The 116,185-nt window shown below is 39.1% G+C and overlaps 1 pseudogene; it reads left to right on the top strand.

Annotated features, from left to right (window-relative positions):
* Window positions 1-38,117: 38,117 nt before the first annotated feature.
* On the top strand, window positions 38,118-95,343 carry LOC117088304 (annotated as a pseudogene).
* Window positions 95,344-116,185: the final 20,842 nt, after the last annotated feature.

The raw sequence follows: 116,185 nt of genomic DNA, 5'->3' as shown, positions 1-116,185 counted from the left end.
TATATGTATGTATACATATATGTATATAACAATTTATTTTTAATTTAAATCAGAGAACAAATATAACTAATAGCATACTAAGTGAAAGGTGCATACAAGATAATTTCTGTGCTCAAATCCAAGTCTGGGTTAAAAAGACATAAAAACAGTCATGTGTCACTTAACGGAAGGGAATATGTTCTAAGAAATATGCCACTGGGCAATTCTGTCATTGTGCAAACATCATAGAGTGTACTTACATAAGTCTAGATGGTAGAGTCTACTACACACCTAGGCTAGATGGTACAGCTTATTTCTCCTGGGCTACAAAGATGTTGTACAATATGTTGCTATACTGAATAGGATAGGCAGTTGTAATCAGTGTTAAGTATGTGTGCATCAAAACATACTAAACATAGAAATAATGTGTTGTGTTACAACGTTATAACGGCTATGATGTCACTGGGTGATAGGAATTTCTTAGTTCCATTATAGTCTTATGAGACAATAGTCATATATGTGGTCCATCATTGATCAAAGCATTGTTATGCAGCACGTGAATGTACACGAAAAATGATTGCTAAATGCAAAGGGCAAGGGGTTCAGATTAGAGAGCTGGACCTAGATCACATCTGAATCGAAGCAGTGGAAGGCCAATACTAAGCTAGAAAAGTAGCATTGTAAACAACACAATTGGGTTGACAGGAACAGAGAACACGGATGTGAACTCTAAAGACGCAGCATCAAGTCACAAAATTTATCACCTCCTTTCTCATAGTGAATGACTTCCCTCACTGCACTCCACAGAGAGAATAGCTTTCACACAGGAGGTCCTGCAACTTCCCACCCATTCGAACCATTCTGAGTTCCAAATACAATGATTATAAGCAATCCATTCCTAGGTAATAGTACACATTTTTAAAATTTCACAGATAAAGAAAATAAATTCTATAAGCATGAAAGCAGAAGAAAAAACCTAGGTAATGGTAACATACTGTCTTTGGTTTCTCAATAGGATGTGTGTGTGTGCATGTGTGTGTGTGCGTGTGTATGTGTGTAAAGAGATTTATTATAAGAAATTGAGTCAGTGGACTGGAGAATCAGGAGAGCCAGTGGTTTAAGTTACAGTATGAACTGAAGACTGGCAGGTGTGAGTCCCAGGAAGAGATGTACTTTAGTTCAAGTACAAAGGCAGGAAAAAACCAATGTCTCAGTTTGGAGGCCACCACACAGGAGGAACTCTCTCCATTACTCAGGGAAATTTTGGGGGTTCCAATCAGGCCATCAAGTGATTGCATAAGGCTCACCCACAAAAGGAAGTGTAAATTTTGCAACAAGTCAGTTTAGTGATTTAAATGTTAATTACATCCAAAATCCCCCTCACAGAAACACCCAGAATAAGAGTTGACCAAATAAATGGGTACCCTGTGGCCCAGTCAAGTTGACACATAAAATTAACCATCACACATGCAAAGGCTAGCCTCAGACTTTGTCTCCACTATTCTGTATATCAAACAACAATAGTTACACATTTGTGAGGGAAAAGATGGCAGTCTAAGAATTTTGTATCTGCAAAGTGTTATTCACACATGATAGCAACAGAAGGGATATTGTATATATGTAAAGGCTCAGAAAGTACCCCTGAATGCTTCCTAAAAAATTTACTCAAAGATATATGATAACCAACTAAGACACATGTAAAATCCAATAACTCAGCAGTTTGAAATACAAGGTAAACAACACTGTGAATAACTATTACAGATAAGTGGTTAATAATCTTAGTGGTCTTCAGAAAGACTGAACAGCAAAAAAAAAAAAGGCACTAAATCCTCAAAATATGACCAAATAAACATTTCTCAGAAAGACCTAAAATGCTATTTAATATTATATATAATAAAATTAGAATTAAAACATTGTTACCTGTCAAATAGGAAAATCTAAAATATGAATAAGATCTGAATGTTGTGAAACAATACCTCTCATTCCACTCATGAGTATTTTTTTGAAAAGCCATTTGACAAAATGAATTAAAAGTCATAAAACATGTTCAAATCTTTTTACTCAACATTTCCATTTTAGGAATTTATCTCAAGGAATTAATGAGAAGTATGCACAAAGATGTTAATGTGAAGATGAAAAATCAGAACCAAACCAACTAGCCAATAATACGGGAATGGTTATTTAAAATGGCCCATTCATATAAGATGTTATGTAGCCCTTACAAGCCATATTTTGAAGACTAATTAATGATCTCATACAACACTTGCTCTACAGTATATGAAAAAGGCAAAATAAAGGTCTCAATTTTGTTACACGTATTTAATGAGAGACAGTTTAAAGACTGGAGGGCTAAATACCAGTATGTTGCCAGTCCTTAGATAAGGAAATATAATTAAAATTATTTAATTCTTCTTCCTTGCATTTGTATATATTCTTCAACATTTTTTCATTGGACTTTTATTTAAAAATACTTTTATTTAAAAATCAAATTTTATTTAACAAAGATTATTTCTTAGAATGTCCATTAAAAACTTACTTTATTAAAAACTCTAACAAGCTTTTTTAATAAAAGCAAATAATTTGTCTCACCAGTAAGCCTACAAAGAAATAGAATATTTACACTGCTACTGAGGCAAGAGAGAAAGGTGTAAATAAGCAAAATTTTTGTGGAATTAAATTTAGAAATTAGTAAAACATAGTTTTAAAAGAATTTACTCATTTTGACATAGCAATTCAATTCCTTCCTTCCTTCCTTCCTTCCTTCCTTCCTTCCTTCCTTCCTTCCTTCCTTCCTTTCCTTCTCTCTCTCTCTTTCTCTCTTTCTCTCTTTCTTTCTTTCTTTCTTGACAGGGGCCCACTCTGTCATTTAGGCTGGAGTGCAGTGGTGTGATCACCGCTCACTGTAGCCTCAAATTCCCCGGGCTCAGGTGATTCTCCCACCTCAGCCTCCTAAGTAGCTGGGACTACAGGTAAACTCCACCACATCTGGCTAATTTTGCCTTTTTTTTTTTTTTTTTGTGGAGATCGGGTTTGCCATGTTGCCCAAGCTGGTCTCAAACTTCTGGGCTCAAGTCAGCCTCCCAAAGTGCTAGGATTACAGACATGAGTCACTGCACGCAACCTGAACTCTATCTTAAAGGCATAAAAATCGACTTTTACTTAAAAAGATTTTTATACATGGATGCTTATGCAAAGCATTTGGAACAACCTAATTGTTAGCAGCAAAGGAAAGGTTAAACAAAATTAGTAGAGTCATTTGTTGTAATATTGGTCACTCATTAGAAATCATGTTGGCAAAAAGTATTCAATGATGCTGGAAGATACAGTAGAATAGTAAGTAAAAAATGTAGAATATGCAAATTGAAGTAGGATAAAAATGTATAAATATGTAAATAATGGAAGAAAATACTCCAGAATATATTTGGTGATTCTCTCTGGACAGTGACAATATAAAAGTTTTTAAAAAATATTATACTATTTTTAAAACATATATATATACACATAAAAGCAATAATCCTTTTATTTTACTCTCAATGGCTTAAAAGATTCTCCAGATTCCTTAACATGACACACAGGTCTATTTCCAATCTATGTTCTGAATACCTCCAGTCTCATTCCCCATCACCACTGAATATTACCCAGTACTCTTACCAAGCTGGTATATTTACAGCTCTCTGAGAAGTTGGGTTCTTCTGTTGCATGACTTTGGGCTAAATTGCTTTCCTTCCAAGAATAACCTTCACCCTTTTTCAACCCATTCTGGTTAATGGTTAAATAAAAACATCAAACATCAGATTAAGTTTCACCTTCTAGGGAGGCCTTCTGGATCTTTCCACAGAAGGGAGGTAAAGTAACCTTACTCTCTGATCTAATATTACCATTTACATTCCTTTTATAGCACTTGTCACACTGTCTTAAGATTAGTTATTTGTCTGCTTCTTTCTCTCATGTGTAAAAGCCTTGAAAAAGTAGCATAAAGATTTTTTGTAGGTACTGTGGATACTCAACTATAGGCACTCCATTAAATAGTTTTTAATTAATGGATATCTGATTACACACACTTTAAAGTCCTAAAAACATAATCACCCATCAAATCAATCACCAACGAAAATAATTCACAAGGATTCAATATTATATCAGAATTTTTATTTACAATGTAAATCATATTTACCAACCTATGACATATTTATTAGTGTCACAGAGATATTTACATGTATAGACTTACTGAATGAGATAGACTTTATAGAGTGCAAGGAAAAATAAACTTTTTTTTTTTTTCAATACTCCTTCTGCAAACCTTGCCATGTGGGTCCATGTCTTCCTGCACCTTGGTAAACTATCAGCATGCCCTAGAACCATTGGCTTCTCTCTCAAATAATGAGTCCTTTGTCTCTTTCAGATGGAAGAAAGTCCAGGACAATGTGATGTCAAAATGCCAAGCTTTCAAACAACTTGAAACTTTTCCTCCTTCCTTAGTTCATATCTGATTACTCAACCAATTTCTAATTTATCTTCTTTCCCCAGGTCAGGTCTAATTGACCAGATAGTTCATGAGCTTCCCCTACCTGTTAAAATTACCAATTTTTCCAATTACCTCTCTTGCAATTGGGTTGGGGCTATGTGACTAGTTCTGGCAAATGGGCTAGATGCAGTTAAGAGTGATGTGAGTTGCACATGCCCTTTCTTCCCCTCATGCAGCTCCATGTTGAGGTGGCAGCATCACAACATGGTGGAATACTCATTATCCTGGATCCACCTGAATCAATCAGTGGAACAGAGTTCCTGTCTAATAAGCACTGGATACCTAACATGAACACATACTAAATCTTGGTTGCGTTAAGCTATTGAAATATGGGTGTTTATTTGTAAACATGGATACCTTATTCTATCTTTTTTTCTTTCTTTCGAGACAGAGTTTTGCTCTTGTCTAGGCAGGAGTGCAGTGGCTCAATCTTAGCTCACTGCAAACTCCGCCTCCTGGGTTCAAGAGATTCTCCCTCCCCAGCCTCCCAAGTAGCTGAGATTATAAGCACCTGCCACCATGCTCAGCTAATTTTTGTATTTTTAGTAGAAACGGGGTTTCACCATGTTGGCCAGCCTGGTCTTGAACTCATGAGCTTAGGTGATCTGCCTGCTTCGGTCTCCCAAAGTGCTGGGATTTCAGGAGTGAGTCACCGCGCCCGGCCCCTTATTCTATCTTGATTAATTCAAATAGAATTGATGAATTAGCCTTCACTCTAATTGTAATTAGCTGGAATTTGACCTGTGATCCTTCCTTGTATTTATGTCTGCCTTCTTCCTCTTTTCCCTCACTCTTATTGCTACATTGGGTTATCTTTTTCTCCTTCATGATTTTCCCTGTCTCATAACTCCAGTCACCAAGATCATCAAACTTCTTTTGATCCAGTCCTACTCATTTAATGCTACCCCATCACTCTGCCATGTTGCTGAGCACCTCTTTTTGTAATGACTAGATTATTGTAATAAGACTTCATCAATCCATTGCCTCTTTTATCCTGTATACGGTGCCACACAGCTTTGATTATACAATTTGCTCAGAAACCTCTTGTTCACCTATGTAATGTCTGAACTCTTCTTAGGCTGACATTCAAGGTCTTTCATATCAGTTTCAATCACTCTGCAATAATAACTCCTGCTTTCTCCTACATGTTCCTGCTATCTCTGATCCTCCCCAGAAATATGTCATTTCCTGGCTTTGCTCACATCAGATGCTCTCTGGCTAGACTATCCAAATCCTGGCCACCTTCTGAGCACAGCTCAGGTGCCTCCTCCTCCAGGAAGGAGCCCTACTGGCCTGGTGCTCTCTCCTTCCTCTGAACTACTCATGTGTACTGTCTAAAGCACCTGTTTGGTTGCTCACCTGTGTGCTGCTTTTTCACATTTCGAGGTTCCAAAACCTGCCAAGGAAATCGTGGGGTTATTTTTTCAAAAAATTGTTATAGATGCCTGCATTCAGATTCTAAGAAATAATCATTTCATCTGTCCCATGCTTTAATAACAGTCTTAAGAAATAACTTAAAATATATAAATCAAATTTAATTTTCTCATCAAAAGCATCAGTCGACGATTTAGAAAAGGTAGAAACCCAAACAATAATACTGAATTGTAAATGTGCATTACCAAGTTCTATGTGTTATTTTATTTATGAACTCAGTTTTTCTTTTCACTGCTCTTAGATACCTGAACAATTCAATCTTATCATCAAGGTAATTGAATTGACCTCTCTGAACAAAGCCAAGGCCCATGAGCTTATTTAAAACTCACTTGCGGCCAGGCGCGGTGGCTCAAGCCTGTAATCCCAGCACTTTGGGAGGCCGAGACGGGTGGATCACGAGGTCAGGAGATCGAGACCATCCTGGCTAACACAGTGAAACCCCGTCTCTACTAAAAATACAAAAAAACTAGCCGGGCGAGGTGGCGGGCGCCTGTAGTCCCAGCTACTCGGGAGGCTGAGGCAGGAGAATGGCGTAAACCCGGGAGGCGGAGCTTGCAGTGAGCTGAGATCCGGCCACTGCACTCCAGTCCGGGCGACAGAGCGAGACTCCGCCTCAAAAAAAAAAAAAAAAAAAAAAAAAAAACAAAAAAAAAACTCACTTGCATAACAGAGGGGTCGAAAACCAAAAACCGTATGTTCTCACCTGTAAGCGGGAGCTTAGCTATGAGTACGCAAAGGCATAAAGAGTGATATCATGGACTTTAGGCATTCAGAAGGGGGAGACTGGAAGGGGGGCTAGGGACAAAAACTGCACATTAGATACAATGTATAATATTTGGGTGACTGGTGCATTAAAATCTCAGAATTCACCGCCATGTAATTCATCCATGTAACAAAAATCCCACATGTACCCCAAAAGCTATTGAAATAAAAAAAAAAACTCACTTGCATTGTTGTCAATTTACCAAATGAAATGCGCTTATGTTTTTTAACAAGCCAAGCATTATGAATTAAATTGTGTACCCCACAATGATCTGTTATTCAACAGATAGGAGTACCGGGGGTACTCCTAACCCACAGTATCTCAGAATATGACCTTATTTCAAAATAGGGTTGTTGCAGATATAATGAGTTAAGATGAAATCATCCTGGAGAAAAAGGTGGGCCCTTAATGCAACATGAGTGGTATCCTTGTAAAGAAGGGAGAGACACAGGGAGAAGGTGGCCATGGAAACACAAGGCAGAGATTGGGGTGATGCTGCCACAAGCCAAGGGTGACTGGCAACAATCAGAAGTGAGGCTGGCGGCATGGAACAGATGGCCTCCCTGAACTCCCAGAAGGAACCAACTCTGCCAACACCTTGATTTTGAACTTACAGCCTCTAGAAGTATGAGAAAAAGTAAATACATGTATTTATATATTATACATGTATATGTGTGTATTATATATCATACATTATTATATCAATTTGTTATATATTGATAATACAATATATTATGTTATATTGATAATATAATAATTTATTATATTTATTATATAATTATACATTTATTATATTTAATGAATACATTATAATTTATTATTATAATATATTAATAATATAATAAATATATATTATATATATATTTGTGGTTTTAAGCAATCCAATGGCATTTTGTTACAGCAGCCCTGGGAAACTAGAGCACCAAGTATTCAAGATTATTGCTTTTTTTTTTTTGAGACAGAGTTTCACTCTTGTTGGGCTGGAGTGCAGTGGCGCAATCTCGTCTCACTGCAACTTCCACCTCCCGGCTTCAAGCGATTCTCCTGCCTCAATCTCCCTAATAACTGGGATTACAGGTACCCGCCACCACACCTGGCTAATTTTTTGTATTTTTAATAGAGACAGGGTTTCACCATGTTTGCCATGCTGGTCTTGAACTCTTGGCCTCAATTTATTTGCGTGCCTCAGCCTCCCAAAGTGCTGGGATTACAAGCATGAGCCAACATGCCTGGCCAAGATGATTACATTTAACAGGGATGCTCTATCACAGGAGGAAGTGAGCTGTGGCCTGTGCATCAAATTCTGCTTGTTACCTGTTTTCATAAATACAAAATTATTGAAGCACACCCATGATCATTACTTTATGAATTATCATGGCTGCTTGCATGCTCTAATGGCAGAGTGGAGTGGTTATGAGAGGGATTATCTGGCCTACAAAACCTTAAAATATTGACTTTCTGGTCCTTTGTAGAAAAAGTCTGCCAATTCTTGATATATGCTACTAAGCCTTTAATTAAAAGGTTGAAATGTATAAGAGTCTAACTAGATTTTTGGTTAGCTCTCAAAACTGAAACTCATTCTTCTCTGTATTAGGACAGTCTACGCTTGCTACAGTAAATAACAGCTCCTAAATTTTAGGGTTTTTTTAAAATACAGTAAAAGCTTATCTCTCACTCAAGTAATGTCCACTATGGGCCTGGTAAACACTGCCCAATGCAGTGGTTTGCAATGGAGGTTGCTTCAATCTAAGTCTCTATTATCTCATACACTTCTGTCAACCTCGCAGATGTAAAGAACTAGAGAATTGCTCAAGGTTTTTCCATGCCTTGGCCTGGAAGTGACACATTTTATTTCCTTTCACATCCATTGGCCAGAAACAGTTATGTGACCCTGTCTAACTGCAAGGAGGCTGGAAGAAACAGAAGGACGAATAGAATATCCATGAGTACTGTTATCACTACCCTGCTAATACCTTGACTGAGTATTATTATTATAAAATTAGCACTTCAATGACTTCTGGAATTTAAAATAGTGACTATTGTTGTAATAGTGAATATTGTTGAAGAGTCACAGGTAAGCACTCTTATTATCAGGTAATGTCTTGGGAATCTCTATTAGCCATTTGTAAATATGTGATCTTTATAAATGCTGAGACTGAGATTTTGTGAAACATCATAAATGATATATATTTTTCCCTTTTGTTATTGTCAAAGAAATACCTCATGTGGCTTAAAAGGCATTACTCAAATTAAGAAATAAAAAAATGTGAATATGTACACCCTGGCACTAGGCTGCAAGCATGTTTAAGCACTACTACTAATCTCCACCCCTCTTCATACACGTGAAAGGAACTGGCTCCAGAAGTCACACACTTTATTTGTATATGCAGAAAGAGATATTCCGTATTTAGTTTAGATTTGTTTGTTTGTTTGTTTGTTTTTGAGACTGAGTTTCACTCTGTTGTCCAGGCTGGAGTGCAGTGGTGCAGTCTTGGTTCACTGCAACCTCCGCCTCCCGGGTTCAAGCAATTATCCTGCCTCAGCCTCCTGAGTAGCTGGGATTACAGGCGTGTGTCACCACACCCGGGTAACTTTTGTATTTTTAGTACAGAGGGGGTTTCACCATGATCCACCCGCCTTGGCCTCCCAAGGTGCTGGGATTACAGGGGTGAGCCACTGCTCCCAGCCATATTTAGGTTTTTTTTTTTTTCATGTAGAAGAGTAGGGTTTTTTTTTTCTTTTTGCTGGACACAAGCAATTAAATAAAATGAAATAAAAATAAATAAGCCTTTGCAATTCCAGCAGTTGCTCCTTAGCTGGAAGAGAATGAAGGAATGAGACAAGGACTCAAGAGAGTGTTGGGCCATCTACCCCCTGCTTTACAGAGGGAGTTGTCAAGAAAAGAGATCAGCAGGTGCTCTGGAGGGAAAGTGGCTTGGCCAAGGTTCATAGCCCGCGGTGTTCAGATACCATGACTGCTGGGCTTGCTCCCCCTACAGCGGTGGGGGCGGTTCAGATGTTGTCAGGATAAGGAAGTTCCTTATTTCCCTGTCTTCCGGCCACTGGACGCTCTCAAGCCCTTCATGCTCTGTCCCCGCTTGTTCCTCTGCTCCGTTGGCAACTGCTCCCTTTCCCTGTCTGTGTGCCAGCCTGGCAGACTGGAAGGCACAGTTTGGTTCCTTTTGTAGTATTTCTCCAGCTCTCACCAGCATCCATCCTTTCACTGTGTAGCCCCAGGGAATGGATCGGGGACTCTGTGGTCTTTGTCTTTGTTTAAAAAGTTTGTTTTTGTGTGTCCACTGGAGCCGATCATTTTCTCCTATTCGCCTTGGTGACATCTTAGCCTTGAGGTTTATCTGAAATGTGATTGTTGCTGATTGATGGCTTCTAAACATGCTGGTGCAGCCATTTGAAAAATTAGTAGAGTCAGGGTTTTTCTTTTGTTTTGTTTTGAGGACAGTCAAACCAGTTTGTGCAAAAGTATAATTATGTACTTCAATTTTCCTCATAAAAGCTCAAAAGCATGGTGTAATCACTTGCACCATTAAGCCATCTAAATGTGCTTATTCAGACCAAGTGTAAATAAAGCCAAGAAAAGAATATGCTGGAAAAAGAAGTAGAACTGCATCACACATAAGACTATCTATCCTGCATGATGATTGCACATAAATAGGTATTAAATCTATGGAGAGACACTGTGAATTCATGCTTCTTACAGAAGGCAAGCTTTTAAAATATAAAATCAAGTTGTGTAGTAAGTATTGCAATGCAGATTCATTTGAGCCACTGAACTCAATACATTTTTAAATTGTGTACATTTATGGAGCAAAAAAATTAAGTGGATCTCAGCAGCAGATGAAATTAGTTACACTTACATGAATTTGACTAATCATATATGCATGGTTGCAAAAAATCGACTACTTCCCAACTCAAATTTAACTGCTGTCAGTGCTAGAATCTATAGGACCAAAATTATGACTTTATAGTTTGTAAACTTTGTCCATGTACATAATCTCATTGATCTGCATTGATTTCTTACAAGGCAGGTATTATGATTCTCGTTCTGCAGGTTAAGAACCTGAGGCTTCACAGGGTTTGTGACCTCCTTAGGATCACCTGAACATTAAATGATCTTGGAGAAAAAAATCAAAAACCTCAGCTGGGCGCGGTGGCTCACGCCTATAATCCCAGCACTTTAGGAGGCCGAGGCGGGTGGATCACGAGGTCAGGAGATCAAGACCATCCTGGCTAACACGGTAAAACCCCGTCTCTACTAAAATACAAAAAAAATTAGCCGGGCGTGGTGGCGGGCGCTTGTAGTCCCAGCTACTTGGGAGGCTGAGGCAGGAGAATGGCGTGAACCCGGGAGGCAGAACTTGCAGTGAGCCGAGATTGCGCCACTGCACCCCAGCCTGGGGGACTGCGAGACTCCGTCTCAAAAAAAAAAAGAAAAAAGAAAAAAGAAAAATCAAAAGCCTCTACTGTCAGTTCTTAATTAGCAAACCAGAGCTCTTTGTTCATTGAAATGTTGAGATATTTCCTCATTTAAGCATTCATAAATGGTTCTATGTGTATTTTCTCAGGAGTTACTGTACATCAATTACTGTTGCAGGAAAATTTCTTATACATAATACCCACATCTACTCTAGGGGTCAGTCAACCATTCCAGGTATTTTGATCTTGTTCTTAGGTATTTTTCATTGGTAGGAGTTTGGGGTAGGCTTTTGGTTTGCTGTAGGCACAGTTTAAACGTACAGTTTATAATTTCAAGCAGGGAAGGAATTTAATCATTTCTAAATAAAAAAGGCTAAGGAGGTTTCACTTTCAGAAAGATGAACTTTTATTTTTTCATAAGATTATTCGATGCTTTCCTTTTTACTACAAGTACCCAGTGTATGTTAAAAAAAAAAAAAGTAGTATGTGGAATCAATATTTATTATCCTAAGAAAAATGTGTAATTATAAACGGAAAAGGCCTCTAATGTAGTAAAATAATAATAAAAATCTATTAACATAGGAGGCTGAAGCAGGCTGATCATGAGGTTAGGAGTTCGAGACCAGCCTGGCCAACATGGTGAACTCCTGTCTCTACTAAAAATACAAAAATTAGCCAGGCATGGTAGCGGGTGCCTGTAATCCCAGCTAATCGGGAGGCTGAGGCAGGAGAATCACTTGAACCCAGGAGGTGGAGGTTGCAGTGAGCCGAGACTGCACCATTGCACTGTAGCCTGAGTGACAGAGGGAGATTCTGTCTCAAAATAAAATAAAATAAAATGAAGCAAAATAAAATAAAATAAGAATATAGGACCTAATATCTCTAAGTTTACAATCGCTGTTTCCAGTGTACCTTGGCAAAATTTCCTTCTACCCTGGCCATCAGGAAGCTCAGAGTCTAATTTACAGGCTAAATTTGCACTAACTACATCTTAGTATCTTTCCCAATTTCTTCTGCAAGATTTTCCCTGATACTTTGAATTCGATACTGATGGGATATACATTTTCATTATAATTTGTGTCAATTGCATTAAGGAAGTTGGTGCAATTTGTTCAACATTATTTCAACATTTATTAATCACCTACTACCTACGCGATCTTAGGATACAGAGATAAGTAGAACAACAGCTTCTGCCCTCAAGGCAACTATGAATTCTCATATAGACAACTAAGCAACTAAATAAATATGCAAACAAATAGCTCATGCATAGATACAAACATGGGTCTAGACTACCACGTGAATCAAATATACCTTCAGTTGTTATGAACAGATCTTCCATCTCATAGCATAGTAGGTACATTATATATTTATCTGTTGAATAAATGAGTTCATTCATGCCTGAATGAAAAAAACTATAAAATATAAACATGAATACATAATAAAATAAATAAAATTTCAGAGAAAACAATGTTATATGTTAAAAATCTAGGAAAAAATAGAACTAATTCTAGAGTGATCTCGAGAGAGAAGAACATGGAAATTTTGTTTTTGTTTTTCTTTTGAGACAGAGTCTCACTCTGTCACTCAGGTTAGAGTACAGTGGTATGATCTTGGCTCACTGCAACGTTCACCTCCCAGGTTCAAGTCATTCTCATGCCTCAGTCTCCCGAGTAACTGGGATTACAGGCACCCACCACCACACCTAGCTAATTTTTGTATTTTTAGTACAGACGGAATTTCACCATGTTGTCCAGGCTTGTCTCGAACTCCTGACCTCAGATGATCTGCCCACCTCGGCCTCCCAAAGTGCTGGGATTACAGGTGTGAGCCACTGTGCCCAGCCAAGAACATGGAGTTTTTAGGTCCTCCCTGTCGCAGCATGTCAACAGGCAGCATAGTAGTCATGGTGTGCAGTCTACCTCTTGGTGCCTCAGGGTCCTATGTTACCCTTTCCATGGTCCCATGTTACAAATATTGGTCCATGGACCCATGTTACCCTCTCCACATTAGATGTAGGTTAGGATCTCCATTATACCAAGGACCTCACCTACCTTGAGCATGTCATCCAGAGAGAGCTCTCTGAATCATCTTAAATACTTCATTGACACGCCATGTTTAACTAGGCTACCATATAGAGCATTCCTTCATCTGCTGAGTACCTATCATGCAAAAGTTCCTTTGAGGTGGGGAATAAAAAGAATACAAAGGGACAAAAAATAATTCATCAAAAGTGAAGTACTGACGATGGTTCTAACCAGCTGGATCACTGATGTTTCATACTTTTATGAAACTGGTGATGTCTAACAGATACATAAAGTACTCTAAAAACTGATTTGGGGAGAAAAAATGCTTATCGAAGATGTCTCGTAATGCTTTAGGGGTATCTACTGCTGAAATCACTGAAAAGGTCATTTATTAAATAGATCTGATGTAGTCGAAAGCATCTCATATCTTCCAACAAAATGAACAATGGATCTTTCTTAGCAGCAAGCCAGTGAGAAAAGAATTGTGCTTCTCATCAGGCATTCTGTAATCTGCAGTCTATCTTCTGAAAGGCCTGTAGAAGGTACATATTTCTTTTTTTTTTTTTTTTTTTTTATTATACTTTAAGTTCTAGGGTACATGTGCATGACGTTTATATCATGTATAACTCCCCAATGCAATCCCTCCCTCCTCCCCCTCCCCATGATAGGCCCCAGTGTGTGATGTTCCCCTTCCCGAGTCCAAGTGGTCTCATTGTTCAGTTCCCACCTATGAGTGAGAACATGCGGTGTTTGGTTTTCTCTTCTTGTGATAGTTTGCTAAGAATGATGGTTTCCAGCAGCATCCATGTCCCTACAAAGGACGCAAACTCATCCTTTTTGATGGCTGCATAGTATTCCATGGTATATGTGCCACATTTTCTTAATCCAGTCTGTCACAGATGGACATTTGGGTTGATTCCAGGTCTTTGCTATTGTGAATAGTGCCGCAATAAACATACGTGTGCATGTATCTTTGTAGTAGAGTAATTTATAATCCTTTGGGTATATACCCAGTAGTGGGATGGCTGGGTCATATGGTACATCTAGTTCTAGATCCTTGAGGAATCGCCATACTGTTTTCCATAATGTTGAACTAGTTTACAATCCCACCAACAGTGTAAAAGTGTTCCTATTTCTCCACATCCTCTCCAACACCTGTTGTTTCCTGACTTCTTAATGATTGCCATTCTAACTGGTGTGAGATAGTATCTCATTGTGGTTTTGATTTGCATTTCTCTGATGGCCAGTGATGATGAGCATTTTTTCATGTGTCTGTTGGCTGTATGGATGTCTTCTTTTGAGAAATGTCTGTTCATATCCTTTCCCCACTTTTTGATGGGGTTGTTTACATATTTCTTTCTTTTCTTTTTCTATCTTATCTTGAACGTGGGGAAGGTTAAGGCAGAGAGCAAGAGCTTTGCGAAGGCACTACAGATTGGGCTAAATTGAGTTCCTCCTACCTCCGCTTGTTATCAAAACTGCCCAAAGTACAAAAAGTACTCTTTGCCACACAGATTTGTACTTGTAAATGTGTTGCAAAACCTGGGTAAGACTTGCTAGGCCAGCCCAATCTTGTTTGTGCAATAGCAATGATAAGTGAAGGTTGAAAAATACTTTGGCATCCAAAAATCATCCCAATAAACTGGATTCTACCTTGTTTACCATATTTCCCAAATTCACTAGGCCTTTCCTGAAAGACAATATTTTTAACTTAAAAATCATCAATATGGGAATAGCCTACATATTCACAGGATGCTCAGGAACAGAAGGAGCCAAGGAAAGAGTTACCAGGTTAAAGCCTTCTTTGAAAACAATTTGCAGTTGAAGGACAATTGAAAAGATTGGGAAACATTTACATATAGAACCTGGTTGCTTTAAACTATTTTGCATTAAAGTATCATTGACTAATCCATGGCACAACAGCGAAGAAAGTGAATAAAGCATATATACTCTTAGGCTATTTCTGGCTGAAATTTTTTGTTTGTTTGTTTTATAAGGTACCCCACCATAGGTAATGGCAGAATGGCCAGGCCTACAGCCTAGAATCTTCTCCCTCTGTCTACCTGCTTCCTGTACTATCTGGCCAGGAGAACATGCAGACACAGAATTTCTTCCTCCAAACATATTTTGTAAGTGAAAATGTGGTTGACTTTGGATCTTCTATCTGACTTTTTCCATGGCCACTTTCATTCTTATTTTTGTAATCATTCTAGATCATATTTATAGGATCACTCTTTTTGGTTTTAAAATTTTCTGTTGCGGGGAGGTAGGGATGGTTAATGGGTACATACAAAAAAAAAAAAAAAATCCAGAAAGAATAAGACGTACTATTTGATAGCACAATAGGATGACTAGAGTCCCTAATAACTTACTTGTTTATTTTAAAATAACTTAAAGAATGTAATTGTATGTGCTTATTTCATATTGCATGCCTACATCAAAACATCTCATAAATATATACCCCATAAATATATACACCTACTATGTACCCACAAAATTTTTAAAAAATTAAAAAATAATTTTTTTTTCTCTCCTTATGTTTCCTGGGAGTGCTCATCAGAGCTGGCCTTTTGGACTGAATTCAGAGTCTAAACTGAGTCTTCACTACATCAAGGCTTGGAGCTGGCTCTAAACAAAACTGGGGGTGTGGAATGTTCAAAGTTTAGCCCTCCTGGGCCCTTATGTCTGGAACCTTTCTCTTAATCGGGTATTTCTTCCATTTTGATCTCCCTTTTCTTCCTCTTACCTTCTATTAGTCACTATTCCTAATGAAAAGACTCTCCAAGGCCCTGGAGCACCTGGTCCACCTCTCCTTGCATGGGCTTCTGTATTCTCGGGCCCCCTCCAAGGCCTAACTTCACTGGTAGGTGCTGGGGGCTGCCCCAGTCTTGAGCTTCCTTTGATCTCCAGGCACAGAGTGTGCCTTCTGGGGACAATGTGCATCAGGAGTCATGGAGAGAGCTTGTCATAGAGAGCAGACAAGCTCCTTTCAACTCTATGCTATTGATTCTTTAGGTCTAGTATGGGACCTGGGAACCTTCATATTTGAAAAAAGGTCCCAGGTAATTCTGACACAATCAGAAGATACGTATTTTCAAATGCCCGCTTGTACTCCAAGAAAAGCTCAAATATGATAAATTTTAGATAGGCAGGTGGAGAAGGTGGGCCTCTTGGGAATCATTGGCTTAAACTGATTAAGCTTTGAGGAGGCCCAGGACCCAGGGCAAGTCTTTTCCAAGAACAATGTGCTGTTGGGTCTGAGCCCCCACCAAGTCCTTCTGCTTTGTTTGCCTGAAGGGAGCTATAGAGGATGTTAGAGATAAGGTTAGATGGAAACCAGCCCAGGTGCAGCCAACTGATAGCCAGGCAAAAGGCTTCTCTATGGAAAACTCCCCTCTGAGTCACAGAAAGCGTTTTTTTTTTGAAACATTATTTTTTAGGAGAGAATGCTTCCAAGTTGACAGTAAATGTACTCAGCCATTTGTAGAGTTCAGCCATCCTCAGACTTTCTGGTCTCAGGAAACCTATGTTCTTAAAAATAATTGATGACCCCAGAGAGCTGTGTTACATGAAGGCTGTTTCTATCAATATTTATTTATTAGAAGTTAAAACTGAGAATTATTTCCTTCCTTCCTTCCTTCCTTCTTCCTTCCTTCCTTCTTCCTTCTTTCCTTCTTTCCTTCCTCTCTCTCTCTTTCTTTTTCTTTCTCTTTCTCTCTCTCTTTTCCTCCCTCCCTCCCTTCCTTCCTTCCTTTCTTGCTTCCCTTTTTTTTTTTTTTGAGACAGAGTCTCACTCTGTCTCCCAGGCTAGAGTGTATGATCTCAACTCACTGCAACCTCTACCTCCTGGGTTCAAGAATTCTCCTGCCTCAGCCTCCCAAGTTGCTGGAATTACAGGCATGCACCACAATGCCCAGCTAATTTTTGTATTTTTAGCAGAGACAGGGTTTCACCATGTTGGCCAGGCTGGTCGGGAACTCCTGACCTCAGGTAATTCACCTGCCTCAGCCTCCCGAAGTGCTGGAATTATAGACATAGGCCACTGTGCCCAGCCTAAAACTGAGAAATATTTCAATCATTATTTAATTCATTTAAAATAATAATAATAAACCATTATTTTAATGTAGATAACATATTTTTATGCAAAATAATTTTATTTTCCCAAACAGCAATAATGAGGAAGAAGAATGGCATTGTTTTACATTTTTACCAATCTCTTTAATATCTGGCTTAAGAGAAGACAGCTTGATTCTCATATCTGTTTCTGTGTTCAGTCAGTTGAGCTGGCTGTGATGTCACAGTTCATGTTTACTAAACCCTACACACTCGTGGGATAATGATATTTACAATGCAGAGTAACGTGTTGACATTCTTATCAAAAGGTTTTCACCTTGAGGAGTTTCTGAGCAGGTCATGGGCATCTTGGCACCCCTAATTTGAGAACCACTGGATAGCTCATCCTCCCCTTCCTGTCTTGTTTTTTGCATCTCGTACAGACAGGACTTTAGGTGCAGCTATAGTGGAATATTTTCCTTTGTGAACACAGCTTACTAATAGTAGTTCTTAATACTACTTTTATGAATGTTCTAAAAGAAACATGTTCCAGCTGTGTGAAAATCATTTTCTTTTTTCTTTTTCTTTTACTTTTTTTTTTTTTTTGAGATGGAGTCTCTCTCTGTCACCCAGTCTGGAGTGCAGTGGCGTGATCCTGGCTCACTGCAACCTCTGACTCCAGGGTTTAAGCAATTCTCCTGCCTCAGCTCCCGAGTAGCTGGGATTACAGGCATGCGCCACCATGCCTGGCTAATTTTTGTATTCTTAGTAGAGATGGGGTTTCTCCATGTTGGCCAGGCTGGTCTGGAACTCCTGACCTTAAGTGATCCACTGCCCCAGCCTCCCAAAGTGCTGGGATTACAGGCATGAGCCACCACACCCGGCCATGTGAAAATCGTCTTCTTTTGCAAATATCTCTGTGTTGAACAATCTTCATGAGTTGAATTTAATCTCATGTTGATTCTTTCAAGGCAACATTCTATTTCAAAAAGCCTGGACTTTCTGGGAGTTAAATAAGGAATCTAGGATTTGATAATAAATGATGGAGGAAGGTGTGACTCACTCGACTCCCTGCGGGCATAATTCACTCTGGAGATGAGTTTTGACGAGTTGCTGGAATGGTGCGTCATGGAACAGCAGCTGGATTTTGCTTGCCAAATAAATGTCAGAAGTGGAGGCGTATCCCTTACCCAGTCCACTGAAGATTAAGAATAATGTGATCATGGAAGTCTATCTTTAACCTTGTGGCTAATATAACGACTATATGAGAACAGACTCATTCTCTCTCTCTCTCTCTCTCTCTCTCTCTCCCCCCGCCAAGTGTGTGTGTGTGTGTGTGTGTGTGTATGTGTCTGTGAGTGTGTTGGAGGGTGTGATGCAGTGGTTCACAGTATTGTGACACCTACATGTTTATAATACAAGTACAAAGGTTCTAGGGAAAATATAGCTTACTCTATTAAATAAAGTAATGTGTCTTAGAAACATGCCAATGGCAAGCCTATTTATTCTGCCTTTGTTGATGGATAACTTGCCTCTTCTCTATATACGCGTGTATATAGTTCTTTGTTGTATAATCATCTTTCCAATTTAAAAAAAAAAACCAACTGGGCGTGGTGGCTCACACCTGTAATCCAGCACTTTGCAAGCTAAGGTGAGAGGAAAACCCAGGAGTTCAAGACCAGCCCTGGCAAAATAGAGAGACCCCATTTTACAAAATAAAATAAATCAAAATTTGAAATTAGCCAGGCATGGTAGCAGGCGCCTGTACTCCCAGCTTCTTGAGACGCTGAGGCAGGAGGGTCGCTTGAGCCCAGGAGTTCAAGGCTGCAGTGAGCTATGATTGTACCAGTGCACTCCAAACTGGGTGGCAGAGTGAGGCTCTGTCTCAATAAAATAAAATAAAATAAAATAAAATAGTTACTCTGGGTCAGATTGTTTTATGTTCAGTGCGCTGGTTTAATGGAAATTGTGGTATGAAGTGCGTGTCAGAAGTGTGTCTTCTCTTGGGATGTCTACAGGGCCTGGGCCTCTGCTTTGCGCACAGCTGTCCCCCAATCAGGGCTGGCAGCAAACACATCTTGATTGTAAATGTGTATGTATACATATCCAGACATGCAGGTTCCATCAACCATTCTGCAGTTACAGAACTGTAATAAAAAGCTGACCTTTTTATTATACCTGTGTCAACATTTAAAAACTAATCCACTTTCTTGTAGACAGAAACTGATCAGAATGTGTGTATTCTAGAATATTAAGTGAAATTAAGGTTTTTTTTTTTAGATTTTGAAATTTTAGTCCTTCCTCATATCTTTGCAGTTAATGCCCATATTTCTCCATTTTTATTTTAAAGCCTAATTTGAAGAAAAGTCCTTTCATTAAAAAAAGTACATATAAAAACCTTTAAAAATATTATTATGCATAGACTTGATTATTATTTTAACAGAAGTACTAAATGTCACAACTATTATTTCTATAATAATATGGAATCTCAATAACCTCAATATATTCTTAAATAAGAATACTGACCTCCAAACTTCCCTTAGGGACAAAGAACTGCCCCAGTGAGGGAATTACTTCCCTATCCCAAAGAGCTACAGTACCACTCTGTCCCTCTCCATCAACAATGTTCCTGGCAGCTGTTGTTTTCTTTTGGCAATAATCGTGTCCTGGCCACAGAAACTCTGAGCATCTCCTTGCTACGGCTGTATTGGAACCCCTGTACACCATATGTGCCTCTACAATCCTAGTCTTCCTAGTGCTTCTGTCCACACACTCAACACATTTCTCCTCTGCCCTTCTTCTATTTCATCATTAGTCTCTGTTCATCTTTTTCATCCCTTATCAGTGCCTGATCCTAGTTTTTTATTCTCTTCTAAAACACCTCCTCCTGGCCTCATGGTGGGCTAGCTTTCAGGACCTGTGAACGAGCATGGGAGATGTGGCTAGAGGATTGGCATGCATCCTGTAGAAGCATGTGTGTGTGTGGTATGTGTGGCCTCAGGTTAGAGCGCATCATTTTGGTGGTGCCAATGCAATATTGCTTTCCTGTACCCTCCTCCATCCCTGACTTCCAAACAGTAGGTACACGAGTGGCCTTCTGCCACCTGACTTCCAGACATAACTTCCCATTTCCAAAGAGATTTCTTGGGAAAAGACCCAACAAGAAGATGGCGACCCAAATAAGCTCCAATGTGGGACATACAGGTTCCATCTATGTGTGATTTACTCTCTGCCTCATTGTACCCCTTGTAAATGTATAGAAAAGACTAAGCAACTACTATTCCAGATTTTTACACTGCAAGTTGGGGAGTGTATCTGGCGGTTGCCCTGAAGCAACAGAAAGGGAGTCAGTGATTTCTGTGAAGTGAGGGAGGTTATTTTTTCAATTCCAGCAAACATTTTTGCAGAGTAAACATTGTAGGCTAATGAACCTGCTTAAATTCCAGCATGTCATGGATTTGTATGGTTGCAAATTAGATTTAGCAGTATGTGGTGCTATAGAAAATCCAACAGAGTACTTAGAGTCTACTCTGTGAGTTAATTGCATGAAAAATCTCTGCAATTATTTTATCAGCCCTGATACATGGAAATGAGTATTTCAGTTCAAATGAATGTAGACCGTAGACGAGAGAGAGAGAAAAAAGAGGGAATTTCAGAAGATGATGGGGAGTCAAAATGACAACAGAAAATGAGGATGTAGTTAGAACCAGGATGTGCATCTTGATCACTTAAGGATTTTGCCAGTAGCACAACATTTTAAAACAATGTAACAGTTTGCACTGAGTCTGGATTATCAATAATTTCCCAGTTCAGTTTATTGAGCACCCACTATGCTTCTTTCTTTCTTTCTTTCTTTCTTTCTTTCTTTCTTTCTTTCCTTCCTTCCTTCCTTCTTCCTTCTTTCCTTCCTTTCTCCTTCCTTCTTTCTGTCCTTCCTTCCTTCCTTCCTTCCTTCCTTCTTCCTTCTTTCTTTCTTTCTTTCTTTCCTTCCTTCCTCCTTCCTTCCTTCCTTCCTTCTTTCTTTCTCTTCTTTCTTTCTTCCTTCCTTCCTTCTTCCTTCCTTCCTTCTTTCTTTCTCTTTCTTTCTTTCTTTCTTTCTTTCTTTCTTTCTTTCTTTCTTTCTTTCTTTCTTTCCTTCTTTTCTCTTTCTCTCTCTTTCTTCTTTCTCTCTTTCTTTCTTCTTTTTTTGACAGTCTCATTCTGTTGCCCAGGCTGGAGTGCAGTGGTACTATTTCGGCTCACTACAACCTCAGTCTCCCAAGTTTAAGCAATTCTGCCTCAGCCTCCCTCTCTCTCTTTCTCTCTTTCTTTCTCTTTCTTTCTTTCTTTCTTTCTTTCTTTTCTCTCTCTTTCTTTCTTTCTTTCTTTCTTTCTTTCTTTCTTTCTTTCCTTCCTTCCTTCCTTCCTTCCTTCCTTCTTTTTTTGACAGAGTCTCATTCTGTTGCCCAGGCTGAAGTACAGTAGCACTATCTCGGCTCACTGCAACCTCAGCCTCCTGCGTTCAAGCAATTCTCCTGCTTCAGCCTCCTGAGTAGCTGGGATTACAGGCATGCACCATCACACCTGGCTAAGTTTTGTATTTTTAGTAGAGATGGGGTTTCACCATGTTGGCCAGGCTGGTCTCAAACTCCTGACCTCAAGTGATCCACCCGCCTCAGCCTCCCAAAGTGCTGCAATGACAAGCGTGAGCCACAGCACCCAGTTGGATTTCATGCAATGCATTATCCATGAGACAAAGATGCCCTTGGATGTTGTTCCTGTCCTCAGGGAGTGCAGGTCCAGTAGAGAAGAGGGACAGAAGACACAGTACAGTGTGACAGAGCAAGAGGCACAAGATCAGAACATCTCATGAGCCACCTGTTCTGCTTGGCAGTGAAGGGCAGACCCATGCGGAGGAGCTGGGAGAAGCAGTGGGTGCAGCGTCATGGGATGACGGCTTAGTGGGCAGCCTAGTGGGACTTTTATTGCCAACAATTTGATGCCTCTGGCACCTGACGGAGGCAGCAGTGGAAGCAGTGGATGGTACAGGGGCAAAGTCAGCAGGAAGACGGTGGTTGGCAGCCCAGGGGCAGGTGAAGGGTGGGTAGGGCCCTGGCCTGGAGATTCTAGCTTGCATGCCTGGGTGAGCGCCTGCAGTGTGAGAGGACAAGGCAGGGAAAAAGGAGGAGAAATAGCACTGGGTGGGGGCGGGGGAAGGGAGTGTGATCATCACTTTGTTGTATTTATTAAGATGTGTGATAAAATAACTCTTGGGAGCTGACAGGTAGCATCTTCATGACATAAATGTTACCTGAAAACACGCCTGAAACACTTTTTAACACAATAAAGTCAAACCACAGGCTCCTACGTTAATAGTGAAGTATTACGCCAAAGAATTAAATTCTTAAAAAATCCTTAATAATATTACTTTCCTGTTAGATATAATGCTTGATGATATATTTCCAAGCCTGACATTCTTTTTTGTTGTCTCCTTCACAACTGAAAGCAGCCCATCAGGTTAAATCTAGTGAATAAAGAATCATCATTTTCAGCAAGGTTAGCAGTCTTCATCTTTATCTGTGTTGTATCAAGCATATGAAATGAAGTTACATGTCTCTTATCAATAGCATCTGCTTTCATCTGTATTTATTTTTTAATTTATTCATTATTCATACATTCTTTCATGGTAAGGAGAACATCTCAGATTTTTTTCCCTCTGACCACTTCCTTGCTCAGGTATTCTTTTATAAAAAAGAAATTATATATTACAGACACGGGCAACATACCCTATGTAGCTGATTCCATGTCTCCCCTTTCCTCCCCAGGAATAACCACCATTTTTTAATTTTACGTTTTTGTTTCCCTTGTACTTTTTTTTTTTTTTTTTTAGACAGAGTCTCCCTCTGTCACCAGACTGGAGTGCAGTGGCGCGATCTTGGCTTACTGCAACCTCCACCTCCTGGGTTCAAATGATTCTCCTGCCTCAGGCTCCTGGGTAGCTGGGACCACAGGCACCCACCACCACGCCCAGCTAATTTTTGTATTTTCGGTAGAGACGGGGTTTCACCATGTTGGCCAGGATGGTCTCAATCTCTTGACCTTGTGATCCACCCACCTTGGCCTCCCAAAGTGCTGGGATTACAGGTGTGAGCCACCGCACCCGGCCCCTTGTACATTTTTAACACTTTAACTGCAAGTCCTTGTGTGCCCCCTCAATATTGTTTTTGTTGCTTTAAATTTTATATAAATGCTCTCACTCTCAGCTGATCCTCTGTAACCTACTTTTCATCCTCGGTGTTAGATGTCTGATATTTCTCTACAGTAATCCATGTAGTTTATTCGTATTAACTGCTCTATAACATTCCATTATATGAATACACTAAATGTCTTCTATATCTAATTTCAGTATTCATTTTGCTTTTTACTATTTAAAAATGGCAAAAATGACTGTAATGAGTATTCTATCTCCTTGTGCATGTAGGCTAGAATTTCTCTAGGGCATATATTTAGGAATAAAATGGCTAGGCTCTAGGGCATGAGCATCTTCAAGTTGATTTGGTATTGTCAGATCATCCCTAAAGTAATTGTTCTAGTTGGACTCCCACCAGCAATGTAGGACAGTCCTTTTAAACTTGGAACGCCACTGTTAACATTTTACCAATCTGATGGCGGTGAAAACTGTCAGATTCTTCAACTACTCTTTCCTATGTCTTCAAGCAGCTTTTATCCATTCATAAACATTTTCTTCAATCTGAAAACTCCCACAACAAACAATAAAAGCCTTGCATGTTTTCAAGACGGATACATAGATTTCTCTTATTGCTAAATGTAATGTTCATGTTAGTGTTCAAATGCTGCATAATGCATTATCTTTGAGCTATTATTGAAATAACGTATCTTTGTGCATGCAAATAGTTACCTTCAAATTAGACTTTTGCATATTTCCAAAAGATGGAAAATGTATCCTGCAATTCTTGTCTTTAGTTATATATATATATATGTATAAGCCTTTCAGTGAAGCATCATTTACTGCAGCTAATTTATATTAGGATTTATTGTGCAAAGTTGGAGAACAGGATTTCCAGAAATCTGCTCTACGTAAAGTTGAATAACTGTAATTAAGAAGAATTTTGAAAATGCAATGACCTCATGCAATGACAAGCGGCTACTAAACAATAACCAAACTTGGGGCAGATACCCTCAGAGAAAGAACAAATATATTAGCAGCATAGGAAGTAAATAAATAATAGTCCTAAAAGAAGAGGTGGACATTTTCAGCAACTTTAAGCTGTAGAATATCTTTGGGTCAGACAGTAAGGAAGAGTACCTTTGGTGAGGCATTATTTGTTATTTACTTTCCCTAGCTAGATCTGTATACATGGATAAAACTTTCATCAGCAGGTTGTACATTCAGTTTAAAAACAAAAAATCACAGGTATTCCATATGCATGCATAAAAGATGCCCAAATAATTACCAGTATAAGAAATAAGCTAATTTAAAGCTAGAAGAAAAAGTGGGAACCTTCTGATAGTACAAGTATCTACTGGGCATTTAATTAATTGCCTTTTCAAAAAGAAAGGCAAATTTAAAGATTAAAGATGATGTAGTTCGACTCCTTGTTAAATATTTCAGAAAAAGAAAGCCTTAGTAATACTTAATTATAATTATTCATTTGTACAATAAAAAACAAGATGAATATCATGAAGCAATTACAGAAGTTATGTGGTATTCACCAGCCCTACCACAATTACCACACGCACACATATGTACACTCACACAAACACACACACCATCACTACCATCACAACGACTACATGCTTATACACAGCTGTACATTCCAGCACCATCACCACCGCCGTCATTACATGTGTATACACATACACCCCAGTGCAGTGCCTTCAATATTTTAGAGGGAAAAAGCAAGCAAATGACTGCACAAATTATGACATTAGTAAACTGGTACATCCAGAATAGCGAACTAGTTTATTCAGTTACCATTGCGAATCCATTAATACATTACACAACTTATTTCAAGCCATTTTTCAAAAATTGCAAAATAGATCTCATTTCTGGATATTTCATCTCTATTGCTTTCTGCTTATCTCGTTCTGCATTTTTCTTCCATCTTAAATTACTTTTATTTTCTTTTATGGTCACTTTAATTTTCTATCATATTACATTTTAAGCCAATTGCTAGCATCATTAGGAAGAGATTAAGAATTTTCAAGGCCAAAAACATTATCTGCTATAATAATGTGAAATCTGTGTAACAGTGCTCAAGAATATCTTCTTTCAATAAGAAAAAAATTGAACCTACTAGTTCAAATTTAAAATGAAAGATAATAAAATATCTTCCATGGACACTTCATTTATGATAATTAAAACATACGCACATTTTACTGATAAACATTTTAATATATGCTTAGGACAGAATAATTTTGTCTAATTTGACTGATTTCCTCCTGGCCAATCATTTGGAGGACTTAGTTAAGCTTTAAGATAATCCTGCATAGAATTCAGAAACATGTACATACGCATATGTGTTTATGTACACAAATATCTTGACATATTTGCCGGCTACAGTCAAAATTAAATGTTTCTCTAAAGCAGTTTCTAAGTGAAAGAAAAATTTATTATTTCTTGTTTCTCTTTTTAGACTTTATAAAATGTAGACAATAAAATTACTATTGCCCATATAACTAACATAATCTGATGTTTCTAAAATAGTCTAAACTGAAAGGCTTATACTATCTTATAAATATTATTTAAAATCTGTTTTTTCATGAAATTGAAAAGCTAAAAATCCAAACTCCCATAGAGAAACAAAAGACTAAAAAATAAGAGATGAAGAGATGGAGTTACAAAAATACCCAATTGTATAATTTGAGAGGCTGCCATGAGAACCAATGAAACTACGGTAATAAATAGAGAAGGCTTTAGAAAAGACGCCAACATCCCAGGAAATGTGAATTGGCTGTGATGCTTATAAACCTGAGGCTTGAGGCCTCTCACTTACTGGGGATCCCTGTGAGTTCCAGGAGTTGCAGAAGGTTCCAATTGCTGAAACAGGCCTAAATCTTCAAAGCTCCGGTGACTTGCTGTGATTTCTTTTCTCATTCCAATAAACCTCCACATTTGTATTTAATTCCGTAATCCTAATTTTGTATTCTTTTATTTAGAGTCTATTCCAAATACAGTTGTCAGAATTAGCAAATAAAATTCAGGACTCACGGTTAAATGTGAAAATCAGGTAAACAGCAAATAACCTTTTAGTTTAAGTATGTCATCAGATATTTGGGACACACATATATTAAAATTCCTTATTTGTTTGGCTGAAATTCAAATTTAACTGGGCTTCAGGAATTTCTCTGGTAACTCTATCCCCAAATGATATATACTTCGGGCTTCATAAAACCTGAATCTACCAGATTTTCCTCCTGGGTAAGAAGTACTCAAAGAGGAAGCTTATGGGGTCATTAGAATCATTCTTTTAGAATCGGAAGAAACTTTAAGGAACCTCTAGTGTCAGCCCCTCAATTCCCTTCTTTGTAGATGGAGGAACTGGTGTGAGATCAGATGGCAGCTGGGCCTAGAACTCAGTGCCCCTGAGGCCCAGGATTGCACCAGGGCCAGAGGCTCCACTCTCAGCCTCAGCCTCGCCCTTGCCTGCTGAAAAAGCTCTTGTTCCTTCTCGGGCTGCTTGGAACCTCTATCTGCACGCTCACTGCAGGGCAGCTTCCAGAGGAAAGCTGTGAGTCAGAAGGGTTTGGCTTGGCTCTGCATGGGTCTGTTCTCTCACCCTGACACACCAGGACACCCAGGGCCCTTGGGCTTATCTGACTGTCACTGATCTCATCGCTTTGCCTCTCTACCCATCCCTTCCTGTTCCCAGGATGGATCTCTCCAGGTCCCCTAGCAAACCCACCACACATGAAAGAGGCTGTGGAGGGCTGGTTCCAGGTAGCTGTTCCCATGATCATGTCTCTTTAACCATAGAGCCCTTTGAGAATCCAATAAAAGCTACGGATTTCCTGGTTCTAAAGAGGTACAAAGGCACCAAGGCAATTTTGCATCGAATATCGAGTGACTCATAGATCTCCTAATGCCCCGTTTTTGGGCCCATGGGTTAAGCATCTCTGTATCACACCATGCTTATGCACTGATATTTACAAGAAGGTTGGGCCCTACCAAAACTGCCTGTGCACATATGCCCTAACATTGAAATATATGTCTTGAGAAACCCAGGACACTCAGCCCATGGTGGGATGCGTCTTGGAACACAAGAAACTCATTTATGGAGACAAGGGAGCACTACAGGCACTTCCAGAGGTGCTAAGTTGCATTTTAAACAAGGAGCAATGTTTAGGAAACCAGAGAAGTTCTCTAATAAGGGACTCCAGGCCTTGCGAACAGGCTGACTGAAGCTGGGTGTGGTGAGGCGCGCATGTATTCCCAGCTGTTCAGGAAGCTGAGGTGGGAGGATTGCCTGACCCCAGGAGTTCAAGGCTGCAGTGAGGTATGAGTATGCCACTGTACTCCAGCCTGGGTTCCAGAGGGAGACCTTGTCTCTTAAACAAACAAATAAACAAAAAATAGGCTGATTGAGAAATTTCCCTGTCAAAGCACATCATGCCTTTAATCGCCACAGTGCCTGTGTAGAGTGCTAATAATAATGATAGTAGCTGCTCACATTGACTAGATGCATTGACTAGTCGTCGTTCTAGACAACTGTTCAGTATGTCACAGACACCATGCAAAGTACTTTGACGACACCTCTGTGAGGCAGGTATTGTTATCAATCCCTTTATTCAGGTGAGAACGTGAAAGCTGAGAGAGTTTAAATAGCTGGCTCAAAGTCAAGCAGGTTCAAACCCAGGAAGATATGAAGCCATCTTTCCCATGAAGACTTCCATGAGGAGTCCGCAGTTGTCCCTTTGAAAGTTGAGTTACGGCTGCTGGGCTGGAGACAGCAGCCTGCAATATCTGCTGTGCTCACTAGTCACTCTCCTTTTTTTTTTTTTTTCAAGTTTAAAAGCAATACAATTTTTTTTTAAAATTGTACTTTAAGTTCTAGGGTACATGTGCACAACGTGCAGGTTTGTTACATATGTATACATGTGCCATGTTGGTGTGCTGCACCCATTAACTCGTCATTTACATTAGGTATATCTCCTAATGCTATCCCTCCCCCCTCCCCCCTCCCCACAACAGGCCCCATGTGTGATGTTCCCCTTCCTGTGTCCAAGTGTTCTCATTGTTCAATTCCCACTTATGAGTGAGAACATGTGGTGTTTGGTTTTCTGTTCTTGTGATAGTTTGCTGAGAATGATGGTTTCCAGCTGCATCCATGTCCCTACAAAGGACATGAACTCATCCTTTTTTATGGCTGCATAGTATTCCATGGTGTATATGTGCCACATTTTCTTAATCCAGTGTGTCACTGATGGACATTTGGGTTGATTCCAAGTCTTTGCTATTGTGAATAGGGCCGCAGTATGTTTATTACGTCACTCTCCTTTTTTGCCCTCTGGGCAAACATCTGGTGAAGGAAAAATCCAGTGGTTGCTTGAGGGTGTTCATTCTGGGAGCATTTAGGAGGGTGATTAGAGATATCTGGTCAAAACAGAAAAGTTTGCTTCCTTTTTTTATTCAAAGGTGTGTGGAATTTGCACAGCTTTTCTCTCCTTGAAATTTTCTTTAAAAACAATTTCAGGTTGAGTATCCCTTATCCAAAATGCTTGGGACCAAAAGTGTCTGGATTTGACTCTGGGAATTTTTCAGATTTTGGGATATTTGCATATGCATAATGAGGTATCTTGGGGATGGAACTCAAGACTAAACAGGAAATTCATTTATGTTTTGTATGCACATACACCTGAAGGTAATTTTATTTTTCCCTTAAGGACGCTGGATAACCTTGGGGCGTGCACTTGTGTTTTGACTGCTGTTGGCCACATGAGGTCCAGTGTGGAATTTTCCACTTGTGGTGTTATAACAGCTCCCAAAAAGTTTTGGATTTTGAGAATTTAGGATTTTTGGATAAGAAATGTTCAATCTGTACTACAACAAAAGAGGTAGGGGACGGTCTCAGTGACAGAAGTGAAAGAATAAGCCCTGGCATTTCAGAAACTTAAAAAAAAAAATCACATATATCCCATCTTTTGGCCCAGTGACCTGATCCAGCTGTTTAGGTGACAGAAAATACTAAATGAATTGTGATTTGGCTTGATCATCTAAACACAAATGTGATCCAGGAATAAGTTGTCTCCAGCCCAGCCCCACTGTGTCCCCTGCCAGATGTTCTTCGCTGTAGATCCTCTCGGCAGAGACAGCTAATGGTCCCTCATTCCTGTTTACCCCTCCCTCATCCCAGCTTCCATTCTCAGAATCAGGCTCCCCTGCAAGGAGCCCCCTGCAGCCCACTACCACCTTAAGTGCTAGAAAAGCCGACCTCAACTCTGGTTCCTCACATTTTCAAAGAAGCAGGTTCCAAACCTGCTCTGTGTTTAGGGAGTTCTCTGGCTAACACCCCCTGCTTATGGTTGTTCCCGTGTACACTTCGTGAATTTAAACCTATTGTGAATTTAATGTGGTCTAATGAGCTTTGCTTAGGAAAAAACTGTCATTGGGTCACAGAATCACATTCGTTGCTCTCACCAGCCAGCTTTTAATTACATGCTTTTCATTACCAGGGCAACGAGGGGAGAGACTGAGTCCTCTGGGTGACCTCATCACCACAAACAGAAAAACAAGGAAAATAGCAGGCACTCTGTCTTAGAGGGAGCATTACATTTATCTATGAAGCAGCACATTTATGGGGTAACTTTATCTTGATAACAGTGCGGGCTGGTAGCTGCTTCTGGATTGGCTTTTCTTTCCTTGTAGACTTTGAACGGCTTGAGAAAGGAGACTATAAGCTATATATTTGATTCTGTGCTCTTCCAACACACACACACACACACACACACACACACACACACATTTCACATTACCTCATACACTTTATGCTGAGTCAGAATTTATTTGTTGTTAAACTGACTGGCATAGAAATGTTAAATGTTTCGGGAAAGAAATGGGCAGATTCGAAGCCTCAAGGGATCAGGAGTAGGGAGAAGCCACATTTCAGTTTCTAAAGAAGCAAGAATCTGCCCTGGGACAGGGAGAGGGCAGTTGGCCAGTTGGAAGGAATACGTTTTGACATCAGAAGCAGTGGACCCCTGGCTCTCTGGGTCCCACCTGCATCCCCATGCCTTTGCCAGCTCCGTGCACAGTAGTCCTCTCTCCAAGGGTCAGAGAACCTTCCTTTCACTGCCTGAGACCTTCTCTGAGTAGTGTGAAGGCTGCTTCGCCCACCTATGAAGCAGGCTGGAACTTCCAGGAAATTAACACCCCTGAGAGCAACTCTCAGCCAATGACTGACCACTGGGGTATGTATTGGATATCTATGCTTCCTAAAAAAACTGATGTGCAGTAACTCTGTAAAACAACAGCAGTTTTGTATTTCTCATGATTCTGTGGGTCAGAAGTCTAGGAAGGGCTCAGATGGCTTCAGGTCTCTGTGACCTTGGGTCAAGTGCTCAGTTGCATTCAGCTGGCCCCTAGAGGATTTGGAGGACCCAAGAAGGCTTCCTTCACATGGTTGGCACTTGGGTGCTCCTCCCTGTGGCCGCTTTCTCTCTCTCTCTCTCTCTCTCTTTTTTGAGACAGAGTTTCGCTCCTGTTGCCCAGGCAGGAGTGTAATGGTGCGATCTTGGTTCACCGCAACCTCCGCCTCCCGGGTTCAAGGGATTCTCCTGCCTCAGCCTTCCGAGTACCTGGGATTACAGGCATGTGCCACTACGCCCGGCTAATATTTTGTGTGTGTGTATTTTTAATAGTGATGGGATTTCTCCATGTTGGTCAGGCTGGTCTTGAACTCCCGACCTCAGGTGATCCGCCCACCTCAGCCTCCCAAAGGGTTGGGATTACAGGCGTTAGCCACCACGTCTGGCCCCTGTGACTTCTTTCTCTTTACATAGTGTCTCTTTTTTTAGTAGATGAGTCCGGATTCTTTACAGGATGACAGCTGGCCTCCCTAGACAGCATGGAAATGGAAGCTTCTAGATGCCTCAGAATGGGCCCAGCATCGGTTCTTCTGATATGTGCTGCCTTCTCCTGATAAAAGCATGTCGCAGGCTAGTCTGGGTATGAATAGAGGAGAAATAGACTCCACTTCTCGTAGGGAGGAATGGCAGGCCCATGCATACAGGGCTGGGAGGAACTGCAGCCCTCACGTTTGGAAACCATCTTCCCTGGGGTGCCAGTATCTAGCTCCCTCAGCCACTGGGCTGGATTGGTTGCGGGGCATGCTGTGCACTGGCTCTGCAGCAGATGCAAGCGTGGGAACTCGCTGCCCTGCCTTTCCTGCCTGATTTCTTCCCTCCCTCAGCCATGCTTCTTGAGATCACTGCCAGATAAACCTGTTGAACTCAAAGCCTTTCCTCAGGGTCTGCTTCTGGGGGAACACAAACCTAGGCATGAGGGATCAGGAATATTTAAGGCACAAATGTGAAGCTCTCAGATTTCCAGTCAGTTGAAAGCTGTGAATAGGAATGAGGGAAGATGAGGGAATCAGAACACCGTGCTCTTTTCCCTGATCTTAAAGCCCTCAGGATAAACTCTGTGGCTAGGTGTGAGGCATGTAAAAGAAGGAATGTCACCCACATCTCTTTCTCTCCCCTGAATGACATCCTGGGAGCTGGTACATGGGGTGCGTCCTCTTTAACATCCCCACCTTGGAAACAGCACTGCAAGTCACTCTCTACCATGAAGTTCTGGAGATTCACTACAAACTCTGCTCTTACTCATTTTTAGATTAAAAAGCATATCTTGGCCGGGTGCGGTAGTTCTCACCTGTAATCCCAGGACTTTGGGAGGCTGAAGTGTGAGGTTCACTTGAAGCTAGGAGTTTGAGACCAGCTGGGGCAACATAGTGAGACCCCCATCTCTACAAAGAAAGAAAAAGAACAAAATTAGCTGGATGTGTTGGCACAACCTGTGTCCCAGCTACTTAGGAGGCTGAGGAGGGGAGATCACTTGAGCCCAGGAGGCCGAGATAGAGTGAGATGTGATCATGCCACTGCACTCCAGCCTGGGTGACAGTGTGAGACCTTGTCTAAAGAACAAACAAACAAACAAACAAACATCTCCCATCCAGCGTATGATGACTAACAACTGCCACCTGTGATGCTGATGACAAGGGTTTTATTGTTTTAATCTCTGCAATGTGAAATGTAAATAAAACCCAATTGTACGATCCATAAATAATTGTCAATACTTCAGCAAACTTTTATATAAGAAATAAATCTCAATCCTGAGAAAATCAGCTCCAGATGGATTGGGATGTTAGCTCTCAGGGACTTTGTTTGTTCCCAGCTGTGTCCCCAGGTGCTAGAGCCAGGACCCAGCCTATAGTAGTAGGCATTTAATAAATATTTGTTAAATAAATGAATGTCTGTATTTTGGGAAGCGGCGACTAATGACAGGGGTAACACTGTTGTCACTTCCTTCTCATACCTCCCCCTTCCCCGCATGTCATTTGACAGGTCATATAGCAGGGAATAAAGATGTGCTATAAGAAAACAGTATTGGAAGTATAGAAAAAACTGATATCGGCCGGGTGCGGTGGCTCACACCTGTAATCCCAGCACTTTGGGAGGCCGAGGCAGGTGGATCACAAGGTCAGGAGTTTGAGAACAGTCTGACCAACATGGTGAAACCCTGTCTCTACTAAAAATACAAAAATTAGCCAGGCGTGGTGGTGGGCGCCTGTAATCCCAGCTGCTCAGGAGGCTGAGGCAGGAGAATCGCTTGAACTCGGGAGGTGGAAGTTGCAGTGAGCCAAGATCACGCCACTGCACTCCAGCCTGGGTGACAGAGTGAGACTCTGTCTCAAACAAACAAACAAACAAAAACCCCAAAACTGATATCTACATTATTGACACACAGGAAATAAACTGTTAAATACTTACTGTAACAAAATTTTGAGGTAAAAAATACGAAAAGAAAGGAAGAAAAATATTTTAAAAACGTATATATGCTAATACACATCTAAAAGAAAAGTTAAGAACCACCATTATTAAATAGGCTCATATTTTCTTTGACCTGGACTTTTTGAATTATACTCTGTAAATGTAATTCATTCACTTTTTGTAGAGAAAATGCAATTGTCATCTAAAAGTTGTGTGGCAGGAAAAATAGAATAGGGGAAAGAAAAAACTGTCTCTTTACAAAATCAGGATAAAATATACATATGTTTATACCAGGTAGGTGAAACCCAAAAGTAGGTTATTCCACCTTGGGGCCCCTCTTTCCACCTACTTCTTTCTCCCAACTCCTCCCACTTCTTGAATATTTGCTCTTTTTTACCCAAGGTGCCATTCATTCTACTATCACTCATTGAATTCCACTGAGCACCTACTTTGTGGCAGGTGCACTCTGGGGCGGGTGCAGAGGTGAGCACAATGAATGGAATCCAACCCGCATGGAGCTTCTTCCCTGGAGGGGAAGGCAGATAAGAAATAATCACAACTATAATAATATAAGAAATAAATAGCAACGCCCTGTGATGAGTGTTGTGCTTAGGTCTGAGTTGCTAAACTCATTTTTCTATTTTTGACATTTGAACAAAATTATATACATATTAAATTAAAATATATTTTATATATTAAAAGATTGTATTTCATAAAAAAAAACTCTTGCTGTATTTGCCTCCCACTCTAGTTCCCTGCACAGGATTGGCCGGGCACCACCCAAAGGACTCACCCTTACCCTCCAGCTCCACCAAAATATCTTAATTGTATCACAGTTCCTTGGTTCAGTAGACCCCCTTATCCACGGAAATATATTCCAAGATCTCCAGGAGATGCTGAAAACCGCGGATAGTATTGAACCCTATATACACTATTTTTTAGATCAGATCACCTAGACCAGGGGCCCCCAACCCCCTGGGCCATGGACTAGTACCAGTCTGTGGTCTGTTAGGAACCAGGCTGCACAGCAGGAGGTGAGTGCCGGGCAAGTGAGCATTACTGCCTGAGCTCCACCTCCTGTCAGATCAGCGGCGGCATTAGATTCTCCTAGGAACTCGAAACCTATTGTGTGAGAAAATTGTCTTCCATGAAATCGGACCATGGTGCTAAAAAGGTTGGGGACCACTGACCTAGATGACTACTAAGTGACTTGTGGGTGGGTAGCGTATACAGGGTGGACCCACTAGACCAAGGGGTGAGTCACGTCCCAGTGGTCCAAAGTGAGATCTCATCATGCTACTCAGAACAGCACGCAATTTAAAACTTATGAATTGTTTATTCCTGGAATTTTCCATTTAATATTTTCTGACTGCAGATGCCCATGGGTAACAAACTGCAGAAGGCAAAACTGTGGATAAGGGCGTTATTCTGATTCTCTGATTAAAGAAACTATGCTGAGTCATTACTGGCTGACAAAGAGCTGTTTTGTTGACCCTTGTCTAGAGATGCAATAATATCATACCCCCCAAAAACGGATATTTAAAGGGATTTCAGGATCTAGCAAAGGACTGCCGGGAAGGAATGAAGTGGTTGATGCCTTCAAAATAACATTTAAGCAGAAAGAGGTTCAGACTACTTGCAAGACTGTTATATGGTAATGCAAAACATTCCTTTAAGTGCTTCAGCTGTGCCTTCAGTAATAGCTTTGTGGTCTGAAAGAGATAACAGGGGCTTCCCGAAGGATTCACTTATGTGGTTTTTCTGCTGATGGGGGATTCTCTCTCCAATAGTCTCTATACAATGTACCTGCCAAAGCATTTGAAGGAAAGTATGACTGGTTGACAGAGCTAGGCTGTAGACTTTGACCGTGACCACAGAATGGAGACGCATTTCACATTTATTCTTTGCAAATCCCGAGGCAAAAATTTTCATCTTCCTTACTTTGGGCTCTATGAAATATTCTATTTGACTTCCTCTCCAACAAGCTGTCTACCTCACACTTCTAAATTCACCTCTCACATTCATTTCCTCTCAAAAGCTCTTCCTACGCCAAGACAAACTCTCCTGAATTGTGTTAAACCCTGCTTGTTACTCTGTCATGTCATATTTCCCCCACAGAATGGCCTCAATCTCCCCATGTGATATGCTTGCAAATGCTTTCATGCTTGTTTATTTAATTTCAGTTCCAAGTCCATTTATTACTATTGTTTCCACAGTGCTAAGTGCCTAATGCTACTCCTAATAAATTGTAAATTAATGTTTTTGCTATCATACATAATTATTATACAATTCATCCATCATTGTCATTATCATCATCTCTGAATGGAGGTGTAATCGTTAGAACCTTTTCAAATTCCTCCACCTCATTTGTACTCACATAAAGTTTCTTATCATATTCATTTCTTTTTAAATAGCTTTATTGTTTTTGCAAAATTGCTGAGTGTTCATTGTAAAAATTCAAGCAACAGAAAAAGTAATGAAAAAAGTAGAAATCACTCTAGATTCTACCATTAAAACTTTAACAGCTATTCTTTTGGATATTATTTTATATTCACATGTAGATACATGTATATAATTTTACACAAATGAAGCATTACCATATATACTGTTCTATAAACTTTATTTGTAGTCAATTAAATATATTGAGCATCTTTCCAAGTGAATACATTTACTATAGTTATTAATCATTTTTAGTGTTTTCAAAATGTCATCATGTACATATTCTACCACTGTCCCCAACCTTTTTGGCACCAGGGATAGGTTTCATGGAAGACATTTTTTCCACAGACCAGAAGGGGGCAGAGGATGGTTTTGGGATGAAACTGTTCCACTTCAGATCATCAGGCATTAGATTCTCATAAGGAGCATGCAACCTAGATTCCTCACATGCGTACTTCATAGGGTTACCACACCTATCAGAATCTAATACCACCACTGATCTGACAGGAAGTGGAGCTCAGGCCACAATGCTCGCTCACCACTCACCTCCTGCTTTGTGAGCCCACTCCTAACTGGTATCAGTCTGTGGTCCCCGGGGTTGGGGATCCCTGCTATACACAACACTTTTCTATAAGCATTTGTTGTTTCACAATTTTCACTGATCTAAACAATGATACAATAAAGATTCTTATGCATAAACTTTTTTGCACTTGTGGTATTATATCCTAGGGCTAAATGCCTAGAAGTGTAAATCTCTCTAGGACAAAGGGTATGCAGTACTACCCTTAATACATATTTTGATGCACATTGATGATTGGTTGTAATCGATCCACAGTGCATGAGAGTTTTCTGTCTCCTCTTTTCTCATAACATCATCTCTGTGCCCAAAAATCTTTGGGGGAGGGGGCTGCTAATTACCAAGCTGGGGGAACAATACATCAGTAGCAATTTTAGACTGTGTTTTTCTCATCAACAGTGGGAAGGATAACACCTTTATAGTCTTGTCTTATTCCGCTCCTTTGTTTTCATCATCTGAATGGATGATTTTACTGAAACATCACACACAAGGATTTTATGACAGTCAATTTCTATGAGCACCTGCACCCATTCTACAGCACAATTCATACTTAATATAAAGTGACAGTTGTTAGAAGATTGCATTGGCATTCCCTTCAAAAAGACAATTGCTCAACAGGAATCATTCTGAATCGATTAATCAAGCCACAGCTCTACTATAATGCTGTGGTATTCTGACATCAGGAAAAAGGAACTAGTGCATTCTGAGCAATTTTTGCCCACATACTTTTACATTGCTGAGCTCATTAAAGCCATTAGGTCTTTGACAGAGATCTTATCCATCTAACATCCTCAGCCTCTTGAAATAGCTATGTGAAAAACTGGCTCATTTCCTCTGGTTTTTGTTTGCTAAAGTGGGTATAGTGAATTAAAAAATATAAATGCTTACAATGGAATTACAATGGGATTATATTCCAATAAACTCACCATAAGATGAAAATATCGTGCCAAGAATGGATTTAATACACCTTACTTACTGAACATTATAGCTGAGCCTAGCCTATGTTAAATGTGCTCAGAACACTTATATTAATGTACAGTTGGGCAAAATAATTTAACACAAAGCCTCTTTTTGTAAAAAAAGTTGAATACATAATGTAATTTATTGAATACTACTGAAAGTGAAAAACAGAATGGTTGTGTGGGTACTTGAAGTAAGGTTGCTACTTAATGTGTATTGCTTTCGTACCACTGTAAAGTTGGAGAATTGTACGTCAAAACAGTCAGGGACTGTCTGTACATACAGCTGACCTCAAACAGAACGAGTTGAACTTTGTGGGCCCACTTATATGTCGATTTTCTTCCACTTCGGCCATCCCTGAGACAGCAAGACCAACTCTTCCTCTCCCTCCTCCTCCTCAGTCTACTCAATGTGAAGATGATAAGGGTGAAAACCTTTGATGATCCACTTCCACTTAATGAATAGGTTCTCTCTCTCTCTCTCTCTCTCTCTGTGTGTGTGTGTGTGTGTGTATGTATATATACAGTCTGCATATACACACACACACACAGAGAATCTCTGTCTGTCTCTCTCTCTCTCTCTCTCTCTGTTATCCAGGCTGGAGTGCAACGGCTCAATCTCAGCTCACTGCAACCGCTACCTCCCAGGTTGAAGTGATTTTCCTGCCTCAGCCTCTTGAGTAGCTGGGATTACAAGTGCCCACCACCATGCCTAGCTAATTGTTTTAGTAGAGAAGGGGTTTCACCATGTTGTGCAGAGTGGTCTTGAACTCCTGACCTCAAGTGATCCGCCTGCCTTGGCCTCCCAAAGTTGAGATTACAGGCATGAGCCATCACACCTTACCTGTGAATAGTAAATATGTTTTCTTAGTAACATTTTCTTTTCTTAAATTTAAGAATATAGTATATAATATATATGTGTGAATTTTTGACTTACTGGGAGATGGGTGCTCCTAATCCTAGTCCCAAGGGTCAACTGTATCGGATGAGGTATAGTAACTCTTTAAAAATATAAACCTGTTTCTGATGTGATTATGGTCTTGGGAAATTGATATCTTAATTAGCTCTGAAATCTGCCTTAATAATCTCAGAAAAATTGGATTTGAAAAGGTATACAGAAGTGAAGAGATATTCTGGAGATGATAGCAGGAATTACAGTAATGGAGATAGACCAGGATCTCCTATTCAATGGAGTTTTATATTCTTTGGGGTTATTTTGAAGGTCTAGTGTCTTCATAATAATGAATTTTGCCTCTAGAATCTTGAAAATAGTCTTCTCTATGGGCTTTGACTAGCCATAGTTCCAACACTAATGACTAAGTCTCATCTTTAGACATTCTGAATTCATCATTCTGGCATGTGGCCTAGATAGCATTCGAAAAAGCTGACATAAAGCCAAGGTTAAGAACAACTGATTTAGATAAAGGAAGATATCTAAAATAAATGATTCGGTGCAAAGTGTTTTTGAAATTCCTTCAGTTTTCCTTGCATTTCATTCAGTTCCAACCAGTTAAAATTCTCCCATTACTGTAATTACTTACATAACTTTTACGTTTAAAAGCAGCTACATTACCCATAAATGAGGAGGGTGGATTTTTCACAGTGATAGAAAACTATTACGGAAGTAATTTTCATGTTGCCTCTTGACAGGATGAAGCTAAGGTAGGAATTCTCTGACGTTACTGTGCATGGGAATCACCTGGGGAGCTTATTAGAACTGATTAGCAGGCCAGGCTCCTACAGATTAGGGTTTCTAGGTTGGGAGAAAGCCGGTGAACTGCTTTGTCACAGGCACCCCAAGTGATGCTGATGCCAAGGAACCTTGGACCACACTTTGCTAACTCTGAACTGTAGGGGTCTAGACTCGCTGCAGACTGGATCATGGTCTCCCATATGGTGGACTTTGAAAGCCTTGGTAAGAGCAATTGAAGAAATGTGAGATCGTTTGAGCCTGGAAGGTCAAGGCCACAGTGAGCCATGATCATGCCACTGCACCCCAGCCTGGGTGATGCAGTGAGACTCTGTCTCAAAAAAAAAAAAAAAAAAGAAAGAAAGAAATGTGAGATGGACTTCAGCATTCTTTATTTTATTTTCAGCCAGCAGGCTCATGCATAAGTCCTCACCTGTTCTTAGCAGCCTTCAAATAACTGCCTGAATCTCACTGTCAAGAATTACTTGAGAGAAAAAAAAATCGCATACTTACAGCTCACCTTTTTGAAAGGGTAGGAGATATAAGAATGAAGGAAATAATGCACACAAGTATAGTATATGCACATTGATAGAAGAGAAACAGAGAAAAAGAAAATAAACTTTTTTTTCTATTTGCCAATAGTAGGCAAGAAGGCAAAATTAAATTTAACTCTGGATATCTTTAGGGAGTACACTATTGGCAGAAATACCCATTCAAAATTGGTTCAAGCAAAAACAAATGTATTGACTCAATTACCTGGAATTGTTTATGGGCAAACATAGCTTCAGGTACTCTCTGCTTCAGGCTTTAAGTATGTCACTTTGTTCTCTCCCAAGCCCCTCTCTCTTTTGAGTTAGCCGTAAGCCAGGCTATATGTGGTGCTCCCAGTAGATCCAGGCTTTCTCCAGATGGTTAAAGCAGCTACAAATGTTAAATTCTCACATCATTAAATCTAGCTCAAGAGAGAGAGAAACTTTGCTTTCTATCTTTCCCAGCAGGCTTGCCAATATGTATTATTGGCTGTGTAATATGAACCAATCACTATGGCCAGGGGTATCAGGTTTGCTAATTGGCTTAAAGGCCAGGGATATCCCATCACTGGGTCTGGGAGAGGACTCATCTCCATCTGGAAGCATATGGACTGACGGGGAATGGCTGTGATTTTCCACAGGAAAGTCTGTTTAGCAAACAGCGTGCAACATATGTGGTCTACTCAGGACGCAAAACCTTGACTGTCCACTAGAAATAATGTGTGCTGAATTTTTTTTTCTCGTAGCAATGAGTGTGCTTTAGAACATATTGAAACACTTCTGAATATTGAAAGAGCAAGAACTACCACAGATTTTGCCTGCACAAAAGAGGTGAGGACTGAAACAAAGGATTATATGCTGACGACTCAGCACTGTGACCTGGTCTTGACCTCCCTGAGCAAATGTGAAATTAATTTAAATTTAGCAAGAGATAGGATTTATAATAACTAAAGGTTGCCTGTACCTCAAACTCCAGAAAATATAAATTGGCATTTCTGTAGATATTTTGAAGCACGAAATGTGCACAGAATAATAAGTGGTTATTGTGTGAAAGAAGAGAAGTTTATCGAATTTTCACATATTCCCTGCTTCCCCAACCTCCCACCTTCCAAACTTTTTTCAGAAGACAATTAAAAACAATGCATCTTTTTTATAGTTTTTTTTTTTAACCTACTTTCAGCTGTCATGTAGGGTCCTCTGTCTCATCTCTGTCTGCATTGCTTCCCTTTGGTTTTGAAATTTCGCTTTTGCTAATGAACAATACAGTTAGGAGTTACTATGTTCCATTAATCATTCTAAGAGTGATTTACACACTTATAGCATATATGCTTATGTATACGTATTAATACATTATAACACAAGATAAAAATAAGTAAATGTGACTTAGTGAAATAAAAATAAGTTGAAAGAGTCAAGTCAAGCCATGTCAAAGGAGAGATCAATCTATAATATGTGGGCCATGAGAATCACCATAGTTTGTAGAAGTCCATGGATGTAGCTCTGAGCCTTCTAGCAGCCAATACAGAAAAAAGATGATGTAATGATTATTTATCTCATTCATAAAATAATTAAGGTCAAGACACAACTTTCCCTGGTATTATGTCCCCAAGAAATTTCCTCCTGTGGGTCTCTGGAAAGAAGACCTTGTGTGATGCAGCGAATGGAGTCCTCAGTTAATCAAGAGTGTGTCCAACATCCAGTTTCATAGATTTGTTTCCCACAATGCAAGGCATGCAAGTTGATGCCACAATCTTGAAAAAAACTCTATTCAAAGAAGTTCTATGGTGTTAAATGGGAAGGACAAGGAGAATGGAATCCAGCTTTCTGATGGTCTGGCTTAATTCTGAAGAAGGTTTAGGTTACTTGGAGAAATGAATGGATTGCACATACTTTAGGCAACATTTGGTAAATAGTGCTTCTTTCCCCGAACTTTTGCTAGCATTGAGTAGCAGTGATTTTGAAGCTAGCTATATTGTTAAACTCCTCAAAAGAGTCCTGGAATATTTTGCTTATTAAATATAGTCCTATATACTTTAGAAGATAGGCTAGCTGATCATTGGGTTGATATTTTCTATGAATATTAAAAAATCTGTTGGAAAGCTAGCTATTTCAGCCTACCTCTGTGAGCCAAAATATTCCCTAAAAAATATTTTGGTAGTGAAGCTTCTTTCTACTGATATGAGCTTTATGAAAAACTTGAAGGCAGTTTTTTAAAAATGCAATGCATAGGCTTTCAATTTAGCTTACAAATCTTATTCTATTTTTAAGTCTAGTAAATTTTATCAGTTATTTTTAAGGGATTTTAAAATTCAGTTTGGTCATATTTACAGATTTTACTAAAATGTTTAAACCTTCAAAGGTTTAAAATTTTATTTATAAATTTGACATGTTTAATTTTGTTTTATAGCACATGTTTTTCAATTTTCTCAACAACAGCAATAAAATCTTTCTGAGCATTTAAGTCTTATATATTGCAAATTTTCCAATACTAAACTAAACTTAGTAAGATTTTAGTTTAAAATCAGAAGTCTACAATGAGAATTACAAAACACTGTTCAAATAAATCAGAGAAGACACAAATGGAAAAACATCCGATGCTCATGGATAGGAAGAATCAATATCATTAAAATGGCCATACTGCTCAAAACAATGTACAGATTCAATGCTATTCCTATCAAACTACCAAAAACATTCTTCAAAGAACTAGAATGGGGTACAATATTTGCAAGCTATACATCTGACAAAGGTCTAATTGACAACATCTATAAGAAACTTATACAAATGCATGAGAATAAAACAAAGAACTCCATTAAAAAGTGGCAAAGGATATGAACAGACACTTTTCAATAAAAGACATACATGCAGCCAGCAAGCATATGAAGAAAGCTCAATAGCACTCATCATTAGAGAAATGCAAATCGAAATCACAATGAGATACCATCTCACACCAATCAGAATGGCTATTTCTAAAAAGCCAAAAAATAACTGATGCTGTTGAGGTTGTGGAGAAAAAGGAACACTTATGCACTGTTGGAGGGAGTGTGAATTAGTTCAACCATTGTGGAAGGCAACATGCCAATTCCTCAAAGAGCTAAAAGCAGAATTACCATTTGAACCAGCAATCTCATAACTGGCTATATATCCAAAGGAATATGAATTATTCTACTATAAAGACACATGCACGTGAATGTTCATTTCAGCACTGTTCACAATAGCAAAGTCATGGAATCAGCCTAAATACCCATCAGTGACAGATTGGATAAAGAAAATGTGGTACATAGACACCATGGAATACTATGCAGCCATAAAAAATGAGATCATGTCTTTTGCGGGAACATGGATGGAGCTGGAGGCTATTATCCTCAGCAAACTAACCCAGGAACAAAAAAACAAATACTGCATGTTCTCACTTACTTATAAGTGGGAACTAAACGATGAGAACTCATGGACACAAAGAAGGTAACAACTGGGATCTACTTGAGGGTGGAAGGTGGAAGGAGGGGGAGGAGCGTAAAAGATAACTATTAGGTACTGGGCTTAATACCCAGGTGATGAAATAATATGTACAATAAACCTCCGTGACACGAATTACCTGTGTAACAAACCTTCACATGGACCCCGAACCTAAAATAAACATTGAAAAAGAAAAACAGAAGTCTATCTCAGTTACTTATTTACATGTTTCAAATTGGATTTATGAGATTATCATTAGGCCACATTCTCTTAAACATTACATCAATATGAAATACTAAATATGCACAGAATCCTTCTCAATCTGGAAATATTAAACTGTGGTTTTGACTGTGTAAACCTTTCTATACCATTTTTTCCCCCAGGCTAAAAGAGTCATACACTTTAAAGAAGACAAATACCATCCTACTTTACTGAAGTTATTCTGGCTAAAAATTCTGTCTGGACATTTGCCTCAAAGATACCATCACACTCACTTTTTCCCCTCAATATATTATAAAAATTTTTAACTGCAATATTAAAAGACTTGTACAGTGAACACTCGTATACACACCACCAAGACTCTACTATTAACATTTTACTATACTTGCTTTATCACCTTTTTCCTTCATCCATCCCTCTGTTCTCCAATCAACTCATTATTTTCATGCATTTTAAAGGAAATTGTAGACATAAATGTACTTCCTCCTAAGTATTTCAGCAGACATAATATTAACTACAGATCAATATTGATATACAGTTTCTTCTTTTGATATAAAATTAACAATCAATCAATCAAATGCAAAGTTTGAAAGGTACAATCACTGAATTCTGACCACTGGTCACACCTGTATAACCAAAACTATGATTAAGATACAAAACATTACCATCTCCCCTTAGCGTTTCCTCATGTCTCTTCCAATTCCTTTCCCCACCTGCAGAGACTGTTCTACCTTTTTTCCACCATAAATTAATTTTGCTATTTCTAGAGTTTATTATTAGTGGAATCAGCCACTAATATTAGTAAAGCCAGCATGTACTGTTTTGTATAAAACATGTTTCATCCAGCATAATGCTTTTGAGACATATCCATGTTGTTGCATGTATCAATAGTTTTTCTTTTTATTGATGAGTATGCATATACCCTTGTATGCATATATTACAACTAATCCATTCACCTATGGATCCATCCTGGACCGTTTCCAGGTTTCGGTTAGTATGAAAAAAGCTATGAACAGTCTCATGTAAGTCATTTTGCTGATTACTGCATCTCTATTAAAGTTTACTATTAATATGTCATGGCATGCAAAGCTTAAAAAGATACTGGTCTTCTAAGCACATCTTACATCAATATCTGTGAACTCAGGGAAGCCTCCAACTCCTACCCAGAATGAATAGTTTTACATTTTCTTGGCTTTTATTACCCATTCATGTATTTTCCTTTTCACTCTGAAGACTGTTGATGATGGAACACTAATATAATTAAAGTGTAATTTGTGCCTGACTTAATGGAATATTGAATTATTTCATATTCTTAGGATAGAACTCATAGGAATAATAAGAAATGAATTCCAATGGCTTTATCTGAGTTGGAGGTCAGATCCAATAATCTATTAATGAAAATAAATACATTTCTAGGACACAAAATAGTCTAAAGACTTTGATATGGCGGAACTGCTGCTTATTTTCACTTATTTCACTTGGCGTGGAAAATTTTTATGTAAAATATTGCTGTTAATCTGTAAGTATTTGTTTTTCCTTTGTTTCTCAAAACTAGACCTGTTGAGTTTTAGCTGAGCTGGGCCCACCCAAAATAAAAACTACATTTCTTGACCTTTTATACACCTAGGTGTTTTCACATTATTAAACTCTAGTCAATAGGATAGAAGCTAAGTTTTGTAAGTGTATGTAACTTCACTGCATAGAGGGGAACCCCCAACAAAACCAGCCAGTTACAGTGAGTGGAGGAGGCAGAACTCAGTGTTCCAGAAGGCTGAGGTGAGTAGAATTTGTGAGTCCGAGTATCAAGAAGAACTACACACATGAGCATCTCCAGAGAATCTGCAGAGCATTGCGCTGGAGTCTCTCATTGAGTTCCGGCCAACACCTGGGTGGTGTTCAAACTCCATGAGGCCAAGGAAAGAACCACTAGAAAACAGTAAGCCAAATGCTTCCCGGAGTTCATTCACACAAGGTTGGGGAAACACTGCATTATCACCACCCAGAAAGTAGAGACCTCATAATGTAAGGGTTATTTGTTAAAGTTTTCAGAGGAGTCATGTCTTAGTACAATGACTTAATTAGCCCTAGAGTAAAAGTTGCTCCATATTCGACCCAAAATTTGCTTATAAATAACATAAACAGAACAGATGTGCAAAAAGTTTTAACAACATGCCACAGCAAAGTCTAGCACCCTTTACAGAAATAAAACAAAATCTGAAACTCAAAAATGTAAAAATCTAAAATGTCTAACATCTAACCAAAACTTAAGAGGCATGCAATGAACCAAGAAAGTATGACCCAGAACAACACAAAAGCCCCAAAACAATAAAGCACAATAAAATCAGCCCAAGAAATGACAGAATTGATGGAATTAGTAGACAAGAACTTTTTTAAAAAGGTCCAAATGGAATATATATATATAATACACATATAACTTCATCTTAAAAAATTCACTGGAAGGAACTAATTAAACTTGTCCTTCCCCTAAAAAAAAAAATCAGTGAACTTGAAAACATAGCAAGAGAAACCATCCAAACTCAATCACAGAGAGAAAAAACATTTGAAAAAACTAAGACACTTAGTGACTTTCGGAAAGATATAAAGCATTCTAACATATGTATATTTGGGGTCTTGGAAGAGCAGGGCCACAGAGGGGAGGATGTCAAAATATTTAAACAAAGAATTGTCAGAAATGTTACAAATTTGATGAAAACTATAAACCTACAGATATAAAAAAGCCCCTAAAATCTTAAGTAGAATAAACATAAAAATAATGACACTAAGAACATGATATGCAATTACTAAAACACAGTGACAGAGAAAAATCATAAAAGCAGACAGAGAAAAAAGACATTATGTGCAGAGCAACCAAGATAAGAACGACTGAATTCTTATCAGAAACCATGTAATCCAAAATACAGTGCACCGACATTTTTAAAGTACTGAAAACCACAAACCTATCAAACCAGAAAAATCAAGTTAGGGTTTTCAGTTTTGCATGTAAGATAAGAAGCTTGGAAGCTGCCCGTCTGCCCTAACAGCATGTTAAAAGCTGAGCGTACTGAAACATTAACAACTCTTCTAGGATCTGAAAGAGAGGTGAGGACGTTATTCCCACGACTGGAGAGACAGACAGGCAAGTGCAGGGAGTCACAGTTTTTCCAGAGCAGAGGCTCACCCGTGGAAACTACTGCGGGGACCAGTGCTGGGGCAGAAAAAACTGAGCTCTAATTTACAAATTGCTGGAGGATCAGGGTGAACAAGCCTGAGAGTTAAAAACTCCAGAGCAACCCAGTCTAGAGCGACTACCAAATATTTGTGAGTTTCACCTCCAGGAGCTTGATCAGATTCTTACAGAAAATATCAGAGAAGAATCTCTTCATGCTTTCAGCAGGGGGTGAGCCAAAGGAACCATTTAAAACTATGCCAGAGCGATCTGTTCTTCTTAACGAGGGTTACCCTGGGGAGAAACTAGTTAACTAGAGCCTCACCTGCTGGGGTACTGTCAGAGTCTAACTGACTTGGGGGAGGGGACATACCCAACTCTGGTCAACTCTAACCTTCCATGTGAAAGAAGGAAACACCCAATTCCAGCTCACTCCATCCATTCTCTCCCACCTAAGAGGGCAGAAAAAAAAAAAACTGAGAAAAACTTGAGAAATTCACAGTTGAGACACAGGTTGAGTGAAAGACTGAAACTTAATCATAAGACTATAATAGAACACTTTCCCTGTCCCAACACATTAATAAAGCTTATTTATAGCAGTTCCTTTTACCCAGTACATCATGTCTATCAGTAAAAAATTACAGTGCATATTAAAAGGCAGAACCTCCCTCCCCCATCCCCCCCAGAAAACACACACACACACATGCACACACACACACACACACACACACGCTCACAATTTGAAGAGACCAAGGAAGCCTCAGAACCAGACCTGGAAAGGATTTTGGAATCATCAGACCAGACATTTAAAACAATTGTAATTGATACACTAAGGGCTGTAATGGATAAAGTAAATAACACGCAAGAACAGGTGGACAATGTGAGCGGAGAAATGGAAATCCCAAGATAAGACCAAAAATAAATGTTAGAGATCAAAAACACTGTAGAGGAACGAAGAATGCCTTTGATGGGCTTACTAGTAGACTGCACTAGCCGAGGAGAGGATCTCTGAGTTTGAGGACATATCATTGGAAACCACCAAAAGTGAAAAGCAAAGAGAAAAAAGACTGCAAGAAACAAAAACAGAATATCCAGGGACTGTGGGACAACTACAAAAAGAGTAACATATATGTAACGGGAATATCAGAAGGAGAAGAAAGGGAAATAAATGGAAGAAATATTGGATATAAAAATGACTGAGAATTTCCCCAAATTAGTGTCAAACACCAAACTACAGCTTCAGGAAGTGAAGAGAATAAGAAGCAGGATAAATGCCCAAAAAACACACTTAGGCATACCATTTTCAAACTGTAGAAAAATCAAAGATGAAGAAAAAAATTCTGAAGGAAGCCAGAGAGGAAAAAATACCTTACCTATAGAGAAAAGAAAATAAGAATTACAGCTGAGTTGTCCTCAGAAACCATCCAAGCAAGAAGAGAATGGAGCAAAATATTCAGAGTTCAGAGGAAAAAACCTACCAGCCTAGAATTTTGTACCCTGTAAGATACTCCTTCAAAAGTGAAGGAGAAATACTTTCTTAGACAAACAAAAATTGAAGGAATTTGTTGACAGTAAACCTGCTTTGCAAGAAATGTCTATTTTCTTTCATCACTACACAACATATTCATGTAACAAATGTGCACTTGTACCCTGTAAATTTATGCAAATTAAATCTATTTAGACAAAAATATAAAACTTATAATAAGCAAAAAACAAAATAACATTGTAAGTAAAAAATATTTTATAGAAAAGGTAAACTATACAGGTCAGAAACTCAGATCTACATAAATAAAGAAAGAACCAGCACTTTGGGAGGCTGAGATGGGCCTCCCACAAGGTCAAGAGATCAAGATCATCCTGGCTAACATGGTGAAACCCCATCTCAACTAAAAATACAAAAAATTAGCCAGGCATGGTGGCATGCACCTGTAGTCCTAGCTACTTGGGAGGCTGAGGCAGGAAAATTGCTTGAACTGGGGAGGTGGAGGTTTCAGTGAGCCAAGATCACGCCACTGCACTCCAGCCTGGGTGACAGAGCGAGACTCTGTCTCAAAAAAAAAAAAAAGAAAGAACATTAAAGATGGAATAAGTCAAGATAAAATGAAAACTTCGATTTTTCTTATTCTTAATTGATCTAACAGATAACAGTGTGTTCAAAATAGTAATAGAAATTTATTCAAATATGTATTTGCTTATGTGTGCTTATATATAAGTGAAATGAATGACAACAATGATGCGATGGACAACAGGGTGAAATTAGGATTGTTTGGTTAGTATAAGGAACTCACACTCACCACTGTAAAGTGGTATATATACTGTCATTTGAAAGTAGACTTGGATGAATTGTAAATGTACACTGCAAACTCTAAGGCACTTACTAAAAAAAGTAAAATAAAAAAAGAAGTATAACTGATACGCCAAAAAAAGAGAACATAATCATATAAAAAGCACAATTAAAATCATAAAAAGAAAAATAATGGAAGACAAAAAAGGAAACAAACAAGGGCTGCAAATAGAAAATAGTAATACATATGATAGATATTAATCCAATAATATTAATTACTTTGAACATCAATGGTCTAAGAAGACCACTTAAAATACAGAGATTGTCAGAGGCGATCAAAAAACTAGACCCAAAATCATGCTGTCTACAGGAAGCCCACATTAAATATAAAGACACATCTAGATTAAAAGTAAATGGATGGAGAAAGATACAATATGCTAACATTAATCAAAAGAAAGCAGGAGTATTTATGTTAATTTCAGACAGAGACAATATAACATAAAAGAAATTATTAGAGATAAGGAAGGGCATTATATGATGATAAAATTATTATAGTCTCCAAGGGTAACTTCTCAGAGAAGACATAACAATTCTTCCAATGTATGTGCCTAACAACAGAGCATCAAACTATGTGGAGCAAAATCTGATAGAAGTACAGGGAGAAATAGTTGAATCTACTATGATCGTTGGAGACTTCAACAACCTTAGATCAGAAATAGGCAGATTCAACAGATAGGCAATCAGTAAGGACATAGTTTAACTCAAGGGCACTATCAATCAACTGGACATCATTGATATCTATAAACTAGTTTATCCAACAAAAGCAGTGTACCTATTCTTCTCAGGCTCACAGGAAACATTAACTAAGATAGATCACATTCTGGGCCATAAAACACACCTTAAAAATCTAAAAGAATAGAAATCATACAATGTCTGCCTTCAGACCACAATGAAATTAAACTAGGCACCAACAACAGAGAGATAACTACAAAATCTTGAAATACATGAAAATTAAATAATACTTCTAAGTAACACATGGGTCAAAAGAGAAATCTTAAATTTAAAAATATTTTGAACTAAATCCCAGCACTTTGGGAGGCCAAGGCGGGCGGATCACGAGGTCAGGAGATCGAGACCATCTTGGCTAACACGGTGAAACCCCGTCTCTACTAAAAATACAAAAAATTAGCCGGGCGTGGTGGCGGGCGCCCGTAGTCCCAGCTACTCGGAGGCTGAGGCGGGAGAATGGCATGAACCCGGGAGGCAGAGCTTGCAGTGAGCCGAGATCGCGCCACTGCACTCCAGCCTGGGCAACACAGCCAGATTCCGTCTCAAAAAAAAAAAAAAAAATTGAACTAAATAAAAATGAAAACACACTTACCAAAACTTGTGGCATGCAGCAAAAGTAGTGCTTACAGAGAAACTTATAACATTGAATGCACGTATTATAAAAAAAAATCTAAATCAATAATCTCAGCTTCCACTTTAAGAAACTAGAAAAAAAGAGGAAGTTAAGTTCAAGGTAAGAATAAAAGAAATAATAAAAATTACAGCAGAAATCAATAAAATGGAAATCAGAAAATCAATAAAGAAAATCAATGAAACAAAAAACTAGTTATGTGAAAAGATCAATAAAATTAAGGAGCCATTTGCCAGACTAATTTAAAAAAAAAGAGTGGACACAAATTACTAATATCAGAAAGGAAGGAGAGAATATCACTACTGATCCCAGGGACACTGTAAGGATAATAAGGAATTATAATAAAGGAATGCTATGTATAACTTTATGCCCACAAATTTGATAACCTGCATGAAATGGATCAGTTCTTTGAAAGACATAATCTACCAAAACTTACACAAGAAGAAACAGTCCAAATAGATTTATATCTATTAAAGAAATTAAGTCAATAATAAGTAATACTAATCTCCAAAACAGAAAATAACAAATCCGAAGACGTTCACTGGTGAATTCTATCAAATATTTAAAAAAGAAACTATATCAATTTTCTGTGATCTCTTTCAGAGGACACACGCAAAGGGAACACTTTCTAACTCATTCTACGAGGCCAGTATTATGCTAATATTAAAACCAAATGAAGACATTACAAAAAAAATACAGACCAATATCTCTAGTGAACATAGATGCAAGTATCCTCAACAAAATGTTAGTAAATTAAATTGTAATTTATAAAAATAACTATATAACATTACCACGTGGGATTTATCCCAGATATACAAGGCTGATTCAACATTTGAAAACTGTAATTTATCACATCAACAGGCTAAAGAAGAAAATTCATATGGACGTATCAGTGGATACAGAAAAAACATTTGTCAAAGTCCAATACCCATTCATAATAAAAACTTTGAGCAAACTAGATACAGAGGGAAACTTCATCAATATGATTAAAAAAATCTACAAATAACCCCACAGCTAACATTGTGAGAAACCAGAAGCTTGCGTGCTAAAATTAGAAAAAAGGTGAGGATGTCCTTTCTCATCACGCTTTTTCAACATTGTACTGGAAGTCCTTGCTAATGCAATGAGACAAGGAAAGGAAAAAAATGTACGCAGATTGAGAAAGAAAAAATAAAACTATCTTTCTTCACAGATGACATAATAGTCTCTAGAAAATCCAAAAGAATAAACAACTACAATAATAATCACCACCAAAAAATTCCAGAAACTTACAAGCTATTATAGCAAGGTTGCAGGATACAAGATTAATATACAAAAGTCAATCATGTTTTTATATACCAGTCATAAACAGGGGAATTTGAAATTTAAAACACAATACCATTTATACTAGCAGCCCCCCAAAATAAAAGGCTTGGGTATAAATTTAACAAAATATGTGCAAGATCTATAACAAGTACAAAACTCTGATGAATAAAATCAAAGAGGAACTAATAGAGATGACATATTCATAGAAAAGAAGATTCAATATTGTCAAAATTCTCTTTCTTCCCAACTTGATCTATAGATTCAATGCAATCCCAATCAAAATCCCAGTAAGTTATATTGTGGATATTAACAAACTTGCTCTAACATTTACATAGACAGGTAAAAGACACAGAATAGCTAACACAATACTAAAGGATAAGAACCAAGTTGGAGGAGTGACACTATCCAATTTTAATACTTACTGTAAAGCTACAATAATCAAGACACTGTGGTATTGGCAAAAAGTAGACAAATAGATCAATGGAAAAAGATAGATCAGAAATAGACTCACATAAATATAGTTACCTAATCTTGGACAAAGAAGTAGAGGCAATATAACAAAGCAGAGATAGTCTTTTCAACAAATGGTGCTCAAAAACTGGATATCCACAGGCAAAGAAAAAAAAAAAAGACACAGGCCTCATACTCTTCATGAAAATCAACTCAAAATGAACTGTATGCCAACGTATAAAACACAAAACTATAAACTTCTAGAAAACAAGATGGGAGAAAAACTAAATGAGTTTGGATATAAAGATGACTTTTTAGATACAGCAGTAACGGCAGAATCCATGAAAGAAATAATTCATAAACAAGACTCCATTAAAATTAAAAGCTTCTGGCCGGGCGCGGTGGCTCACACCTGTAATCCCAGCACTTTCGGAGGCCAAGGCGGGCGGATCACAAGGTCAGGAGATCGAGACCATCCTGGCTAACCCGGTGAAACCCCGTCTCTACAAAAAATACAAAAAATTAGCCAGGCGTGATGGCTGGCGCCTGTAGGCCCAGCTACTTGGGAGGCCGAGGCAGGAGAATGGCATGAACCCGGGAGGCGGAGCTTGCAGTGAGCTGAGATCGCGCTACTGCACTCCAGCCTGGGCGACAGAGAGCGAGATTCCATCAAAAAAAAAAAAAAAAGCTTCTTTTCTGCAAAAGACAATATCAAGAGAATGAGAAGATAAGCCACAGAATGGGATAAAATATTTGCAAAATACATATCTGATAAAGGACTATCATTCAAAGTATACAAAGAACCATAAAACTCAACAATAAGAGCACAAACCCAAATGAAAAAATGGGTCAAAGACCTTAACGGATACCTCACCAAAGAAGCCAGACAGAAGGCAAATAAGCATATGAAAATATGCTTTACATCACATATTTTTAGGGAAGTGCAAATTAAAACCAAAAATGGGATAATACTGTATACCTATTAGAATGGTAAAACTCTGAAGCACTGACAGCAACAAACGCTGGTGAAGATGTGGAGCAACAGGAATTCTCATGTATTGCTGGTAGGAATGCAAAATGGTACAGTTATATTGGAAGATAGTTTAGTGGTTTCTTACAGAACTAAAGAAACTCTTGACATATGACCAAGCAATCATGCTCCTTGGTATTTATCCAAAGAAGATTTTAACTTTTGTCTACACAAAAACCTGCACACAGGTGTTTATAGCAGCTTTATTCATAATTGCTAAAACTTGGAAGCAATCAAGATATCTGTTAGTAGGTGGATGGGTAGATAAACTGATACATCCAGACTAAGGAGTATCATTTAGTACTAAAAAGAATGAGCTACGAAGCCAGAAAAGTCATGGAGGAAACTTAAATACCTATCACTAACTGAAAGAGGCCAATCTGAAAGGCTGCATACTGTAATTTAAACTATATGATATTCTGGAAAGGGCAAAACTATGCAGAAAGTAAAAATATCAGTGACTGCCAGATGCTGAGTGGAGGAAATATACATAGGTAAGGTACATAGGATTTCAGGGCAGTGAAACTATTCTGGATAATACTATCATGGTGCATACATGTCATTGTACATTTGCTCAAATCCTTAGAATGCACAACACCAAAGGTGACCCTAATGTAAGCCATGAGAGCTACCTCCCGCATTCAGTATCCCACTTGTAAATCAGGAGTGCCACTCTAAGAGAAGGGTGCCATTGTCTCTACCTCTAGCATAAGAGCTGTGGTGCAGAGGTTTTGTTCAGGGGACAGGGAGGCCTAAGAACAGACATGGGGAGGTTCAAACTTAAGGGTGATGTTTAAATTAATGGTGATTTTGGTGGTAAACAATTATGAGGAGAGCTTCATGATAGCAACAAGCTAAACTGTAGACTAGCTAGAAGTTTAACAGAGGGAACCAGGGAAAGAATCAGCTAAGAAGAGCCCTTCTGGGGTCGGAAAAAACCTCACTGCCCAGCCTCAAAGACTATTTCTGCAAAGGGGCCTGAATCAGACTGTGGAGAAATGTATGAGGCGTGATTTTGTGGAAGACAACAGAGAAATCAGCTGGATATTAGGGGAGGTTAACTGCCGTTGTGATACTAATAGAGGCAGAGGAGCTAGAAGCTTAACACAGAGATCATGGGGAGGAGACATTCGAATATAATTCTGGTAAAACCACTGTCCTCCCAAGGTAATCATGTGCATACTCAAGTCTGTGCCATCTGAGGAGAAATATCGGAGGCTACACACTACAAGGTAAATACATTTTACTGAAGTAGCCCAGTCAAATGAATAATCAAGCAAACAAAACAACAATACTTCTGGGAGAAGGACAATATCAAGTGTCACCACAGTATATTATCTAAACTGTCCAGTTTTCAAAAAAAAACCTATAAGACACACAAAGAAATGGGAAAAGTGCAACCTGTGTAGGGTTGGAGTGGAGGAGAAAAAAGTAATGTTTTATGAGATGTCAATGATTTCAAAGCAGGTGTTATAGATATGTTAAAAAAAAACTAAAGAAAACAATACTTAAAGAAGTAAAACAAGATATGATGACAATATCATCATGTGGAGAATAAAAATAAGAGATAGAAATTATTAAAAAGGAAAATGGAAATTTGGAGTTGAAATGTGTGATAGCTGAAATGAAAAATAATCTATTTATAATTAATGACAGCAAGAACAAGAGAAGAAGGAATAGAGTTTTATAGGAGTAACATTTCTACATTTCACTGGAATTAAGCTAGGAGAAATCGAAGGTAAATTCTGATAAATTAAAATGTATGTTGCAAGCCTAGAGCAGCCATTAAGAAAATAACTAAAAACTATAGTGAAAAATCATTAAAGGAATTAATTAAAATGTTACACTAGAAAATACTCAATGCAAAAGAAAGCAGTAAGAGAGGAACGAAATGGGAAAGAGAAGTAATAGAAAAAAGAAAAATGGCAGATGTAAATACAGCAAAATGTAAATATAAATCATGACATTAAATGGTGAATGGATTAAACAATCCAATCAAATGAAGAGATTGTCAGATTGAATTGAAAAAATAACAAGATTCAAGTATATTTTATACACAGGAGACATATATTCAATTCAAAGGTAAAAATAGGTTGAAAGTATCATTCAAACAGCAACCAAAGGAGAGCTGGAGTGAATGTGCTAACAGATAAAGTAGACTTGAAAACAAATACAGATGCTCCTTGACTTCTGATGGGGTTAAAAACTAATAAACCCGTTGTAAGTTGAAAATATTGTGAGAGTTGATTTATGATATTTTCAACTTAAGATCAGTTTGTCCAGACATAACCCCATTGTAAGTTAAGAAATGTACTCAATGTGTATTGCTTTGGCACCATTGTAAAGCTGAAAAATTAAGTTAAACTTCATAACTTGGGGACTATCTGTAATATTACTAGAGATAACAGAGCTTTTTATCTGATAAAAGGGTCAATCTATCACATTATATTATAGAGATATAACAATCACAAACATAGATGCACCTAACAACAGAGCCCCAAAATATATGAAGAAAAAACTGACAGAATTGAAGGGAGAAATAGACAATCCAACAAAATAGCTGGAGATTTTAATACACCACTCAATTAAGAGCATAATATAAATTCCTCAGAAGCACACATGGAACATTTTCCAGGATATATATACCATTGCTTGTGAAAATGTAAAATGGTGCAGCCATTTTGGAATACAGCCTATAAGTCCCTCAAAAGGTTAAATATAGGGTTATCAAATTACCATATGACTTAAGAATTCTACTCTTAGGCATAGATGCAAGAGAAATGAAAACATACATTTATATAAAACTTACATATAAATATCTATAGAAGCTATATTTATAATAACTAAAAAGTGAAAACAACCCAAATATTCATGAATTGATAAATGGATAAGTCCCATGTGCTATATCCATATGATGAAATATTATTTGGCAAAAACATTTAAAGTAATGATATATGTTACAACATGAATAAGCCTTGAAAATGTTATGCTGAATAAAATAAGACAGTCACAGAAGATCATAGGCTATATTATTCTATTTATATAAAATGTTCAGAATAGGCAAATCTATAGAGATTGAAAGTAGATTAGTCATTGCCCAGGTCTGGGTAAGTTGGGAGACAATGGAGAGTGACAGCTAATGGGTACAGGGTTTCTTTTGGGGGTGAAGAAAATGTTCTAAAATTAACTGTGGCAATGGTTGCTCAATTTTGTTAATATACTAAAAACATTAAGCTGTACACTTAAAATGAATGAATTGGATGATATGAGAGTGATATCTCAATAAGACTGTGAAGAAATATTTCAAGGTCCTCATTCTCCTTGCCCAGTCATTTTACTAGGTATTGGTTAATAAGGTGTAACTAGAAATTTCTTGTTAAATAAAAAGATAAAACTTTAGATGAAAGGACTTTTGCCTCTGTGTTTTTGTTCCACCTTCAATTTTCATGTGATATCTGAAGCTTCAGTGGTCATCTTTTAGCCCTGAGGCAAGAAGAATGAGAATGAAAGCCAACCCACTAAGGATAGTGGAGAGAAAATGTGGAAAGAACTTGGCCCTTGATGGCATTAATAAGCAACTGAGCCAGTGCTGATAATCATCTTCATCATATATCTTGTTACATGAGCCAATTTTGAGGCTGGTTCTTCTGTTAGTTGAAGACAAATGTATTCCTAACTTATAAGAGAAGAAAAGGTAAAAGGTTTATGTAAAGAAATAGGCAAAGAGATAACTTCTTGAAAACTTATCATTGGTTGTGCAAGAAGGAAGCGATTTCCTCAATATCTACCTCATATCAGGCATATATATCTATTTTGCTATATGTAATCTTCCCAACAATATCACGAGGCAGTTATGATTCTTTGCCATTTATAGATGAGAAAACTAAGGCTTGATAGGATAAATAACTTGTAGAAAATCATGGCAAAGAGTAGAGAGGGATTTGAGCATTGGCTTGTCTGACTCTAATGTCTATGTTATTTATACTGTCTCGTGTTACTCCTTTGTGCAATCGCTGTGACTTTGTTTTGATTATACAAAAATGTCTCATCATGGTCATGTTCATCTCTGAAAGTTTATGAGCCTTTTCTATGAGGGCTTTTCTTTTTTGCCCTTTTTTAGAAAGCACTCCCCACATTTTTGCCTCATTTCTAATCAATGCCTTAGCTGGGTCTTCTTATATAAACTGGTAATTTAGTACCCTAGCAACCAGTTCTACCACAGGATTAAATATAAAATTGCTTTAGTTACAGAATTTAGAGTACAAAAATATTGGCTTACACCAGAAATTGTTTTCTCAAGGTTCGACATCTCTTCTAGAAGAAATTATCTCCAATTAAGATTTAAACAGACAATGTTCCTTTTTTAACTTAACAATCTTAACTCTTGAGGCCAGTTTTACTTTACCTTATATGAAGACAATCTTTTTTGTTAGACAGAAGGAAGATAAGTTCATCATAAAAAAACTTTGAAACTCCAAGAGAATAGGCTAAGGAAAAATATCCACTCATTTCTACCTCTAACAAATAATATTTTGATGTATTTCCTTCTAGTGTTCTTGCTATTTATTATATGCCTAGATTCGCATAACTGTGATCTTACAATTCCTTTGTTTTTATACAATTTTGTATTACACATTTTAAATGAATTGTATCGTCAGCATTTTTAATGCATGGGACATTTTTTATAAGTTATGTCTTCCTTCACTCTCCTTCACTTTCTTCTTTTTTTTTTTTTTTTTTATTTTTTATTTTTTTTGAGACGGAGTCTCGCTCTGTAGCCCAGGCTGGAGTGCAGTGGCCAGATCTCAGCTCACTGCAAGCTCCGCCTCCCGGGTTCCCGCCATTCTCCCGCCTCAGCCTCCGAGTAGCTGGGACTACAGGCGCCCGCCACCTCGCCCGGCTAGTTTTTTGTATTTTTAGTAGAGACGGGGTTTCACCGTGTTAGCCAGGAGGGTCTCGATCTCCTGACCTCGTGATCCGCCCGCCTCGGCCTCCCAAAGTGCTGGGATTACAGGCTTGAGCCACCGCGCCCGGCCCCTTCACTTTCTTCTTTTTAAGCTACCAAAGCACTTCCAAAATATTTGAGAGTAATTGGTAGTCACCGAAGATTGTGCACATGCACATTAATAAATACAGTATTTACCTATTGACTATACCACATACATTCTCCTTTCCACAGCTTAGATGTTTTAAGTTGTGTTTTTGTGTTAAATTGCTTTGTATATGCTATAAAGGAAAAATATAATGTAAACAATAAACATAAAAATGGAGAATTAGTGGAGGGTGACTTTTCTGCAATAATTTTTGATGTTCTGTACCCCAATTAGACACCAGAAAAGTTACAGAAAAGTGGGTGAAATTATTTTACCTATTCTTAGAATGGCATAGAAAGGATAACAGAAAGATTAGCCATAAAATAATCCTCCTTGAGGTTATGAATATTTCTCCATTACCCCTAAGCACTTAGATCATAATTTGGTCATGGTGCATGATGTTATGAATAATGAACATTATGATTTCCTAACTGGTGTGTCATACTTTGTAAAAATTTTTAGAATTTTTTGCAGATGGAGAGGTTTATAAGAAAACTGGAAAGAGAATTGAAATGAATTATGTATGCTTGTATGTGTGTGTGCACACACGCCCATGGGCATTCTTGCACTAATTGATTTGAATGCTATGTGTGTAGCAATTGGTGACTAAATTCTTTCTTGCCTTTGGCATTAACATGTAGGCCATAACCCAGAGATGAATATTAATCACATTCTATAATTATCCTTTCAGTTTTAAACATATAAATATTACAAATATTTAAACCAGTGCCTATATCTAGATATAGGTTTATGCATATTTAAAGAGATAATTATACATATAATTATATATGTATTATGTAATATGTGTTACATATAATTAGTGCTATTTCAATTACACTGCTCTGACTTTTAAAAGTTAGTCATTGCTACCCTGTCAGAGAATAAAACTGATTAACTTTCAGAAATTTGGGAATAGAAATGAGCTTGGCAAGCCGGGCCTGGTGGCTCATGCCTGTAATCCCAGCACTTTGGGAGGCGGGTGGATCATGAAGTCAGGAGATAGAGACCATCCAGGCTAACAAGGTGAAACCCCATCTCTACTAAAAATACAAAAATTAGTCGGGTGTGGTGGCGGGCGCCTGTAGTCCCAGTTACTCGGGAGGCTGAGGCAGGAGAATGGCATGAACCTGGGAGGCGGAGCTTGCAGTGAGCCGAGATTGTGCCACTGCACACCAGCCTGGGCGACAGAGAGAGACTCTGTCTCAAAAAAAAAAAAAAGAAATGAGCTTGGCTTACTCATGAACAGGAAAATATTTGGTCCGGCTTGAGCAAAGGTTACTTAATGAGAATATAAAAAGTCAAGTTGAATAGACTGAGTGAAGCACTAAATTATAAAATAATGAAAAATGTGAATTAAACTATGGAGTTTATTTTTTTTTTTTGGCCTCTGCTCATATCTTTGAAGTTACAATTGCAAAATAATCCCCCAAATATCTGTAAGTTCTGAACAGGTAAGAGGACCTAAGCTCCCATGAAGGTAAAGGAAAGATAGTAAGAATAACTTGTGTTTGCCCAGAGTGGACCACTTTGCAGAGAACTTCCACCATAGTATTAAACTTAAAGTGTCCATGTTCCTTGTCAGAATTCCAACCAAAAAGAGCTAAACAATCAGATACTGGACATCAGAGAAAAGGAAAGAATGTTTTAGTGTCACACAGCAACCTCAGCTGTTTCCCACCTTCTTCCATGGACTTATTGCTGTGTCCTGTGAAGGCAACTCACTAGGGTCTGTTTCTGGTCAATATTCCATAGTTTAGCTTCAGCTTTCTCTTTCTATCTTCCACCTATAAGTCTTTTCTCTCGGAACCCTGTACCTGCTTCTACTTTCCAAGTTAGCTAACTAGTTGATGCAATTCACAAATCTGCATTGAGTTTTTTGTTTTTTGAGACAGAATCTTGCTCAGCTCCCCAGGTCAGAGTGCAGTGGTGAGATCTCGGCCCACTGCAACCTCTGCCTCTTGGGTTCCAGCGATTCTCCTGACTCAGCCTCCCAAGTGACTGGGATTACAGTCTGCCACCAACATGCCGGGCTAATTTTTGTATTTTTAGTACAGACGGGGTTTCGTCATGTTGGCTGGGCTGGTCTCGAACTCCTAACCTCTGGTGATCCACCTGCCTTGGCCTCCCAAAGGGCTGAGATTATAGGTGTGAGCCACCGCGCCCAGCCTGCATTGATTTCTTAAGACGATCTATGATGGCTAGCTTGTCTTCTCTCATCATCTAAACTTCAAATCCTCTTTAAACCCTTTGTCTCTCTCATTATTTTTCATCTTTGGTTACTCATCAAGTCTTTTTTACTTCCCTTCAGATTTTCTCTTTTACTCACAGATTATTAAAAGCTTGTTGCTTAATTTTTTGGTGTTAGGAGATTGTTTTGGTCTTCCTATTATTCATTTTTGGTTGATTCCCTTGTGGTTGGAGAACACAGCTCTGAATAATTTCATGTTTTTATTGTCTTCTATTTATCCCATTGGCAAGGGAGAAATTTCTACTCTAGGGTTCCTGGGATGGCTAAACTTAAGACACTCAATGTTGTACTGATAAGCTTGACAGCAGTTTATCAGTTACATATACCCATAGCCTGCAATAGGAGGGCGCTGCACGCCATCCACGGCCATACAGGTGTCATACTTGGGAACAGAGTGTACAACTGGGGGTTGTGTGAGGCAGGCTTTGTAGGGTTAAGAGGATAGGGCATCCCCTGATTTCCACACGCATATGTGATTGGCATGTTTGAATAATTCCATAGCTGCAAGGGTAACTTGCTACTCAGGCATGTGCAGGAACTACCTCTGTTCCTCTTCATAGGAGGGTTGTTTGACTAAGGGGACCTTATCCACAATAGCAGAGTAGGGAGGGGAACTTGTGACTAGGCCAAATGAGGCTCTTTCCATTTTACCAGCTATCAAGGCAGCACACAATATTGAGCCTTATTTTAGGTCTTGCTACATCTCAATTATTTTCAATTTTGGGGAATTTGTTTAATGGCTCAGGATGCGGTCTATCTTGGTCTATGTCCTGTGGGCACTTACGTTCTGCTGATGCTAGGCGAAGTGTTCTATAGATGTCAATTAGATTTTGTTAGTTGATGGTGATGAGTTCTTCAATATCCATACTGCTTTCCTGTCTAATCATTCTATTAATTTTTCAGATAAGGGTGCCAAGATCTTATAATGGTGGATTTATCTCTTTCTCCATTAAATTTGATCAGTTTTGGCTTTACATATTTTGCAGCTCTGTTATTTGATGTATACACATATCAGATTGTTATATCTTCTTGGTTAATTGAAATTTTTATTAATAAATGTCCCTTTATGTTTCTGGTAATTTTCTTTACAGTCTACTTTATCTGACACTAATATAGGCACTCCTCCTGTCTTTTGATTAGTGTTTGCATGATTTTTTTATCTTTTTCTTTCAATATGATTGTATTATTACATTTAAAGTGATATTATACAAAAAGCATATAGTTGGGTCATGTCTTTTTTTTTTTTTTTTTTTTAATTATACTTTAAGTTCTAGGGTACATGTGCATGACGTTTATATCATGTATAACTCCCCAATGCAATCCCTCCCTCCTCCCCCCTCCCCATGATAGGCCCCAGTGTGTGATGTTCCCCTTCCCGAGTCCAAGTGATCTCATTGTTCAGTTCCCACCTATGAGTGAGAACATGCGGTGTTTGGTTTTCTCTTCTTGTGATAGTTTGCTAAGAATGATGGTTTCCAGCTGCATCCATGTCCCTACAAAGGATGCAAACTCATCCTTTTTATGGCTGCATAGTATTCCATGGTGTATATGTGCCACATTTTCTTAATCCAGTCTGTCACAGATGGACATTTGGGTTGATTCCAAGTCTTTGCTATTGTGAATAGTGCCGCAATAAACATACGTGTGCATGTGTCTTTGTAGTAGAGTAATTTATAATCCTTTGGGTATATACCCAGTAGTGGGATGGCTGGGTCATATGGTACATCTAGTTCTAGATCCTTGAGGAATCGCCATACTGTTTTCCATAATGGTTGAACTAGTTTACAATCCCACCAACAGTGTAAAAGTGTTCCTATTTCTCCACATCCTCTCCAACACCTGTTGTTTCCTGACTTCTTAATGATTGCCATTCTAACTGGTGTGAGATGGTATCTCATTGTAGTTTTGATTTGCATTTCTCTGATGGCGAGTGATGATGAGCATTTTTTCATGTGTCTGTTGGCTGTATGGATGTCTTCTTTTGAGAAATGTCTGTTCATATCCTTTCCCCACTTTTTGATTGGGTTGTTTGTTTTTTTCTTGTATATTTGTTTGAGTTCTTTGTAGATTCTGGATATTAGCCCTTTGTCAGATGAGTAGGTTGCAAAAATTTTTCCCATTCTGTAGGTTGCCTGTTCACTCTGATGGTAGTTTCTTTAGCTGTGCAAAAGCTCTTTAGTTTAATTAGATCCCATGTGTCAATTTTTGCTTTTGCTGCCGTTGCTTTTGGTGTTTTAGACATGAAGTCCTTGCCCATGCCTATGTCCTGAATGGTACTACCTAGATTTTCTTCTAGGGTTTTTATGGTATTAGGTCTAACATTTAAGTCTCTAATCCATCTTGAATTAATTTTCGTATAAGGGGTAAGGAAAGGATCCAGTTTCAGCTTTCTACTTATGGCTAGCCATTTTCCCAGCACCATTTATTAAATAGGGAATCCTTTCCCCATTTCTTGTTTCTCTCAGGTTTGTCAAAGATCAGATGGCTGTAGATGTGTGGTATTATTTCTGAGGACTCTGTTCTGTTCCATTGGTCTATATCTCTGTTGTGGTACCAGTACCATGCTGTTTTGGTTACTGTAGCCTTGTAGTATAGTTTGAAGTCAGGTAGCGTGACGCCTCCAGCTTTGTCCTTTTGACTTAGGATTGTCTTGGCAATGCGGGCTCTTTTTTGGTTCCATATGAACTTTAAAGCAGTTTTTTCCAATTCTGTGAAGAAAGTCATTGGTAGCTTGATGGGGATGGCATTGAATCTATAAATCACCTTGCGCAGTATGGCCATTTTCACGATATTGATTCTTCCTATCCATGAGCATGGTATGTTCTTCCATTTGTTTGTGTCCTCTTTGATTTCACTGAGCAGTGGTTTGTAGTTCTCCTTGAAGAGGTCCTTTACATCCCTTGTAAGCTGGATTCCTAGGTATTTTATTCTCTTTGAAGCAATTGTGAATGGAAGTTCATTCCTGATTTGGCTCTCTGCTTGTCTGTTACTGGTGTATAAGAATGCTTGTGATTTTTGCACATTAATTTTGTATCCTGAGACTTTGCTGAAGTTGCTTATCAGCTTAAGGAGATTTTGGGCTGAGACAATGGGGTTTTCTAAATATACAATCATGTCATCTGCAAACAGGGACAATTTGACTTCTTCTTTTCCTAACTGGATACCCTTGATTTCTTTCTCTTGCCTGATTGCCCTAGCCAGAACTTCCAACACTATGTTGAATAGGAGTGGTGAGAGAGGGCATCCCTGTCTTGTGCCAGTTTTCAAAGGGAATTTTTCCAGTTTTTGCCCATTCAGTATGATATTAGCTGTGGGTTTGTCATAAATAGCTCTTATTATTTTGAGGTACGTTCCATCAATACCAAATTTATTGAGCGTTTTTAGCATAAAGGGCTGTTGAATTTTGTCAAAAGCCTTTTCTGCATCTATTGAGATAATATGTGGTTCTTGTCTTGGTTCTGTTTATATGCTGGATTACGTTTATTGATTTGCGAATGTTGAACCAGCCTTGCATCCCAGGGATGAAGCCCACTTGATCATGGTGGATAAGCTTTTTGATGTGCTGCTGAATCCGGTTTGCCAGTATTTTATTGAGGATTTTTGCATCGATGTTCATCAGGGATATTGGTCTAAAATCTCTTTTTTTGTTGTGTCTCTGCCAGGCTTTGGTATCAGGATGATGTTGGCCTCATAAAAAGAGTTAGGGAGGATTCCCTCTTTTTCTATTGATTGAAATAGTTTCAGAAGGAATGGTACCAGCTCCTCCTTGTACCTCTGGTAGAATTCAGCTGTGAATCCATCTGGTCCTGGACTTTTTTTGGTGGGTAGGCTATTAATTGTTGCCTCAATTTCAGAGCCTGCTATTGGTCTATTCAGGGATTCAACTTCTTCCTGGTTTAGTCTTGGGAGAGTGTAAGTGTCCAGGAAATTATCCATTTCTTCTAGATTTTCTAGTTGATTTGCGTAGAGGCATTTATAGTATTCTCTGATGGTTGTTTGTATTTCTGTGGGGTCGGTGGTGATATCCCCTTTATCATTTTTTATTGCGTCTATTTGATTCCTCTCTCTTTTCTTCTTTATTAGTCTAGCTAGCGGTCTGTCAATTTTGTTGATCTTTTCAAAAAACCAACTCCTGGATTCATTGATTTTTTGGAGGGTTTTTTGTGTCTCTATCTCCTTCAGTTCTGCTCTGATCTTAGTTATTTCTTGCCTTCTGCTAGCTTTTGAATGTGTTTGCTCTTGCCTCTCTAGTTCTTTTAATTGTGATGTTAGAGTGTCAATTTTAGATCTCTCCTGCTTTCTCTGTGGGCATTTAGTGCTATAAATTTCCCTCTACACACTGCTTTAAATGTGTCCCAGAGATTCTGGTATGTTGTATCTTTGTTCTCATTGGTTTCAAAGAACATCTTTATTTCTGCTTCATTTCGTTATGTACCCAGTAGTCATTCAGGAGCAGGTTGTTCAGTTTCCATGTAGTTGAGCGGTTTTGATTGAGTTTCTTAGTCCTGAGTTCTAGTTTGATTGCACTGTGGTCTGAGAGACAGTTTGTTATAATTTCTGTTCTTGTACATTTGCTGAGGAGTGCTTTACTTCCAATTATGTGGTCATTTTGGAATAAGTGCGATGTGGTGCTGAGAAGAATGTATATTCTGTTGATTTGGGGTGGAGAGTTCTATAGATGTCTATTAGGTCCGCTTGGTGCAGAGATGAGTTCAATTCCTGGATATCCTTGTTAACTTTCTGTCTCGTTGATCTGTCTAATGTTGACAGTGGAGTGTTGAAGTCTCCCATTATTATTGTATGGGAGTCTAAGTCTCTTTGTAGGTCTCTAAGGACTTGCTTTATGAATCTGGGTGCTCCTGTATTGGGTGCATATATATTTAGGAGAGTTAGCTCTTCCTGTTGAATTGATCCCTTTACCATTATGTAATGGCCTTCTTTGTCTCTTTTGATCTTTGATGGTTTAAAGTCTGTTTTATCAGAGACTAGGATTGCAACCCCTGCTTTTTTTTGTTCTCCATTTGCTTGGTAGATCTTCCTCCATCCCTTATTTTGAGCCTATGTATGTCTCTGCATGTGAGATGGGTCTCCTGAATACAGCAGACTGATGGGTCTTGACTCTTTATCCAGTTTGCCAGTCTGTGTCTTTTAATTGGAGCATTTAGTCCATTGACATTTAAGGTTAATATTGTTATGTGTGAACTTGATCCTGTCATTATGATATTAACTGGTTATTTTGCTCGTTAGTTGATGCAGTTTCTTCCTAGCCTCGATGGTCTTTACATTTTGGCATGTTTTTGCAATGGCTGGTACTGGTTGTTCCTTTCCATGTTTAGGGCTTCCTTCAGGGTCTCTTGTAAGGCAGGCCTGGTGGTGACAAAATCTCTAAGCATTTGCTTATCTGTAAAGGATTTTATTTCTCCTTCACTGATGAAGCTTAGTTTGGCTGGATATGAAATTCTGGGTTGAAAATTCTTTTCTTTAAGAACGTTGAATATTGGCCCCCACTCTCTTCTGGCTTGTAGAGTTTCTGCCGAGAGGTCTGCTGTTATTCTGATGGGCTTCCCTTTGTGGGTAACCCGACCTTTCTCTCTGGCTGCCCTTAAGATTTTTTCCTTCATTTCAACTTTGGTGAATCTGGCAATTATGTGTCTTGGAGTTGCTCTTCTGGAGGAGTATCTTTGTGGCGTTCTCTGTATTTCCTGAATTTGAATGTTGGCCTGCCCTACTAGGTTGGGGAAGTTCTCCTGGATGATATCCTGAAGAGTGTTTTCCAACTTGGTTCCATTTTCCCCCTCACTTTCAGGCACCCCAATCAGACGTAGATTTGGTCTTTTTACATAATCCCATACTTCTTGCAGGCTTTGTTCATTTCTTTTTCTTCTTTTTTCTTTTGGTTTCTCTTCTCGCTTCATTTCATTCATTTGATCCTCAATCGCTGATACTCTTTCTTCCAGTTGATCGAGTCGGTTACTGAAGCTTGTGCATTTGTCACGTATTTCTCGTGTCATGGTTTTCATCTCTGTCATTTCGTTTATGATCTTCTCTGCATTAATTAGTCTAGCTGTCAATTCTTCCACTTTTTTTTCAAGATTTTTAGTTTCTTTGCGCTGGGTACGTAATTCCTCCTTTAGCTCTGAGAGGTTTGATGGACTGAAGCCTTCTTCTCTCATCTCGTCAAAGTCATTCTCTGACCAGCTTTGATCCGTTGCTGGCGATGGGCTGCGCTCCTTTGCAGGGGGAGATGCGCTCTTATTTTTTGAATTTCCAGCTTTTCTGCCCTGCTTCTTCCCCATCTTTGTGGTTTTATCTGTCTCTGGACTTTGATGATGGTGACGTACTGATGGGTTTTGGTATAGGTGTCCTTCCTGTTTGATAGTTTTCCGTCTGACAGTCAGAAGGACTGTCTGTTGGTCTGTTGGAGATTGCTTGAGGTCCACTCCAGACCCTGTTTGCCTGGGTATCAGCAGCAGAGGTTGCGAAGATAGAATATTGCTGAACAGCGAGTGTACCTGTCTGATTCTTCTTTGGAAGTTCCTCTCAGGGGTGACGCCACCCTGTGAGGTGTGGGGTATCAGACTGCCCCTAGTGGGGGATGTCTCCCAGCTAGGCTACTCAGGGGTCAGGGACCCACCTGAGCAGGCAGTCTGTCCGTTCTCAGATCTCAACCTCCGCGTTAGGAGATCCACGGCTCTCCCCAAAGCTGTCAGACAGAGTCGTTCGGGTCTGCAGCGGCCCCGCTCTTCCCCTAATGGACTGCAGCTGTGCGCTGTCCGCAGAGGTAGAGTCTACAGAGACAGGCAGGCTTCCTTGAGCTGCTGTGAGCTCCACCCAGTTCGAGCTTCCCAGCGGCTTTGTTTACCTACTTAAGCCTCAGCAATGGCGGGCGCCCCTCCCCCAGCCTCGCTGCTGCCTTGCGGATAGATCGCCGCAGACGGCTGTGTTAGCAGTGAGGGAGGCTCCGTGGGCGTGGGACCCTCCCGGCCAGGTGTGGGATATATTCTCCTGGTGTGCCTGTTTCCTTAAAGCGCAGTATTGGGGTGGGAGTTACCCGATTTTCCAGGTGGTGTGTGTCTCAGTTCCCCTGGCTAGGAAAAGGGATTTCCTTCCCCCTTGCGCTTCCAGGTGAGGCGATGCCTCGCCCTGCTTCAGCTCACGCTGGTCAGGCTGCAGCAGCTGACCCGCACCGATTGTCCGGCACTCCCTAGAGAGATGACCCCAGTACCTCAGTTGAAAATGCAGAAATCACCGGTCTTCTGTGTCGCTCGCGCTGGGAGTTGGAGACTGGAGCTGTTCCTATTCGGCCATCTTGCTCCGCCCCTCGGGTCATGTCTTAAAATTTATTCTGCCAGTCTCTATTGTTTAATTGGAAGGTTTACATCATTTAAATTTAATGTAATTATTGTTATGTTAGTCAGCCATCTTTGTTTTTGTTTTCTATGTGTTCCAGTTTTCATTTATTTACTTGTTCCTGTCTTCCTGTGGGTTATTTGAACATTTTTTAGAATTCAATTTTGATTTATTTATAGTGCTCATGAATATATCTCTTTGTAAATATTTTTTAGGGGTTACTCAAGGTATAACATTCTATATACATAAGTTATAGTTTACTGTATCACCATTTCTCAGTTTAAGTGAAGTATAAGAACCTTACTTTCTCTTATGTCCCTTTACCCTCCCCCGTTATAACACAATTATCTTAAATATTTTCTTTACATATATTGAGCACCATAGCAAACACTGTCATATTTTTTCTTTCAATCCTCAAACATGATTTAGAGGATTCAAGAGAAGAGGAAAAATACATTGTATTTACCCACATTTTTTCTTATGTTCTTTTTTCATTCCTGAATTGCATGATTGTTTTATGTTGTTCCCTCTCTGTTTAAAGAGCTTCTTTTAGACATTCGTTCTGAATACGTCTGTTGGTAACATGAAATTCACTTAGCTTTTCTTCAGGTGAAAATGTTTTGATTTCCTCTTCATTCCTTAAAGATATTTTTACTGGATATAGGATTCTGGGTTGATGGTTCTTTACTTTCAGCACTCAAAAAATGCACCAATTCTTTCTGGCTTCCTTGGCTTATGTTGAGAAATCCATTATTATTCAAATTGTTCTCCTCCTATAAATAAGAAGTTGTTTCTCTCACAGTGCTTCCAGCATTTTTTCTTTGTCTTTAGTTTTCAGAAGTTTGACTGTATAACTGAGTGTGGATTACTTTGGGTTTATCTTGTTTAGGTTTTGCTCAGCTCCTTGAGCTGTAGATTTATGTCTTTGATCAAAATTGAAAGTTTTCAGTCATTATTTCTTTGAATATTTTTCAATCACAATCTCTTTTCTCCTCTCTTTCTAGGACTCTAATGAAACAAATGTTAGATTTCTTATAATAGTCCCATGTGTCCCTGAAGCTCCTTTTGTTTTTAATTTTTTCTAGTTTATTTTTACTCTGTTGATACCATTGAGTAATTTCTATCTTCAGATTCACCGAATCTTTCCTCTGTTCCCTCCTATTAAGTTCATCTACAGCATTTAAAAAATTTCAGTTATTGTATATTCAGTCCTAAAATTTCCATTTGGTTCTACTTTATATTTCCTATTTCTTTGCTGAGACTCTATTTTTAAATTTGTTTTAAGCATATTCTTAATTGTGTGTTGAAAGGATTTTTATGACGGCTACTTTAAATTTTTTGTCAAACAATTCTAATACCCCATTAATTTCAGTGTCGGCATCTATTATTTGTATTTTTTAAAGGAGTAGTGGTATGAGTGATTTAGATTGAAACTGGTCATATTGAGCCTTATTTTATGAAACTGTAGGTCTTATTAAACTTGTTATTTTAGTGGTCTTGTTCTGCTACCACTTTGGGAGGAGAAGAGAGATATACCCTTGTTACTGCAGGTGGGGACAGATATCCAGGCTCACCACTCTGCCTCTGTTGATGCCTTATTACTGCCATGGTGATGGGAGTTCTGGCTTCTCCTGGGCCTCCAGATATACCTCTTTGATATACTGGCTGGGAGGCATAGGAGTGCCTCAATACCACTCACCATGTGATCCCTACTGACACCATGATGGAGGGTTGGCTCATTACTACTGGTGGTGGTGAAATTCTCAACTCTTCACAAGGCCTCGCAGGCACCACCTCATCAGGAAGGAGATGTGCCTGGACTTCCACCCCCTTGATTGGGGTGGAAGACTAGGCTCCCACATGGTCTACACTGACACCTCAAGGCGGACACTCGTTACTGCTCATTGGGAATGGAAGTCTGAGCTCCCTACTCAACCCGGCAAAGAGATTGGGGAGCCTTTTTACAGTTTGATAAGGATGGAAGTCTAGGTTCTCAACTTAGCCTTCGCTGGTGTAAGTGGGAATGTGGCCACAGGGTCTTTTAACCCCACTGTGGTGCTTGGCTACAATGTAGTGTTTACTTTTCTAAAAACTTTCCTTCTTGCTAGACTGTTCCATTTCTGATCCTTTGGCTCAAGACAGAAGGATTTTGTTGGGCTTTGTTTGGTCTGTGTTTGTGGACATTACAAGGTTATTGGCTTTTTTATACCTGATTCAGGATATATGGGGAGAATAGAAAACCTAGAGAACTCGCTGTCATATCATTTTTAAGGTTCTGAGGTTCCTAGCTAATCTGCCTTCTTTCCACCTTTCAGAGACTTCTCAGGTTTGTTTCATGTATAATGCCCAGGGTCAGGGAGCAATTTAGTTGTTCTTAGTGGAAGGTATAGAAAAAAATTTTCTACTCCATCTTTCTGTAAGTAGAGATGTCCCCATTAAGTTGTTTTGATTCTACTACCTAATTACAAAATATTATTGATTTTCATAAGTGTTGGGTTATCAAGTAAGAATTCCCCAATTCTTGAATACATAAGAATTATAAATGCAGCATATTATAAATTATATTTCAATTATTTTATAGTATCATGTATTGTATACACAAAATATTATAAATATGTATTATCATGTATTACATATACATAAAGTGCTAGCAAGACAAAATATACTATTTTGGAAGCCCTTGAGTGCTGTTCAGGTCTTTCCCATGATGAGAATAGTGTTTGACGGTCCCAGCTGTCACCCACTGGATTCACCATTACATACACTCCAAGGCCGTGCTTCCCATGGGCTACTCCCAGCACAATGGGGATACTTATTGTTTTAGTCTGTTTTCACACTGCTGTAAAGGACTGCTAGAGACCGGGTAATTTATAAAGAAAAGAGCCTTGGCTCACAGTTGTGTATGGTTGGGGAAGACTCAGGAAACTTAAAATGATGGCAGAAGGGGAAGCAGGCATGTCTTTTTTTAAAATTATTATTATTTATTTATTTTTTAATTATACTTTAAGTTCTAGGGTATATGTACACAATGTGCAGGTTTGTTACTTATGTATACATGTGCCATGCTGGTGTGCTGCACCCATTAACTCGTCATTTACATTAGGTATTTTTCCTAATGCTATCCCTCCCCACTCCTCCTACCCCACGACAGGCCCCAGTGTGTGATGTTCACCACCCTGTGTCCAAGTGTTCTCTTTGTTCAATTCCCACCTATGAGTGAGAACATGCGGTGTTTGGTTTTCTGTCCTTGGCGATAATTTGCTCAGAATTATGGTTTCCAGCTTCATCCATGTCCCTACGAAGGACATGAACTCATCCTTTTTTATGACTGCAGAGTATTCCATGGTGTATATGTGCCACATTTTCTTAATCCAGTCTATCATTGATGGACATTTGGATTGGTTACTAGTCTTTGCTATTGTGAAGAGTGCTGCAAAAGCATACATGTACATGTGTCTTTATAGTAGCATGATTTATAATTCTTTGGGTATATACCCAGTAATGGGATCACTGGGTCAAATGGTTCTACATCTAGTTCTAGATCCTTGAGGAATCGCCACACTGTTTTCCACAATGGTTGAACTAGTTTACACTCCCACCAACAGTGTAAAAGTATTTCTATTTCTCCATATCGTCTCCAGCACCTGTTGTTTCCTGACTTTTTAGTGATCACTATTCTAACTGGTGTGAGATGGTATCTCATTGTGGTTGTGATTTGCATTTCTCTGATGGCCAGTGATGATGAACATTTTTTCATGTGTCTGTTGGCTGCATAAATGTCTTCTTTTGAGAAGTATCTGTTCATATCCTTCACCCACTTTTTGACGGGATTGTTTGATTTTTTCTTGTAATTTGTTTAAGTTCTTTGAAGATTCTGGATATTAGCCCTTTGTCAGATGGGTAGATTGCAAAATTTTTCTCCCACACTGTAGGTTGTCTGTTTACTCTGATGGTAATTTCTTTTGCTGTGCAGAAGCTCTTTAACTTAATTAGATCCCATTTGTCTATTTCAGTTTTTTTTGCCTTTGCTTTTGGTGTTTTAGTCATGAAGCCCTTGCCCATGCCTCTGTCCTGAATGGTATTGCCTAGGTTTTCTTCTAGGATGTTTATGGTTTTAGATCTAACATTTAAGTCTTTAATCCATCTTGAATTAAATTTTGTATAAGGTGTAAGGAAGGGATTCAGTTTCAGCTTTCTACATATGGCTAGCCAGTTTTCCCTGCGCCATTTATTAAGTAGTGAATCCTTTCCCCATTTCTTCAGATGGTTATAGATGTGTGGTATTGTTTCCAGGGGGCTCTGTTCTGTTTCATTGGTCTATATCTCTGTTTTGGTACCAGTACCATGCTGTTTTGGTTACTGTAGCCTTGTAGTATAGTTTGAAGTCAGGTAGCTTAATGCCTCCAGCTTTGTTCTTTTGGCTTAGGATTGTCTTGGAAATGTGGGCTCTTTTTTGATTCCATATAAACTTTAAAGTAGTATTTTCCAATTCTGTGAAGAAAGTCATTGGTAGCTTGATGGGGATGACACTGAATCTGTAAATTACCTTGGGCAGTATGGCCATTTTCACGATATTGATTCTTCCTATCCATGAGCATGGAATGTTCTTCCATTTGTTTGTGTCCTCTTTTATTTCACTGAGCAGTGGTTTGTAGCTCTCCTTGAAGAGGTCCTTCACATCCCTTGTGAGTTGGATTCCTAAGTATTTTATTCTCTTTGAAGCAATTATGAATGGGAGTTCACTCATGATTTAGTTATTTGTTTGTCTATTATTGGTGTATAGGAATGCTTGTGATTTTTGCACATTGATTTTGTATCCTGAGGCTTTGATGAAGTTGCTTATCAGCTTAAGGAGATTTTGGGCTGAGACGATGGGGTTTTCTAAATATACAATCATGTCATCTGCAAACAGGGACAATTTGACTTCCTCTTTTCCTAATTGAATACCCTTTATTTCTTTCTCTTACCTGATTGCCCTGGCCAGAACTTCCAACACTATGTTGAATAGGAGTGGTGAGAGAGAGCATCCTGTCTTGTGCCAGTTTTCAAAGGGAATGCTTCCAGTTTTTGCCCATTCAGTATGATGTTAGCTGTGGGTTTGTCATAAATAGCTCTTATTATTTTGAGATATGTCCCATCAATGCCTAGTTTGTTGAGAGTTTTTAGCATGAAGGGCTGTTGAATTTTGTTGAAGGCCTTTTCTGCATCTATTGAGATAATCATGTGGTTTTTGTCTTTGGTTCTGTTCATATGATGGATTACGTTTGTTGATTTGCATATGTTGAACGAACCTTGCATCCCAGGGATAAAACCAACTTGATCGCAGGCGTGTCTTGCATGGTGGCAGGAGAGCATGAGCAAGAGCAGGGGAAACTGCCTTATAAAGTCATTAGATCTTGTGAGAACTCACTCACTGTCACAAGAACAGCATGGGGGAAATCCCCATGATCCAAGGATTTCCCATCAGGTCTCTCCCTCTACATGTGGAGATTGTAGGGATTATAACACAGATGAGATCTGGATAGATCACAGAGCCAAACCACAAAATGAATGCAGACCATTTCTGAGATACTCAGGACTACTCTACTTGGTGACTTTGACTCAAAGACTCCAAATGAGCCTGGCAAACTGTTTATGGAATCTTCCTGACACTTTCTTGGAACATTCTAAGACTCTTCCTACTCAATGGATGTCCATCCCCCTCCTCTCCTTCACAGGTGTCATGACTGTTCCGTGGTCCAAAGTCTCTACCTGCCTCCTCTGCTGCTCTCCTCCCTTTCTTCTGCATAGACTTGTACCTCATGCAAAGCTAATCTCACCTTGGCATCTAGTTTTCAGAGGATCTGAGCTGGCACAGTCAGCTGGTGACACAACCACCAAGTACTTTATACATCTAGACCTAGTTATAGGAATAGATATATTAAATAGATGGACATATAGATATATAATACATCATACTATATAATATGTAGCACTATGTACACAGACACATGCATTATGCAGAATGATTTGATCATCACAGAGTATCATTGATATGAAAATTCTGGTGGGGGCAGGGACAGCGTGGCTCACCAGTAGCCAAGTAACTATCTCCCATGTATCAATCCACAGTATGTTTCAAATTCGTGCCTTTTTAATATTACAAATTTTAATGTCATCAACCTTCACAGTTAATCATAAATTTCTGAAAGAATGCAACTCTACATAGCCTTTGTAGATGGAATGTTCTGCAAATGCAGACACATACTATATTTGCACAGTCCAATGAAGTTGCCACTAGCTAAGTTTGACTATTGAGTCCTTGAAATATGACTAGTGTGACTATGAAATTTTTATGCTATTAATATATTTAATATTATTTAATTTTAATGAATGAAAAATAAAATTTTAAATTTAAGTAGGCACATGTGGCTAGTAGCTACCATAATGAACAGTGTAGGCTGTAGTATGTCACAAATCCTTACCTTAACCCCTATTCCAATAATTACTCCTGATATGGTTTGGCTCTGTGTCCCCACCCAGATTGCATCTTGTAGCTCCCATAATTCCCATGTGTTGTGGAGACACCCAGTGGGAGATGGTTGAATCATGGGGGTAGATCTTTCCCATGTTGTTCTCGTGATAGTGAATAAGTCTCATGAGTTCTGATGGTTTTAAAAATGGGAGTTTCCCTGCATAAGCTCTCTCTTTGCCTGCCACCATCCATGTAAGATGTGACTTGCTCCTCCTTGCTTTCTGTATGATTGTGAGGCCTCCCCAGCCATGTGGAACTGTGAGTCCAATTAAACCTCTTTCTCTTGTAAAGTGCCCAGTCTCGGGTATGTATTATCAGCAGCATAAACACAGACTAATACACTACCTGAGACAAGGCCTTCATCCTCACATGCCTGGACTCGTACAATAGCTTTCCAAATCTCCATGTTTCACCTCTCCTAACCCCCAGTTAGCCTCTAAGTTGCCACTATGGTGATTTTTCTAACATACAAAATCAGGTCACTTCCCAGCTAAAAAGACTTCCCAGAGGTGAGACTGTGGCTGACTCAATTGATGCATTCTCTTCCTTTCCCTTATACTTGGCCCCATATATACCTGGTGGCCTAATAAATGTCTAGTGGGAGAAAAATGCACATATTTCAACTGTGGGATATTCTGGAGATAGTTTGTCTTAAATTACCCTAATTTGAGGAATTAGGCCCCCTAAATTAGTAAGATAATGAGGGCATATTTTTGGGAGGTGACATAAACATGTATAATATTTATGAGACTTACTACATTCTAATGGGTAGGCCTTGTTCCCAAGCATCCCCTGGCTATTATCAATGCAATGGGCAGGAGAAAAAGTGCATTTCTGGACCTCTTCCAAAGTGACCCTCTGTGAGACAGCCACCCTGGCTCAATGTGAAGGAAATAAGATTCTCAAGAAGGGAAAATCTTATTTGTGAAACATTATTTGTGAAACACCATTTTCAATTCAATGAATCACTTCATTATTTCACTAATAAATCCATTGCTTTCCTTAGTAAAGCCTCTCCTTAGCAAGGCGAAACATGAGTAAAAGGAATAGGATCAACAGCAAAGCTTATTTAAGTTTGATCCTTCTCATAAAAAACATTTTGAGTATTAGCAGTGTTTTCTGTTTCTCAGGCACAAGCTCATGCACACACACACACACACACACAGACACACACACCCTCGAGTGTATGTTTGAATACATGAAATCCCCAGATGTGCACAAGCATTTTCTTCTTCTCTTCCCCCCAAAATGTACTTCTGTTTTCGTCCCATCAGTGGGTCTTCCCACAGAAAACACTCCTCCCTACCATCACAGTCTTCTCAATGGGGTATGCAGTTGGTTTCTCTGCTCAGTGAACTTTCCTTTTTTCAGGGAGGAAGATTTAATTGCAGGGTTTCACATTAAAAAATAATGTTTAGACTGGGAGGGATCAGCCACATTCAAGGAATGTGGTTTGCTCAGAAATGAGTGGCATAAATCCCCTGCTTTTTGCAGGCAGGGAACTCAGGAAGAAACTCTTTGGCTGTTGTTGAAATAATCCATATTTGATTATATTTCTTTCAAACAAGTGCTTGATTCACTTGGAACCGAGTTGTTAGGCTTGATGCATGGTCAAAAAAATCTACAATTACTTATGTTGTTCATGTGCATGTGATTGGAAAATCCCATAATTCATTTGCTGTAAAGCTGGCTCCTAAATATTTTTGCACACCACAATAACATTTAATTATTTTGCAACTTGCAATTATGACTCTGACTGTTCTAAATCCTTTGCCTTGCTTTATCATTAGTGACAAAGTTGTACTGTTTTAGTTCAGCTCAGGCATGAAAGATGATTTTATTATTATTATGATGATGCTTGTCCCTTCCTTGACCAGAGGCTAAAAAAGTCACTTGTCTGATTAAGCCAGCTACAAACTGCAGGAAGTAAGATATCACCTGGAGTAGCCTGTTTATTGGGAATACACTAAAATAAAGTGGTAGGAAACAGCTCTCCCTGCAATTATACATCAAGCTCTAATTTTCCATTCTGAAACATCAACATTCAACCACTAAATCTGACTTTCTTGTGCATGTCACTAGCTTTAAGCTTTAGCTCAGACAGTGAAATTTCCCAACTCATCCTCCTGCTGTTCAGCTTTTTGCTGTCGTTGCATAGCAAAGCTCATGTTATCTTACTCCTTTGGAAAAGGCACTGTGCAAGTTCCTTTCCCCATGTTAAAAACCGGACGAGCTTATTGGCAGGCTGAAGCATATAACGCAGCCATGTATACATTTATTTCCCGTGTGAATGTCTTTACTCACTGTGAAGAGAGCAAACTTTGCACTAGCAAACTGTTGCAGATGAACGATTTCCTTGTCAACAGGACAATGATGTAAAAGGCTTGTTTTTTTTTTTTTGAGACGGAGTCTCGCTCTGCCGCCCAGGCTGCTGGAGTGCAGTGGCCGGGTCTCAGCTCACTGCAAGCTCCGCCTCCTGGGTTACGCCATTCTCCTGCCTCAGCCTCCAAGCAGCTGGGACTACAGGCGCCCGCCATGTCGCCCGGCTAGTTTTTTGTTTTTTTAGTAGAGACGGGGTTTCACCATGTTAGCCAGGATGGTCTCGATCTCCTGACCTCGTGATCCGCCCGTCTCGGCCTCCCAAAGTGTGGGATTACAGGCTTGAGCCACCGCGCCCGGCCGGCAAAAGGCTTGTTAATATGGACATATTTGTACAATCTCTACATACTTGAAAAAAGCCAGATGCAAAAAGAGTATATACTGTGTGATTCCAGTTGTGTAGCGTTCAAAACAAACAAAAAGAATCCCAGGTGTTAGAAGCCAGAGTAGTGGTTACTCCTGAGGGGCTAGACTGGAAAAGGCATGAGTGGTGTTTCTCGGTGCTGATAGTGTCCTGGTTTTTGGTCTTTATTATGGTTACACGGGTGCGTTCACTTCATAAGGATGTACGGAGTGTACACTTACAATACATGCACTTTCTGTTTGTATCATACATTTCAATCAGAGGTTGACACTAGAATACACTGAAAATGTTCTTCATGCAGGTCATCAAGATAGCAAGGATTTGAGAGTTTGGACCTAAGAGGTTCTGCATTTAGAGCACAGGATGTTATTACTGTTTTTCTTCTTTGCTATGTCTCATGACTATTAAACACCAAAATGCCATGCTGTAAGTGACCAGTTCCAGTTCTTTTTCTGAGAACATAAGCCGACTGCTTCCTTTCCTGGTACATAAACATGAATCGAGTGTGATGAATTTTTCAAAAAGCACTCTATGGCTAAGACAGCTCCGAGAATAAACACCAAGGCCTCTGCCCACGAAGAGAGGCATTTTAAACAATACTCTCAACCACCCCCAATCCAACTGCCACCAAACAGTTGAGCTGAAGGGTAAAAGCCCAAGTGTGCTGCAAAACCTGTGAGCAGGAAGTCAGACAGCATAGGTAATGATATCTACTCAGAGCCGGATTCACATCCTCCTTCACTCCACGGGAATTCTCAACAGTTCGTCTTGACAACTCCGGCAATGCCGAGGTTCATTAATTTATTTGCAGGTGCTCTGCTTTCTACTCCGCCTGTGTTTAGAGAGAAACGTCCTCAAAATTTTCTGATGCAGCCTGTCACCTGGGTTCAGGGTTGAGTTCATGACGCGTTTTGGGACTCGAGACGGGAAGTGAAAGCTTTGGGTGATTCTGAAGTCAAGAGTTTTTCAGTTGGTAATCCCATGAAACATTTAACATCAAATCCACGGTAATCAGAGAGAGGCACGGTAGGTAGTCTTCAGTGGTTGAGCAAACCTTCCTAGTCTACTATTTATGAAAATAGGCTGTGCTAAAACCCCCAAATATCTGAACCTTTTAGGGTAGACAAGAGAACCAGAGATTTCCTCATGTCCTTCGTTTATTTCTTAGGACACATGTCTGTGTTTTTCTGCTGAATTGTGGAGTGGGATTTCTGAATTAAATGGTTCTGCCCCATCACCCTAAGCCCTGGGGAGCTGGACAACTCTTGTTTGGTGGTTTCTATTATGGGCTACCTTTGAGAATCACATTATTTCTAAAACACAGGGACTGCAAAATTTTTTGCTGGGTACTCTCCTTTTTGAGACATTATAGGATTTACAAATTGCCCTCAAGTATTTTCCTCTGTAAAAGGACTGTTGAATTAACCCTTCATAGTGGGGTTTCTGATATACAATAAGTTTGTTATAACAACATATTTTCCAAGATTCGCAGGAATGAGTTCTCTGGACAGGGGCCAACACTACCTTGCCTTCCACTGACCCTGTGATAGATACCCGGAGAAACGTCGGGGAGAGTTTCTTACATATTAATGGTTAGTCTGCTCTGGTTTCTAAATCAATCTCCTTTTCTTTCCTTCTTTCTTTCTCTCTCTCTCTCTCTTTCTCTCTCTTTCTTTCTTTCTTTTTCCTTCCTTCCTTCCTGCCTTTCTTTCTTTCTTCTTCCTTCCTTCCTTTCTTTCTTTCTCTTTCTTTCTTTCTTCTTTCTTTCTTTCTTTCTTTCCTTCTTTCTTTCTCTTTCTTTCTTTCTCACTTTCCTGCCTTAGTTTTTTCCTTCTCTCTATCCCTCCCCCACCTCCTTCCTTCCTTTCTTTTTCTTTTACTTTTCTTTTTTTTTTTTTTTTTTGGTTTTGGATCAAAACTATAATAAGGATTCTAGAACAGATAACATGTAAAATTATGGAGGCTCCAACAAAGCAGAATTGGCATAAGTATACAGCACTTCTGATCTCCCTTTAAAACATCAGCAATCAGCCCAAGATGTGACCACCTTCACTTCAATTCACTGTCAGGTTTTTTGTTTTTTGTTTTTTGTTTTTCTTTAGGTCTAATACTAGAAGATAATTGTGCCTCAATTAAAGGACAAAGTCTCTTAAAGCTACAACTTTTCGAAAGTCATTAGGGAGTGAATACTAACAGCAAAGGTCCTTGTGGTACACCTGGCAACATGGGAACTGCAAAGGAAGGCTTGTTAGCACAGAATTCCACAAGGTTTGGCTGGATGAAATAATTGTGTGTATATATCCTGTCTTGGCCTTGGGAAAGAACAAGTTATTTCTGACTGAACTATAATCAAGAATTCTGTCAGTACCTCAGAGCACTAGACAAGCAAGCTCCTGGTTATCCAGGGACAATGTATAGTGCCACTGAAATGCCTTCTGTTTGAAATAAGTAATATGATTATTTGAGTTGTAGCATTCAGTGTGCTTTGTCATACTACTGATTTTGAACAAATCTTTCCTTTCTGCAAATCGCCTCACAAATAACCTCTTTCCCAGGAGTCACTGGGACTAATTGTTTTGAAAACATAAAGTCCTAAGCTTGTCCCTGAGAGTGTGGTCACAGAAGCTCATAGTATTCAGGGCAAACAATTGGATTGTGCTTTTGTGGGCTTGGAGGGAGGGTAGTCAACCATACCCTGCTTTCTAGATGGAAAGAGGGCTCCGTTCCTTAGCAGAGCAAGGGTTAGAACCAAGACTGCTGATTCTTGTTGCAGCCCACCTTGTCACATACTTACTTTTGTGAAACCAACCTATATTAATCTTCTGAAAGCTGGAGTAATTGATCTACAAATCATGAGTGGGTGGTCACAGGATTGTAGGGGTTAACTGGAGTGGCAGAGATGGAGGTAGCATTTGATGGAGTCTTGGCATTTTTCTGACAATACCCTGCAAAGATTCCTTGTTGAATTAACCAAAATGTTGAAAAGTTACAAGGCAAATTTTTTTGCTGCTACACCTTTCTGCTGGTCTCGTCCTGATTCTATATTTATGTGACACTGACTCTACGTCCTGTACAAACAGCTTTTAATATGTGTAGTAGCACTAATTAAAGCAAGGGAGCTGGAGAAAGGTTTACCTCATTAAGAGAAGCAGCTTTTGTTTTGTTCTAAAGGGCAGTCTGAAACACATTTCATCACTGTTGCTTCTTGAAGGGTATGATTTGGCTTTGATGAGTTCCATCATGAAGAGTAAGTTCAGGGTCAGTGCTGAAAAGAAAATAACTGTGCATATGTCTGGGACTGCATCCTCCAGAAAGACAGGAGAGAAATGACGTATGTGATGTTGACATCAGATTGGAGGCCATGCACTTGGGGTAGATAACTGGGAACGGGGATGTCAACTTCAGTATGGAAAGACATGCATGGGTGAATGATTCAGCTATTCCCACTGGAGCTACTAATCTCATGTATGGCATACACTGGAACTTTTGGGGCTTTGGGCCACTTTTAATATAGACTGGTTATTATCTATCCATTAAACCCACTGGATGCAGCTATAATCTGTTAAGATAAAAGGCAGATTTCATTGTCTTCAGATGAAATGACTTTTGTTTGAAGCTAAAACAAAACCTTTCAGCCTCTCACAATAAAAATTAAAGTATTTATAAAGACTGACAAAATGGACCCCAGACGCTCTCCCTCACTCTGTCTGGGCAATCATTGCCCCTTTGTGGGTTCTTGAACACCCTAGCATGCCCTTTCCTCAGGGCCCACATTGCCCTAGATAGATATTCCCTGGATATGGGACCATGCTGCCATTCTTTTTTGCTTTTCTTTCTTTCTTTCTTTTTTTCTTTCTTTCTTTCTTTTTTTTTTGGTAAAAATGGAATCTGACTGTGTGTCCCAGGCTGGTCTCAAACTCTTGGCCTCCTGCGATCCTCCTGCCTCAGCCCTTGACACTTACCTGGCTCACTTCTTCACTTCCTTTAACTCTTTTCACTTTCATCCTCAATGAGGCCCATACTGCCAACCCATTTAAAATTGTAGCCCCTCCCTCAGCACTCCTGGTTTTCCCACCCCTACTGAGTATGAACATGGAGTCATTGACTTGCCCTGGTCTCCATCCGTAACCTGTGTGACATCTTCCCAGAGGACATTTCATATTCTAAAAATAATAATACTAAGTCATTATGTTACTTTAAATTGTTGACTTTTCCCCCACTAGAATGTAAACTGTCAAAAAGCAGAGGTTTTTGTTTCTTTCGTCTGCAGATGAATCTGTAGACCCTAGAATGGTGCCCAACATAGAGACATTCGTAGTATATTTGTTGAATGAACAAATGGTTGAATCTGTTAGAGCCCTGGTGAAGAATTAGGTACACAGAAAACTAAGCAATAAAAGTGTAAGGTGATTATCACCACCATTAGAAAAAAAATCCCCAAAAGTGGTCTGAGTAAGAAAATATAATCTTAGCTCAGAAATAAGCAGTATTTACAGAAGCAAGATACTGTAATTGCTGAATATTGATTAAACAAACATTTTGTTTTATCTTTATTGGGAAATGAGAAGAGTGGAGGGAAGGTGAAGGTCATGTAAGACAGCCAGGTTCTGATCTATTGTAACAGAAAGTCAAGGGAAAATGGCCTAAAAGTGATAAATCAAGAAATTATGGAGAAAATATGTTATTTAGCAATATGAATTTTCTCTGAGGGTGTGGGGAAGAGTGGAGTTGGAAACGTTTTCATTATAAAATATATTACTATTTGTGTACAGCATACTACCTTGATAATAGTAAAAAATCATGAAAAAAGGAAAAAAGGAAACATTAAATAAGCCCTTTATTCAGAAAGTACTACATTTCTCTTCAAATTCTTTTTAACTTTCTTCTTAAATACTTTCAGATGATTAATGCTATTTATTCTATGAAATATAAAATTAGATATCATGAAGTATTACAACTGCTAGACTATTAAAAATTGCTAAAGATTGCTTTAAGTGTAATTCATATAGTAGATAAATTATAAATCATCTTTAATAAATAGATAAATTATGTATGATGATTTAAATAAGTAATTACATTTTCTTTTCTTATAAATCCCACATTTAAAATGATAATATTGAACTATTTCCAATGTTTACTGGATGCTTAGATTTTTTTAAATAATGTATTTATGAGGAATAAATGCAAATACAAAGTTACAAATAAATACAAAGTTTCAATTTGCTATTATTTACCCTGGCCTCCAAAAAAACCCCACACATTGAAGAAAAACAAGAAAATGAATTCGGAAAATGTAAAGACTGCTTTTTTGGCTGAAAGTTACAACATCATTTAGGTGAGTCAATCTTGGATGCACTGCTTAGCTCATGAATGAACTTTATTTAAAACAAAGCACAGGAAGGGGAACGTCGCACACCAGGGCCTGTCGTGGGGTAGGGGGAGTGGGGAGGGATAGCATTAGGAGATATACGTAATGTAAATGACGAGTTAACGGGTGCAGCACACCAACATGGCACATGTATACGTATGTAATAAATCTGCATGTTGTGCACATGTACCCTAGAACTTAAAGTATAATTTAAAAAAAAACAAAGCAAATAATAGCAACAATAAAAGAAAAGTCACTAAAACCACACACATATAGAAACATAAATATAAATAAATTATATGTACAAATATATATAATATGTCCTTATTTAGATAAATAAATATATATCTATACCCTTTTTCTAGCTTATTGATCAACACAGAAGACTGAGAGTCAAATTCCACCATCCATGTCTCCACATACCACGACACAACCTTGGCAAAGTCATCCAGAACTTCTGATTACTGATGAGTGCACTTTGGATGTGCTGTCAGAATCAGGAGCATTTAACAAACCGCATTAACTGAATCATTTTAATGATTACTGAAGCTATGGTAGTGACCTTCAAAGGAACATTATGTATCTACCTATTTATAATTATCTTTATATATGTGTGGTTTAACGATGGTTTGGTTTCTTTCTAAATATTAGGGTAAAGACATATGTATATATAAATAGATAAACATAGTCTGTAGACATGAAATTGTATAAATTATTAGGATATACACATGTGTACATGAATGTATTACTTTCAGTTGTTACTGAGCAATAGGTTGGCCTGTAATATAGCAACTTTTAATTCAATCAGCCCATGAACATACTTAATAAACATAACAGAGAATGTGAATCATCTAAGATAAATTATTTATCATGATTTAAACAAGTAATTATGTTTTCTTATGAAATTAACATTTAATTTTTTTAAGTTAAAAAGTATGAAGTCTTTCAAATATAACCACATATTTGCTCCTATTATAGCATTCATTGCCTAGTATTATAAATGACTCTTCTCTCAGTACTTGACTAATAGGTGACATTCAATTTGTGAAAAGGAAGGAAGGGAGGATAGAAGGAAGGAAGGAAGGAAGGAAGGAAGGAAGGAAGGAAGAGGGAGGGAGGGAGACAAGGAGGGAGGGAAGAAAGGAAGGAAGGAAGGAAGGAAGGAAGGAAGGAAAGGAGGGAAGGAGGGAGGGAGGGAGGGAGGGAAGGATACACACGAGGGCACCACAGAGAGATTCCCAGAATGAACAATTTGGGTATTGATATGGTTTGGTTCTGTGTCCCCACCCAAATCTCACCTTGTAGCTCCCATAATTCCCACATGTTGTGGGAGATGCCTGGTGGGGGGTGATTGAATTATGGCGGTGAGTCTTCCCTGTGCTGTTCTCGTGATAGTGAATGAGTCTCATGAGATCTGATGGCTTTAAAAATAGGAGTTTGCCTGCACAAGTTCCCTCTCTTTGCCTGCTGCCATCCGTGTGAGACGGGACTTGCTCCTCCTTGCCTCCCGCCATGATTGTGAGGCTTCCCCAGCCACTGGAACTGTAAGTCCAATTAAACCTCTTTCTTTGGTAAGTTGTCCAGTCTCGGGTATGTCTTTATCAGCAGTGTGAAAAAGGACTAATATAGGTATCTTTTTTAGTAGATGAGAATCATATGGCTAATAGGAATGTTTAATAGGAAACATTAAACTTTTACTTAATTCTATCATGTTTGGGCAGCAAATTGTCTGGGCTGTGTTGTTAATAGAAAATTCAAATGAAAAACACAGCATATGCTTCTGGAGACTTACAGACTGACCTTACATCCAACAGAGAAGACACAGAGAATCAAGCTAGAACACTCCAGGGAAGGCCACTGAAACAATCGCTAAAGGACTACAAAGGAGCTTTGAAGGGACAGTCTAAAGCATGCTTTCCATACAATGGAGCACACATTAGTGGGCTCTGCGGTGTCAGGCAGACGAGTCTGGCACAGAGTGACGGTCACACATTGACAGGGAGATCATTGAGCCCATGACGGGATTTCTCGTTATGTTCTAATATGGGTGGTTCCTGCTCACTAATACTGTGTTAAGATTGGACAGCATATACCAAGAGTGGCCCAGTCTGGGACTTCACATACACAAGATGCATTCACTCTGAATCAGATGAATGAGAAAGTCCACCAGTCTTTCAGGGCTCAGTGAGTTTCCATAGACCCAGGAAGGTGTATCCTGGGGCCCAAAGGCAAGTCAGGCAGTGATGAAGACTCCAGATAAGGTTCCTGGGATACAAAGAGTCAGAAACCTGGCAGACAGTCTATGTGAAAACAAAGAGATGCAACAAGAAGACTCCAATATGAGATTACCTGAAGCCTCCTGTGTCTCCATGTTTCCTCTCACGGTCTCCATGGTGGGGGAAGATGGACCCATTCTCTGGAGGCAAAGAGGACCCTTAGCCAGTGTCAAGGAGGGAGAGCACCAGGAAGAAGCTGTTCCGAAAGAAAGTTCTTTTCAGGACTGAATTGACAGGATCATCTCCAAGGTGAAGCCAGGGTGGGGGCCGGGGGTTGAAAAACAAGAGGGAAATGGAGCTGTTTTGTAAAGCACGTAAACGTTTTTCAGTCTGTTCTTCCACCCAGAAAAAGCAAGATGTAGGCCTTTCCATAATTGTAGACAAGATGAAACCAAAGTAGCCTCAGGCCTAAAACACCAATCCTTCATGACAGCTCTCTTGCTTTAATCTTGGCTCAGTGCTCAGAGCTCTGAAAAATAGACTGTGCAGTACAACCTCCTGTTAATAGACGGTCGCCATCCATCATATGCCTTCCACTCTTTGAGATGTGTGATGGTACCCTTTTAGGGTACAGATCAAATCCCACTGTAGCAAATTCTCAGAGAATGTCCTAGAATTTGGTTGCAAGGAATATTGCTTGAAATAGAGAGAGGGCCATTGGCTGAGGATCAGGAATCTTATTATAATGACCACATCTACCATAATGTAATTTGACCTGTGTTCACATTGGGAATTAGGAGAAAGTCTTAAGAGATGATTTTTGAATGGCATCATTTATAGAATATGGCTAGATTTAACTATATTCTTCCCGCATCTAGGACTGGCAGTTTGGCTTTGGGTCAGATTTTCTTCCCAGTTTCTCAGGCACTGACTCCATGCTACAAGGTTTGGGTTGCAAATATTGAGAGGGAATGCTTAAACACAAACAAAATGTCTCACTGATTAAATGTCAGAGTGTAGTTTGCCTCCTGAAATTCAGGGAGGGGAGCCAGAGACCTGGGCTCCATGCCCAGCTCTTCTACTGACATTAGGGGTGACCTTGGGGGAAATTATTTAACTGTTTCCTGCCCAGTGAAATGTGACACTTGGGGCATTGCAAACACATTCCTGAGGTTTGTAGGTTCTTTGCAGATTTTTGAGCAGTCATGGGTTGCGTGGAGTTCTTTCTTCTGTTCCCTTTTCTACATGAACACCTGAGGCCTTTTATTTAAAAAATGCCAGTAAGGAGTTCTAAATAGAAGAACACTTCTGGTATTAATGGTATCAACAACAGCATCATCTCCCAGAAGGAAAAGCAATGAGTGAACACATAACAGTGCTTTTTCTGATATGTATTATTTTCAACCCATTTGCAGGAAAATCTATTTTTTCTGTAAAATAAGCCAAGCATGTCTATGGCACGTAAAAAGTACCATTTCTTCATTTCCCATACTATCATGTAGCAAATTGCAGAAGAACATGGACTGGAGTTAGACGGCCTGTGTAACCTTACTCTGACAGGTCCCTTCAACTCCTCTGTGCCTCAGTTTCCTCTTTGGTAAAATTGTCCCCATCTATTGGGCTTGCTATAAGGACAAAGTTGTGCACACATTTAAAGTGTTTCAAACAGTACCTGGCACTTAGTAAGCATTCCAGAAACGCTCGCCTTTATTGTTGTTCTTGCTGCCATTAATGTGATGAGCCCTAGGAAAGAGTGTATGTTGCTACATTTAGAAAACAAAGACAAATTGGTTGTCTAAGGTAGAAGGAGTCAGTCAGTCCGTTACTAAAAAAGTAAATAAAAGTGTTTCTTTAATTCAAAAGGTTTCTTTAACTCAATAGATCTTGGCCAGTCAACGGAATAGGAATCCATAGTTAGATGCTCTCCAGGAATCACATGGACAACATTAAACATTTCACAATATTACCTCATTCTATACTTAAGGCTGCAAGTGGCTTCTGCTATGCTGATAGCAGGAAACTCAGCTTCAGCCAGGAGAAAGGGTTTAATTCAGATCAGAGCTGTAGCCAACCCAGGCAGGTACTTTAGATGCAGTGCACCGTGCCACGGTCACCAGGCGCCCATGTGGCTGTGTCCAGCCAATGGCCTAATGTGCACCATGATCCAGTGAGATCGGGAATGCTTGCAAAGGCCTTCCTTCTCAATGCAGCCCCTCTTACCTTTATTAGGAGTACTCAGCACCTTCTTAGACACTGGGCTCAGAATCAGGGCCCAGATCTGCCACAGCTCAACCTCAAATATCCCTTTTAATGACTAACATTGTTTATGGCCCAGGGATACGCTTCTCAACATTTTTGTCTAATGTCCTTGAAACAGTAAATGACTGCATCTGAATGCTATGGAAATTTGGGGGTTGCATCCCTGCTGTCAGCACAGACAAAAGCACGACTCCAGAGTATTGGGAAAATTTAAGTGATGAGATCATTTGGGAGACAGAGAAGGTAAGTTAATTAATGTGTCAAATCCTTCTATTCTTTTTTATTAATTGATTGATTGATTTTTCTGATACAGGGTCTCTCTCTGTCACCTAGACTGGAGTTCAGTGGCCCGATCTTGGCTCACTGTAACCTCCACTTCCCAGACTCAAGCAGTTCTCCTGCCTCTCAGCCTCCCGGGTGGCTGGGATTACAGGCGCCCACCAACACGCCTGGCTAATTTTTATATTTTTAGTAGAGATGGGGTTTCATCATGTTGGCCAGGCTGGTCTTGAACTCCTGACCTCAAATGATCCACCCACCTTGGCCTCCCAAAGTGCTGGGATTACAGGCATGAGCCACCGCGCCTGGCCCAATACTTCTACTCTTGCACAACAAAATACTGTTTCTCAGTGTTGCCCAGCATTCATTTCCTGCTTCTCCTCCTGTTTATGGTTCTGGAGGTACTTGGGACTTAGCAAGGTATTTTCAATAGTTGCACATAGTACCTAGGAGGCATTTTACTATGTTAAACAATCATATTATTTTAAATTCATATGTGGATCTAGAGGTTGCTTGAGTGATACCAATGCTTTATGTTGGCAACTAGATGAAATATTGAAAGCTAGAATTGTGAATAGTTTTATTAAAACACTTAATAAGTTTAAAATGTTAATTTATTTAAATACGTTTTATTTTAAAAGTTCATATTTATTAATCATAATTTCTATGTAACAACTTTTATTATACATTTTGACTTCATGTAACACAATTTCTATTTTTTCTCTTAGTTTCAATAGAAAACTCACTATTTTGGAAGAAAGATAACATTAAAAAATAGATAATTTAAAATTTTCAAATTTAGTATTTATTTAAATTTGCTCCTAGATAAAAATATATTTATATTTTGTATATATTGCACACAATCACATTTTTAATTCCTTGGTTTATTCCTAACCATAGAACAAACTATGTGGAAATCTTTTTTTTTTTTTTTTAATTATACTTTAAGTTCTAGGGTACATGTGCATAACGTGAAGGTTTGTTACATATGTATACTTGTGCCATGTTGGTGTGCTGCACCCATCAACCCGTCAGCACCCATCAATTTATCATTTATATCAGGTATAACTCCCAATGCAATCCCTCCCCCCTCCCCCCTCCCTATGATAGGCCCCGGTGTGTGATGATCCCCTTCCTGAGTCCAAGTGATCTCATTGTTCAGTTCCCACCTATGAGTGAGAACATGCGGTGTTTGGTTTTCTGTTCTTGTGATAGTTTGCTAAGAATGATGGTTTCCAGCTGCATCCATGTCCCTACAAAGGACACAAACTCATCCTTTTTTATGGCTGCATAGTATTCCATGGTGTATATGTACCACATTTTCTTCATCCAGTCTGCCACAGATGGACATTTCGGTTGATTCCAAGTCTTTGCTATTGTGAATAGTGCTGCAATAAACATAGTGTGCATGTGTCTTTATAGCATCATTATTTATAATCCTTTGGGTATATACCCAGTAGTGGGATGGCTGGGTCATATGGTACATCTAGTTCTAGATCCTTGAGGAATTGCCATACTGTTTTCCATAATGGTTGAACTAGTTTACAATCCCACCAACAGCGTAAAAGTGTTCCTATTTCTCCACATCCTCTCCAACACCTGTTGTTTCCTGACTTTTTAATGATTGCCATTCTAACTGGTGTGAGATGGTATCTCATTGTGGTTTTGATTTGCATTTCTCTGATGGTGAGTGATGATGAGCATTTTTTCATGTGTCTGTTGGCTGTATGAATGTCTTCTTTTAAGAAATGTCTGTTCTTATCCTTTGCCCACTTTTTGATGGGCTTGTTTGTTTTTTTCTTGTATATTTGTTTGAGTTCTTTGTAGATTCTGGATATTAGCCCTTTGTCAGATGGGTAGATTGCAAAAATTTTCTCCCATTCTGTAGGTTGCCTGTTCACTCTGATGGTAGTTTCTTTTGCTGTGCAGAAGCTCGTTAGTTTAATTAGATCCCATTTGTCAATTTTGGCTTTTGCTGCCATTGCTTTTGGTGTTTTAGACATGAAGCCCTTGCCCATGCCTATGTCCTGAATGGTACTACCTAGGTTTTCTTCTAGGGTTTTTATGGTATTAGGTCTAACATTTAAGTCTCTAATTCATCTTGAATTAATCTTCATATAAGGAGTAAGGAAAGGATCCAGTTTCAGCTTTCTACTTATGGCTAGCCAATTTTCCCAGCACCATTTATTAAATAGGGAATCCTTTCCCCATTTCTTGTTTCTCTCAGGTTTGTCAAAGATCAGATGGCTGTAGATGTGTGGTATTATTTCTGAGGACTCTGTTCTGTTCCATTGGTCTATATCTCTGTTTTGGTACCAGTACCATGCTGTTTTGGTTACTGTAGCCTTGTAGTATAGTTTGAAGTCAGGTAGCATGACGCCTCCAGCTTTGTCCTTTTGACTTAGGATTGTCTTGGCAATGCGGGCTCTTTTTTGGTTCCATATGAATTTTAAAGCAGTTTTTTCCAATTCTGTGAAGAAACTCATTGGTAGCTTGATAGGGATGGCATTGAATCTATAAATAATCAGGCTCTGAAATTGAGGCAATAATTAATAGCCTACCAACCAAAAAAAGTCCAGGACCAGATGGATTCACAGCTGAATTCTACCAGAGGTACAAGGAGGAGCTGGTACCATTCCTTCTGAAACTATTCCAATCAATAGAAAAAGAGGGAATCCTCCCTAACTCATTTTATGAGGCCAACATCATCCTGATACCAAAGCCTGGCAGAGACACAACAAAAAAAGAGAATTTTAGACCAATATCCCTGATGAACATCGATGCAAAAATCCTCAATAAAATACTGGCAAACCAGATTCAGCAGCACATCAAAAAGCTTATCCATCATGATCAAGTGGGCTTCATCCCTGGGATGCAAGGCTGGTTCAACATTCGCAAATCAATAAACGTAATCCAGCATATAAGCAGAACCAAAGACAAGAACCACATGATTATCTCAATAGATGCAGAAAAGGCTTTTGACAAAATTCAACAGCCCTTCATGCTAAAAACGCTCAATAAATTAGGTATTGATGGAATGTACCTCAAAATAATAAGAGCTATTTATGACAAACCCACAGCCAATATCATACTGAATGGACAAAAACTGGAAGCATTCCCTTTGAAAACTGGCACAAGACAGGATGCTCTCTCTCACCACTCCTATTCAACATAGTGTTGGAAGTTCTGGCTAGGGCAATCAGGCAAGAGAAAGAAATAAAGGGGATTCAGTTAGGAAAAGAAGAAGTCAAATTGTCCCTGTTTACAGATGACATGATTGTATATTTAGAAAACCCCATTGTCTCAGCCCAAAATCTCCTTAAGCTGATAAGCAACTTCAGCAAAGTCTCAGGATACAAAATTAATGTGCAAAAATCACAAGCATTCTTATACACCAGTAACAGACAAACAGAGAGCCAAATCATGAATGAACTTCCATTCACAATTGCTTCAAAGAGAATAAAATACCTAGGAATCCAACTTACAAGGGATGTAAAGGACCTCTTCAAGGAGAACTACAAACCACTGCTCAGTGAAATAAAAGAGGACACAAACAAATGGAAGAACATACCATGCTCATGGATAGGAAGAATCAATATCGTGAACATGGAAATCTTTACTATCACAACATATTAGTGTCTTTGCTGAAATGAAGGCAAGAAAAAAAATATGGAGTATATACACAATACCTCAAGAACTATGTGTCTTTTTTTTTTGAGAAGGAGTCTCGCTCTGTCACCCAGGCTGGAGTGCAGTGGCGCGATCTCAGCTCACTGCAAGCTCCGCCTCCCAGCTTCATGCCACTCTCCTGACTCAGCCTCCCCGAGTAGCTGGGACTACAGGCACCCGCCACCACGCCCAGCTAATTTTTTTTTAGTAGAGATGGGGTTTCACTATGTTAGCCAGGATGGTCTCGATCTCCTGACCTTGTGATCCACCCGTCTCGGCCTCCCAAAGTGCTGGGATGACAGGCGTGAGCCACCGCGCCCTGCTGGACTATGTGTCTCTTTACAGTTCATCCAGACATGGCCAACCTGTTCACAGGACACCAGGACATCCGTGATGATAATTAAAGCCTATTTTCTTTGATATTTCTTTTGATATTTTAGAAGATAATTTTTAGTCATTGAAAAACCATGACTTTGCACATTTTCTTTTCTTGTGTCTTTACGAATGTGTGTTTCTTATGGTAGGAGGCCAGTACAGTTGGTTCTTGTTATTTTGGTAGTTGCGTCCTATAAAGTCACAGGGAACACTGAATTATCAAATCCTAGACAATTGCCCTGCAGAAATGCATGGTTAGGTTCCTGGTCACAGCATTTTTATCAACTGATGAGTTCATAAACTGTTCCTGTTCAAAGACACCTTATTTAACATACATTGTTGATTTCATTAATGTTGAACTCAGGGTTAACAGCACTATCGCTCATGTCTGAGCGATGCCCATTGTATGTTCTCCATAAAGCTCATCACAGCCTCCCTGCAGTTAGGGGCACTGTATGGCAACGACCCCCTACCTTTTTGGCACCAGGGACTGGTTGAATGGAAGATAATTTTTTCACAGACTGGGGAATGGAGAATGGTTTCAGGATGATTCAAGCCCATTACATTTATTGTGCACTTTATTTCTGTTATAATTACATTGTAATAGATAATGAAATAATTATATAACTCATCATAACGTAGAATCTGTAGGAGCCATGAGCTTGTTTTCCTGCAACTAGACAGTCCCATCTGGGAGTGATGGGAGACAGTGACAGATCATCAGGCATTAGATTATCATAAGGAGCATGCAACCTATATCCCTTGCATGTACAGTTCACCATAGGGTGAACCATAGGGTTTGTGCTCCTATGAGACTCTGATGCCATTACTGAGCTGACAGGAGGCAGAGTTCAGGCGGTAATGCGAACGATGGGGAGTGACCGTAAGTACAGATGAAGCTTCGCTGACTCACTGGCCACTCACTGCCTGCTGTGAGGCCCAGTTCCTAACAGGCGGTGGACCAGTACCCTGCTGTCTGGCACTTCAGCACAACACTTGGGGTCATTCTAAACAGCGAAACTACCAAAAAAAAGCACTAAAACTTGAAACATGTGACACTAAATAGACCATAAAAAGGACACCCATTTACTAGGTAACAGCTGAAAGGAGGAAGCAGAACTTCGCCTTGTTCAGTTCAGCTGGGAACATCGCATTGGCAACTCAAAATGTTTGCCTTCCTTACAGTCTGTGAATGTCCGCAACAGTGACTCAAGAGCTGATTTTGGGATTCCAAATGAATTTTAGCTAGTAAGCAAATTAGCAAATACAGAATTTGAGAATAAGGCAAATCGATTGTACATATTTCATACAATAGTGTGTTAACTTGCTTTATAATTTTAAATAGTCATATGGTATGTGAACTTCTGTTTGTATTCTTAGTCCCTACAAATGTGAGGAATGGGACTGGAACACAACATTTGTTGCTGAAGTTACATATTTTGGTATGTTTGATAAATTTAGGTAAATATCATGAGAGATAATTCATTTTAGAATAGAATATTTTAAAGACTAATTTAAATGCTAACGAAAATCTGCTGCAGCCAATACTCTAACAGAAAAAGTTAAAAAGATCCAAAAGTGTACTGTGCTGTTTTTCTAAGTATATCATAAATTTCAATATTAAATGAAAGTGCCTCCTAATAGTAGTAAAATAAGAAAGAGTGTTGTACTCAGAGCAGGGTGACACACATTAATTGTTGAGTTTCAAGCAACTGTTTCACACAAAAAAGCAGTTCTGTGCCACTGGAAGAGAGAAAATGTTTCTGGTTGTGTAGGCCGGACACAAGAGATTAGGCAAAGGATAACTCAAACCAGGCAACTTCTTAGGAACTGTCTCCAAAGCTGGCTCTGGAAAGCCCCAATTTCTCAGATGGTAGCAATGAAGAAAGGGGGTGGTAAGTCAGCTAGCTATAATTTAGAGACTAGAGGTTGTCAGAACCAATGGATTGTTTGTGTGAGGCAGAGTGGGGGAGTAGATCAATAGAGAGACTGATAGTGTGCATAGGCTGATGACTGGGTAGATTTTTTTTTTTAAGTCACCTCTAGTCCCATTTGTTTATCTTTACTTTTGTTGCCTGTGCTTTTCGTGTCATACCCAAGAAATGTTTCTGTGTATCAAAGGAAATAATCAGTAGAGTGGAAAGGCAACCTATGGAATGCAGAAAATATTTGCAGATTACATAGTGGATAAGGGTTTAATATTCAGAATCTGTAAATAACTCTTACAACTCAACAACAAAAAATCCAAATGAGCAAGGGATTTGAATAGACATTTCTCCAAAGAAGATATACAAATAGACAACAAACATATAAAAAGATGTTCAATATCACCAATCGTTAGAGAATGCAAATGAAAGCCACAACGGGATATTGCTTCACATCCATCAGGATGGCTACCATAATAAAAAACACACACATAGAAAATAACAAGTGTTGGTGAGAATATGGGGAAATTGGAACCTATCTGCCCCGTTGGTGGGAGAACAAATGGTGCAGCTGCTATTTAAAACTCTATGGAGATTTCTCAGAAAATTAAAAATAGAACTACCACATGATTTGGCGTTTCAATTTCTGGGTAAATATCGAAAAGAATTGAAAGCAGAACATTGAAGAAATATTTGCACATCCATGTTTAGAGCACCATTATTCACAATAACCAAAGGTGGGAACAACTCGAATGTCCATTGCCAGATGAAGGGATAAACAAGAGATATTCTACACCTACAGTGGAATATTATTTAGCCTTCAAAAAGAAGGAAATCTTGTCACATGCTACATTATGGATAAATCTTGAAGACATATGGTAAGTGAAATAGGCTAGTTACAAAAAGACATACTGTAGAATCCCATCTGTATTAAGTATCTAAAATTTATGGAAACAGAAAATACAATGGTGGTTGACAGGGGCTGGGAGAAAGAAATGGGGAATTGTTTGACAGGTATAAAGTATCAGTTTTGCAAGATAAAAATGTTCTGGAGATCAGTTTCACAGCAATGTGAATACCCTTAACACTACTAAACTGCATGCTTAAAAATGGTTCAGATGGGCTTACATTATATGGCCAGAAACATTAGCTAGTGCTTATCCTACTCTCTCTAATGGGAAAGCAGTGGATTACCAGAGACTAAACTGTATCTGCCTCTATTTCCAAGAGACTCGCATTCAACTTGGGCTCACAAAAGGCTGGGAAAATTTCATGAGTCCTTTTTTTTAAAAAAAAAAATTAATATAAAACTGGAGCAAAAAAAAAAAATCTGAACTTTAGTAACACAGCTGAAACCATCTGCAGCAGTGGCAGCTATGGCAGGAGAAGAGGTTTAATTTAGTTGATTTTCTGTGGCTGTTGGTTTGTTCACTGGGAGCTGCACATTTTTCCTAAGAGACCGAGAAGCTGCTAGAGGTCTGGTTCTCCTGGAAGCAACTCAGTGCAAACCAAGGATCTGGGGTTTTTCATACCATTCTGAGATCTGAATGGGGGCATACATTTTGTTTGTTTGTTTTGGGAAGAAAGTCTTGCTCTGTCACCCCAGCTGGAGACCAGTGGCCCAATCATAGCTCACTGTAGCCTCGAACTCCTGGACTCAAGTGTTCCTGCCGCCTTGACCTCTCAAAGTGCTGACATTACAGGCCTGAGCCACCGTGCCCGGTAGAGACGTTTCATTATGAAGACATGTGGTACCACCCTCTTGCTGAAAGCACTGGTTCTCCTTTTGAAGCTTGCTAGGGATGACAATGGATTTGACTCAATTCAAAGCTTCCTTTATTTTCCTAAGGATTTCATGAAGCCTTCTCACTAAAGGTACCTGGGATTTTCAGAAAGAAATTGAGTTTCTTAATGCAATTTTTCCAAATGGAGCAGTGTATTGTATGAGACATGTGAATTCTGACTGTTGGTACTTGCATATTTCCGATTTCCCAGAGAGTGGGGTATGAGCCATGTGAATTCTGACTGTTGGTACTTGCATATTTCCGATTTCCCAGAGAGTGGGGTATGAGCCATGTGAATTCTGACTGTTGGTACTTGCATATTTCCGATTTCCCAGAGAGTGGGGTATGAGACATGTGAATTCTGGCTGTTGGTACTTGCATATTTCCGATTTCCCAGAGAGTGGGGTATGAGCCATGTGAATTCTGTCTGTTGGTACTTGCATATTTCCGATTTCCCAGAGAGTGGGGTAGTAAGCCGGATCAAACCCCGGAAATGCTGAGGAGAGAGTGTGACCCAGCAGTGAAGGGAAGATTTTTTCTCAGGAAAGACTGTGTCACTACAAAGGATGTCACTTAGACTGGAATTGGTGCCCTGACACCAGGTTCTGTCATTGATGCCACACTGTTCAATCCTTCTGGGCTGTTAATGAAAGGAACGAAATCAGATGGCACTTATGGAACTATTCACATCACTCCAGAACCAGAATTTTTGTACATCAGCTTTGAAACAAACTGAAATCAGACCTCCTGTGCTGACCTGATCAGGAAAGTTGTGGAAGTCCTCAAGCCAGGAAACTGATGACCACTTCATTTTTTTAATGTTTCTTATGTTTTTATTTATTTATTTTTTTTTTTTGAGACAGAGTCTTGCTGTTGCCCAGGCCGGAGTGCAGTGGCGTGATCTTGGCTCACTGCAACTTCTGCCTCCGGGGTTCAAGCGATTCTCCTGCCTCAGCCTCCCAAGTAGCTGAGATTACAGGCGCCCACCATCATACCCAGCTTATTATTGTATTTTTCGTAGATACGGAGTTTTGCCCTGTTGGCCAGACTGGTCTTGAACTCCTGACCTCAATTGATCTGCCCGCCTCAGCATCTCAAAGTGTTGGGATTACAGGCATGAGTCACCGAGCCCAGCCCACTTTGTTAATCAGAGTTCTACACAGTGCTTTTTTGCCCCAGATGATTGAAGGTTTTAAGTGTCTTGATTGTCAGAGGGTTATGTTCAATGATTATAATTTTGTTTTTACCAGTTTTGTTAAGAAGCAGCAACGGCACCATTGACTAAGAAAAATGAAGAAAATATCACAAAAGAAGAACACTCACAGAAAGAGGTGGCTGCTTTTTAGATGTTGAAACCAGGGGCCATGCTTTCCATAACTACTACCTTGTAGTTTCAGAAACCCCAGATATAATGAGAGTGTAACCATTTTTGAATTGTATGTGTTATTATATCAAGGAGTTAGATATATTGCAGGAATGCTTTCTTCTGCGTTTAGATATTCTTTGCCATTCTTACTGTGAAATTGAAGTGCATGTAGAAAAAATCTTTTACTATATGAAACTTTACAACACTTGTGAAAGCAACTCAATTTGATTTAGGCACAGTGTAATCTTTCTCCAGGTATCGTCCAAAATTCCCCATAGACAAAACTTTTATCCTCAGCCTAACCATCTGGGACCATCCAATTAAATTGCTGCTAGAATTTTACATCCAGTTTCATCTACTTTCCAGGATGTATTCTTTACTAACGTTATTGAAACCAATTTCTGCTTCACACAAATATTTTTTTCAAACAACAATTAAAGTTTTTCTTCCATGAGTGAAGTTCTTTTGGGGAAAAAAAAAAAAGGTTAAAGTGGTATTTTTTTTTTTTTTTTTAGATGGAGTCATGCTGTATCACTCAGGCTGGAGTGCAGTGGTATGATCTCGGCTCAATGCAACCTCTGCCTCCCAGGTTCAAGCAATTCTCCTGTCTCAGCCTCCCAAGCAGCTGGGATTATAGGCACCCACCACCGCACCTGGCTAATTTTTGTATTTTTAGTAGACACAGAGTATCACCATATTAGTCAGGCTGGTCTCGAACTCCTATTGCCCGCCTCAGCCTCCCAAAGTTCTGGGAATCAGGATGTCAATCCTCGCTCTTCTGACTGGCTCTGCTTAGTACGTGAATGGTTCAGATGGGCCATGATTAGTTCTCACTCTTTGTCCTTGTTCCTGAAATTAGTTATCTATTGCTGCATGTCAAATTACTCAGAAATGTAGTGACTTAAAACAACAACATTATTCTATTTCACAGTTCCTATAGGTCAGGAAATCCTGGCTGGCCCATGGCTTAGCTGGGTCCTCTGTCTCAGGTCTTATAAAACTGCAATCGAGGTGTCCACTGGGGCTGTAGTCATCTCAAAGCTTGGCTGGGGGAGGATTTGCTTCAAATGTGGCCCACATGATTGTCAGAAGGATTCAGTTCCTTGATGGCTGTTGGCAGGAGATACCCTTCATTCTGGACACGTGGGCCTCTCCATCAGGGCAGCTCACTTGAGAGCCGGACTCCTCAGAGCAAGTGAGAAGGGCCTAAAAGATGTTAGCAAGACTGAAGTCGTCATGCTTTGTAACCTCCTCAAAATGGCATTCTATCACTTTTGCTATATTTCATTCATTAGAGGCAAGTCACTAGGCACAGCCTACATTCAAGGGGAGAAGATTCTACAGGGCGTGAAGACCATTGAGGAACATTCTAGAGACTGCCTACCACACCAACCTTCCCACAGATGTGTTTCATTTGGGCTCACATTTGTATTCAATTTCTAAAGGGGGAAAAGAGATCTGTAAGAAATAGGTGAAGTAGGAATGAAATCAAAAGTGTATCCATGGAAATGGGCTATAGATCCGGGAAACATTGAGAGAGGAGAGCTGGACGGGTTCAGGAGTTACTGGGATTCTAGACATTAAAAAGATGCAGTTCTACAGAGAACCTTGAGGACCTAGAGAGGCGATGCATTGGGTGGGAGGAACATATTAATGGTTTTCAAATATCTGAAGTTATATGCGGAAGAGGAATTATATTTACTTTTTTTATTCCAGAAAATAAAGTCAGGACCAATGGGTAGCAATTATCCAAGAGATAAATTTCTGCCAGTGGAGCCATGAACCAGTGGAAATGGGTACCACCACGGTGGGTGCCCCCACTAGGCAGAAATGTTCAGGAGGAGGCTGGGAAGCTGCAGACAGAGACTGTGAAATCTGGAACCCTGTTCCCACTGCGGCTAATCCCCTGGCCTCAGTTCCCCTGCCACAGGTAGGACTCATACAAGTGAAAAGAGCCCGATGAAATGAGGGGCAAAGGAAAGACCCCATCATGCCCAAGGCAGGGTTGCCCTGACAAGTGGTCTTGAAGTGCGAGGCACAAAGTAAAGCCCTCCACTCTCTCCTTCCTCACCCTCCCCTGACGTAGATGGTTGAGATTGCAAGGCAGATGCAGTGCGTTCAGTTAACCAGCCCTGCGAAGATCAGAACTGAGAGTACTGCCTGAAGGTCAGAGCCTGAGTGTGTACATTGCAATGAAGGAAATTGAGAGCCACTTGATTCTTCATCACTGCTGCTTAGTATTCTGGTGTGGAGATGTTTATCTAAACAATCTAATATTGATGAAGGTACTTAGAACACTGAAACAAAATAAAGCACTATTTTGCATATAGAAAAAGTCAAATTAAAGAAATGATCAAAGAGAAAAATCCAGATCTTTCATAAGAATTGATTTGTTGTTCTTATTAGGTAATAGAGTCATATATTTACATATTTCCAAAGGTATATGTTGAGTAGTGTCACTCCTGCAGATTCTACCTCCAATCCCTGACTCTATAGGTCCCAGTCTGTTTTTATTGTGCTAAATATACATAACATAAAATTTACAAATTTAATATTCTAGGGTATAGTTCAGTGGTATCAAGTACATTCACGTTGAAGTGCAACCGTCACTATCATCCATTCCCAAGACTTTTCATCACCACAAATAGAAAAGCTGTACCCATTAAACAATAACTTCCATTACTTCTCCCTCAGCCCTTGGTAACCTCTATTCTACTTTGTTTCTATGAATTTGACTGTCCTAGGTACCTCATGTAAGTGGAATCACACAATATTTGTCCCTTTGTGTCTAACTTATTTCACTTGGCATGTTTTTAAGATTTATCTGTACTGTACCATGTATCAGAATTTCATTCCCTTTCAAGACTGAATAATATTCCATTGTGTGTATGTATCATATTTTGTTTAACCATTCATTTATTGTTTGACATTGGAGTCCTTTTCATCTTTTGTTTATTGTGAAGAAAGATGCTGTGAATGCTGGTGTATAAATAAATATCTGTTCAAGTCCCTGCTTTTAGTTCTTTTGTGTATATATGTAGAAGTGGAATTGATGGACCATATGCTAATTCTATGTTTAATTTTTCTAGGAACATAGACAGATACTTTTATTAGTTTATTGTTTACTATATAGCTTCTTGTGCATAGGTAGCCACTTTCATTAGTTTATGTTTTTAGTGATTCTTTATGAAGAGAGAGCAAAAGCAAGCGTACGTACTTATTTCTCCCTTTCTTATCCAAAAAAATAGCACATTGGATTGATATACCATCAGCAACATTTTTCTGAAGATATTTCCTTATCAGTATGCAGAGAGCATATTTTCATTCTTTTTTCTATCTTTTTTGGTAGCTACATAGTATTTCACTCAGTGGCTGTGCCATAGTTTAATTAACTATTCATTTACTGAATGCCATTGTTTTAATCTTTTGCTATAACATAAGTATCTTCATAAAGAATATTGCACACATATAATTATGTAAATATGAGGTATATGTTTAGGTTAGTTCCTTAGAATTGTATTACTGAATCAAAGAGTAAATGTATTTTTACGTTTGGTCAATATTGTTAAATTGCTTTCCATGGGGGATGTGAAAATTTACACTATTTATTGGTAATGAATGAGTTTCTGTCATGTCACATTTTTATCACGGATTTCAGATTTTTGCTATCTGCTAGATAAAATCTCATATCTTAGCATAATTTTAACATGCATTTCTCTTATTATAAGTGAGGCTAAGCAACTTTTCAAGCACTTAAAGTCTATTTGTCTTATTTTTCTGTGAATTTTCTGTTAATATCCTCTGCCCATTTTTTTTCCTCCTGGTTACTGACTGTTTCCTAAGCACCATCTAGGAATTCCTTATACACTTAAGAGGTGAGCTGTTTGTCTGTAAAATGAGTTAGAAATATTTTTCCCAGTTTGCCATTTGTCTTGTGACTTGCTCAGGATGTTTTGCTCTGAAAATATACTGATTTTTATATATTTGAAATGATACTTCTTTTTTGTTTTTTTGATGTCTGGATTTTGAGTCAGTTAGAAAGTGCTAAAGGACATTGTCTATGTTTTCTTTTAGTATTATGCTTTAATGGAATTTTTAAAAACCACATTTCTTTTCTAGAATTTTTTGAAGTTTATCTGGAATACAGTGAGAGGTAGATAACCTCTTTTATATTATTTCATCACTGCTTGGTAGTCCCCAAAATGTTTGTTAAAAAGTCCTCCTTCACTCCACTGACTTGAGATGTCATCTTTACTCTCTGTTAATTTTAGAGACCATTTTGGATGATGCATGGGCTTTCTATTCTTTTCCTCTTGTCTGTCTATATTCATGCCACAATGCCACACTGTTTAAATTACTGAGGTTTTATAGCATATTTTACTATCTAGTGTAAATAATAACTGCTCTTCTTTATCAGTTTTCTGTAGCTGGTATTTTGTTTGGAACATGTTACGTTTATAAAATAACTTAGGAGAAATTGACATCTTCATGAGATGGAGTGTTCTAATTTACCACATTAAATTTTTCCATTTGCTAGTTGTTACTTTTGTATCCATCAGAAACGATTTAAAATTTTCCTCAAAAAGGTTATATACCTTAGTTAAGTTTTTTTCTTAGTAACTTACCTGAACTGCTATTTTTGGTCATTTTTTACACTTTATTAAGGCTATTGATTTCTGACATGTTCTACTAACTTATTGATCTAATTTATTGCTTGCAAGTGTTTTGGAAAATTTTCTGTGATTTTACACTTACATAAGCATGTTATCTGCAAATAGTGATCATTTTTCCTCCTCTTGCCAATTTCATACCTCTAACGTATTTATCTTATCAAATTGCATTGTTGAATACTTCCAGGGAAATGTAAGAGTAAGAGCTATAAAGGACATCTGTATCAAGTCCTGTAGTTCTCTACTGTGTGATTATCTATTTCAGACAGTGTCTGTTGACTTCTACTAGGACAAATTAAGACTTTTGCTTAAATACACTATCTTCTTTCTCTTTCCCTCTATTCCAACCTGTTTCCCAGTTTTGGTTAGTCGTATTATCATTTATTGCTAACGTTTATGATGCTTAAATTCAACTGGCCACTTGCAACTGCCTTCCATGTTTTGTCCTTAGATATTTACTCTGAAGGGGTATTAGACTATTATAATTATAGAAACATTAATCATAAAGGAATCCATAAAAGAGTAATATGATCCTGTGCCACAAACTTTTGCTGCTCCAAGGAAAATGTCCAATTAGTGTCTATTTAATTCTTTTTAACTTTGTTTGCAGCTTTCCTCACCTCTTCTTGGTCACACTTCATTGTCACGCTCTCTTATGTCTCATGTTCTTTTGAAAATTGCTTTATTTTGGAAGTAAGAAAGCCCCCGGGGAATACTTTCACATGGGATATAGGGGTGATGTACTTTTTGAGTTACTGCATATCAGGAGATGTTTGAATTTGACCATGTGCTTTATGATTGTTTGGGTATAGAAAGCAAGCACCAAATTTGTTTTTCTTCAAAACTTTGGGCCGGGCGCGGTGGCTCAAGCCTGTAATCCCAGCACTTTGGGAGGCCGAGACGGGCGGATTACGAGGTCAGGAGATCGAGACCATCCTGGCTAATACGGTGAAACCCCGTCTCTACTTAAAAATACAAAAAAAACTAGCCGGGTGACGAGGCGGGCGCCTGTAGTCCCAGCTACTCGGGAGGCTGAGGCATGAGAATGGCATAAACCCAGGAGGCGGAGCTTGCAGTGAGCTGAGATCCGGCCACTGCACTCCAGCCTGGGTGGCAGAGCAAGACTCCGTCTCAAAAAAAAAAAAGAAAAAAAAAAAAAAAAACTTTGAAGCTTTACCACTCTACCTACTAGTGTCTTCTGTTGCTAATGAAATGTCTGACACCAATTTGATTTGCATCCCTTGCCATGTGGCCAATATTCTTCCTGCTCTTAGCAAGTTTTTAGGCTTTTCTATTTATTCTGTGGAATTCTAAGAGTTCATCAATTTGAATCCAGGGGTGAGTTTTTTTCCATCCACCTGCTTAATCCTTAGTGGATATTTTCAGTATTAAGACTTCTAACATTTTCAACTCATGAGAACTCTATAAAATATGATTATTATCTCCAATTTGCAAATAAGGTTCAGAGAGATAAAAACAAATGCCCCAGGTCACTGCCTGGTCTTTCCACTGAATTATGTTTGGAGTAAAGAAATATACCTGAAGGCCATGATTAAGACTATACTTGGTGCAAAATATAAAGCATTTTGATTTTACTTTAGAAAGTTGGATAGCTGCTACCTTGAAATTTTGATGTTCATAACACTAATGATTAATAATAAATTGATAAATGTACATCTGCAAGTTCTATCTATGGTAAAAACAGGGAGAAACACTTGAATAGTTACATCCTTATGAGCACTCTCCCTGACTACACTTCAAGCAAAACACTTCTTTTATGGGCCCTGAAGGTAAGATGAATATAGAAACAGTGAAAATAGGATCTGTTGGAGTAGGCAGTAGTAGCATTTGGGGTTCATCCCCAAATCAAACCCTCCCTGTTGATGGAGGAAAAAGGTAGCCTGACACACCACACACACATACCATATATATATTTTTTTTTTCAAGAAATCATAGTTGATTCTTTAACGAATTAGAAGAATAAACTGAGAGAGGCAACACCATGTGCTCTCAATATGTCACAGATCATGGAGAACTCATGAGTCATTATGTTTCTAAGCCAGGGAGTTCCCCAAGGTCATGCTGCAAATCAGTGGTAAATACTAAGTTTTTTTTTTTTTTTAAGATATCAAATTCTTTTCCCATCATATCCACTGAGAATCGATTTCTTTGCCTCTTTTCTCTATAGGCAGTCAGGAAATTTGCCATGACTAACAAGAATAGCACCAAATTCTCTTTAACATATTGAGCTATTTAAGCCACAAGTAAAATGAACTAGTATCTCTCACTTCCAACTTGGTGGTCAGTTCCCTGACTAGACATGCACAGAAATGGGGGATATGTATTCTCAGACCAACAGGGTTATAATTGCAAAGGCCACTGGTGGCTGCCCTGGGTATATTATGGGCGACATTCTCTACTGAATGGAACAAACTGTAGTGTTGTCATGTATAACCAAGATAGATGCTCTATACCAGGGTCTTTCAGCCTTGGCATTATTGAGATTTGGGGCTGGGTAATTCTTTGCTGTGGGGCCTGTCCTGTGCATGGTAGGAGGTTTTGAAGCACTCCTGGCTTCTGCCCACTCAATGCTAGTCGTGACAACCACAGATATCTCCAGTTATTGCCAAATGTCCCCTGGGAAGCAAAGTCACCTCTGGTTGAGAACTACTGATCAATGTAAATTCAATAAAAAAAATTTTTTTTGGTAAATAACTGAAAAATACACAACAGGTTTTTAAAAACAAATTCTACTTTTCACACTAGAGTCTTTGAAGATTATGTGCTAAAATATAAACATTCCAGGCTCTGGAAAGAGGCAAGGAATCTTTATATAAACACAATGAGCCCTTGGGACCATCAGATAGCAATAATGAAATACACACAATAAAATTCTGTGTGTCGCATGAAAAATAATTCTCTGAGCAGATTATTAATCTCAGCCTTGTGTTACTTATAGTCACACACGACAATTAATCTCTCTGTGCATGCCTTTAAGCTTCGCAGTGTTTAAACACCATCTCTATATATGTATATATGTGTATATATATATATATATACTTATTTGAAAATAGAACAACTATGTGTAAAGATGTTTTAGTCCCCAGGATGCTGTGGTTGGCACTCCCCTAAATTCTATTTTTGCTGAGAGGAGCAGCTGCCTTAAAAAAGAGACATTGAACCTTGGAATATGTTAAACCACTTTTTGCTGCACAATTTCGCCTGGATAAATTTGCTTAATGGGCATAGCTTGTGCCCTGAAGATAATCTTGTGCCAAATGTTCGGAAGGCAAGTAAAGGAATTACTCAGAAATTACTAGGGGGCTGAAATGGAACAACTTCCAGAAACGCATTTGAATTTTTTGACTGTTGCCTAATATTGACATTTCTGACTTCTGTTGATTGTACTGACAACGGAATGTTGCCTAAGTTGCCCATAAAAGACATTTTCTAGCACTAACCCAATCTGTTGTTCCAGGGTGGGGGGTAGGAGGGAAGCTAGCAGGGTGTTGAGGTGGGGAGGGGAACAAAGTGTAAAAGGTTTCTAGTGAAAGAAGGGGAATCTTTAAGTGAAAATGGCTTATTTATAAGTTCAAAGTGTTTTCTATGCTAAGCTTTTTTGGAGTGTTAGATCCTTAGACATATATACATAAATGTCTATGTATATATCTATATAAACACACGCACATATATATACATCCATATATATAGAGAGAGAGAGACACACACACAAATATATATAACTACATTTGATCTCTAACAATATTTAGTCCTGAGAAACAACCATCACAGAGCCCTACCTTCCCTACGGGAAGATGAACCCCGTTTGACTTGTGGGATGATGAGGTTGTAAGTGAAATTGTGCTGTTTTTTAGTGTTTTAGTAACACCTCTGTAAGGCCATTTGCTAAATCAGCCAGTCCATTAATTAATTAGCCAGCCAGTTGGCCTCAGAGGATCTGGAGGTCTGCAGTGGGATAAGGCTCCAAGTTTCCTGGAGGAACACATGTCCAAAAGCTTGAATTGGAAAAAATAAAACCTACCAACCCAGGAATCCTGACTCCAAGTCTCTTTGCTGTCCAGTACTTCTGAATATTTATAAGACTCTTATTTAGAGGAGGAATAAACAAGGAATACATATACTCCCCAAGAGAGTGGAGAAGACACGAACAGCTCCTTTGTAATAGCAGGACAAAGAAGATGTGAAGCAAAGTCATGAAGAAAGCCGGCACAGCATGAAAGGAGGAAGCTCCTGCCAGAAGTTCAAGGCTTTGATAAAACCCAGAGACGCCATTTTTAGGCCTCTGTCTGGTCTAACCTGTTAGAAAGGTAAGGTGCATCCTCTCATTTCTCCCAGCTCAGGAAATAGAAAATTCAAAGGAAAACTTGAAATGAAGAAGCAGCAAAGGTTACGTGGCTTCTTTCAAAGTAGATGTAGCAGCTTCAAAACAGACCAGAAATGTTCCTAAAAATAAAGAAATATGTAAATAAATAAATAAATAACATTTCCTCAAGAGGCTATCACACCAAGGAAAGCAAATAGAAGAAATGATGTGTTGAGTATTGGTCTTTTGAACTACAGCGGTATGAGACATCTTCAGCCTGCCTGCTGCAGGCAATGGAATAGGGAGAACAGCTTATTTCCTCAGCAAGGCGGTGCTAAGGGGGTGAGGGGGGCTTTCCCTTAACCTATTAACCCTGCGCCCCCTTCTCCTCCATTCTCGTTCTGTACTGCTGCAGAAAAATTGATGCAAGAACCTGACTCTCTGCATACCCCAACTAAATGCATCTGTTGTACATACCTCTAATATTTTGAGTGTGAAATGCTAACTATAAATAAATACATGAAAGAATGGGTGTCAAAAATGGTTTTTGAACATGTGCTATACAGAGTTATTAACATCAAGAATACGAAGACATGTGAAGACCTGGTAATGAAAAGTTTCAATTTGTCTCTACCGTTAGTAGAGAAACCCAAATCTGCAGCCCCATATTGTCTGTCGGCTCATGGCTTTGGCAATTGTTTTCATTCATGCCATCAGTTGTACAGTCAACCATGTAATCAATTATCCATGTCTGTAAACCTTTTAAAAAACTCTTAGGCCAACAGAAGTCTTTCTGGTTTTGCCATATTTTCCACCACTTTTCCACCATGTCAACCCACCACATTGGTTTGCTGTACTATTAAGAGTAGATTCTGTCTTAACTAGGAAAAGAAAAATGCTCAAATTCCCCCTTGAAAAGAGTATGTGAAAGAAAACAACCTGGATATATTTTGGGACAAACAGAGCATTGCCTATGATGTATCCATTTTTGCTGTGTTATAAACTACCCCAGAGCATGGTGGCTGAAAATAACAATCATTTATTAGTTAATTATTCTGATACAGCATTGGAACTGGGCTTAGCAGAGCAGTTCTGCTGGTCTTGCCTGGGCTCACTCATCCACCTGTGGTCAGTGGGTCAGTCATCTGGGATCGGCTTGGTTTACAATGTCCTTACTCACATGTTTGGCTGTTGGTGTTGGTTGTTAACTAGAGTGAGACAGCTGGCTGAGTTAAGAGTCTCCAGCCAGCTAGTCTAGGTTCACGGTAGTTTCAGGATTCCCAGGGGCAGTATTAGGGAAAGCCCTGATACACAAATACTTTTGAAGCATCTACTTCACAAATGAGTCACATTTGTTGATGCCGCATTAGTCAAAAAACAAAGTCACAGGACCAAGCCAAGATTCAAGACACTGACAAATAAACTCTTGCTGGGAGATGCTACCACATCACATTGCAAAGGAGTGTGCATAAAGGTATGGGATGCATTTGGGGTTATTTTCACAATCGACCATACAAGGCTAATGGCATATTTTTTACATGGAGGGAAGAATACACATTAGAAGTTCATTCAGGCTGATCTCCCATCTGAAGATTGAACCAACGATGTATTGGTAAATGTCTTTCTAACTATTGCTATGACTATTATAAGTCCCTTGCTTATAATAAAAAATGTGACTATAACCACACAACTTGCAGTTGTTGGTCTTAGTTCTACCTGTGGGACCAGTCACACAGACCAACAAGATCTCACTTCCATGTGACAGCCCTTCTGATATGTAGGACGACTGCCTTGGCCCTTGGACCATCCCTTCTGCAGGCTGTTCATCCCAGATCCTTCCACTATTTCTCCTCAGATATGGTTACAGGACTCTTAAATACTCCACTTGCTCTTTTCTACCTTTGTTCCACCTAGAAAGTCTGGTACCTACCTGAGTCAAAAGCAATATTCCAAGTGTGATCCATCAGCATGCAGAAAAAGGGACTACCATTTCCTTCATTATCTGTTCCTTACTTCCTTTAGGGAAGCCTTAAATCACACTGTTAACTTATAGTGTGGGGAGCCACAAGTTCCCTCAACCTACACACAGATGTTGTTTGAGAAGATGTTACAGAGCCTTATATTTTATTCTTGTCAAATTTCATCTGACAGCATGCATACCATTTTCTCTTATTATTGAATCCTCTCAGGTTCCTTATATTGGCTTGCAAAGTGTTTTGATGACAGGTGTTATATACGAATCCACTCCATGTGCCTCCTGGATCTTCATTCAAGTGTTGGAAAAATTATTAAATAGGACAAGGTTGAGAACAAAACTCTAGGACTAACCACTAGAAACCTATTTGCATTCCCCGCTAACTGGCACGGAGACAAAATCCTCTTGCTTTTCTGTGCTCACCTCATTTAGAACAGTGTTGGGTAGACCTTGTCAAATGGACCCCTAAAGTCTATGTACATGGAGCCTGTCTCATTTTTCTGATTCAATAGACTAATTAACCTGTCCCACAAGAAGTGAGATTCCAGTATTTCTGGTGAAAACAACTACCTTTTACTAAATAGTTACAAAATGTTATTATCATTATTTCTGAGGTTGGCATGAATCTAACCAGTCTGTATTGAAAACCATAGTATCTATCTCTTCTGAATTCCTCATGTTTTTTTCTGTGCCCTTAGTTTATTCCCCTAAGAACACTGACAGTGGGTTGAGATGACTCTGCAGTCAGTTTTCTCGCCATCTCCTGGGATGTTACTCCCCTTGGCCAGCAGACCTACCGATGCTCATTAATAAACTATATGCACCTTTTGCTTAGCTCAGACATCAAACCCTCATACAAATCCATTCCTCCTGCAGTAGCCCGTAGCTCTTCATTCAATGTGCCTTTATTAAACATCTACTATGTCATATGCACTGAGAGACATTGGGGATAAATATGGACAAAAATTAAGTCTGTGTAGGATGTTGACACTGTCTGTGAGTGACACTGACATTCCGTCTATGAGGGATGTTGTCACTGTATACCCCACTGTATGGGTGATGCTAATACCACATTTGGGTGCGATGTTGACATCTTGCTTAAAGATGAGAGAACACGTGCTGTGGGCGTGGGTCTCTGAGAGTATTTGGTGGTGTTAGTGTGTGATTTGTGTGGGATACAGGCCAACATACACGCTATGATGTGTATGCAGGAGGTTATCTAACCATGGCCCTGGGCCTTGTTGATAGAACTATCAAAGAGTTTATATTCTAGTCAAGAAGATAAAAAAGTTAACTGGGGTTTGCAACAAAAACAAACATGATGTTATGGAGATATGTTTGGGGTTCTGTAGAAACTCAGAGGAGCACCTTGTTCAGGGTGAATATCCGGGAAGGCAGATGGTGACTTCAGTAAGATGTGGAGGTAGACACATGAGGTTGGCATATTCAGACAGTGCCTGTGGGAGTTTCAAAGAGTTTGTTTTGGCTGGAGGCCCATTTGGGAATGAGCATGCCTAGAAATAAAGCCAGATAATTGCTTTTTATACTATGCTTTAGAGTTTAGAATTCTTCTATACACAGTGGGGATCTGACGACTAGTTTCAAGTAAGAAAGTGACATAATCAAATTTGTGGGTTAAATAGATCTCTCTAGAAGGAATTTGGAGAATGGTGTAAGGGTGTAAATTATGAGGTTTCTGCAGTAAACTAAGAGACACAAAGCATAGAACTGAACTAAGGCAGCAGAAGTGGAGATGAAAATGAGATGTATTTAGCTATGAAATACACGTAGGAATGGAAAGGTTTGGGCAATTGATTAAATGAGATGGAAGTAAAAAACAAGATTATAGGATAGTTCTCCTTAGTTCTGGCTCTGTCAGTTAGATAGATGGCTGGACATTTACTGAGACAGGAAATAAATTATTGGTTTTTAAGTTACTATTTCCAGAATTACACATATTTTATTACATTTGGATTCTTTTGAGAATTGTCTATGTAATTACAATTATTTCCCTATGTTTCTGTTTATCTCACTATTTAGTGTCTATTGTGATGGTATAATCAGATGAAAAAAGTCTAGGATGCCCACTCAAGCTCCTGAATGCTTTGCCCTTTTAGTATACCATGCAGATGAGACACTGCAGTGTTTTCCTTAGACATTTAAAGCCTGTCTGCCACTTGACCATGTGCTACCCTGGTACGGAAAATTTACTTTTTCCTGAAGTGCCCATTGAATTCACTTCCCTGGTGAATTTCTCTAAATCTATACCAGATCTAGATTACTTCCCCCACTTACTATCTAGGACATGAAATGATTGAGAGTCAGTCTAGAATTTCTTCAGTACTCTTCATTTTTGCTGAATGAGATTCAGAATCGATGTCTTGATGCACAGAGTCCATGATCACTCACTTCTATTTCTTGCTTTTGTGTGCCAATTTTATGATTTATTTCAAAAGCACATTATCCATTCCCTACATCTGGCCAAGAAGTCTGTAGGATATAATCCTACCATGTATGTATCTGAGACAGACATTGAATCGTACTTGCAGAATTTTTGGCCTAGAAGGGACTCGAGAGTCCACCTAATGCTTGTTTTGCAGGTAAGGAAACCAAAGTCCGGGGAGATGATGTGATTTGCATAAGATTGTACGCCTGGTGAGTTAGGGACAGAGCCAGGGCTAGAACATAGGTCTCCTGATTTTAGCCAGAATTTGTATTAAGTTTTTCCCTTGGTAGGAAGTCAGACACTAGGACTTAAGTAAAGAATTTAGAATATTCCACTTGCAGCACTGCAGGAGCCCAATGACGCACAGAGGGTATAACACGGAAGTGTGTAATCCTGAGAGGCCGTGAAGATGTCCTTATATAGTAATAGGAGACCCTCGGGTATGGATGGAGTTTCAACTACATCCTTTAGCTTAAACAGCCCACAGCTCTGGGGATCTTTGATGCAACAGCTTCTTTACTTCCCAGGGTCTACCTTGACTACTGGATAGGTCTTTGAAAATTCACAGCAGCATCAAGGAGCTGTGTTCACTTGCTGTGTCACTAACTATGTACATTTGCTTTTGCACTGCCTTATCTAGTTCAGTAGTAAACCTAAAAGAAAGTGTCATCTAACAAAGCTCAAGTTGTTCTTCTTGCTCATCTCTAAACTCAAACCACCCCTTTGTGGTCGGGTCTATTTCAGGTGAATTCCAGAAAGTCCCTTTTCACAACTGCTCCTTGAAAGCAGTGTACCAATTATGTCTTGTAGTAAGAGAAAATAAAATAATAAAATAAAGAAAAAGAACTCCAATAGAGAGAGGGCCACGTTTCTCTGAGAGTGGTCACATAGACTCTGTGCCTGGAAAAGCTGTTCATAGAAGCCCCTGAGCCATGAGCAGATGGGGTGACATATAAGTTGATCCATGTACCACAATCTGGCCTGTTATATCAGTTCATTTTCATACAGCTATGAAGAAATACCCAAGACTGGGTAATTTATAAAGAAAAAGAGGTTTAATGAACTCACAGTTCCACATGGCTGGGGAGGCCTTACAATCATGGTGAAAGGCAAAGGAGGAGCAGAGGCATGTCTTACATGGCAGCAGGCAAGACAGCATGTACAGGGGATCTTTCCTTTACACAAACATCAAATCTTGTGAGACTTATTCACTATCATGAGAATAGCATGGGAAAACCTGCCCCCATAATTCAATTACCTCCCACTGGGACCCTCCCATGACATGTGAGGATTATGGGAGCTATAATTAATTCAAGATGAGATTTGGGTGGGGACACAGTCAAACCATATCACCTGTCATCATCATTGATTGTAGTTTGAGAGCTGACAAATGAGCCATCACCCCTAATTAGAATGCAAGGGTGGCTTCCAGGAACTGTTCCTTAGAAGAAAGAATGCCATCTGGAAGAAGACACCAGCCCATCTACCTGAAGGGAGGTTGTAAGTGACTGAGGATGTAGTACCTGTGAGTTGGCCATGCCATTGAGGAGATCTACCATCAGGGCCCTGGAGGGCCCAGATGCAAAGTGCAGATGGAGCCCTGGAATATGGTGCCAGGGAACTTACAGGTGGTCATGTGTTTTAAAACACTCTCCCTCCGGGACATTGGAGGATTCTTGTAGGACCAGGAAACACTGCGCTTGTAACAGCATCTCTATGTACTATCTGCAGAACAGATAGCGGCCACTGAATTTCCACTCTTTAATTTTTTCCTCCCTAGGGCAACTGAAACAGAATAGGAGTGACTCTCCAATATGAGGAATGATCTATGTTTGGGGAGGGAGGAATGTACCTCTACTACTCTCCTTCACCCCAACTAATGTTAACCTAGATAGAATGTTCTTGCTGTATGTGGTTTGGTATTAGAGGCAGTAGTCTGAAATTAAGAGTGAAAGGTGGGAACCGGAACCCTCAAGTCTTATTTTCTGTTCTGTTGGTGACTCATTGCCTAGCCAAAGGTTATTTGACAAGGACAGCCACAGACGTGGGGGACAGATACCAGAAGTCGCGAGCCACATTGATAAAGGGTTGCAATACAATAGTTTGTTTTTCAAGTGTATATGTAATAAAAGGACAACACCATTCACATTGGTCATTTAGGGCTTCAAGCTTGCTTTACTCACTGGAGAGCTAAGGGCCAGTTTTTCCTTAGCTGCAGGTTTTCCAGGAGGCTGCCCCAGATCTGTGCCCACATAGCCTGAACCTGTGAAATGATTGCATTCCTTAGTTCTTTCTCAACAGAATTGGTCCTGCCAGTCAAATTCTTCGGGGTTGTGAGGACAATGCACCTACAGATCATGTAACTGTAAAACGAAAATTGATTTTAAGTGTTTATGAAAATGTGGAGTAGGAGGATTGTTTTTCATCTCACCATCACCTTGGATTTTAGACCTTCTTGTCCTGGAATCTGTGACATATTTTTGATTCTACCAAGAAAAAAATCTCAGGGTCCCTTAGGAAATGAACTCGAGCTCAAGTGACTAGATCTTTTTGTGTTCAGCTAGCACTTACCCTTTCCAAAAGAAATAATCAGACAAGATGACCTCATTGCCAAGCATTTCCATTGGCTAGTCAATGCCTGCCTATCAGGGGTAAATCTCTCTCTAGCCCAGTGGCGCTGGGTAGGATAGCAGTTCTTTTCCAATTCCAATCTGTTACGTCCAGAGTAAACATGATAACTGATTTTACCTCCCAAAACTCAGCAGCCTGTGCAAGTCACAGGGTCTACTGAGGAAGATCAAAGGATTTAGGGCCATTTCCTTAAAGATGGGATTGTGCCATTGCAGGCACATAAGTCTTCATGAACTCTGCCATAAGTGCATGCAATGCCCACATCCCATGTGACTACCTCCGTCCACTAAAGCGCAGTCACCATTTCATATCACCTACGCTGGGCTCCAGAAGGAATTTTCATTACAGTTGACCATCTCCAATCCCCAAATTCAAAATCCAAAATGCTCCCAAATCTGAAACTGTTTGAACCCCAAAATGATGCCACAAGTAGAAAATTCCACACCCGACCTCATGTGATAGATCACGTCAAAATGCAGTTAAAACTTTCTTTTATGCACAAAATTATTAAACATATTGTATAAAATTACCCTCAGGCTATCTAAAGCATAAGTGAATTTTTCTTGGGTCCTATCCCCAAGATATCTCACTATATATATGGAAATATTCCAAAATCTGAAAAACAAATAAAAATTCAAAATATGTCTGGTTCTAAGCATTTCAGATGAGGAATACTCAACTGTACTGCAAAGTTTAGTCTCACTACACATTCTGAAAACGTTACCAAAGGACTTACCTGTTAGGGCAGCTCTCTGAAGTTCACAAGAGAAAGTTTCAGATGTCCTTATGATTCCCCAGATGAAAAGGATGACAGAAGTACAAATTACTGGCATTAGATAGGAAAGAAGATCATTGGAAGCTCAAGTGCAGTTTGGGGGGAAATTAAAATAAGAACAAAGGGAAGGAAATTAAATGCAGGACTGTTCTTTAAAAGGTTGGGTTCTGATTTTGATCTTGAAAAAAAATATCTTCGAGGAAAGGCTGTTTCCAACTCTGTCCATCTTCTAACCTTTCATAATGTCTTTCATCTGTTGCATGGTGGGGTGGAGGGAGGGAGTTGATGGTGACAGAGTCATCCTAGGACTTAACATTTCAAAATAACAGCTAGTTTATATAAAATGATGGGAGCTGTACACATCTGTCACAAATATCTAGGTCACTGCAAACAAAGAGTAAAGAAATACAACTTACACAAGTAAAACAGAAAGGCAGCAACAAATATGGCATTCTCACTCTAATATTACTCTTCTGTTATTTATCTATTTGGTAAAGATATAATTTTCACTTTAGAAAGAAAATATAAACTGTGTAGGCATTGGAAGTGTGATATTGACATCATGAAATTCCATGTCTGGCTTCTCCTTTTTCCCTCTTCTTTTTAGCCCCTCTGGGGAATTTTGCCATAATGACAGTTACATTTCTACAGCAACAATTTAGATTGCAAGATAGATTTGTAGGATTGTTATAGTTTACGCCTTCATCAATAAAAATTGGAACTATTTTCCAAAAAAATTTGCCTGCAATAAATAAAAATATATTTTTAAAATGTTAGCATTAGTCTTAACAAATGGAAGAAAATTGCAGTTTTCTTTAGTGGTTTAGAGCACAGGATTATGAGGCTGAAGACCAGGTCCCCACCTCAGTTTTCAGGCAAGAAGATAGTATCTTCTGCCTCTAGTCTCGCAAAGGTACAAAGAAACTAAACAAAGTAAAGGATGTGATGATTTCTCCAGAGAGTTTTAATTGATAAAAGGAATAGTTTTTAATGGACAGTTTTAATTGTTTTCATTGACAGTAGGAAAGAAGGCACAACCCTAATTCTCATGTGTCTCTATGACTAATCAGTAGTGAAGAAAACCGTTCTTGATGGTGAAATGGCTTCAAGTAGTGCCAGCTTCTGACAAAGTGAGAAGTAATGGGATATTATTTGGGATACCTGCGGGTTTCCTATTGAGAGCCACTTTTCTCCACTCTGCCCACCAAACACAAACATGGCAGCATCCCACCCCACACCCTGATTCCCCTCTCCCTGTCTCCCTTTAAAACTTTCTTATTTCATGGCTCTAAAAAGCAGTTTGAGATGCTGTGATAATATTTTTGTCATTCTCTCCCAGGTCTTTTTGCATTTATACATGGAACAGTGTCTTAACCCATAGAAATGATTTTAATGGCAGAGATCTTGGGCTCCTGTTTGTTTATTCATTACTGTATACTTTAATCTTTTGATCAGAGATTCAACAAATATTTATTGAGCATTGACACTGCCAGAAAATGTGCTAAAACTGGAGATGAAACTGAGAAAGAGAGGAGCATAGTCTGGGTTCTCATGAAACTGACTTGGAAACAGACGCTCAAATAGGGAAAAACAATTCATGAGGCGTGGGCTTTGATGGAGCAGCCTGGGATGCTGTGAGAAGCCACTAGAGAGGGCAGAGATCTTGGGGGACAGGTAGTTTGGGAGATGCTGGGGGCATTTTTTTAATTTTCAATTTTTTTTTTTTTTGAGACGGAGTCTCGCTCTGTTGCCCTGGCTTGTGTACAGTGGCCAGATCACAGCTCACTGCAAGCTCCACCTCCCGGGTTTACGCCATTCTCCTGCCTCAGCCTCCCGAGTAGCTGGGACTACAGGCGCCCACCACCTCGCCCGGCTAGTTTTTTGTATTTTTTTTTAGTAGAGATGGGGTTTCACCATGTTAGCCAGGATGGTCTCGATCTCCTGACTTCGTGATCCACCCGTCTCAGCCTCCCAGAGTGCTGGGATTACAGGCTTGAGCCACCGTGCCTGGCCTAATTTTTTTTATTATACTTTAAGTTCTAGGACACATATGCAGAACCTGCAGTTTTGTTACATGTTACGTGCCATGGCAGTTTGCTGCACCCATCAACCCTTCATCTACATTAGGTATATCTCCTAATGCTCTCTCTCCCCTAGATCCCCACTCCCTGACAGACCCTAGTGTGTGATATTCCCCTCCCTGTGTCCATGTGTTATCATTGTTCAACTTCCACTTATGAGTCAGAACGTGCTGGTTGGCCGGGCGCGGTGGCTCAAGCCTGTAATCCCAGCACTGTGGGAGGCCGAGACGGGCGAATCACGAGGTCAGGAGATCGAGACCATCCTGGCTAACACGGTGAAACCCGTCTCTACTAAAAAATACAAAAACTAGCCGGGCGAGGTGGCGGGCGCCTATAGTCCCAGCTACTCGGGAGGCTGAGGCAGGAGAATGGCGGGAACCCGGGAGGCGGAGCTTGCAGTGAGCTGAGATCCGGCCACTGCACTCCAGCCCGGGCGACAGAGCAAGACTCCGTCTCAAAAAAAAAAAAAAAAGAACGTGCTGGTTTTCTGTTCCTGTGTTAGTTTGCTGAGAATGATGGTTTCCAGCTTCATCCATGTCCTGCAAAGGAAATGAACTCATCCTTCTTTATGGCTGCATAGTATTCCATGGTGTATATGTGCTACATTTTCTTTATCCAGTCTATCATTGATGGGCATTTGGGTTGGTTCTAAGTCTTTGCTATTGTGAATAGTGCTGCAATAAACATACGTGTACATGTGTCTTTATAGTAGAACGATTTATAAATCTTTGGATATATACCCAGTAATGGGATTGCCAGGTCAGATGGTATTTCTGGTTCTAGATCCTTGAGGAATTGCCACACTGTCTTCCACAATGGTTGAACTAATTTACACTCCCTCCAACAGTGTAAAAGTGTTCCCATTTCTCCACATCCTCTCCAGCAACTGTTGTTTCCTGACTTTTTAATGATCACCATTCTAACTGAATGTTAGAATGTGAGGTGTGAGATTGTATCTCATTGTGGTTTTAATTTGCATTTTTCTAGTGACCAGTGATGATGATCTTTTTTTTTTTTCATGTTTTTTGGCCACATAAATGTCTTCTTTCGAGAAGTGTCTGTTCATATCCTTCACCCACTTTTTGATGGGGTTGTTTGATTTTTCTTATAAATTTGTTTAAGTTCCCTGTAGATTCTGGATATTAGCCCTTTGTTAGATAGACAGATTGCAAAAATTTACTCCCATTCTGTAGGTTGCCTGTTCACTCTGGTGATAGTTTCTTTCGCTGTACAGAAGCTCTTAAGTTTAATCAGGTCCCATTTGTCAATTTTGGCTTTTGTTGCCATTGCTTTTGGTGTTTTAGTCATGAAGTCTTTGCCCATGCCTATGTCCTGAATGGTATTACCTAAGTTTTCTTCTAGGGATTTTATGG

This window comes from Trachypithecus francoisi, unplaced genomic scaffold, assembly GCF_009764315.1.
Source record: "Trachypithecus francoisi isolate TF-2019V2 unplaced genomic scaffold, Tfra_2.0 Lachesis_group10, whole genome shotgun sequence".
Classification (NCBI taxonomy): Eukaryota; Metazoa; Chordata; class Mammalia; order Primates; family Cercopithecidae; genus Trachypithecus; species Trachypithecus francoisi.
Note: the sequence above shows the minus strand (reverse complement) of the source record. Positions and strands in the feature narration are given on the sequence as shown.